Raw genomic sequence first — 144,179 nt, forward strand, 5'->3', positions numbered from 1 at the left:
GAATTTCAGTCGGGTAAAAGCACCCTAAAACCCCATGGTGGACGGTTTGGAAGCCGTTTCTTTGGGGACTATGTAGATACAAGTTCAAGGTGCGGAGTGTGCTGACGGATAGCATTAGCATCATTTCTGGGGTTCGAAGCGCAGAAATTGTCGCTGCCAGTGACTACGAGGACGAGTCGGACGAAGCACTAGTGATGTAATCGCTCCGAAGTAATGACCGGGTGGAATGCTGCCCTTCGGTTCTGCTTTAGAGTATACGCGAGAAGGAGGCCTTCCGTTACATTCGATCGTTGGGCAAAAACGGCTGGCTCTCGCCTTTAAGGGCAAAAGCAGACTCTAATCCCAAACTTTTTCAGGCATAAAATAGTTGGAATGTCCTACTGCTTCCCAATCGCAGTGTACTCTTGCTATTCTTCGCTTTTATTAGTTCGAGATTCAGTTAATTCGAACTGAGATGGCGTCTCCTTGCAGTTTCTAATATCGAGCTTTTTATGTGTAATAATTAAATACTCGTTCCCCAGTGGCCAATTCCGGCATCAGAAGCACAGGGGCCTGGGTTCATCCTTTCAAACTGTTAAATGGCAACCCATTTTGGTTTTGAGAATTTTTCTAAAAAGCGCATCTTTCATGATAGCGGCGACAAAGGACACACGGTAACAGACACGTAACGTATCACTACGGCCACGGACGACGCAGCACTCCGAATGAAAGAGCACCAGAAAAATTGTGCTTGTAACAAACTATCGACACCCGTCACAATAAACTGAATTCATATCAAACTCTCATTTGCGGAATGCCGGCCTCCAGCATCAGCGTTATTTTCACGAAACCTAATTCCTTAAAAGCAATTACTTTGAACACATAATTCCGCCGACAGCAATATCGCAAAACGTCATCACGATAGCGCTTGGACGCACGTCAGCACAACGGAACAATGGGAATCCGGTAGGACAATAGGCAGGTTATCGAAGAGTGATAAAACTCATCTTCGAAGCACATTCAAACTGTCGTACGCAGGTTATCGGTAAGACGATACTGCGGCGGTCATTGCTTCTGGCGCACGCACCTTCATTCACGTTCCGAAAACGAAGTGGTTTTGTTTTCCACGAATCATCTGGTCCCCACACGGCCACTTAGCATCAAGACTTGAGGGCAACTTTTGTCTTCTAACACATCAGTTAAATTATTATGCTGAAGTTACTCGCTGTGCTCTCCGCAGCGCTATGCGTTGCAGCCTTCCCCCACGGTACTGGTATGTAACAATTTCTGACTTTTTATCATTATTGATTGTCTTGTTTGCAAGTGACGGATATTATTTCCAAGAGTGTAGTGATCTGGAATAATTACGACTTACCGTAGACCTAGTACTTTTATAAAAGCTAAGAATCAACCTCTGCACATCACTCAGCCAAAGGCCCAACCACCGCCATTTGCTCGAAGAAACGATCATTCTAAGTTTTTGCGGGGATCACGCTCCAAGTATGCTTCGCCCTGCGAATGGTCTTCAGATTTGTACGGGAGTTTCACGCTGCAATATGCAAGTTTATTATAAAGTGACCTGGCCTTTAATACGGAGAACCCACAGTTCGATCTTTTCGTGTTTAACGAGTGAGGAAGATAAAAGTGGCCGATATTTTGTTCCGGTGAACTACTTCGATCATGTTATATCCAGTTATCATATACAAGGGCAAATGACACCATATCTTGGCATGGTAAACTGTTGCATCACTTCTGCTTTTAAAACTTGATAATCTGGCGAGCCTTACAAGTATCATATGCTGTAATCTTATTTCCTGCAATACTCACTACGCAATCGCATTTCTTCACATTTGTAATCGAAACCTCGACCTCTCCCTAATTTGCGCATGTGATCATATTATATATAAAATATTTTTTATTACTTCAATGGTCTGTATGTTTAACAGGAGACCAGGGCTAAGGCGAAAACCACCTGACAGGGTCCCGGCCCCCTTGCCACGTTAATACATCACTTCACTTAATACATTAAACAGTTCTATCACAGTAACTCGCAACACAATGCAGAAAGGAAAGCATTGAAACTGTGCACTTATCGGTTTGAACAATGTAACGGAATATTTCTGCAAAACAAGAAAAAAACATGAACATGAGCATTTATACGTTTTCTGCTGTTCGCTTAAAATACCGTTCTACAAGTAGTCATTACAACATTTTGATTGTTAGCATTCGTATGGCGTTCAACGTGTTCATGGGCCGGAGACATTAAACCAGCTTCAGCTTGCATAGCATGCATCCTACGTTAACGCCTTCCACCAGCGCAGTCCGGCTGCCCTGGCCCGCGCTGCCCATCCGAGTGCGGCACGCCGGCCATTCAACCCCAGCTCGACCCGGAGGACAGGATCTACGGCGGCCAACTGGCCGTTCCGGGTAGCTGGCCGTGGCAGGCTGGCATCTACACGCACCGCTACTCGCATTTCTGCGGAGGGGCGCTCATCAACGACCGATACGTGCTCACGGCGGCGCACTGCGTCTGGTAACGTACCAATCCCAGCCTTTCCACTCCGTTTTACAGCGAAGCTGTTTACGCCTAGTGTTCCGTGCATTTTTATTCCGCGTCAAGAAAAACAACGAGCGTCCTTTCATTGTTCGCGCTCCAATCACGGGTTCCGTGTATTTTTATTCCGCGTCAAGAAAAACAACGAGCGTCCTTTCATTGTTCGCGCTCCAATCACGCGCGTGCATAGTTTCCTCCAACTCCCCAGAGGTGGCGCCAGTCGGCCACGCTGGAGCACGATACCAAGCTTCCACGTATCTTGGAGAAAGAAAAAGAGAGAAAAAAACATTTATATGACCTCTGTAGTGAAGTGAAGCCCTAGTCCGAGAATCTGTGTTGCCCTAACCGTCTTCGCTTGGGTCACCACGAGAGTCTGGTCCTCCAGACGACTGATAGTCAACAGTGTCTCTTACAGCTCAGGGGAGGTGCGAGGGAGAGGGGAGGCAAGGATGGGCTGTGTACGAATTCCAGGAATGTGTGTTGGAGGGTGCCTACTGAGGGCAAAATTTTCAGGCTTTGAGCGGGCTCGTGCGTTCGTTTGTTTGCTTGCTTGCTTGCTTGTTTGTTTGTGTTTGTTTGTTAGCTTGCTCGCTTCTTTGATTGATTGATTGATTGATTGATTGATTGATTGATTGATTGATTGATTGATTGATTGATTGATTGATTGATTGATTGATTGATTGATTGATTGATTGATTGAGTGTGGCCGAAGAAGGCGTTCATTAGAGCATAACTAACTCTGCCTCCCGAGCACGCGGAGACGGCGCCGCACCGTTAGCGTTGTCTTCGACATTAATTTTCGCACAAGTACGGCCCGGCGTATTCCGATTTCGGCGATGCATCACCCACGAAAGGGAGAAAAGGAGGAGTGCGAGAGGGAAAGGCGAAGGGTTGCGGGGCTGTTCTGCCGGCGCACACACTCCCCGCTCTTGGCCCGGCGGCCGGCAGGCAGTGAATACCCATTTCTTTCCTCCATGTGAAGCGGCAAGTGTTTCATTCGCGCGTTGGATTTCGCCTTCTGGGACGGATGCGCTGTTATTCAACCACACTCCTAGTTCTGTATATTTTAACGAAGTTAGAAGTGCTTCAACTGTGTCTGTGTTGGATTTCGCGTCCGCTTGTGATACCCACCGCTGTGCGTTTCGAAGTGCTTCAACCGGGTCGTTTGATTAAGTTTTACGCTGCAACAGTGTTCTAGGTAACATTACCTAAATACTTTGTAATCCGTGCTGTTTTGCAATCGCAGTGTAGCATTCGCAAATCGTCGCGTGAACGGTTGCTACGCAAGCGTGCATCCACAGTTCACCCTGTGATCGGCCGCCGCTGTGAAAGTCAACCTTTATTATGAATGAATTCCTGGAGTGTGACAAATAGAAATTTAGCCTAATGCCCCATAAAGTTGGGCCTAAGTCACGCTGGGAATACGCGATAAGTATAATCACTTGTAGCCCACCTCGAACATTTTGGTACTCAGATTTTCTGACGATTGCTTTCAACCTTGTCACGATGGTTGCACTTTCTGCCCTGCTGCTTTTTATGCGGTCGCACAAACAACCGGGTTGCTTGTTTTGTTTTTTTCTTTATCGTATCTAGCGCTCCGCCCAGACGAAATGGCAGTTGGCACTAAAGTTTCGCCCAGGCAGAATTAGAACTGTCAAATACTCCTGCTCTGATCTTCGCCTCTTAGATTAGACACGCAGGACTACCTTTGCACCGCCTCCTCTTCGCGATCGTGTGTTCATGGGTCTTTTTCTTTTTTGCTTGCAAGCCCCAATGGTGCTAGCACCCACATTTATTTGCGAGTTGGAATATGAAGCCTCCACTGATGACTTACGTTTGTCCACACACACTGACCAAAACAAGCTACAAGGGGCTTTGGTATCCAGTATTCTTACGCTGGAGCATGCTTCAAGGCATGTGATCACAAAAGCACTTAAGTTTACAGCAAATACAGGTTCTCAAATTGACTGAAAAACTGAAACATAACATTAAGCCTTATAAATATTTACCTAGTATGTGTGCTAGTTCTGCATCAATTGCTAAAAAAAAAAAAACCCGCAACACATGCTAATGAACTGATCATGAAAAAGTGACGTAGTGAATAGTAAATCTGTCTGCTGAAAACAATTTTTTAATAAAACTACAGATTTGAATATAGATTACATGTTGCAATGTATGGGCATATGAAACAGCAGAAACCAAGTCCCAAAGCTCGAAAATTCTTTATTAAATGCTTTATAACCTCAAATATACATACAATATTTTACGTGCCAATCACGGTTTAGGCCAGGAACATCTTGGCTCAAAACTTTCCACAATTTCTCAGTCAGCACCTGCAACACCAAAAGAAACAAATAAACGCTTCCTTTTACAACCACACCGCAAATGCCAAGTGAATCTAAATTCACAATTGATGGTGTATTTTGTCCCGTATAGGGCTACATTAATATGTACACAAAAGTTAGTTTAGCCTGCTTTTGAACTATTCTAACTGCTTATTCTGAATTTTTTTTCTACGTGACACCAGAGATCCTTTGCTGATGCAGTCTTGTGTCTAAAACCTGCTTTAGTCCCTTCACACCAAATGGTATTTTTGACTTTTTTGAGAATTTGTACAAGGCCAAATCATGGCTTACACTAGTAGGATTAAAGTTCTGAGCTAGACTGCTTTGATCTCTGATCTCGTTAACAAACTGCACTGCCTTTCCCAATAGCTAAGCAGGTGCTTACAGTGTATCTGACAGAACAGCTGTCACACAATGGCCATACAGGACAACTGGGTCGGTTTATCAGTCAGGAATTACATGAGGGGGCACTACGCTGAGCCTAACTCATCGCACCACTGCTGCAAAAACAAAGTGGAAAAAGATTCTATTTCGGGGGTTGTAGTTGCCAAGGCCACTCTCGGGCTATGAAGCATGACACAGTGCTAGGTTCGATCCACGTTAATCCTGACATTTGGGTATCTTAACACGCACTGAAATCTCCACACACGGGCGTTTTCGATTTTTTTCTTTTTGCCTTCACTAAAAAAAAAAAGGAAAAGAAAAAGTCCTTGGGCTCAGCTGCACAATGCTTTAGGAACTGCGGCTGCTGCTCAGGCACAAGTTGGAGCCATTACTTGACTAGGCACCAATCCTCAAGAGTTGAAAACTGATTTCAGCGCAAAGCGGCAAAACAGAACTTTATTAAAAACAAGAGAAGTGGGAAAGACCTTATAACAACACGCGCTAAAGAATGACCTTTTTGAATAAACACAGTGTCACTTTGTAAATCGTCAATGCCTGGATAGCATATCCTTCATGCACAAGTATACTTAGTTGCTCCTTTAGACCGACAACGATGGCCAGAAGAAGTCAGGCTGCTGCCTTGCACGCCTTGTACTTGCTGCTTTGCCTTAATACTATTACCATAAGTTAGGAGCCAAGTATCTGAAATACCCATCTGTTCGATGCTTTGAACGTGCCGTGTAGGTGTTGTCGTGCAGTAATCCTCATTGGAAGACGAGAACGAATGCATATTAAATGACTCGCGAGCGAAAAATGACGTTACCAAAGTTGATCACTTCACAAATCTTGCACCGCTTTACCATTGAGCCAATGCTGTCGACTTGTTTGTAAACAACCTGTAATTTCTCCGCGCCACGTAACGTCATTGATAGTGGTTGCGGACTGAAGTAGCGTAGAAAACCGGGCTAGTTGGTGTAGATTCATCTTCGCAGCGCACAAATAACGGGACAAAAAGGAGGATAACACTGGACAACCACTGAACCAAAACCGAATTTTTATTAAAGAGACAAATATAAAGCCATCGAAGGTATAAAACATAAAAACATGACACATGAACCCACTATAAGCAACTGTACAGACAAACGCTCTCAAGTACTGCTCTCTTCAAGATACGCAATTCTGCATCTAAAAGTGCTAAAGACGAGCGCTAACACACGAGTCAGACATTTTTCGAATTTTATGTGCTTCCACTATACTTCCCTCACCTTTTGTTCATCGTGCGAGAACAGTACCGTTGTATCATGAAGGAAAAGCGTACAACCACAATCTTTGCAATGGGTGGGAAGAGGGCCAGAAGGCACTCAGTCAACTGGCCAACATCAAAGCGACCACAATTGAAAGGAATGCAATAAACCACGTTTAATCTCTAAGGAACAACCTGTTTCTCATGTTTCACACCACAGCTGTTTGCTCGGCCCTTATTACTAATATTCTTTTCGATGGCGGGACAGCAGCAGTTTAACTTAATTTTGGCTGAAAACACCACATTGATGTTATATCTGCACCCCACTTCTTTCAAGCGGTGAGATACATCGTGCAGGTACGAGATTACAACTATCTTTTCCTTCACAACATCACAAGCAGGAGACAAGTTTTCTTCACCAAATTCAACAACTAAAGACAGGCCGACCCAATGACTCCGTCACCGTAGCCAGCATTTTTGGGTCCAACTAACTGTTCACCAAAGCTAGACTCAATTAGGTGAAAACAAGACTGAAAACAAAACAAGATGGCTGACCTGAGGCAGTTGACAACAATCCCATATTTTGCAATCCTAGAACGTGCTGATGAAGAGTTCAGTAAAGGCTTCTTCGATTGCGGGCTATAGAGCCAACATACATGATTCTGCTCAAATTTTAACAACAGGTCCAAAAACTGGATTGTTCTTTCGTTTAGCGCCTTGGATATAAAGGTCAGCCTAAATGCGTGACGTTTGAATGCTTTTAAAATGTCTACCACTTTTCTTGTAGGGCCATAGTTTCCACAAAGTACTAGGTAATCGTCAACATACATGAAAATTTTATTTGCCAAACCCTCCAAGTCACGTTCCAATACACGGTCAACATGAGCCAAGAAAATGTCACTAACAAGGTGAGGAACTTTAGAACGTCTACAGATTCCAGATCTCTGCACAAAGACACTGTCACACCATCCTACAATAGTTGATGCTAAGTCCCATGCCAAAACCTCGATGGAGTCATCCGTCGCCTATATTCAGGATGGTGTTGCTCTGTGTCACAAGATAGATGCCGACACGTCAGAAACTGGCAAAGTAGGCCATGTGCAGAAAGGAATTGCTGATGGCGCTTTCAACCTGCTTGTTTATAAGGACTGCACCAGCACAGACGGCATCATTACAGAGTGCAGACCGTTTAAACATCTTGAAAAGGGCTTCGCAGCCTCTGGAAAATGTTTCTTTGGTTATCAACGTAACTAGTTGATGCATTTATTTTTGTTATTCCCCCCACTGTAATGCCAACAGGCGCTGTGGGTACCAAATAAAGTAAGAAAGAAACAAGCGAAAGCTCACTGTATTGCCCCACAGTTCACTCGAATGCCTAACACGGCTCCCACATCCTATTACGAGTATACCACTCCACTGGAATTTGTCCTTCTTTGTTCGACGACTTAATGAAAATAGTACGCCGTGAGCTGGAGGCTACGGCTATGGCTGGCCTACTAGCCCTGACCCGTGAATGAACGTCACCTTCCATCTCCCTAATCCATGCGATATACAGCAAGAGCTCGCAAGCCACACCATTCCACGCATTTGCTCTGTAGCTCACCCGAAAAACGCTTTCACTGTTCCTTGTGTCTTAACTGGTCCCCACCAATATGCCCCACGCCATTTTCAGACACAAAATTCCAAAGAGTGGAGTACTCCTGAAAACAACCCAATATGCTTCCACTGCTGTCACGGTGGGCATGTGGCCCGCTACAGCTTTCGACATTGCCACGCTAAGCCTTCGCCTCACCAGAAGACTAATCAATGCAGCTCAAGGAGGTAATACTGCATCTGTGACCTGGACGACAGATCCTCTATTAACCAAGGAGTCTAAGCCCAATTTACTAGACGTTACTGTTGATGGTGTTGCACCCCAGGCTCTCACTGACACAAATGCTCACATCTCTGTAAACAGCTTAACCCTCCGCTGGCATCTCCGCAAAGTTCTGACGCCACCCATGCAAACATTTGTTCGAGTTGCCAATGAGAGCACACCTTCAATTGCCGGAATGCGTACCGCCTGAATATGGATTGCCGACCACGATAGTGTTGCTCTCTTCACCGTCCTTGAAAAATGCCCCCATGACATTATCCTCGGCGTCGATTTTTTCTCGAACCGCTCTCACTGACTGTTCTGCGGGACTTCTCTATTTTGAATTTTCTTCTGCCAAAAATGCTCAAAAGCACCGTTCTCGTTCCACAGATTATGTTCATTTGCTGTCAAATGCTGTAACATACATGCCCCTGTGATAAAGCCCGCCCGTTTCTCACAGTTATTTCTCACCAGATTGTTCGACAAGCCGAGCGGAAGCTACTACAAGCACGTATCCTTGAGTGCCGCCAGAAGCTACGAGCTTTGGAGAAGCAAACCTTCTTTGCACGCCGGCAACTTGAGTATCTTATTCCTGAGGACTTCCCAGATGTGCAGCTGCACACAAACTTCACTGCTAGCATGGCAGAAGGCCGTCATAGAACGTCGCAAGAGAGGAAACTGCAAGCACTCCAGCCGGACGTGCCACAATGCACCCAAGAGGTCATCAACCTATCTCCGTACACACCGGACGAAGAGGAGGCTAAGGTTTTGTCCCGTGGTTTGAATTTTAACACAGAAGCACCCCCGGAGCCAGGAAAGGTGATTTGTGCGGGCGAACGCGTGGTCGGCCAGCTTCCCTCTGAAGTACGGCAAGAAGCGCGCACCCGTGCTATTGGTGTGCTCTCTGGTTTGCGAAGACATTGTGCAAGACTGCATTTATCGGTAGCGGAGAGGCAAGCCATCAGGAGCCTGCGGAATAACAGCAGTATCGCAGTCCTTCCTGCTGACAAAGGCAATGCCACGGTCTTGCTAGATAGCAGTGACTACCACACGAAGATGTTGGCCCTTCTTGAAGACCAGCAGACATACGCTCCTCTAGCCCGTGACCCAACTAGCAGGTTACAGTCGAAGCTCCAAGAACTGCTAACCAGGCTTTTCAAGCTAGTCCCTCCGCACCACAAGGGCCTCTACTACAGGTTACTGTGCACGAACGGTTCAGCCCCGGCCATCTACGGTCTGCCTAAAATCCACAAGCCTGGCATTCCTCTTTGGCCTATCGTCGACTTCTCGAGGTCACCGCTCTACCGACTATCAGGCTACCTTCACCAAGTGTTGAGCCCTCTAGCCGGTAAGACGCCCACGCACGTCGGAAACTCATCCTCTTTTGTTTCGAAGCTGAAAGACATAACTCTAACTGAAGACGACGTCATGGTTTCGTTCGACGTCAAGTCTCTTTTCACTAGTGTCCCAGTGGATCTGGCAGTAGCCATGTGCGAAGAAGCACTAAATGCGGACATTAGTCTTCCCGATCGCACTCCCTTTGACGTCCCCGAGCTCTGTGAGTTGCTTATGTTTTGTCTGCGCAACACCTATTTTTCTTACGGGGGAAGCCCCTATCAGCAGACCCATGGTACGGCGATGGGTGCGTCCATATCAGTTACTACGGCCAATCTAGTTATGGAGGCTTTAGAGGGGAAGGTATTGGCAACCTTCACACCGGCACCGAGGTTTTTCTGCCGCTATGTCGACGACTGTTTTTGTATTTTAAAAAAGCAAGATGTCCCATGTCTTCTGGACAGCCTCAACGCCCAGAATGTGGATATACAGTTCACCGTGGAGTTCGAGCAAGACAACATGCTTCCCTTTTTTGGATGTTCTTGTTCGCCGCGATGTGGGCGCTCTCTCCTTCTCAGTGTACAGGAAGCCCACACACACGGGTCGTTACCCCAGTTTTGAATCTTGCCACCCTCTCGGCCACAAGACATCCGTTGTGTCGTCCTTGATAAAGCGCGCCGTACGCATCTGCTCAGATGACAGTGCACTGAAACGTGAATTAGGAACGATTCGCCGCAAACTAATCGCCAATGGCTATCCTAAGCGACTTATTTGCCGAACCAAGAATAAGGTACTACAGCGAAGAATGGCCAACAACAGGACATTACGAGCACGCGCAGCCATCCCCTACGTCGCAGGAATAAGCGATGCATTGTCGCACGTCTTTTCAAAATACGACATGCGCATTGCCCATGTACCGACCAGCGAGCTCCGCGACGACTGAAAGAGCACCAACGTGATGTAAGAAATCATAATCACATGACGAATGCCATTGCCATTGCGGAGCACGCGCACAATCATTCCCACAAGATTGACTGGGAGAACACCGCAATTTTAGCTAAGGAAAAGAACACATCATCTTGGCGTCTGCTAGAGTCACTTTTTATCCAATCAACGCCAGCCGCAATGAACCGGACGGATGGGACTTTGCCTCCCGTCTACGCATGCTCTCTACGTCATGTGCTGCCTATATAATTGATGACGACGGCTTGTCTTATGTAGTGAACAAGGAACCCGTATGTGGTTCCGAAACGTCAATATATTTTTATTCTTGGTCAGTGTTCGCTTTTCTTTTGCAAGTTATTATATGGTCTTCCCTATTACAGATGCGCTGCTTCTGTGAAACGTCACCCTGCCACATATCATCATTACTGTGGTAGAGAACCGAACCTGCCTTCCCTTTCAGTTTTTCAATTTCAGTTTCACACCTCAAGTCCTTCCCAAGGGGATTTCGCTTGCAATGCTGTGCCCTTTCTTCCATGAATGCTAGCACCCCTGCAGATTTACCTCCTGCAGTGCAGGCGTCCCATCAAGCACCATCAATCAAGGCAGTGGCTGCTTCAGACCTCCCACCGGATCATACCGCCGATCTCCCTCGTCTTCTGGATTCCTGCAAGGACATCTTCGACTTAGACAACCATTCACCAACCCAAACTTCTGCAGTCACCCATCATATCAACACCAACGATGCTTCACTAGTGTACAGGTGGCCCTATTGCGTATCACTTGCTGTACGACTCGTCATCCAAAAGGTAAAAAAAAAATGCTCAGTAAGGATACAGTTGAACCATCTTCCAGTCTGCGGGTGTCTCCAGTCGTGTTGGTCAGAGAAAAAGATGGGACATAGTGCTTCTAGATGGATTATGCAAACTTTACTATTATGAAGGAAGGCCTTATACAGTGGGATCTCATTGATACAATTCTGCATAATACGTTTTTCTTTTCATTCCAAGCCAAAATCCCTTAGAAATAATGCATTTTCGTGCATTTGATACGATCACATTTTTGCTAAAAATTGGATAGCACGACCACGAAAGTGAACCTTGACCATTTTTAGAAACCTTACATTTATTCTTCGGTATACTAGCTCAAACCCCATGTCAACAACCCATGACCTGCATGGCAGCGCCGGTTCTGCGACAAAAACACTGCTGCCGGGCGTGGGCGCTCTGTTCAATGAGGATGATATGTGAGGCGAGGCCCTGTGCCATCTAGTGAAACATATCATAATCACAGAGTTTCTCAGTTTGATCATAATCGAGGAAGAAGGTTCCAATGCTCTTGGCAGTCGACCACTTCCCTCCCCAACTTCTCGCCATGCTCTGTGCTTCCTGCTCCGTTCTTTGTTCTCTTTCTGCGCTGTTCCTGTGTTCGGTGGTGTTGCTTATGAGGCTATTTTTGTTCTTGTTCTATTTGACTAGTCTTGTTCTCCTTAGGCTGCCTTGTTGCTGTGCGGGGTGTGCTGCCAGGCTTGTGGCAATGTCGAGGAAACGGAAGGCACTCAGTATAAAAAGAAAAAGTGGAAATTGTACAGAAATTGGAAGAAAACCCGAAGAGGAAATGCGTGGATTTGGCACACAAGCTCGGTTTGCCAGTGTCAACGCTCAACACTATTGCCGGTCAGCAAGAGGAACTTCAAAAGAATCTGCAAGTTTCCGGCCCTGATGCGAAACAAGCACAAGGTGCGAAGCATGACCAAATGGAAGACATCCTGCTCACATGGTGGGAGGAAGTTAGAGCGGCAGGATGAACGCCGATAGGTCAGTACTACACGAAAAAGTTGACAACACTGCGCTCTCCTTGGGCATTGAGGACTCCAAAGCGTCTGGTGGCTGGCTTCACCAATTCAAGGCACAACGTGAGGTGTCATACAGAACAGCGTCCGCCCAAGTGAAAAATACCAGCAGCTTTTATTTATTTTTACATTTACGGAGAATTTTGTCCCAGACTTCGAAAAGAAAGTGCAGCACAAATTTACCAGCTACTCCACTGTTGCTCAATAAAATTGAGTTGCTGACGGAGAATGCAGCTAGATTTTTCTCCTTTTTTTTTAACAAACTCTTTGGATAATACGATTTTCACATAATGCTTTTTATTTCCCGGTTCCCCTGAAAAACGTATCAACGAGATTTCACTGTACATGATACATAGACAAGATGTGGCTGGCAACTTGTGAAGGGAGGTAACTTCGTGCAACCAAAGCCTGATTAGTCATGCTAATTCCTCCTATATTTCAATATGGTATAACACCAGCTACCACACTTCAGCAGAGCCAGTGGGGAACATTTCAACACTACTGTCACTGTGTACTGCAGAACGAACATCCATCCCGCATTTAAAAACCCTGCATACGAAGCTGCATTGCGCAAAGTTGTTCTATGGCCACTGAATGTCCTCGCTGAATGTCAAGGAAGCGTCCTCACCGACGCGCTTTGGCGTCGTCTATCAGCGGATTCGTATGTATACAAGCGTTTACAGCAAGAACGGTAAATATATTACTACGCCCTTCAAGCACATATCGGCAAAATGCGATTACTTCGCCGCGTTCGCAGGAATGAGCCGCACAGTAGAGAACACAGTCGTAGCATACTAGCAGGAATGAACGCATCGTACGGCTTCTTCCACGTTTCGTCACCCCGTGACTACAGTTTACCTCAACACCAATTTATAACGCACGCCCTTAAAGAGCTTACACTCTAAAAAGCGCTACAACCTTTCTGGTAACCTTGAGTGAATGTAAAAGCGTAGCCACCGCGCACATCACGTCGTAGCTAGCGCCGACTTCAATGCGAATGCGGTCGTCGACGCGGCTACGCGAACGTACCGCTGACAGCCTCAAGGAAAGTGTATTTGGGTGCTCTAGAACAACGTATTTAAATTTAGCCCATGTTTGCGAATAACAAATGATTCCTTGAGTGCTTTAGTTACAGTGTCATTCAGAATGTGCCTAGCCAGTTATGTCCAACATACGGAGAGCGCACGGCATTTGCAGTACACGGACAGGTATATGATTACCCGTCCCTCTTGATACCAGCGCTTAAAAAATATCTTACCTTTCGTTTATGACGCAAAAAGATGCCGAGGAGAAAGCAGCAGGTTTCGTTATCTACAAGAAATCGATGCTGGCTTGCGCTTTGAAACTCGTACACAATAGGCAAGTGGCTTCGGCTTGACATGGCTTGACCAGTGTTGCTTTTGCCTTGCGCAAACTTAATTTAACTAAAAAACTCTGTCACACAACCGGCTAAATATGGCCGCTCGTTATTTGTTATTTGCGAAGGTAACAGAGTATAAAAGTCGCGTAACAGAAAACTTTAGTTGAATTAAGTTTGCGCATGGCAAAAGCAACACTGGTCAAGCCATGTCAAGCCGAAGCCATTTGCCTGTTGTGTACGAGTTTCAAAGCGCAAGCCAGCATCGATTTCTTGTACATAACGAAACCTGCTGCTTTCTCCTCGGCATCTTTTTGCGTCATGAACGAAAGGTAAGATATTTTTTAAGGGCTGGTGTCAAGAGGGACGGGTAATTATATACCTGTCCGTGTACTGCAAACGCCGTGCGCTCTCCGTATGTTGGACATAACTGGCTAGGCACATTCTGAATGACAATGTAACTAAAGCACTCAAGGAATCATTTGTTATTCGCAAACATGGGCTAAATTTAAATACGTTGTTCTAGAGCCCCCAAATACACTTTCCTTGAGTCTGTCAGCGGCACGGTCACGTAGCCGCGTAGACGACCGCGTTCGCATTGAAGACGGCGCTAGCTGCGACGTGATGTGCGCGGTGGCTACGCTTTTACACTCACTCAAGGTTACCAGAAAGGTTGTAGCGCTTTTTAGAGTGTAAGCTCTTTAAGGGCGTGCGTTATAAATTGGTGTTGAGGTAAACTGTAGTCACGGGGTGACGAAACGTGGAAGAAGCCGTACGATGCGTTCATTCCTGCTAGTATGCTACGACTGTGTTCTCTACTGCGCGGCGCAATCCTGCGAACGCGGCGAAGTAATCGCATTTTGCCGACATGCGCTTGAAGAGCGTAGAAATATATTTACCGTTCTTGCTGTAAACGCTTGTATACATACGAATCCGCTGATAGACAACGCCAAAGCGCGTCGGTGAGGACGCTTCCTTGACATTCAGCGAAGACATTCAGTGGCCATAGAACAACTTTGCGCGATGCAGCTTCGTATGCAGGGTTTTTAAATGCGGGATGGATGTTCGTTCTGCAGTACACAGTGACAGTAGTGTTAAAATGTTCCCCACTGGCTCTGCCGAAGTGGAGTAGCTGGTGTTAGACCATATTGAAATATAGGAGAAATTAGAATGACTAATCAGGCTTTGGTTTCACGAGGTTACCTCCCTTCACAAGTTGCCTGCCGCATCTTGTCTATGTATCATGTACAGTGAAATCTCGTTGATACGTTTTTCAGGGGAACCGGGAAATAAAAAGTATTATGTGAAAATCGTATTATCCAAAGAGTTTGTTAAAAAAAAAGGGAAAAAATCTGCATTCTCCGTCAGCAACTCAATTTTATTGAGCAACAGTGGAGTAGCTGGTAAATTTGTGCTGCACTTTCTTTTCGAAGTGGGGGAGAAAATTCTCCGGAAATGTAAAAAAAAAAAAAAAAGCTGCTGGTATTTTTCACTTGGGCGGACGCTGTTCTGTATGACACTTCGCGTTGTGCCTTGAATTGGTGAAGCCAGCCACCAGATGCTTTGGAGTCCTCAATGCCCAAGGAGAGCGCAGTGTTGTCAACTTTTTCGCGTAGTACTGACCTATCGGCGTTCATCCTGCCGCTCTTACTTCCTCCAACCATGTGAGCAGGATGTCTTCCATTTGGTCATGCTTCGCACCTTGTGCTTGTTTCGCATCGGGGCCGTAAACTTGCGGATTCTTTTGAAGTTCCTCTTGCTGACCTGCAATAGTGTTGAGCGTTGACACTGGCAAACCGAGCTTGTGTGCCAAATCCACGCATTTCCTCTTCGGGTTTTCTTCCAATTTCTGTACAATTTCCACTTTTTCTTTTTATACTGAGTGCCTTCCGTTTCTTCGACATTGCCACAAACCTGGCAGCACACCCCGCACAGCAACAAGGCAGCCTAAGGAGAACAAGACTAGTCAAATAGAACAAGAACAAAAATGGCCTCATAAGCAACACCACCGAACACAGGAACAGCGCAGAAAGAGAACAAAGAACGGAGCGGGAAGCACAGAGCATGGCGAGAAGTTGGGGAGGGAAGTCGCCGCCTGCCAAGAGCATTGGAACCTTCTTCCTCGATTATGACCAAACTGAGAAACTCTGTGATTATGATATGTTTCACTAGATGGCACAGTGCCTCGCCTCACATATCATCCTCATTGAACAGAGCGCCCACGCCCGGCAGCAGTGTTTTTGTCGCAGAACTGGCGCTGCCATGCAGGTCATGGGTTGTTGACATGGGGTTTGAGCTAGTATACCGAAGAATAAATGTAAGGTTTCTAAAAATGGTCAAGGTTTCCAATGGTATCCAATTTTTATCAAAAATGTGATTGTATCAAATGCACGAAAATGCATTATTTCTAAGGGATTTTAGCTTGGAATGAAAAGAAAAACGTATTATGCAGAATTGTATCAATGACATCCCACTGTATGAGGCCTTCCTTCATAATAGTTAAGTTTGCATGATCCATCTAGAAGCACTACGTCCCATCTTTTTCTCTGACCAACATGACTGGAGACACCCACAGACTGGACGATGGTTCGACTGTATCCTTACTGAGCATTTTTTTTTTTTTTACCTTTTGGATGACGAGTCGTTCAGCAAGTGGTACGCAATAGGGCCACCTGTACACTAGTGAAGCATCGTTGGTGTTGATATGATGAGTGACTGCAGAAGTTTAGGTTGGTGGATGGTTGTCTAAGTCGAAGATGTCCTTGCAGGAATCCAGAAGACGAGGGAGATCGGCGGTATGATCCGGTGGGAGGTCTGAAGCAGCCACTGCCTTGATTGATGGTGCTTGATGGGACGCCTGCACTGCAGGAGGTAAATCTGCAGGGGTGCTAGCATTCATGGCAGAAAGGGCACAGCATTGCAAGCGAAATCCCCTTCGGAAAGACTTGAGGTGTGAAACTGAAGTTGAAAAACTGAAAGGGAAGGCAGGTTTGGTTCTGTACCACAGTAATGATGATGTGCGGCAGAGTGACGTTTCACAGAAGCAGCGCGTCTGTAATAGGGAAGACCATATAATAACTTGCAAAAGAAAAGCGAACACTGACCAAGAATAAAAATATATTGAATGTTTCGGAACCACATACGGGTCCCTTGTTCACTACGTATGACAAGCCGTCGTCGTCAATTATATAGGCAGCACATGACGTAGAGAGCATGCGTAGACGGGAGGCAAAGTCCCATTCGTCCGGTTCATTGTGGCTGGCGTTGATTGGATAAAAAGTGACTAGCAGACGCCGAGATGATGTGTTCTTTTCCTTAGCTAAAATTGCGGTGTTCTCCCAGTCAATCTTGTGGGAATGTTTGTGCGCGTGCTCCGCAATGGCATTCGTCATGTGATTATGATTTCTTACATCACGTTGGTGCTCTTTCAGTCGTCGCGGAGCTTGCTGGTCGGTACATGGGCAATGCGCATGTCGTATTTTGAAAAGACGCGCGACAATGCTTTGCTTATTCCTGGGACGTAGGGGATGGCTGCGCGTGCTCGTAATGTCCTGTTGTTGGCCATTCTTGGCTGTAGTATCTTATACTTGGTCAGGCAAATAAGTCGCTTAGGATAGCCATTGGCGCTTAGTTTGCGGCGAATCGTTCCTAATTCACGTTTCAGTGCACTGTCATCTGAGCAGATGCGTACGGCGCGCTTTATCAAGGACGACACAACGGATGTCTTGTGGCCGAGAGGGTGGCAAGATTCAAAACTGGGGTAACGACCCGTGTGTGTGGGCTTCCTGTACACTGAGAAGGAGAGAGCGCCCACATCGCGGCGAACAAGAACATCCAAAAAAGGGAAGCATGTTGTCTTGCTCGAACTCCACGGTGAACTGTATATCCACATTCTGGGCGTTGAGGCTGTCCAGAAGACATGGGACATCTTGCTTTTTTAAAATACAAAAACAGTCGTCGACATAGTGGCAGAAAAACCTCGGTGCCGGTGTGAAGGTTGCCAATACCTTCCCCTCTAAAGCCTCCATAACTAGATTGGCTGTAGTAACTGATATGGACGCACCCATCGCCGTGCCATGGGTCTGCTGATAGGGGCTTCCCCCGTAAGAAAAATAGGTGTTGCGCAGACAAAACATAAGCAACTCACAGAGCTCGGGGACGTCAAAGGGAGTGCGATCGGGAAGGCTAATGTCCGCGTTTAGTGCTTCTTCGCACATGGCTACTGCCAGATCCACTGGGACACTAGTGAAAAGAGACTTGACGTCGAACGAAACCATGACGTCGTCTTCAGTTAGAGTTGCGTCCTTCAGCTTCGAAACAAAAGAGGATGAGTTTCCGACGTGCGTGGGCGTCTTACCGGCTAGAGGGCTCAACACTTGGTGAAGGTAGCCTGATAGTCGGTAGAGCGGTGACCTCGAGAAGTCGACGATAGGCCAAAGAGGAACGCCAGGCTTGTGGATTTTAGGCAGACCGTAGATTGCCGGGGCTGAACCGTTCGTGCACAGTAACCTGTAGTAGAGGCCCTTGTGGTGCAGAGGGACTAGCTTGAAAAGCCTGGTTAGCAGTTCTTGGAGCTTCGACTGTAACCTGCTAGTTGGGTCACGGGCTAGAGGAGCGTATGTCTGCTGGTCTTCGAGAAGGGCCAACATCTTCGTGTGGTAGTCACTGCTATCTAGCAAGACCGTGGCATTGCCTTTGTCAGCAGGAAGGATTGCGATACTGCTGTTATTCCGCAGGCTCCTGATGGCTTGCCTCTCCGCTACCGATAAATGCAGTCTTGCACAATGTCTTCGCAAACCAGAGAGCACACCAATAGCACGGGTGCGCGCTTCTTGCCGTACTTCAGAGGGAAGCTGGCCGACCGCGCGTTCGACCGCACAAATCACCTTTCCTGGCTCCGGGGGTGCTTCTTTGTTAAAATTCAAACCACGGGACAAAACCTTAGCCTCCTCTTCGTCCGGTGTGTACGGAGATAGGTTGATGACCTCTTGGGTGCATTGTGGCACGTCCGGCTGGAGTGCTTGCAGTTTCCTCTCTTGCGACGTTCTATGACGGCCTTCTGCCATGCGAGCAGTGAAGTTTGTGTGCAGCTGCACATCTGGGAAGTCCTCAGGAATAAGATACTCAAGTTGCCGGCGTGCAAAGAAGGTTTGCTTCTCCAAAGCTCGTAGCTTCTGGCGGCACTCAAGGATACGTGCTTGTAGTAGCTTCCGCTCGGCTTGTCGAACAATCTGGTGAGAAATAACTGTGAGAAACGGGTGGGCTTTATCACAGGGGCATGTATGTTACAGCATTTGACAGCAAATGGACATAATCTGTGGAACGAGAACGGTGCTTTTGAGCATTTTTGGCAGAAGAAAATTCAAAAGAGAGAAGTCCCGCAGAACAGTCAATGAGAGCGGTTCGAAAAAAAATGGACGTTGAGGATAATGTCATGGGGGCATTTTTCAAGGATGGTGAAGAGAACGACACTATCGTGGTCGGCAATCCATATTCAGGCGGTACGCATTCCGGCAATTGAAGGTGTGCTCTCATTGGCAACTCGAACAAATGTTTGCATGGGTGGCGTCAGACCTTTGCGGAGATGCCAGCGGAGGGTTAAGCTCATTACAGAGATGTGAGCATTTGTGTCAGTTTGAGCCTGGGCTGCAACACCATCAACAGTAACGTCTAGTAAATTGGGCTTAGACTCCTTGGTTAATAGAGGATCTGTCGTCCAGGTCACAGATGCAGTATTACCTCCTTGAGCTGCATTGATTAGTCTTCTGGTGAGGCGAAGGCTTAGCGTGGCAATGTCGAAAGCTGTAGCGGGCCACATGCCCACCGTGACAGCAGTGGAAGCATATTGGGTTGTTTTCAGGAGTACTCCACTCTTCGGAATTTTGTGTCTGAAAATGGCGTGGGGCATATTGGTGGGGACCAGTTAAGACACGAGGAACAGTGAAAGCGTTTTTCGGGTGAGCTACAGAGCAAATGCGTGGAATGGTGTGGCTTGCGAGCTCTTGCTGTATATCGCATGGATTAGGGAGATGGAAGGTGACGTTCATTCACGGGTCGGGGCTAGTAGGCCAGCCATAGCCGTAGCCTCCAGCTCAAGGCGTACTATTTTCATTAAGTCGTCGAACAAAGAAGGCAAATTCCAGTGGAGTAGTATACTCGTAATAGGATGTGGGAGCCGTGTTAGGCAGTCGAGTGAACTGTGGGGCAATACAGTGAGCTTTCGCTTGTTTCTTTCTTACTTTATTTGGTACCCACAGCGCCTGTTGGCATTACAGTGGGGGGAATAACAAAAATAAATGCATCAACTAGTTACGTTGATAACCAAGGAAACATTTTCCAGAGGCTGCGAAGCCCTTTTCAAGATGTTTAAACGGTCTGCACTCTGTAATGATGCCGTCTGTGCTGGTGCAGTCCTTAAAAACAAGCAGGTTGAAAGCGCCATCAGCAATTCCTTTCTGCACATGGCCTACTTTGCCAGTTTCTGACGTGTCGGCATCTATCTTGTGACACAGAGCAACACCATCCTGAATATAGGCGATGGATGACTCCATCGAGGTTTTGGCATGGGAAGAAAGTTCCTTCGCGGCTAGTTGGTGGCCAACAAACTTTCCGAACAGCTCACGTAATATCAATTTGCAGGTTTCCCAGCTTGTCAGGTCTGCTTCGTGTGTCTCAAACCAACAATAGTCTGGCTGGGCCCTTGAGGTAAAATATTACGTTGGCCAGCCCCAAGGTTGCATCCCATCTGTTATGAGCGCTCGCACTCTCGTAGGTGCTTGTCCAGTCATCAACGTCAGTGCCGCAGAAGGTGCTGCGGTCGCAGGGATGGGAGATGACCATAAGTGGCATAGTCGGCCAGAGGGCTCCATCGAGTGCCAAAATTTCTGTGCCGACCTGGCGTCCGCTGCGCAGCTCCGTGTTTGAGGTAGCAGATGTTGCAGTGCAGGAGGACCAGGATAGGGCACGCTGCGCAAGCCCCTTCATCTTCGAAGCGCGCAAATGAGGTTACTGCGCGCGCAGTAATCCAGGCTGGTGCTCTGCTTTCAGCATTGACTCTGGAAACCTTTTCTACTCCCTTCCGTATGAACAAGTTTTGGTCTCTGTGAAAGAGTGTATCACTGTCTACAACGGCGAGGTTAAGTTTATGCAAAGTTGCGGGATTTCCGTGGAATCCTTTTTGGAGCTTCTGCGTTTCTACTTAGCATCAACTATTGTAGGATGGTGTGACGGTGTCTTTGTGCAGAGATCTGGAATCTGTAGACGTTCTAAAGTTCCTCACCTTGTTAGTGACATTTCCTTGGCTCATGTTGACCGTGTATTGTAACGTGACTTGGAGGGTTTGGCAATTAAAATTTTCATGTATGTTGACGATTACCTAGTACTTTGTGGAAACTATTACCCTACAAGAAAAATGGTAGACATTTTAAAAGCATTCACACGTCACGCATTTAGGCTGACCTTTATGTCCAAGGCGCTAAAGAAAAGAACAATCCAGTTTTTGGACCTGTTGTTAAAATTCGAGCAGAATCATGTATGTTGGCTCTATAGACCGCGATCGAAGAAGCCTTTACTGAACTCTTCATCAGCACGTTCTAGGATTGCAAAATATGGGATTGTTGTCAACTGCCTCAGGTCAGCCATCTTGTTTTGTTTTCAGTCTTGTTTTCACCTAATTGAGTCTAGCTTTGGTGAACAGTTAGTTGGACCCAAAAATGCTGGCTACGGTGACGGAGTCATTGGGTCGGCCTGTCTTCAGTTGTTGGATTTGGTGAAGAAAACTTGTCTCCTGCTTGTGATGTTGTGAAGGAAGAGATAGTTGTAATCTCGTACCTGCACGATGTATCTCACCGCTTGAAAGAAGTGGGGAGCAGATATAACATCAATGTGGTGTTTTCAGCCAAAATTAAGTTAAACTGCAGCTGTCCCGCCATCGAAAAGAATATTAGTAATAAGGGCCGAGCAAACAGCTGTGGTGTGAAACATGAGAAACAGGTTGTTCCTTACAGATTAAATGTGGTTTATTGCATTCCTTTCAATGGTGGTCGCTTTGATGTTGGCCAGTTCACTGAGTGCCTTCTGGCCCTCTTCCCAGCCATTGCAAAGATTATGGTTGCACGCTTTTCCTTCATGATACAACGGTACTGTTCTTGCACGATGAACAAAAGGTGAGGGAAGTATAGTGGAAGCACATAAAATTCGAAAAATGTCTGACTCGTGTGTTAGCGCTCGTCTTTAGCACTTTTAGATGCAGAATTGGCGTATCTTGAAGAGAGCAGTACTTGAGAGCGTTTGTCTCTCAACGAACAAAAATTCAGTTTTGGTTCGTTGGTTGTCCACTGTTATCCTCCTTTTTGTCCCGTTATTTGTGCGCTGCGAAGATGAATCTGCACCAACTAGCCCGGTTTTCTACGCTACTTCAGTCCGCAACCACTATCAATGATGTTACGTGGCGCGGAGAAATTACAGGTTGTTTACAAACAAGTCGACAGCATTGGCTCAATGGTAAAGCGGTGCCAGAGTCGCCAACTGATCAACTTTGGTAACGTCATTTTTCGCTCGCGAGTCATTTAATTTGCATTCGTTCTCGTCGTCCAATGAGGATTACTGCACGACAACACCTACACGGCACGTCCAAAGCATCGAACAGATGGGTATTTCAGATACTTGGCTCCTAACTTATGGTAATAGTATTAAGGCGAAGCAGCAAGTACAAGGCGTGCAAGGCAGCAGCCTGACTTCTTCTGGCCATCGTTGTCGGTCTAAAGGAGCAACTAAGTATACTTGTGCATGAAGGATATGCTATCCAGGCATTGACGATTTACAAAGTGACACTGTGTTTATTCAAAAAGGTCATTCTTTAGCGCGTGTTGTTATAAGGTCTTTCCCACTTCTCTTGTTTTTAATAAAGTGCTGTTTTGCCGCTTTGCGCTGAAATCAGTTTTCAACTCTTGAGGATTTGTGCCTAGTCAAGTAATGGCTCCAACTTGTGCCTGAGCAGCAGCCGCAGTTCCTAAAGCATTGTGCAGCTGAGCCCAAGGACTTTTTCTTTTCCTTTTTTTTTTTTAGTGAAGGCAAAAAGAAAAAAATCGAAAACGCCCGTGTGTGCAGATTTCAGTGCGTGTTAAGATACCCAAATGTCAGGATTAACGTGGATTGAACCTAGCACTGTGTCACGCTTCATAGCCCAAGAGTGGCCTCGGCAACTACAACCCCCGAAATAGAATCTTTTTCCACTTTGTTTTTGCAGCAGTAGTGCGATGAGTTGGGCTCAGCCTAGTGCCCCCTCATGTAATTCCTGACTGATAAACCGACCCAGTTGTCCTGTATGGCCATTGTGTGACAGCTGTTCTGTCAGATACACTGTAAGCACCTGCTTAGCTATTGGGTAAGGCAGTGCAGTTTGTTAATGAGATCAGAGATCAAAGCAGTCTAGCTCAGAACTTTAATCCTACTAGTGTAAGCCATTATTTGGCCTTGTACAAATTCTCAAAAAAGTCAAAAATACCGTTTGGTGTGAAGGGACTAAAGCAGGTTTTAGACACAAGACTGCATCAGCAAAGGATCTCTGGTGTCAAGTAGAAAAAAAATTCAGAATAAGCAGTTAGAATAGTTCAAAAGCAGGCTAAACTAACTTTTGTGTACATATTAATGTAGCCCTATACGGGACAAAATACACCATCAATTGTGAATTTAGATTCACTTGGCATTTGCGGTGTGGTTGTAAAAGGAAGCGTTTATTTGTTTCTTTTGGTGTTGCAGGTGCTGACTGAGAAATTGTGGAAAGTTTTGAGCCCAGATGTTCCTGGCCTAAACCGTGATGGGCACGTAAAATGTTGTATGTATATTTGAGGTTATAAAGCATTTAATAAAGAATTTTCGAGCTTTGGGACTTGTTTTCTGCTGTTTCATATACCCATACATTGCAACAAGTAATCTATATTCAAATCTGTAGTTTTATTAAAAAATTGTTTTCAGCAGACAGATTTACTATTCACCACGTCACTTTTTCATGATCAGTTCATTAGCATGTGTTGCGTTTTTTTTTTAGCAATTGATGCAGAACTAGCACACATACTAGGTAAAGATTTATAAGGCTTAATGTTATGTTTCAGTTTTTCAGTCAATTTGAGAACCTGTATTTGCTGTAAACTTAAGTGCTTTTGTGATCACATGCCTTGAAGCATGCTCCAGCGTAAGAATACTGGATACCAAAGCCCCTTGTAGCTTGTTTTGGTCAGTGTGTGTACAAACGTAAGTCATCAGTGGAGGCTTCATAGTCCAACTCGTAAATAAATGTGGGTGCTAGCACCATTGGGGCTTGCAAGCAAAAAAAAAAAAAAAGACCCGTGAACACACGATCGCGAAGAGGAGCCGGTGCAAATAGGTAGTCCTGCGTGTCTAAATCTAAGAGGCGAAGATCAGAGCAGGAGTATTTGACAGTTTTAATTGTGGCTGGGCAAAACTTTAGTGCCAACTGCCGTTTCGTCTGGGCGGAGCGCTAGATATACGATAAAGAAAAAAACAAAACAAGCAACCCGGTTGTTTGTGCCATCGCATAAAAAGCAGCAGGCCACAAAGTGCCAACCATCGTGACAAGGTTGAAAGCAATCGTCAGAAAATCTGAGTACAACATGTTCAAGGTGGGCGACAAGTGATTATACTTATCGCGTATTCCTAGCGTGACTTCGGCCCAACTTTATGGGGCATTAGGCTAAATTTATATTTGTCACACTCCAGGAATTCATTCGTAATAAAGGTTGACGATTTTCACAGCGGCGGCCGATCACAGGGTGAACTGTGGATGCACGCTTGCGTAGCAACCGTTTACGCGACGATTTGCGAACGCTACACTGCGATTGCAAAACAGCACGGATGTCAAAGTATTTAGGTAATATTACCTAGAACACTGTTGCAGCGTAAAACTTAATCAAACGACCCGGTTGAAGCACTTCGAAATGCACAGCGGTGGGCACCACAAGGGGACGCGAAATCCAACACAGGCACAGTTGAAGCACTTTTAACTTCGTTAAAATATCCAGATCTAGGAGTGTGGTTGAATCACAGCGCAGCCGTCCCAGAAGGCGAAATCCAACGCGCGATTGAAACACTTGCCGGTTCGCGCAAGTGAAAAGGGCGCACGCTTCGGTATTCACTGCCGGCCGGCCGCCGGGCCAAGAGCGGGGAGTGTGCACACCGGCAGAACAGCCCCGCAACCCTTCGCCTTTCCCTCTCGCACTCCTCCTTTTCTCCCTTTCGTGGGTGATGCATCGCCGAAACCGGAATACGCTACGGCCCGTGTGTTACAATAAGGTTCGGGTCGTCCCACGACTGCTACTTCCGTAGCCGAAAAAACCTACCGTCACCCTGAGTCTGCTCTTTTGTTCAAATTTCACTGTCACCTCGGCTACATTGGTCACCCAGTCTTAATGAGTGGGATGGATGATTCTTTTGAAATGCTTTTTCTGCAAACGCAACTATACTTCACCGTTTTTATCAACACCTTTTTTGTCTATGACAAAAATGGAATAGACGAACGCGTACTCTGGGCTGCTTCATGGTATAAAGTTGCACATTATCGGTCATATCAGTCACTATACACCATGAAATAATTTATCATATTTGAGAATTAGGTTCCTTACTACAATTTCAGCCACACAGCGGGTTTTATGAAACAATTTTCGTTTCTAGACTCCAAAATTGAATATTTAAGCGTACCCACTTCCTGCTCCAAAAAGAACTTTGTTTTGTTTGTAAAGACACTGTTTTGTAATGAATCGCTAGTGTTGCGGGCGCTGCTGGCAAAACGTGTGTGTTTTTTTTTAATGTGCATTCAACCCCGTCAACAATGCGCCGCAGAAGCAACAGGCGGCAGGATACGTCGTGATGAATTATCCTCATTCCTAAAAATTCAACCCGCTCCGAGCGCTCGACCACGAGCCCAATGTATCTCCGAGTATATTTTTTGAGCGGGTCTGAGAACAACTCGGGTCAAAATCAGTTTTGTTGCGCGTAGGGCTTGCAAGCATAAAAAACATACGCTCTTCAAAACTATTTTAGAGAGTAAACGACTGCAACAGCTTCCGTGAATCCATAACGTCGAAAAAGCACAAAGGCGTGCGAATAACAATTTCTTTCACTTAGCAGGGTTTTAAATCATATATTTTAAATTATCTGTTTTAAATTTACGTTCCTTCGCCTAGCGTACGAGTTGTAAACGAAGTTTTTACACTAGCTACAGAAGTCGTCACAGCAGTGACCGCCTCTTCTATTTCATTCTGGAAACATGTTAAAAAAGGGCGGTGGATACGGGGCGACAATGACGAGACTACAAAGCACTTGCGCTCGACCCAGAGCTAGTCCTGTCTAATATATTCTTTGTCGCCCCCTCTCTATCCCGCTAATTTAACACGTTTCACAGTTCTCACCAACTAGACCACATTTATGCATTAACAAGCAGTCATTAAAGAGTTCACGAAATGTCCTCTAACATCAGTGGACGTCGCCGCACACACAACGGTAGCGCCGTTGTCGCAATCTGCCGGCCTGTGTTTCACACCTGCTCCGAGATTCACAAGTTCTGAGACCACCATCAGCAATCAATGGTTACATAGTCACCAGAATTTGTGGCCAGCGGGGTTGTTTCAACGCCACGAAACCGTTCCTGGGAAAGTTTGGTTTGGCTGCTTACGACCGGCCAAACACGGCCTGATTTGGTTGTAGACGCCCCAAAAAAGCATTTCACGATGCTAATTGCTTTAATTTTTTTTCCGAGGCTACAGCCTTCATCTCAATAGGCCATGAAGGCATGGAACTTTGCTTGAGTGCTAAAACTTGTTTGCTGTAAATTCTCTTGATAAAATATTCGTAAAATCTTTCTTAAATACTAATGAATGGTCATTTTTCATCTTACGATTCAGCTAACAAATTCATGAAACATAACAAGAAACTATTCACTATATTAAATATGCTAGCCAAATGCCCGAATCCGAAGAATAGGAACTTCTAAAGCTGCATTTCAACCCTAAAATACTGTCACCGATCCCTCTATCCACTGTCAACGTTTGAGAAGATGTCTTCATGATTTATAATCCAAGATTAATCTGAATATCCCGTGTTTGTTTGTTTTCTTTTTCAGAGAGCTTCGAGCTCCCTAGCTAGCTTTACCAAGCGCCCGGTTTCCAAATAAAAACAAATACATTTTTCACTCACGTGAACTCACTCTTTGCATGCGCTCGGGCAGGCGAGATTCATTCCACGATACGAAAGCCAGGCACTGCCGGTGCGATGCAAAACGTCAATAAACGTGTGTGGCAATATGCCGCTTTCAGCTCCTTACCCGACCAATACGATACAATAACCACCCTTATTTACGAAAACAATACGTAGAATTATAAATAAGCCAAGAAAACATTTTACAGTAAAAAAATTTTGATTATTGAAAAAAAAATTATCTGTTGGGGCTCGAACCCAGGACGTTCCTGCTACGAACCGCTATTCTGTCCCTTGGGCTACTGAGCCCTAATGGCGTGGTTATTGAGTTCTTTTCGCCGTCGTTGAAAACTATTGCAAAAGTGTTCGAAGTGCTACAGTAGGTAGTGCTGGGTGCGTGCAGGAAGAGGAGAGGTACCCACCGGGGAAGAAAATCTCGTCTCGCCCTGCGTGACAAAGCACAGTTGGATGTTTTATGATGCTCTGGATTCTCAGTGAACTAGAGGGCTCTAGAGACTTCTACGATGGCGGAGCGTGGATTAGTGTGCGCGGCTTGGAAGAGGGTTTAGCGACGTCCGTGGCCTCGCTGGGCATTTTTGTGGTGCAATTATGAAGGAAACAAACTTTTCCAGGTCTCCTAATTACCACGGACACGCAAACTGCATAATAAGTGTCCATCACCTCAATGTGCTGAAATAACTTGCAGAAAGCATCAATTACACCGTAATGTACGAAGCTGGAACCTCTGCTTTAAATTATGGCAGTCAGACTTGCCGCAATTATTCCAGATTTACACGTTAAGGTTCAAAATTAACTCCACAGGGCACTGTAGGGTCTAAGTTGGGCAGTGTTGAAAGAGAAGCTGTTTGATATATTTTACGTTCGGGATGTACATCCGGCTGTCATCGTAGCTTAGTGACCTAGTTACACAAGTAACGAATTCTGAAATGTCGCGTTGTTTGGTGTTTGATGCCCAAAACTTTATTTTTGTGTAAGAACGCTTAAACATTTTTTTATGACCTTGAAGGACTCTAGACATCACAAATATGAAGTCAGAAAATAAATTAGCTTTAATAGGACGAATGGGGTGTCCAGCAGCCCCGCGAGGCGGCGGACAAACAAGGCCTCAACGCGCCCAAGTGGGAGACCCAAGGCCCGGTCGGCGAGAGCTCTGCAGGACCACCAGTATAGTTTTCACCAACCAACCAAATTAAAACTGACACAATGAGGTATTTCCCCTGAGCAAAGCCGGGTACTTACTGCTTCATATATTAGCTGAAGAAGAATGCTGCCTCGATCAGCGTCTACCGGTTCATTTTATGGTTCAACTCCAGGCCGTAAATCTAAAGTTTGTATTGTTATAATTCGTAATAGGAAGAAAATAAAACTGCCCAGTTTCACTTACCTGTTACAAGCCCATGGAGCCACCGGGCCGGCTTGCGAGTCGACACTCATAAACAAGTCGGGTTTTTATCGCGCACAACTACGTGCTGCCCTCTATTTTTCCATTTTTTAACGACCGGTTCCCTTCGTCTGTGAACAGATGGCGCTAAACTTCCAAAGAACCACAAAGCGTGGGAGAACAAAAATGTTTGGGTTGTTGCAACTTAGTAACGCTGGACAATAAAGGGAAGGCTAAAGACAAAAAAACAGCGTTTTGCATGCTCCTGACTGTTTGGAAGCGTTCATTTTAAAACTATAACAGTGTAAGCAGCCAGACATTGGGAGCGCTGGTCCTATGTTCACACTTTTTTTTAAGTGCGGGGCACTTTATGGGACCGGCTCGCCGTCGTAGCTCGCCCGTGCTACCACCGCAGTACCGCGCGTCACGCACCCAAACAGGCTTCGAAAACATACCCGTTTGTTCGTCGGTTCAGCCTTCGTACCAAAAGTTAGGACAATACTAGATCAAGAAGTTGATATACGAGGAACCGTTCGAAAGTCTTGGAACCATTGGCGCAAGTCATACATGTCCGCATTATCTATCGCAGACAACAATAAAAAAAAAAACGGCGGGTTCATTTTAGGCTAAATTTATGTGCTTAACCGGCCGTCCCCGCGTTCACTTAGGAATGCTCGTTTGGTTACTTTCTACCATAGTACGCGAAAAAAAGTGGCCGCAGAACAACAAAAAAAGACGACACGTTCAAAAAGGTACAGAAAGGCTCCAGACCACGCGAGATGAAAGCAAGCACAAAAAGAGCAGAACGCCCGATCGTGCTGTTCCAAACAGAACAAGAAACAATGATAGAGTGGGAAGGCGTGTGAGCACCTCGAAAGCGGAAATATTGAATTGCATTGAACAAACCTCTGTTCAATTCATCAAGAAAAGAGTGTGAGATGGAACGGTATAGCGTCAAGGGTGGTAGCAAAGAGCAAAGAACGGCGCCACATTTCACAGCTGTCACGTTAAGTGGAACTGCTTTAACTTTTTCCGAAACGCTCGCTTTCATTCAGCTTGTCTAACTCCAACGCTTGTGTACCACTTTCAAGTATTTTTTCTCCAAGCAATGAGAGCAGGACATAGTGAAAGATGTCGCAAATCTTTCCGGTTGACATTGGCCGTCTGTGTGATCGACTTCACGAAGGACCACATTATAAATGTCACAATGATTATATCTCTAAGAGACGGACCTGCTGGTTTCTATCTTCCGCCCTTGTTGTCTCTCTAGTGGGAAAGCCCAGTGGCCACAGGTGGTGGCATCACAGCCAGTGCAAAGAGCAGGCAATTCTCACGCGGTCTTTATCGTTATCAGTTAGGACGAGGGCACATTTCCCAGCAAATGGTTCTGTTCGCCACCGTGGCGATCGAATCACTTTTCCTTGTTTTTGGCGCCGAAAGGTATATGGTATATTCTGTTCAAGGGATGTTCGTGGAATACTATTAGGCAATTTAATGATACTATGCGCATAATTTTAATTATTCAAGGATGTATTTCGGCACACGCGTTATGCCTGTACGGCTACAGGAACAAAAATTGTACGTTCTGGAGTCAAACCACCACTAGTGTTGTGATTACAAACTGTATGTGAGGAGGAGGAGAAAAGCGAACGGAGATGCCCCGAGGTTATCCACGCTTAGGGCCCGGATTCCTACTCGGCACTGGGGAAGCGGGTGTTTAGGCGAAGAAAGAGAGGGCAGGCGAAAAGGAGGGGATAGAAGCGGGGCCGCGCACACACTTTAGTCCCTTTGTGGGCACTATAGTCTTTCATCCAAGCGTGCGTCCTTCACGAAACGCTGAAGGGCTTTTGGAGTCAAGGATGTGACGGAAGCCCGTCTGGTCGGGATGCATTTTGATGAAGAAAGAGAAGTACGCCGACCGCAAGTTCATTCAGTTTAAAAGAAAATTAACGTTTCGGCTTCAACACAGAAGCCTTGGTCACAATAAAATCTCGAAGGGGCATAATCGCCTTATATACATTTCACAACGCTGCGCAGGCAACTTGCGTAAATTGGCGGCAGGCTCCCAGCGCTTCCGGGAACGCCGGAAACCTGCCGCCAAACTACGCAAGCTGCCTCCGGAGCATTGTGAAACGTACATAAAGCGATTATGCCCCTTCGAGATTTTATTGCGACCACAGCTTCCGTGTGGAAGCCGAAACGTTAATTTCCTTTTAAACTGGGCGAACTTGTGGTCGGCGTACTTCTCTTTTTTCATCAGAAGGGCTTTTGTTGTCTTCTGCGAAGTTGATTGTAGGGGTCGATGTCGTAGAATAGTCTCTACTTTGAACCGTTGAATGTCCAATCGGGTGAGCTCGGCGGCCATAAAGCGTCTTTCCAATGAATGCTGGGTGCGACAACAAAGCACATGTCCGATTGTCTCTTCAACCTCGCAGGCGTCGCAGTAGTTACAATAGCCTCTGGGACCAACCACCCCTTTACATCGCCTGCCACGATTGCACGTGGTTGGAATAAACAAATTTTTAAACGCCTACCGAAAGCGTTTTACGCCAGTTTCATAGTATGTAGGAGCACCAAACGCATAGCGTCTGCTTAGCATACGTTACGGTGTAGTTCTGTATACATTGCGACCGACTTGGCCAGTGCAGCTCATTTGATTTATTTTACGCAGCCCACAATCGCACACTATCGTGCTAAGGAGTATGTTAAAATATCGGTGTATATTTACCTCAACCCACCGGTTATTTCTAGTTACGATAACCAGTGAGTCCAGGGTACGAATGTAGCATTAAGGCATGCGTAGTACAGCGACAAAATCGTCACGCTTGATTATACGTTGCACCGCAGCAACGTATTATGTAGCAGGGGACCTTCCCAAACCGGTTACTCTACAAAGAAAAATGGACCGCGTAGCTGTGCCGGGGTGTAAGGGAGCAGACACAAACTATTAGAACGAACATACGTGCACACATGTAGCTATGCCATGTTCAATTTGATATCTATGGAACGGTTAGTTATCTGTACAAAAGCAAAACTAATACTAGTAAGCCTATAGACTAAAATTGCAGTCTAGATAAATCTGATAATATTTTATGTTTCGTCATTATACATTAACGCGGATGTGATACCTACGAAACACCGATCTTTATTAACGATAGCTACTAAAACATTTTTTCTTATTGTGATTTTAATGTAGGTAGCTGGTACTCAGGAACTATTGAATAGCTGTGTCTGTTATAAACTTTATTTATTTATTTATTTATTTATTTATTTATTTATTTATTTATTTATTTATTTATTTATTTACAAAAACTCTCGGATAACACGTGTCGTTCGAGGAGTGCTCACTTCGAATCAAAACCCGCAAATTAAAAGCAGTTAAGTGGTACATACGTAATAACAAAACCACGCTCTCAATAATGACAGCAGTTGGACTAACCTCAAGGTGAGGGCTCAAACCAGTCAGAAACTACGGCTCGATACATCCACCAAACCAGAAAGAATATAATAGTAATGGTAGGCCTCGGCAATCTTAACAGTTCCGTTGGTAGAAATGACGGCGAATACAGCGAAAGAATTTTAAAAAGGCACCGACTGTAGAAGCATAAGCTATGACAACCGATATAAATTATTTGCACGTGTAGGTAACCACAATGGTATTAGCGCATGGGAAATGCAGGTCTCTAGTCCCGGCCTTCTTGCACACTATGGCGTTTTTTTTTTTTTCCTGACTCTTTATCCAGAAATTTCAGGGTTCATCGTGAACGGTACCGCTCACAGCGTGCACATTAGCGTGCCTTCGTGCAGTTACACGCGTCACTATTTCGCTCCAGGTCCAAACTCTCCACAAGCGTGAGGGTGCACTTGGGGTCGTATGCCCGCCGAGCCGTGGACAACACGGAAGTGGTCTACAAGGTCGAGGAGGTGTGCGCTCATCCACGCTACAAGCCATCCGGCAGTGCGGTAAGGAGGCGCAGTTACGAACATTTTAGTTCAATGCTCTCACAGAAACAGCAACTTTTCTTCAATAAATAATGGGGGAGGGTTGACGTGACACAGCGTCCGTTGCTATGACGTTTAGGAAGAACTTTACTGGAGATAAAAAACAATTTCGTATTTTTCTCGGGCACTTCTGGGAGCAAATGAAATACTTCGGCTCTAAAACGTTCCCATATGTTACGTAACCGGGGAAATTAGGGAATATTTTATTCAAGATTGCGTTCACAAAATCGCTACGCGTAAATGCGTTCTCTATTCCCTTGTATAGGTCGGTAAGGAGAAAGCTTCTACAAGTTATAACTAAGGAGGCGTTGCGCTTAAACATCTGCTGTAAACGGCTCTCCTTGCTTTTGTCATTGTTTTTTTTATCTTCACCCGCCGTGGTGGCTCAGTGCCTAAGGCGTTGCGCTGCTGATCCCAAGGACGCGGGTTCGATTCCCAGCCGCAGCGGCCCATTTTCTGATGGAGGCGAAAAGCGAAAACGCCCATGTGTTCAAGATTGGAGCGCACGTTAAAGATCCCCAAGTGATGAAAATCACTCCGGAGCCCTCACTACGGCGCGCCGCAGCGCCTGTGTAGCGTCGGCGCGTTAAACCCAACAATCAATCAGATTTTATCTTTTCACGCAAAACATAAGGTGGCGGGGATGCGATTAATTGTGTGGCTGTTGCCTTGCGTGCACCATTGGGTGTACGGGGGCTATATCACGGCGCATGTGCTACCGAGCACGTACCTAAAAAATTTACACCATCTTCCCGCGAGGGGAACCATGGGGTAGATGCGACGCATCGGGGGTTGCCGTTGCGTTTCCGTTATGTTAGCGATGTCAGCGTGTGGATTGCTGTTGTTGTGTATCCTATTTACGCAGCATGTTCACCCCCGATGCGTCGCATATACCCCATGGTTCCCCTGGCGGGAAGATGGTGTAAATTTTTAACCGAGCGCAAGCTGCGCGCTAACGCACAGCTGGCACGGCGACGGGAGCGAGCGCAGCCGAGCGCAAGCTGCGCGCTGACCGCGCTGAAGCACAGATGGCGCTGCAGTGAAAGCGGCGGAGCGCGTAGCTGCCGCGGCGAGGAGAATGGGGGAGGGATGCGGACTACGCCGCGACAACGCGGGACAAGGCGAGTTAAAGAGATGCATTGCATCTAAAAAATTGGCTCTAATCCACGCTGGGAAGGTGTTGGAAAGCAACACTTTAAACGACACCCACAATTGCCCATGCGACGTCCCTTGAATTTACACACATGGCTCTACAAATGAGAGATTCTGCCAGCTGTCACCTGGAATTCGCGTGGGCGGCGTCCCGAACGCAGAAGCGTAGGCTGCGGCCGGGCTACAACTCGGGGCTACAGCACCGCGCGACACAAGCGCAGACCCAGGAACAATTCGGTACCTGAGCTTAATGATTCCCATTTATACTGATTTAAACTAGTTAGTTTAGCAACTTTGAGAATGGCGAGAGAGAGAAAGAGAAAACTTTATTAGGAACAGATGGGTTAATGAGACGGGGTGGCCACCAGGCTGGTGGCGATTGAAGCAGCTCGTTAAACCAAGAGCTCTTGGGTGGTGAAGTCGGAGCTTTCCAGCGCCTCTTAGAATGGCGAGAAAGCTGAGGGAACTTTTATAATTTCCATTTATTAGAACCAGCTGCTACTTTCTCATTTTGTGATACCTCTTAAAACACAACCGAATTGGTATTCACCAATTTAGGAAACGAGTCCCATTCGTGGCAAGCAGTGCGCCACAGGTAGCGTTTCTCTAGCGGCCATATGTCTGTCTGTGGTCTCTACATTTTGTTTTTCCGCCCTGAAAACAAATCCATAACGTATCTTTGCCGTACAACCACTTCATTTCGTCGGGTCCGGGTTACCCAGTAGGGGCTGTCCTACAAGTTGATCCAGCCGTGCGAAGGAAGCGCCAATAGACGCAAAGCTGCGCATAAACAGGCACAAAACAAGTGTCGCTAAAGCAGACGACAAAGCCTTTCCGCCGACGCGTCCGCTGCTGTGAGCAAGGCACCTGAGTGCGCGGAACGCTGGGTAACCATTCGCCGCGCCATCTACTCTGTGCTCCGTGAGTGAAAAGCGCCCTCCCCCTCCCCAGTCGCGTTGGGAGTTTCTTGTACCGCACGCCACGAAGGAACCGTTGGCTGGTAGAGGTAGCAAGCTTTGCTATAAAACCGGAATGCTGACTCCTATCCGCAAGTTAGGGATATCGAGCCCGCACCCCTTTGCTACTCAGGTTAGAGTAATAGCACTCGGCCGCAGTCGACGCTGATAATTTGTCACTGCGGATTTTGTATGCGAGATTTGTGACCTCCTTTAATTTCAAAGCACGACCAACTTGGTCGTGTTTCAAAGTAAGCGAGGCATGATTGCTCATGGTTTGCAGATTTTGGAGCAACAGGGTATGGGACGCTGGAAGTTCTGCATGCCTCTGCAGCTCCAGACGCATGCGCACACACAGATCTACATGACACGTGCTCATTAGGAATGCCGCAAACACTCAAAGCCACTATCTTTCCTCTCTCTCTCTCTCTCTCTCTCTCTCTCTGCTTTTTTTTGGAGAAGGAGTTTATTTGTGGTAGAGAAGTTACACTTCATTAAATCTACAAACGAGGGTCCCAAGCGGGTTGTTGCTTGCGCGACAAGTTGCCTGAAATTGGACAGTTATATTCTATATTGGCGCGTGATACAAAAAACTGAGAACCGACAAAGCATTATTCCTATTATGCTTTTTTGTTATACACAGTTGAGAAGCAGCTCTAAATTGGATGATTGTTTAAGAAAAAAAATACAGCACGCGCTGCGGGTCAGGGGGTATCCTACATTGTTTGAACAGTGAATCTGTTTAGCAGATCATAATTTTTCGTGTCTGCAGTTAAACATAACAAAAATTGCCGAGCGTCCACACGTGAGCGCGGGCGCCGCGGCGACCGTACGACAGTTAACAAAACAGAAAATGCCGAGTGCTGGTGTGCATAGAGTTTCCTACTAATATACACTAGAGGAAAATCTGCCGCCACTGTCTAGGGGAGTCTAAGTTCCCTGTAAAAATACAGGGACCTTAGGGGAGTCGCGCTTCAGCCAGCGTTCCGTCATGTACCGGGCAGGCACGTTCCACTTGTCCTTGACATGGCTCACGAACAGGCTGGAAAGTTGCCTCTGGCTTCAAAAAAGCAACAATATTACTGCACAAGATCACATTTGTTTTGTTATTATAAAATTAAAGCTCCAGAAAGATTTATTTGTCAGGGATTATTTAAAAGCTTCATGCAAGGTGAACATCAAAACAATGTTACCTGTTTTGTTGATTTTGGCTTCGAGATAAACAAGCAGCCGTGCGCCTAACTAATCCAAGTACGCGAGGAACGTCGCCAGCTGCAATGGCGCCGCCCACAGCGGCCCGGGAATGCAGCGACAGATTTCCCTCTAGAATATATTAGTATGAAACTCTATGCTGGTGTGCGTGTGCCTCGCGACGACCGCCCAGCGTCCCCAGCGCACGTTTCTCAAGCCAAGCACACCCACTTAGGGAGGTTGGCCCAAAAAAACTCCCCCCACCTCCCCGAAGGGGATCGTGCGGAAATGCGAATGCATTGGGTGCACCGATGAGTGCGCTGCGGCAAGCATTCACGGAGAGAGGCGCGCGCTCCACTGCATTTATATATATTTTTCCGAGTGCAGCGAGCGGAGAGAGGGTACGCGGAGAGGAGAGAGAGACCCGCGCAACACGCCCGCCACGCGCGCGAGCTCTCTCCGCCGAGCTCCGCGATGCCAGCGCCCTCACACGCCCGAGCGCGCTCCTCCTCTCCACTACTCCGCCCGAGCTCCGCGATGCGAGCGCCCTCACACGCCGAGCTCCGCGATGCGAGCGCCCTCACACGCCGAGCGCGCTCCTCCTCTCCCCTTGCCCTCCGCTACTCCCGCCCGAACTACCACATGCTCCGGTTGCTAGGCGCGCCACAGCTGTTGCTAAGCGCACGCCGGCCAACGCACGACAACCCCCGACTAAGAAATGCATTCGCATTTAAAAATAACCATAGCGTTTGCTGTAATCCCGGCGACAGGTGCTCGGAACGAGAAAGACTCCAACGTTCGCCGTAATATTGGCAACACTTGGTCGTAACGAGAAAGACAAGTAATAGCGTACGCCCCTCCAGGGAATGTCCAGTGATAATCACTTCCAAAAAAATGAAGGAAGCTGAAAGTTACAGCAACAGTGATGGAGTAAGGGTCGTGGCGGCCGTCAAAAAGGAGTAAATCAGCGTCAATCATGGACTTAAACCTTCGTGATGGTCGTGAAGGTTTCGTTCAGCTTCGCTACCTTTAAGTCTTACGCGTTAGTGTGAGCTTCCTTCATTTTTTCTTCTGTTCTCTCTAAGTTTATGCTGCCTCCCTTCCATATATGCACCAACCTGCACAGACGAAGGTCGTTTTATACCCAACTTAACCACCTAGATATTATTGTACAGCTGCCTCTACTTCATCTTGTGCGTGCTTAATTATATTTCATCTGTGTTCTTTCGTCAAACAGCTCAAGAACACCGACATAGCCATCCTCAAGCTTCAAAAGAGCGTCGAGTTCGCGCCTACAATATCCCCCGTCTGCCTTCCCGAACACAATGAGGAACTGCCAGCGGAATCCCTCCTCTATGTCACCGGCTGGGGCTCTACAGACGGTAAGGCAAGCTTCGGTATCGATGACCAAGATAAAATAGCGGCATACAGAAGAATTTGTACACGAGGCAAAATAAAAACATTCGAGCTTCTGAAAATCCGGGAACCCATATTCGCGTCCTAATTTCGAGCACATCTTTTTTCTTCTTCGATTATTATAATGCTTCGGTTTGGGAGAAAGCGCGAAAGTGTTTCAAGTTTGCGAAGGCAACTCTTGGCTTAAATGGACGGACAACCGATTTTTGTCGACTATATTTTCTCTGTCAGAAAAGAAAGGGCAGCAATTAAAACACTTCAACCTCAAACGATTTTGCTGATAGCACCCTATAACTTTTGAAATCAGATTTTTTAGACCTACCAGCCATACCTGTCCGGCCAAAAGGAATACTGGCAACTACGGCAATGAGCCGTGCGGCAACATACTTTTAACTGGACGCGAAAGAGGTGTTTAAAAACTTGTCCCCGACTAAAACAACAATAAGGTGCAACCTTTCCTATTCCATCATGCGGTTTTTGCATCACGCGTTGCAATCGCCGGCATTGTTTGGACACGTAACCGACGTGGCGTAGTACCACGTTTACACACTACGTGTCGCCACCTTTCAGACTTCAGAAATTTCACCGCAAAATTAAAATTGTTTCCGCCTGTTTATTTAGAAATCCCTTGCGCTTACCCTAATATTTAAAACGCTGGCTTTCATATGAGCTGGAGTACATGTCCTCGACAAAAATCGGTTGTCTGTCCCTTTAAAGACTAGCCCTATAGCATGCGCGAAGAAAGTATGACATTACTTCCCGCCCTCAACCAATGGGAGACTTCATTGTCCTGCCATGGGATGCGCACTTCGGACATTTTATCATGTAACATAGGGCGCCATGATTTAGCTAAGTGGGACGAGCATATGTATAACTCACTTATACCCCGTCTCATGCGTTACATACAAACATACACGCACACACATGTCCCCTGCCTTCTGATTTGTAGGTTTTACATGTGACGCTTTTCCATTTTCCACGAATTATTGGGCGTGATAAAGATTCTAATGCTTCCCTATCGAAGATCGTTTGGGGACTTCTGTTTTATGCTTTCAAATACTTAACATAGAAAGTCCAAGCCAGCTTATCAGGTGTAGCCAGAAGAGGCAGTTTCAACATTGTTAGAACCAGCGGTAACATCCCCGGCGCTAACATTCTTCGGAAACATTTTCTGCTGGTCGTTGTTTCCTATGCTGTAATTAGCACTGACGCTATCAGCCAAAACGACAGTCACCAGCAGTGATGTCTGTAGCTGCATGGGAAACTAATATTGCACGTGACTTTGTAGCAGCAAAGATCGAAGATCGCTAAGACAACATGCGCGTGAATAAACTTTTGCTGCAATACGAGGCAGCCAAGACGACGACTATGAAGAAGCGTTACACGTAACCCGTCATCATCGTGAAATCACGTGCGAATGCCTTGCTCTCACTTCTCGAGCGCTTTTCGGGCGAGACCGCGCTAAGTAAACCCTCACGTCACCCCCCAACATGCACCTGCTGCCCGCGTCAATATATACTACCCAGCTGAACGGCAGCGCAGGAGTTCTCGCAATGGATCAATGAATATTTGGCCCACTTCTACAACACGGTAAATTAGGTCTTCAATTTCATTGCGTTTGCCGGTTACGCTGCATCTATTATTCGATGCTCTTGTGAATGTGTATGAACGGAACACCCATGGTATTTGATTTCAACGGAGCCTCTCAATCATTGACAAAAGAATACGTATGAATTTTATCCGGGCACTTATTTTGTTAGAAGCAACTCCACCAGCCATCACCGCATTGAATTCAGGGGGCAGTGTGTAGTGCATTTTGGCGTAGTCGCGAATCCTCGCAACAAAATACCCGAAGCCCCATCTGGTAATTTGGTAAATCGTAAAACGGGAGGCTACATCCTGCCTGGCGTATCAATGTGTAAGGCACCAATTATACATCATTAGAGACATTCTAAAACGACAGGTCTTTATTGTGTATTGCCTCCGCCTTGCTATCGATGCAAGGTGACACCTTCATAAATACCACATCAGGTGCGAGTTTAAAAGCAGTAGAACGCAATCGTGGCTGTAACATTCCCAACTCAATCACGCGTCCCTTGCTGCAAGCTGTTCTGTGAAAACCATGGACGTTTTTATTGGTTGTCCTATCAACGAAGCCTCCAAAGCCACGATGTCCTGTTAGGCATCTCCGCCTGCGCGAGCCAAGTTCAAGAACGAACTTACACCACACTGAAACGTTACAATGGATAGCCTACAAGGAGTCCCTGTCGTAGACAAAAATCGTTTGCGAAGTATGAGGCACCTGATGAGAATTCTGTTATATTTTCACTCGTAAAAAGGGTTATCGGCCATGTTAGGGCGGCCTTTTAGCCTTTGCTAAAGACACAGCACCGAGATGGTGCACTTTCAATACAGTGCAGGTGTTCGAATTTTGACATAACTGAGCCAACCAACGTCGATAGGCTGCGGCAGCTACACCTGTACATCTGGAACAGCGTCACTCGGTCTATAAAACAGGCGGGGAAGAATTGCCTGACTAGAAATGTCTGTGCATTTAAGCGATGATTGAAACTGGTGCCGCACGAACTGTCGGGGAGTTCAATATTCAGTGGAAACGTGCATTTACTGCAGGCAATAAATAACTGGTGTGTTCATTTCCCGCACAGCCGGCAGGGTGATCCAGAAGTCGCACGAACTGAAGCAAGCGCTAACTAAAGAACTGCCTCGAGCCAACTGCTCCTCTGCCATCCCTGAGGTCATGTGTGGAAGCCACGAATACGGATCCTCCTGCTTTGTAAGTTTGCCGGCTCATTTCTATCTGCACTTTGTTGTTTCTGTTGTAGATAGATAGCATGAGTAAAGGTGAAGCATCTTCCGGGTCATTTCGAACAAAAAGATTATTTCTCAGACTACCTAAAGGCGAAAATTTCAGTCTCCCGGTCACTACATCCAGCCACTTGCGCGCTCCAGAAATACAAGCAATACAATGCTCGAACAGGATGTATATATCAATAAGACCGTTCAAAACTACTTAAACTGCTTCCATAACTAATACACCTCCCCATCATTCAGCGAGAAGAATACTTCTGGCATGATTGAAGCAAAAAGTAAGGTGCACAACTGAGAGTACCAGCGTCCTTTTAATTAGGAATACACATTAAGTTACATTTCACTATATCAAATGGAGAAAAGAGCGTGGGAAAGAAAGGTGACATCTGGATGATAATGAAAAAAACTTAAGTGAATTTTGCAAGCTTGTTAGCGTCACAAAAATACCACCATTCTATTCACGGTGCGAAGAGCTAAACGGGAGAAGATGCGAATGTGTGTGTGTGTGTGTGTGTGGGGGGGGGGGGGGGGGGGGGGGGGGGGATCGACGAGAAAATGTCATATGGCAGGGGCAGCCCAAGACTATCGTTTTTCGACGAAATTTTCAACAAAGCAAGGAGATACGCGGGTATTTTTTGTATGCTTCGAACCATAACATATCGAGCGAGAAAACACACAGACGCATTCTTAAGGCGTAAAGCTTTTTTTATTTGAAAAAATACTGTGGAGTACATTTCTGGATAACAGCGACATCCAGAACAGGCTATTTGTGGTTAATGTCAGCTTAAGAACCACAAGACGTGGAGCGCGCATGTGATGGGAGGAAATCGTTTGAATAATTCTTCTCACTTATCAAGTGCAGCTTTTTTCCCATCGAAACAGTATTTTTCCCAACAAAGTACACGCTTTAACAGTGAAATATACTCGATGGGTGCTCACATACAGGGAACAACTAGAAACCATCTAGAACCAACTAGAAACCATTACCATCTTTTTTTGTGGTCCATGGCATTTTATGACACTTGCAGGGTCACCGAAGGTCATCATACATAGAACCGTTTCATGTCTCGAGCCCTCATCATACCTGGAGCCAAATGGCGTAGCTGTGGTCGATGTTCAGGAAAGCTACTTTCATATCTTGAAGTATAAGGTGGACTCCTTGTTGGTCCACCGGATCTGTGTTTGAGCGTTAACAATGCGACAATAACAATGGTCTTAGAAACAAAAAAATCTCCACAGTGAATACCGGCAGCCGGCGGAGACTGTAATCAGGATTTATCTCTTTTTTTTTTCTTATTATATATAGTAATTCATAAAACCCGCAATGTATTGGGATCGTTCGTTCAGATTGTTACTTTGGGTTTAGCACTAATTTGTCTGGTGCTAAATTATTGTTTTCGTGTAACCACCCATTCCCATCCAGCGAAATTCGCCGCTGTTTTGCATCCCGAGACACTTTTTAATGAGCTCGCATTAATATACCAAGCTTGCTAAGTAACACCTGAGTATACACCTAGCATTTGTTGTTAGCTTAAAGGTGTTAACAGAAATAAGCGATGCTTTCAGGTTAATGGTTTTGCCCATAAACGTAGCCGAAATTAACTGCTCGTATAACTTCTTGAATATAGTAAGGACACCCCACATCTTCAAGACAGAGTTGTTGCTCCCGGAGGGGGGAGGGGTGAGGGGAATTAAGGGTCGGTTCAGCTAGAAAAATGGAACCTCAGAATCCAGAGATCTCAAAATGGCATCTAGAATACGACTGAATTCCTCAGTCAGACATAACGTGATCAATGTAGAATATGTTTCATAAGAGCAAACCAATACATTTGTCATGAAAAAACGGTTTGTTTACATCGTATGGCTAAAAATAGCCACGTGCCGCGCGCCGCCACATAACTTGGCAGAGACGGCAATCAAATCCATCAAAGACAAGGAAGAAGGCGCAGGTTTAACGGGCACCGGTTTATTGCGACCTTCGAGCATGTGAATGTAGCGTAATTCGGTCAATAAAGATGTCACGAGCCTCGCTACCCGTCGCTTCGATGTCGTCGTAATCCCAAACACCTTATATTTGGTAACACTTACCCACTACTCAACAACGTCGCCACATGAAGCGCGGTTCCCGAGGTACTTTAAATATGAACGAAAGGGTGCCAAGAGGAGAATTGAACTGCCAAACAGGCGAGCGCCCCTGGTGCCGTAGTGCCTGCTTCCAAAAGGTTTCGAGGGGGTAAACAAGATTAAAACGATCGCTTGCCCTTTATGGCGCCCCACCCCCCAGGAGAATTCATCGTGCTTTCGCATTCAAAGCGGTTAAGCAGACTCAAATGCTCTGTGGAATTTTTACTTGGAGAGAGAGAGAGAGAGAGAGAGAGAGAGAGAGATAGCCTTTATTACTTGGACTGACCATGCCTTTAAAGAAATAAAATCTTTAAACCTCCCCTTTAAGAAAAATACACATTAGGACAAAATACAAGTTTGGGTAATTAAAACGACTTTTGTTTAGATAAAAATGATACTAATTTTATCGCCAACTTCAAAGACATAATGAAGATATTACGGAAAACGTATGAACGAGCGGCTAATACCTAGTAACTTCCAGGCGATTTCTCGATGGCGCCACAGAATCTCGTTTGTGCTACTGCCGCAGCCAGCGCAAGCCGTGGCCAAGAAACATGACTGGGCGAATGCAGTGGAGCCTCTGGTGCCATTTAATCGCGTCACTTGAATGATAACGCACAGTTAACACTCTGATAACGGACTGTCAGCACTGGTTTTTAGTGCTGACTTATATTACGTTACCCCTACTCCTTATATGCCACTGCAGCTCGAAATTTTAGTCCTGTAATATTTAGTGTGTTTGTAAAGACGATGGTCTTCCTTAGACATTTCAGCCCAGAAATTTTGGTCTGTCTATATGTCTGTCTGTCTTCCTGTCCGTCTGTCTGTCTGTCACTTGATTCGGTCACCCGGCCAAAGTGAAACAAAAGCTGTTGGATAGTCCTATACACCCACAGCCAAAAATAAACGTCTAAGTCTGGTGTCAATTTGTTCATAGTCGCCAACATTTTTGAACAAGAACAAGACATTACGCAAGTATAAGACAAAAAAAAACAATAAATAAGCGATATTTAGTGTTCCTTTATACAAATTCATAAATGCATGTTTTTTGCGAAATGAATTACTACATCCACGGCAGAAAACAAATTCCCTCCGTCGCCTGCAGTCACCCGCGCCACTATAGCTTCTCACGGCATTCTAAGAAATGAAGCGGGAACAGCCACGAAAGGTTCCACTAAATAGGTTACACGTTCTGCTCGGAACCCACGTGGAGTCGGAAAACGCGGTTCTATAAACGTAAAACTAGGGCGCTTCGATTCACGCGCGTCTCCGCCATACAGCGGCGCTGGCATCGAGGCACCCGGCCTGGAGCAATGGAACACGGTAAATTTAAATTGACTTGAGCAAACCTTCACCGTGTTTATTTTGGGAGCAGCACGACGGAAGAGGAACAGCATGAAAGGTGAAGGGGAAAGCGAAGGGAGGCATTTACTTGGCAATTGTCGACAAAGTCTTTTGTCAATGTTTGCAACGAACGGAGCACATACGCGACCAATTTTTTGTTAAAAAAACGTCTTTCGTGGCTGGAATAGAACAGAGTAAGTTAGCAAAGATTTGTTGTTTCAAATTGAGCGAACTTTTATTTTTGTCTTCTTGGCCCCTCTACCAAAACCTGCGTTGAAATCTATGTTTGCCACATCACTTCTCCACCACCCTTACGCGATTCCTCTGAAAGTTCGGTTTCGACGTTATCATAGCAACTTCACTGATGAGATAACGCAGTTTCTTTTTTTTTTCTTTCCCTCAAGGGTGACAGTGGTGGCCCAGTAGTGCATCTGAGAAATGGCACGTGGACCTTGTTCGGCCTCGTGAGTGGTGGTCCGTGGGTGTGCGGAGACGCTGACGAGTACCCCCTCTTCTTCGCCAAGGTTTCCCACTTTATGGACAACTTTATTCTGCCTTACATGGACCCGAAAACGCCCAGGAAAGAAATTCGCAAGATCTGCAAACTCACGTAACGACCAAGGAAGAAAAGCCGCCTGAGCAGTGATTTTTTTTTCCTTCAATAAACTACACCTACATACGTTAGTGCTGAACTCAGTCACTTTTCGTGTGTGTTCTCTTTTTAAACTTGCATTCCGAAGCGCAGAACCCTCGAACTTTTTTTTTTTAAATCTTTGCGTCACAAAGCTCACAAATCTTCGTCAAACTCGTGTTCCGTATCTTTGAGTTACAAATAAAAGCATAAAAACCATTTTTATCATTAACAGACGCGTCCAGAATGTGCTCGCCGCAACTTACGATGCGCAAAAATTTATACTTGGCTAAATTACTTGGCTAAATTAATGAAAACAGTGTCGGTGCGACAATTTCTCCAATGATTCCCGAGGTGCTTGTTCCTATTGTAAAATATTGTCATGCCATGACTTAAAACACCCCTTTTTAACGCAGTTTGCCTTCTTCCTTTTCGTCCTAAACATGCGGACTCAACTTAAATGGGCTAACCACAAGGGCTACCATTATCTAAGCAGCTTGAAGTTACTTAACCGTTACCACCTAATTACAAACAAACGTATTCTTCGCAAACAAAGCCTTGTCCAGTGCCTGGCGACTATAGTGGCCAAACCTTCGTAATCGTAGGCCAAGTCTAAAAAAACACAGAGCCGAAGTACCTTTAGCTCACCGCTGAAGGCACTGGCTGTGAAACCATGGGATTTTGCGGATGTTCTGGAATGTTTCGTCTGAGCCTCAAATTCGGCCGAATACGGGTACTTGCACGGACGTTCTTTGGCGTTGACAATCCCATCCGCCACAAACGCATCATAGGACATTATGAGTGCGAGAGGATTAAATTGCCCATTAGCCGAAAAAGCCGGCATCCAGAGTCTGTAGCAGCGAAACGGGCATCAAACCACCCATTGGCTGCAACGCGTAGCATATACTCTTTCCGGATATTTTCCTGCCATTAAGACTAACGTTACCCTTTGAGGCCTGACAACGTTAACAGAAACCCGCAGCTTGACGCAGGAGTTTAACGCGACTTGCAACATAATTGCTCTGAATGTTAAAACTACCTAACATAAGGCCAAAAATGCGATAGCACATGCCTGCAGAGGTGTATTGCCCAACATTAAACCCACCCACCCCCCTCTTCACCGCGATTCGTCGTTTCGTGCGAGTCTCAATACTCGCACAGCATTACACGTTCGTAAAGCAGCACATACCGTCCTCACTCAGCGGCACAACAGTCACCAGCAAACTAGTCCGCTAAACACGGTAGTATGCAGCACCGTTGTAAATACCGAAACATCTGCATTGTCGGCATCCTGAAAATTGGCCAAAGTGGCCGTCCACGAAAGTACACGGCAGATACACCACAGAAAGACTCGAAAACACTATTCATAGGGCGAAACGGCAAGAAACAGTCAGCGGCGCTCGATTGGACATTAGTGATTTCGCATTCACAACTCATTACAGGCGCCTAACTCATAACTCTTAACACAAAAAAGGCGCCCATGGTGTTCTCCTGTTAAGCTTTCTTGTCGATATTTGCTTTCATTACGTCCGCAATAGATCAGGCATATCTTAATTAGGCCCGGGTCCAATCTCATCGAACTGAATTTCTCCTTTCTTTGTTTAATAAAGTGCGCAATTATTTCCTTGTAAGAAAGATTTTAAAACCTGCATTATAGAAAGTTCACCATGTTTCTATAATCTACACATCATAGTTGCGGAGGTTGCATAGTTGCCTTTGGCATGGGAGTGACTGAAAAATGCAAGAATGTTTTTCTCGTCATACCGGAGCATACACTAAGACCTAGGCCACATAACAGGTTCTTGTCATTTAATAAGCTATGTGAAGGCATTCATCTCCTTGGCGTAACACCTGGCGCGACAAGTGAAGTATCCCAAATGCAGTAAATGCAACTCTTCTTCGAGTGCTTTTATATCTCACTTGCAATGCAAATCCCGCAATAGTGGGCACGTGCCGACAAGCACCACTCAACAGAGCTCTTAATGGGGTTAGGTTGATTTCCCCGATCCGCAGTTCTTGGTATATTTTGCGCAATGTGTCTAGCGGCATTCGCCTGGAAGTTTTTTTTTATTATTTTTTTTAATCGTCATTGCAGCCAAAGACCGCAGAGACTAAAGGTATGCATTAGATATGGTGCGCGCAGATGACGTGTGGCTTGCGGCATCCTACTTATTCAGGGGCACTGCCTTTCTGGCCACGCCAGAGCAGCTTCACCAAGAATCCTCAACCTCCCGTCGGGGCCACATTTACACCGGCTGAGCACAACAATGCCCCTTACCATTTCGTAACGGTTAAGAGTGCGAAATAAGTAAATATATATAAATAAAACAAATAAAAATAAATTTTGTGATTAATTAATGCTTTTGCGTTTTTAAAGCTTATTCACATCTGTCAACACCATAAGAAAGAGAACTCGTATTGGTTTACCAGGTTTCCCGATGTGCACACCTCTAGAAATATATTTACGCACGGTGTTCTCCTGTCTTTTCCGCGTAAGTACACAGGTGCCCTCAAAGGTCTGCGTTGTGCCATCATTCATCCTAGCAATCTTTTTTCACCCGTTATCTCCCTCCCAGTTCACGGTTATATGTAAAAGACGCGGTTCTTTCGTTAGCGTTTACCAAAAATACTGCTTGATGGGATGCCTTTATACACTGTAAGAATTATTTTCTTGTATTTATGAAGCAAGAAGTTGTTGACGAAGAACCTCTCACAAAGGGGATCGTAGATACGCGATCGTGACGTTCCGCTGTAGCTTGTGATACGTACTTCTTTGTAGCATTAGGTGTCATCACGTGGAGACTTGCCGTGCCATTTCAACACCGGAGCTGTTTAGGTCGTCGCCCCGAAAACCTCGAAGGGTGAGCGAAAGTGTCGATGAGGCAAGGAGAACACGAGCAAGTGTTGGAAGTGCGCGCCTCAAGGGAGAAATGTGGTTAGGGAGGTCCCGGGAATCGAACCCTTCACGTCGGAAAACCGGCAATTAACCACTGGATCACCCCAAAGGTCCCAGGAGTACGGTTTTAGCAGCTGCGCAGAACAATAACATGTGTAGTCAATTGTAATGGGGAACAAATGCTTCCCGTAGTCGGAATCGAACCTGCAGGGTTCCCGCGTTCGGAAACCGGCGTCTATCCGAATGAGCTATCATCGCATTCCGGACGCACAGCATTTCCTTCGAGTTTGTAGCGCGGGCGTTGGATTTGAAGTTGGCCGCGGGTTCCAGCGCGTGCTAACGCGGTCCACCTTGGCAAAGACGTGAAAGCCTGCAAGACAAACGATCCGGGCCTGCCAGTCATTAAGAACTTTCACCGGCAAGATCGCCAATCCATGTGAGGCGTAACAGCTGGGTTTCCGAAGGAGGGAGAGGGACCACAGCTCTGCTGCTTCTCCAGTCTTTCACTACATGCGCAAGCTGCGCCAGTGTTGTTTATAAGACGTTCACCAGAAGTGAAATATGTCCTTGACTAATTATTTGTGTGTGTGCGTGCATGTGTTGTGAAACAGCCTCCTGGCAATAATTTGCTGCTGAGCTAGTTGGTTCCTAGTATTGGCAATTAGTATTCTCAACTTTTGTTACAGATGACTTAGATTTTTGTGCGGGTGTGTTTTTGTTCTGTACACATCACAAAACGTGCTACGCATGCTCGGCTGGCGGTGCATAATCGAAAATGTGGCTCCCAAAAAATCAGTGTAGCAGCTTCCCTCATAATTTGCTGCTGAGCTAGTTGGTTGCTAGCATTGGCAATTAGTATTCTCAACTTTTGTTACAGATGGCTTAGATTTTTGTGCGTGTGTGTTTTTGTCTTGTACACGTCACAGAACGTGCTACGCATGCTCGGCTCGCGGTGTATAATCCAAGATGTGGGTCCTAAAAAAATCAGTGTACCGGCTTCCGTCCCGTCTGTCTATCTGTCTCGCATTGTCTGTTATGCGCTAACTTTCGTTGCCGAAAGCTTCATGGTATTTTAATTCTCGCAGCCACGTGTTTCTGTGCCGTTGAGCCCGCACCTGTGGTAGTTGTGTCGAAAACTTTGCTACTCTAACCTTACTATGACCACTTTTTTGCCTCCTAATCCAGGAGATTTGTAAGGGAGCATTGTCTACCAGTTTAATTTATGTTGCGGCACTGCTGGGTTCTATCACATGCCAGTCATGCGTTCGTGCAAATTGTTAACTCGGTTCTTAGTCACATTGGTTTTGAGCCAGCTGTTTGCAAATGTGGACCGCACAGTGGCTCTGACGCCAGAGCCAACCTTGTGCAACCATCTTTAAACCATCAGCGCCTGTCCTGTCATTTCTGTTCTCCGTGTTTTTCGTTGCGCCTCAAACAATGGGATCTTGTTCCGCGACTTGGGTGCTTTAACACTTAATTGCTGTTGTAGCTGCCGAAAAAGCTCATCTTCACGATTTCAAGGCCGTTTCGGGCAGGTTTTTTATCACTGGCATCGCGTTTCAAACTGCAAATTTACACCGAAAAACCATAAGGTATGCTTTGCCACAGGGCAGCTTTAGTAGCGCTTTTTGTTGCATTCTGAGCGCTCGTGGGCGAGGCTGTCCGCAGCAACCAGGAATTTTTTGTGTCAATAATTCCCCTCGTCTTTCACTTCAATACTTGACTTGACAATTTTCTAGCATAGGTCGTATTTCTCCGCAAACTGTAGCTTCACGTCTGCGGAAGCAAAATTCTCCATCAATAACGTTACGTAAAGGTGCAATAGCAGTTGTTTTGTTTCACAGGCTCATGTTCCCATTTCCTTCTTGTTGACTAGAGGCGTCTTTCATAAATTCGTTTCCCATGTTATCGCATGCTGCAATGAATCTTGCATTTCCGTAAAATACTTTTTTATTGCTTCCGCGACGGCAAATACGGTGTCTTTCAAGATTTCTGGGTCCCGTTCCTGCAGTGAAGTCACGCAGCGCAGTAGAGCTTCTCGTTTTTTGGGCACTCTCGCAGCGCGGAAGCCACAAATTCAGTGCTTCTTTCCCTAAATGGTACGAAGCCAGTTTTTCATGAGATCGAGTACAGTAACGCAACTTCACATAGTCGTGAGTGGCCGCGAAACTTAATCAACGACTGCTTCGTGACTTCAATTATTGACAATCAAAATTTATGTTTGATTCACTGTGTCGCGAAGCAGTTCGTTTTCAAAAACGGGCAGTGCAATAAAACAGATATGGTGGGTACTAGGCGATTCTTCTCTGTCACTGAGCTATAGCTCTAATTAGTTCTGTAAAATGCTGTGTTTGACACATTTTACCGCTCATTGTTTTGTTTGAAGGGTAGCAGCTGTCGCGACTCATGCTAAGTAAGCCTCTGTCTTTCCAGTTGTTTACAGACCGAAATGATGCGCTGGCCACGGAGTAAAGTTTCTACATGTCTCGTCTGGAGCTCTGGTAGAAAAAAAGGCTGCGGGTTGCTGGCAATTCCGTACCTAACTAAAAGGAAGAGCTCCTGTGTCATCTGAGTTTTTCCACGTAGACGAAGGGCGCGAAGCGCAGAGCATCTTGTGGCCCCGACAAGGTGTTCTAGGGCTAAACAGCCACCCTTTAGCGCCAACATACACCAGATTCCACTACCGCCGCAGAGTTAGCCGAAAGTGTTCGCCCAATGACGTGAAATTAAATTCATGGTTTAGCACTATGCGCCACACTCTATGGGTAGGGCGGAATTTTATAACGCTTTCAACTTCTGGGAGAATTTGTCAAGAGCGGCACGGCTTCTGTTTGTAAATTTTTAGGGACACGCGGGGAAGTTGACGTTGCGGAGAAACTTTTTCCTCAGAATCGCTCCGGACAAGCTGTATGTCTAACCATCTTGTTCCGGTCCTCAAACAAGGCAAGTCTCCGCTGGACCTTCCGTCATATCGCCCTATAGCCGTGGCTATCTGCATAGGAAAATTAATCGAAAGAATTGTGTTGGTCCACCTGGAGTGGCATCTTGATAACCACGATTTTTACCGAAACGCTATGGCTGGATTCCAAAGCCACAGCCGTTCTTCCATCGACAGTGTTACTGACTTTGTGACACCGATGAAGCTCGAGAAATGGCTCATACGTCTATCTGCAGCGCTATTTCTCGATATAAAACAGGCGTACGACAACGCACTACGCGACGCTGTTCTGAAAAGCCCACAATATGCGGGCGTGGGGGGCCAAATACAGTAATACCTCGTTAAGTCGAACTCGGATATCTCAAAAAATCGGCTAAGTCAAAATTTTCCGCGGCACCGAACCATTTCCTATACGTCCTATGTATTTGGTGCCCTTTATTTCGAAGTATTTTTGGTTCAAACTGCGGATGTCTCGAAATCTTGACAGAGGGGAACGAAAATTTCGCCGCCGCATACAATTTCACAAGATTCGCACGATGCTGCCGCGCATAAGCCCCTCGATTTCTTTCTCGTTTAGCCGCGACTATCACAAAGCCGATGTTTTCCTTAGACGTGAAGTCTGAGCCTAGAGGCATATCGACTGCGTGGCGCGTCATGTGACGGTAGAGACATGCGCAGAGGTACAGCAGGATGTGCGCGTGACAAGAGAACTTACGGACGCCGAAATCGTTGAAATATCCAGAAAAGGACGGCGAAGACGGGGGCGATGTTGACGAACCTACGTGATAGGTGCCGACATATGCCGAAACGGGGAATTTGCTGCGCTTGCTGCGAAATAAGGTTGAGTGCAGCGGCGGGGAAGATCGGCTAATGCAATGCGTCAACTCCGTCCAGCAGCTAGAGGATTTCTTATACGCCCGACTGCGGCCGCAAAGCAGACCAGCTTTACGCAGTTCTTTTTCGCTAAGTAAAATTGCAGTGCTACAAAACCTAGCCCGTGAACGTCTCCTGTATGTTTTTTTTTTCTTTAAAACCTTTATGAAAAGCAAGACTGAAAGCTGATGTTTAATATCTGCTAAGTAGTAGTGCCTTTTGTGCAAAGAACTCGATATTTCATGGCAATTCACGCAACTTTGCTTATCTCGAACATCCGCTTATCTCGAAATATTTCACGGTTTTTACTACTTCGAGTTAACAAGGTATTACTGTATACAGATGGATTCAAATTTTTCTATCTAGATGATAATTTTTTTGCTGAGACCACCACCGGCATAACATCGCGGCACTACGCAGCACTTCCCACAAGAAAGTGTCCTTATTCCAACACTGCTCCATTTCACGTCGATCGGATGCAAAGAAGCTATACCAACCACTGTACATGTCCCCATATAAGCTGACGACATCGCCATCTGGGCATCAGGGGTTTCACGTCCTCAGGTTCGGGCGCTCCTTTAGAAGGCTGCGACCCGACGATGCGCATTTCTGCGTCAACAAGGCCTCAAGACAGCATTAGGTAAGTGTGCAGTTGTGGCATTTACTCGGAAAGCAGTGTCGCAATAGGGGATCTCTTTAAACGGACACCCTATTTATTACGCAAAGAGTCACCGCTTTCTCAGAATAACCATCGATCGGGACTGATTATGGACTGCACAAATCTCATCCATGAAAAAACGGTTCACTGGAATTGTTCAGCTTTTAAAGTTTCTGTCCGGAAAGACGTGACGCGTTTCTATACCATCGATATTGCAATGGGCTATTTCCCGGTGTTCTGCGTTACACCCTCCCTCATGAAAATGGATTTTTAGTTTTAATAAATTTTGTATTGAGATTCTATAGAGTTAATAAAAAGTCAATTAGAACTCATACTTTAGGGACTGAAGTCATAAGAAAGTCAATAAACCTTTTATTGCACAAACTCAGCCAATATTTTGTTGCCTTCAAGGGATTGAGTTTTAGTATACTTCATACTGCGTTTCTATAGAGTGAGCCAAAACTCCCATCTGATAAGCTGCGGCGAATAGAAAATCAATAAACTATTTATTGCAGAAACGCAACAAGCGTTTTATAGCCTTTAGTATTGGCCTCGAGGACATACCATGGCGCCACCTACGATTGACGTCACTTCTAGGACGCCGGGTTATGTTGTCCTCTGCTAGAACACATTTCCTGTGTTTATTCGGTCGCGTGTTTTTTGTGGCACTGTGTGTCCCCGCTTTGGTTTGATGCAAACTACAGAAAAAAGTTGTCTACAGACCGAATAATCCGGAAAAGCAATCAGCAACTCGCTTGTTCCCAGCGACACCGCCGAGTCTATAGTTGCTACCATCGCCACCGACAAATCGTACGCAGCCAGCTAACGCCAAGGACAATGCAATTGATCCTGAGAAAAATGCGCTGTTAATTCATTATGAAATACTTGCGACGTGACATGTACGATACTGTGTGTGCAAAGAAAATAGACCTTGCAACAGCGACGGGAACGTGCCGCTCAGTTGTGATCTCAAGGCGCGTACTGTGCGCATTGCCTGGTAAATGAATGCCTACGTTAGAACGGTGAGCGGGCTGCTTAGACGCACATGCCTAAAAGTGCTGGTACGATCTGCACTTTGGCTTAAGCAGTGCGTAATTCCCCTCCAATGTTTTTTTTATATTTATGCACGATCACTATTCGGTACGGCTGATATGTTTACTTTCCGGGACAACTTGTTGGCAATGTATGAATGGTATTAACGCGAGTTTTCAACGCCTTGCAGCGCGGTTATACATGCCTATGTTTACTTGTAATTAGGAACTCGCCGTAGGAATTTATAATTTCAACGCGGGAGTTTGTCCGTTTACAATGAGCCTCCGCCTTTCTTTAGCGTCAAGTTCGAGAACTCACGACTACTCACAGAAGGTGCGGCTGTGTACGAAACGAAACACGTGGTGTGGAGTATTAGAATAAGAGAACCAAGCTTTGGGGGCCCTCAAGAAGTTAAGGGAACCCAAACGCAACACGTTTGTCCGCGGCGAGTTTTAGAAGAGGGCCTTCTCCTACATCTTGCAACCAGCTTCGGATGCGCGGAGTTGGATGTTGGGAAAATAAGGCTTAGCGCCGCGGCAGATATTTCATCGCCGCTATCGTTACAGTCGCGAATGACAGTCCCTAGCACAACTTTTCACCACACTGTCCCCCTTTCTCGTATGTGGAACTTTGTATCCGCAGTAATTGCCGTTAAGCGTTCGATAATCAAGATACCTGCCCCGGCCTAAGCCGGTTCTTGCGCGCCAGGCATCGCCGTCCTTCGGCCGCTCGCCGCAACGTCCGTGGTGCCGGGACCGACCTCCGCGGCCGGACAGCGTAGATCGCGACAGCTATTTGAGCATCGCTTTGAAAATCACACTACCTAGCACAATTTTTCACCACAACACCTTCGCGAATATCCGCCTTCGTGAATGTGGAACTTTTTTTCCGCGATCACTGTGATTTTAAAAAGCGGCAACAAGGTGTTGCTGCCGCTACCTGCGTCGGTTCGAGCCGACGGTGGGCAGTCACGGCGGACGTGTGTGCGGAGAGTTTCTGCGAGCAGGAACCACTTCGTATTTTCCTGCCTCATCCATTTCTTGCAAACGACAAGCGAAATCTAGAAATTTAGCTCGGCGATCGTCGTAGCCAACAGTGTTGATCGGGAAAACGCGCCGCAGCTTAAGCATACACCGGGTTCGGTTGCATACATCCGCATACACCACCACGCCCAAGTCCTTTGCAGACATCTAACCACAGTTTACACGGTTATAGACTCCCCATGAGGTCAAACTGCGCTTCACGCCCTGATAAGTAACTTCAAACACCGAAAATAACACGAAAATACACTTAAAAAGCGCGTCTTAAAACGAAGTGTCACGGGCTGCAATCCAACGAACCTATCTAGTAAAGTTGCTGCAATCCAACTACGCAGCAAGGTAGGAACGCGGATCCAACAAGTGACATCAAAACGATCGCAGCGCTGGCCTCCCCACTGGTGGCCCTCACGGCCAATATTGAATTTTAGCAGACTCTGTATTGCCTTTCTATAGGGTCAATCGAACTGCTAGTTGGCAGACTGTGGTCATCAGACAGGCTATAAACTTTTCATTGCGAACACGCGGAAAGCATTTTATATCCTTCAGTATGTTAAGTTTTAATAGACGCGATATTGCGTTTCTATAGCTGACCCATGGAGGTCTGTAGTTTATTGGTGCCTATACAGTATAATCTCGATAAACGGAAATCGCTTAAACGGAACGGCCGCTTAAACAAAACAGTAGCCTGTTCGTTGGTTGGTTTGTCTTCAGATAATGCAAAAAAAATCTGGGTAATCGGAACTAAAATTTCCGCGTCACTGTCTAAACGGAACCAAAAATGGAAATTCTTGTGAAACTCTTTGGCATGACAATCAGCTGTTTACGGTTCCGGCTGTTTCGTTTTTGGTTTTTTTCTCCCTTCATGTTTTTAAATGCAGAGAATTTCTTTAACTCACCATGTCACCCGGCGTTGTCGGCGTGCCTCGGCGCACGCAGGCCGTTCCAGGTGCGCCCTCTCCCCAACTCCTCCTCTCCCGCATCACGCTACCCTCCTCGCTTTCAACAACGGGTCCGCACCCCTCCCCCTACACTATATAAAAAATAATACTTACCGGCGCCTGGTTTCGATCCCATGACCCTGCGGGCTGAACGCAAGGTACATGGTGCTCTACCCACTGCGCCACAAAGCCGACACAGAATGGGACGCTACGAACGCGCCTTATATCCTTGAATCATTCAAACTACGTCAAGAAGCTGCTGATACAACGCATTCACTACCTGTGGGCGGAACGCGAGGTACATGTTGCTCTTCCCACTGCGCCACAAAACCGACACAGATTCAAAGGCTACGAACGCGCCTTATATCCTTGACTCATTCAAACTACGTCAAGAAGCTGCTGATACAACGCATTCACTTCCTGTGGGCGGAACGCGATGTACATGGTGCTCTTCCAACTGCGCCACAAAACCGACATAGAATGAAAGGCTACGAACGCGACTTATATCCTTGACTCATTCAAACTACGTCAAGAAGCTGCTGATACAACGCATTCACTACCACCAACTCCCAAAACACTAAACATTAACGCAATACGCCCACCCCCTATGCGACGCATTTACTCGAGTCCCCCTCGCGGGGAGATGAGCCCTTTTTTTTAGCCTCGTTAAACTTGTAAGCCTCCTATCGTTAGTGGTCGGCCGTGTTAGCGCACCGAATGCGACATCGCAGTTCTTTTTCCAGTCGTTCGATCTCGATTCAAGACGCCGACGTTACGGGTCTCAGCTCCTGCCGCCTCGTTCGTGCCATCGTGGTGCTATTCGCGCTTCATTACCGCATTGCCGGCTTCTATATTCCGTGGCTCGTAAGCACTCGCGAAGTTGAGGCATCTAGCCTCCGTGAAGATGCAGTTGCAAGGACTAAAACAAAAAAATTCATGCGTTTTCTAGTGCACAGCGACCCATTATTGCCACCTCAACTTCGTAAATGATGTTCCTAAATCTCTTGTTGTTGTCTTGAATTCTGAAAAACCATCAGCTGCATTCACCTCCTAGTGCTTAGAGTTCCATGAAATGGTATTAAGAGTGTGTACGCACATAGCTCTGCACTTTCACATATCTATCTCAGTAAACGAAACTCCTGTTAAACGGAACTAATTTTTTCTGTCTCTTGAAGTTCCGTTTATCGGGAGTCTACGGTATGTGTGGTGCTATTGCGCCACGTGCCCCAACGCATCACCCAAAAATCGCGCGATGGACGGTCGTCACTTCGTCTTGGGAGAACTTAATAGAGGCAGCCCTCCGGGTGACGGACATTAGCGTCCGACATTCCGAGCCCCGATGAAATTCCGCAGTTTAACCTCGCCATAAAACCTGACTCACAGGCAACAGGATGTTACGACTGTACTCAATAAGAACTTTATAAAAAGCTAATTGAGGTAAATTTAACAAAAACTCATCCGAAATTCTATTCAAGCTTAGCTCATTTGCAGCCGGATGCTATGGCGATACTCAATAAGAATTTCATAGAAAGCTTAATGACATAAAGCATCTAAAAAGTGATCAGAAATTATATTCAAACCTGGCTTACACGCAACAGGATGTTACGACTAAACTCAATAAGAATGTTATAGAAAGCTATTTGAGATAAACTTAATCAAAACTCGTGAAAAACTACTATTCAAACCTGACTTACATGCAACAGGCTGTTACAGGTATACTTAGTAAGAATTGTATAGAGAGTTTATTGAAAATTTTTATAAAAACCCCGAAGAAACTCGTAAGAAACTACATTCAAACCCGGTAATTTCTATTGAAGTGGATCTATAGGCTTGTAACTGAAACTTGGTGGCCATGAAAAATCAATAGAAGTATTCTATAAAACAGTAACAAAATGTATATCCTATTAATTTGAGCGATCTCCATAACAAGTAGACATTTTTATGAGGGTTGTCCGTTCTGTACAATACGTGCAAAACCAACCTACGCACAATTCAGGCGACGCAAGCCCGCCTGACGTTGCGCCTCAACGTTGGCGACCATTTGAATCGCAAGATATCATCCGACAGCAATCTACGTGGCTGGGGATGCCCTCCGGGATCACATCAGACATTTCGCTCGGCTGCCTTATCACCACCTTGAATCTCTGCCGTTAATGCAACCAGTGGCATGTTTTTCTAAGGTGTTCGCCGCTCACTGTAAGAGCCTCGCTTCAAAATAAAAACCTGCGACACGACCATCGTCACCGCTTTGGTGCCTCTCGCAGCCTCACGTATACCTAACCATCATGGGAATAACCAATAAAGAGGACGTGCCACCTCAGGTCTTCAACCACTCTCTATGCATGTTTACATGAAGCCTACAGAGACTGGATTCATGTCTACACTCATGGCTCGGTAACAAACCCCAGTTCTGCGGAAACTCTAATCGTGCCCGCCAGATCTTCAGACATCTATATCAAACTGTCTTCAACCACATCTCAATTCACAGTTATTCGCAAGGCTCTTCCGTACATCAAGCGAGAATTTCCATAAAAATGGGCTTTGCTTTGCGACTCTAGGCCTGGTCTTCAGTGCCTGCAGTCTGCTCTTCGCCGCGGGGAATACGAAAAGCCTATGGCCGAGATCCGTCAAAATTATGACCTCCTAGTCAGGCATGGGCATAATATTATTTTTCAACGGCTTCTAAGCCACTGCGGCCTTTCTGGGAATGAACGAGCAGACAAAGAGGCCCAGTCTGCCCATGAAAAGTGCCAAATTTGCCTGTATCCAGTTATTGCGCCAAGGCCACTGCACTCCATCGTCCGCAAAATCACCCTTGCTCTTCGGAATACTCCGGAGTATTCAAACTCTCGCTTGTACTCGCTCGACCCCGACCTGCAGCGCCACTTACCCATTAACGAGCCACGCTCGGATGCCACCCGACTTTGCCGCCTGTGGATAGAAGTCGCTTTCACTAACACTTACTTCACTATCAGCGTTGCTGCTAGCCGTGCTTGTGACGTGTGTGCCATAGATGAAGCTATAAAACACCTGATTTGTCATTGTGACCGGTCTGCAACGCAGAGGCAGCACCTGTCAACCGCACTCCGGGAGCTGGACAACCAGCCATCAACTGCGCAGTCTGTTTTGGGTCACAGGCGCTGCCCATCGAAGTCTCAAAACGCCACAAAGGCATTACTTCGTCTTTCAAATCCTGCATGCTTGTCCGAACAATTGTAGGGACATCGTGTACCGTCTTTCAATCGCCAATTCGGCAAGTTTGCCTGTCCTGTTTTGCGCCTCATTACCGCCCACGATTTCATTTTTGTAGTTACCGTTACTCTTTCTTTTCTCGCTCCTCAAGCTCCATTCCCTGCCTTCTATACGCCCTTTTTTTCTCTTTAAAATCCCTCCTTTCCCAATTATCATGTGTAGGGTGGCTAACCGGACGCTTCTCTGGGTAACCTCCCTTTTTTTCATGTACTGTATTTTCCTTCCTTCCTTCAGGGCCGAATTTTAAATGCTCCTTATTTTCCCCGGTTTTCCTTCCTCAAATTACGAGCACTTGACTGCTCCCTTACAATTTTTTTCTGCAAAATGCTTCCTTAAAAATTTGCCAAATAAAGCCGGGCTACTCTTGAAGAATCCTCACAGAGGTTGGGAGCGTTATACGATCTGGCCCTGTGAAAAACACTCTAGTGAAAGGATAAAGGATATGTTGAAACTTCTGGAGTTCTCAAGTACGTGGTGAAAATTGGTACACACAATATTTTTGTTCTTCTCCTTCATAAAAACCAGTGCCTCCGAAGTGAAGAACTCGAACTCGCGAATAAGGTGCTTACGTGAAGAGCTGGCAACTCCGCCACAACAAAAGCCGACTCCACTGAGCCAAAACCGTTGTGCATATTCTCTCGCAACTGGACAGCAAAACTGTTTTTTTTTCCTGTTTCCTGGTGTTTCCTATAGAGCTAAGTTTAAAAGGTGCAACTGGAATTCTTGCCAATAAAGTATTACTCTTCTCATCGCGATGCGCCTAAGTAAAAGAACGGCAGCAAAACTTTAATCACGACGTTGAAGACGCAATTATACAGGACAAAAATTGTGGTAGGAAAAAATGAATGATAACAAGAAGCAAACATGTCTGGTTCTGTTGCTTACTGCAGAACAAGGCAACACATTTTGGTATTCCATGCATACTGCGGATATAACAGTAGTTATTTGCTTTATCTTGTTTTTACGGAGTCGCTGGTCACCAGCATTGGTGGTATGCGATCCGTTACTTATTAAAGTAAGAGCGCGGGATTTTTTACTCACACACCATGAAGCGTACGCAACGCACGCAGATTCATTTTGAAGTTTACAGAAAATTATTCCGTTGGAAATTTTAGCCGGTATGGGTCTGCGGATAAAGCCCCGCAACGAGCAACATCAACATACCAGCGACGAACTTCATCCTCGGAATATTTGTTCGTTCCCAAACATACGCTATTAACGTACTTACGGAACATTTAAAAAACATGCAAAACACATCAGATCACCGCAATGTAAAAATCTGCCGACGTTGCAAGGCCATTGCTGCACGAGTAAATAACAGTGTTTGTACAAGAAAAATGACCCGCCAAAAATGCGGCATACCACAGTAACTCGTTCAAAGATTACCTATGCTTGCAAGGCGTACCCGGAACGGTCACCCCGGATAATTTATTGCAGTGAAAGAAGCAATGCAGTGCTCCGCAAAGGCGGAAGGGGGCAAGCCCGCGCACGTCGTGCGCCCAGGCTCTCCCCCAATAATTGGCTTTCACCGGATCCCACGTATCCCCGACGTCGTTGCCCGGATGACGCACGGCACCTCCCGCTGCCGCACACCAACGCTCAGAGGGAAAACATTCTAACGGTGATCCGTGTATAAAGAGCAACTCGAATGCAAGAGCAGGCGTGACCCCCGTCAACCCAAATACTCTCAAGCAGTCAACATAAGTATCCGATTCCCCTTCGTCTTAGCGCAAGGAGGGGAAAAGAGCAAGTGAGCCTTCAACCTACCATACCCATGCGTATTCATTCTTTCACCAAGAAGGTGTATTCATGAGGCAACGCGGCTGCTGCCTGGTCGGTACGTGTTACACGACCATTTCGTTTTGTTCCCTGAACACGTCCGCACTGGCCGTAAAAAGAAGACGGAAACAAGAATTAAGGCGGATACCAGACGGAGTGGTCGGCAACCACAAGGCTTCTTTCTCCGATAGAGAGAGACAGAGAGAGAAAGCGAGAAGAAGCGCCGCGAAGCACCGGGAGGAATGCCGAGCGTGGACACGTGAACTAGTAGAAACCCCCTTGAGCCATCGCAGAGCTCGTTTCTCAAGGGCGGTTGCAGCGAGTGACGGACGACTTGCGAAAGAAGGCCTGGTCTGGGGCCCCTAAAAACATAGGCCGGCGAACTCCCGGCGTGAAATGCGCGGCGGCGGTCTCGCGAGCGTTGAGCATGGAAGCCAGCACGAACCTCATCATGGCAGTCGTGGCCACCGTAGCCTGGTCAAGCAACGGTAAGCAGTGCGTCCTCCCGTATAATGAGGTCCTCTTATTGGAGCGAAACGCGGAAGCATGAGATAGTCAGGTCATTGCCACGAGGACATGAAGCCATTTTCTGAACTTTCTTCTTAAACAAACCGAGCTTTCAAATTGAGCCAATCTTTCTCGCTTTTCACAAAAGCACCTCTCGCTGCAAAGGATAAAACAGATACAATGAGGGAAGCAGCTGGGCCCTTCGTAATCTAAAAAAACTGTTATAGCTTCACACGCCAGGACGTAATTTGGGAAGGGTAGATGCCAGCAGATGTCACGAAGCGTTCTCATCCCCGGACTTGAAGAGGGCATTCAAGGATTGTTTAGGGGTTTTGATCCACACGCTACTGTATTGTTCAAATCACTTCCCATAATTACGGGTTTTTGAGAGCCCAGTGGCATGTCAAACCTGCCGTGACCGGGAAAACCACAATCGCGTTATAACTTCGGAATGGCGACGGTTTGGCCCTCACCATATCAGTGTCACTTTCAATTTCTCGCAAAGCTCCTAAAATAACCTCGATCATTCCCAACGCGGAAAAACATATTTATCGCTTTCCTCTTTGTTCCTTTGGAACTTAAAAAAAAACTCGCGAAACAAATACTACCAAAAGCCTGGGCCATGCCTGTACCTCAAAGCTTCATCTGATATACAATTCCGCATCTATTCATTCCTCGTCAAATCTTTAACATAAGAGAAAGATTCCGGCAATCGTAAATGAGGAACGCGGATTCTTACCTTACGAAGTCCAGGCACTGCCGGAAACAGCATAATCCAGACTTTTGCCATTTGCCGGATTGCCCGCCATCAGCATTTGTAGGGAAGCGCATCAGTATCCAATGCCATCAGTTTCGCCCTTCTTTACAGCGCACCTGCTTACCTGCAGATCTTCACTGCAAACCTGTTAATTTTATAGCATCCTAGTCAACTGCCAGTACAAAACGAAACACCTTTTGAATTATTTAACTGCGATGGTTCTGGCTACAACTTCGTTCATATTCTTATTTATAGGTGTAAAATCAATAGTGCACAAACGCTAACTGCAAGTTGTAGGGTACAGTTTAAAGGCGTATTTACCGGCTCTATTCAGCCACAACGGTATTCAGTACAGCCGATCCAACGCTCTAAACCATTTATCTCCCGATAAATTCCCGAAACCTCCCAAAAAAAACATAATTACTACATCGCATCAGTAATGCTGCGATATCTTCCTCGGCAGCGCAGGCCAATCTCGTAAATCACTCTGTGGCAAAAATTGAAATGCGGCAGCACGACGCCAGGAATAAGGCGCGGTAAAAACTTTACGAGTGTATTTTTGTCATGTCATTTGCACAGGGCCACTCTTTTATTTATTCCAAATAAGCCGAGTGTTCGAAAAGTTCCCAGAAAGTGGTCACATGATTCGTCGATAACCTTCCTGGACAGTAAGCAACAATACTTATGTATTGTAGGAAACTCCCGTAAACCTCCTTAACTCTGCGCAACGGAATTCTTATTTAGATCATACATACTTGCCTTCAATACTGCATGTATATACCGTAACTGCCACCACACTCCCCCCGACTCTGAAGCGGCATCGCTTATTAAATCGACAGAACCATTCCAGGAGCTTTAGGAAGTTTTGTCTCAAAAGTGAAGCAACGGTAAGCAGCGTGTCCTCCCGTATAATGAGTTTAACCTCCATTTCAATACACCTGCATAGCACATATATCATGCATTGTGTTTTGCAGACTATAAAACTGTTTCCACAGAAAACTTTAAACATTTTGGGAAGAAAAGGGAAAATAACTACGGTGTTTACTTCAGTACGTAACAAAAAGGCGTCAGCCTTCTGCTTTTTCGAAAAATCCTGTGTTACAGGGAAGGGTTTTCTCATGGTAAATTACCTACAGCTTGTTAAGTTTGGGGGACTCTTTTTTTCGTATTTATGCTCGCACAGGTTACCACCATCAGTACGGACTGGTGATTTTACAGCTATATATTCATGTTCCGTGTACAGTTCCATTAAACAGTAGTGATTCGGAAGTGCAGGTGGGCCCGATTCCGCCGAAGGGACTCCCGTATTGCTATTGTTTAATTCTTTCTGCCTGCTTTCATTATTTCACTATTTGCGTTCCTTTGAATTTGTTATTCTTTCCGTGTAATTTTGCTCAAGAGACGCAGCATAAAAAAAGGTTCGAATTCGCGGCTGGCCTGCAGCCATGGAAAAAATGAAATAACAAAGATAAGCAACACTATGGGCGTCTACCATACGCGTCCTTCGGCGCCTGGTCACTGCCAGAAGTTACTCCCTTATTAATACTACAGTTTAAAAGAAGTACATACGAGCAGTGAACTCGTATAGAAAAAACACAATTAAACAAATTTATTACCTGACGCCATGTTGAGTCACAAAGGATGCTGCTGTACCCTCTATGTTTTCCTTTTTGGAACATTTACAGTAATCTAATATCAATTTTTCGCAGCCCTTCTTTCTTTCTTTATGGCGGTGCTCCTGAAACATCGATGTTGTGTGGAACTTTCGTAAACTATAGCAAAAAGTGGTAAAGGACACCACAGTGTGAAATGAGGGTATAGTTGAGACGCCTAGTTGGCAATTTACTTCGAGCACAAGCGCGTCTTTTACCCGCTTAACTTTTCCGTGGTCCTCGTGCAGCGCAGAGTAAAGGCGCGTGGTACAAACTGGAAACCCACAGCCCGTATGCTGTGCGGCAAACCGTTTGATCACATCTTCGTCAGCGTGATGCAGAAAAAGCTACCGTGTAGTGAATTATTTGACTTCGCAGTGAAGGCTTCTAGGAACCCCCAAATGCGGACCTCGCCAACCTCGTGGGGTGCGTGGACAATTATTTGAGATACGCTGGTCTAATCAACAGTAACGTAGCTTCGTTTCCTCGGCGCACGCTAAGGCGCAAACGCAGAATGTAGCCATCATCTTCAAAGCTGATTCCAAGAAAAGGAAACCATAGCTTTCAAGTGTCACCCTGAAAATTCCGCATCTTAAGGAGCACCGGGAAAGAACGTGTTCGTTAGGAGAGGTGCCATCAACTTGAGAAACCCGAAGTGCACACGACAGTTGCTGCAATCCTGCATAATGCGCGCTAGCAATGTACGTTGACTATCGTCGCTGCTACAACCGGTATTATCTATCCAGTATTAGCATTCTGGGTAGGCCGAATGACATCGAGAATGCGAAATGAATTGCAAGGTGCACTTAAGCGACGTCCGGATGTCCATTGATATCGCAACGGGCTTGCCAAAGATAGTTTTAACCGGATTTAACATGTTTCCTGTTGCTATGCTTCTCAAAGTTTCGTGCTTTCGCGCGGATATAAATGTTAACCTAGTGTTCGACAGTTAGCGCAGTCCTTTCCAAAAGAGCGAGCATGTCACTGCGCATCAAAAATTCATAGCACTTGATGGTCACCTTTTTGTTCAGGCCCGCGCAAATGGCTGACATTTCCTGCGCTGCGTGCTGGTGTTATACCCAACTACAGGCCGCCCCAGCCTTCCAACTAGGCTCACAAAAAAATTCTCCATCCAAAAAAAAGTCCACGGCCGAAGATGATTGTATTTACGAAGCTTTTGCAATCAACACGCCTCCTTTTCGTCCTACTGTACATTTTTCGAAGTCAATTGGGGTGTTCCTCAGAGTAGAAAATGTGATCTTGCATAATTAGCCAGCGAATATCAATTCAGCTGCGCCGTTAACTACGTAAAAAACCTAGATGCATTGTAACCGAGTGGACTGCCGTGGCTTTAGTGGTCTGTGTGTGTATGTGTATGTGTGTATGTGTGTGTATGTGCGTGCTTGCGTGCGTGCGTGCGTGAGTGTGAGTGAGTGCGTGTGTGCGGGTGTCAGTAATTTCGAGCTGTAATTTAAACTTTGACCCATCTTTGAGTCTTTTTCAATTTTCCGGTCCAACGAAACATAAAGAACGCTCACCGTACACAATATGGCGCCAGTGCCCCGTATAGTGATTTAGGTAATAAAATGCACATTCATTGAAAAACTTGGAAAAGACTACTTAGGTCGACTACCCTGAGATAATCGCAGTCATGATACCGACCGATAATACAGCCTCCTCTAATACTACCAGCGAGGTATACAGTAAACAGTCAAGGAATCTGTAAAGGTAGACATATAAGCCCTTTTTAAAGCATCCACAAGGCGTATATAAATAGCCGTTTTGAGAAATGTGACTCAAAAAGGTCAACACCGAACCAGACAGATTAACATGCATGCCCACATACATTTTCGTAGATAATACAAGCACAATAAACCGTAATTCGGCTCTTCGCTTTAAAACCTGTAACCCGTTCGTGGTTCGTGTTTCGGTTTCTAGCAAAGGCTTCTAGCTTCGTTGTTCAGTTCCCAGTGCTGCTAACAAATTAAATAGGAGACCAGACTTTGATGACCGAAAAATGAGGTGGCGAAGAAATTATATTTAGAAGCAGAGATGTAAAAAAACTATCTATACAACTTATAGGTTAAGGTCATTGCAGTCTTACCACTAGACTCTTTAAGCAGTTATAACCTAAATTTAAAATTTCCTGCTTCCATTGCATGGAGGCTCACACATTGGCTTCAACTGTGGTCCAGTCTACCGCTAGGTACTTTTTACATATTCTCTTGTACCTAAATGTTCGTTTATAAGACAAATATCTCCAAAATCGTCCTTTTTACGCCACACATTTAAATAAGTACCGCTAACTAGGCCTTCGAGCTTTTACTAAAAGTATAATGAGTACTTTCTCGAAAATTAACGTTGTTTGATACTTGACACCCGTTATTTTACTTTTGCACTTTACTTTAACCAACGTGTAAGCAAGTGCCTAGTAAAGCATCGTTATCTTCTAAGGTACTTTCTTTTCAGGGTAGCAATACATATCATTGTGTTCTAATTAAAACTTGGTTATTAAATGTCACAGTTCCGAAACAGGATTTTGCGAAAGGATCTTATAAGGGTTCTCCAACGGGAAATCAGCAACTACAAACGAACGGCCAGCACACTTGTGTCAGAATTCCGCTATATGTCCTTGTAATCTGTAACCGCCTAATCAATACAAAGTCCTTTGTTACACCTTCGAACTTCGAACGTCATACGCATGGCGATAGAACGTGGGACGAAACTACTTTTACCCAAACACGACTAGTTTTCCTTTTTTTCATAACAACAGTTTTGTTATTTCCCCTAGCCATACTGTCCAGTTAACCCAGCCGAACCCGTTACGGGCATTACATGTGCAGAGGATCCCTTATAGTTCTAATAGGAGTGACATTTTATCGATCTTCTTTGTATGCCTTATGCTGACGCCTAATAATATCGCCCCATTAAAATTTCAGGGTGAAAACAGCGCGTTCCCACCCCAAAATTTACTCTTTTTTTCATCTGTTCCCTGTATAACCACGTCAGCTCTGTCTTGAAGTTCGTCCTTCAGCAGCCGTACCAGCGACAACCGTGCATATCATTGCGACCAAAGGCGGCAAACGAACGCAACCCACACAAACCGAGCGGTGCTTAAAGGGTCCCAGCACAGACAAAATGCAAGTTTGTTTTATTCGAAAGATTTCGTGTTTCAGAGTGCCCCTAGCCTTGACCGGCAGGAAACAATGCCGCATTCGCTGAGAAATAAATCAACTCAGGTTAAAATTCTGATTCTCCCGCCAAATCGGGTGTTTTCGTGACGTCTTCGATGAAGTCAAGGGTTGGTACTCAAACCCAACTTCCAGTGCGTCATTGGGCTCTGCAGCCTTGCTATACCCTCAGTCGCCCGCGAGGGCGCTACCATAATCAGCCGCGGACCGTTGTCTGCGGTTTCTTTTTTGGACCTATTTGCACCTGGCTTTATTTTGTTAAGGCAGAAAGTAATCGTTTCGTGAAACATAAGATATTCTCGACAAACAGGGCCACGTAAGAACGTCGCTTACGTCAATCGGACAGTTTCGTGTAAGACAACTCCAAAGCGACAGACTCCTGTGCAGCTAAAACAATTGATTGATTGATTGATTGATTGATTGATTGATTGATTGATTGATTGATTGATTGATTGATTGATTGTAAGGTTTAACGCACCGACGCAACGCAGGCGATGAGACGCGCCGTAGTGGAGGGCTCCGGATTAATTTTGACCACCTGGGGATCTTTATCGTGCGCCGAAATCTCGTACACACGGGCGTTTTTGCTTTTCGCCTCCATCAGAAAAGCGACCGCCGCGGCCGGGAATCGAACCCGCGACCTCGTGCTTAGCAGCGCAACGCCTTCGCCACTGAGCCACCGCGGCGGGTGCAGCTAAAACAAGCATAGTGCAGTAAAACAGCAGTGCGCAGCGGTACTTGAATGTGTACGTGTATTTTCATAACTTTCATTGTTTACCTCACCATTCTTACTGTTTTAAGATGAATAAGCATTACATTTAGGCCCAGCTAGTTTTTTCGGCAATCTTATAAGCCCTGCCTTATTGGCGTTTGCGTTTGCAGGCCTCAGCCCTCGCACACCTGGGCATATGACATATAGGCTCTTTGCCGAAAATGAGCATGTGGGTGGCATGGCCATTCCCTTTCTTCCTACATAGCTTATTTAAGCGAAGTGTGCGTTAAAAGAGGTGTCAGTATGATTCTAACGAGAAAACTTTCGTATGAACCCAACTTGTGTTTTGTCTGCATGGCGCCTTTAGGCACCTAGTTTTAATAGTCAGTCACGTTAACACAGCTGAAAAATGATACTCTGGGTAGTTGCGAGAAGCTACATGAATTGCTCGCATGAATGTGTTCAAGCATGTCTTAAAACTACACTTTACACTTTCGCTTGACACAGTGTAAATGCACCACAACTTTTGATGTGTAAGGAATACATGAGGCTACTTGTTTTCAGATAAATGCAAAAAATGTCGAAAAACTCTCGTGGTAAATTTTTTTGCCATTCAGGTTTATCTGATAAACACTGATTTTAGATGTCCTGGTAGCAAAAAACTGATGGCCGAAGTGCCACGTCCGATAACTTTTTGCAAACACTGGCTATTTTCACATACCCCGGAGATGCTTGTTTGGAAGGCTATGGCGCATAGTGTTGCATGATTTTTTTTAAGATGTGTCACTCTCGCAACGTACGTGAGACTGGCGAAATACATTAAATCTACACACTCCCGTTGTCACAGGCAGAAAGAGAAAAAGGGAGAACCACCTTGGTTACGAATTGTGACGTCAGCCCAGCTGGGATGCCTAGCCCGCAACGCTAGATGAATTCGGTGACGATGATGATTAAAATGTTGATGATATTGATGTGCCCGCATTCGTTGAGTTATTTCCAGGGTCTGGTCAAGACCTGCGTTTCGCGGGTACGCAGTCAGTGCTTTTGACCCACATAAGGCACTATTCGGGCAAGACCATGGACCTAGTAATCCCTTAATTGTGTAGGAGCTTATCAGTGGCATCGGGATCTATAAATCTGCTACTTAAAGTAAGTCGGTGTACCAATGCTGCTGTGATCGGTTTCTTTTTTTTTTTTTTCTCTGGGAAGTCGACAACACCGAAGAGACGTCATTGAAACGAGCAAAAAAACTCTCATGCTTCTTAAACAGACCCCATGTGCGGCACCGCATCGGTGAGGACGAGGCTGTACGCCGACAGCACCACGTCTAAAGATGTCACTCCCGTGCGATGGCCCTGGAACGCCGCGATCCACACAAGTTCCCGGTTCCGGCCAGAGCAGTACTGCGGAGGAGCACTCATCACCAGGCAGCACGTCTTGACGGCGGCCCACTGCATCGAGTGAGAATTCTGCGTAACTTACTGTTTGCTTTGTGGTGCAGTCCTACCTGAGTGAACCAACCTGATATCTCAAAATAGAGGAGCGTATTTTATTGTTTCGTCTTCTTCCTGGGTTTTATCCTCCGTAACAAGTTTTTTGTTAACCTCAACAGTGACCCCTGTGCGCTTTCCGTTCGAAGCGAAATTGTTAAATCAAGGATAAACGCTTTCGCCTGGTTTGTATTGTCCCAACCTCTCTTATAGAGCAAAATAGGCAGACTTCCTCGCCCATCCGTTCTTCATGCATTTTAATTTTTCGAACAGTGATCTGCGTAGGCCCAGATGAAATAACTTTGCCCCCTGTATTTGTGGTCGTTCACCCCTGGTGTGGGCTAAATTCAGTCTGGTTCCCTGCTTTTGGTTTCTTTTTTTTTGACACCCCTAGGATCTTTTTCCTCGAATGCGTAATATTTATTTACAACTCCATGTAAACCTCACTTCGTATAAATAATTTATCACTACCTTTATTCCACATTGTTCATTGCCATAAGTGTTGAGTATTTTTGATATCGACATACTCTGTTTTTTTTTTCGTCCTGGAAACATTCTTGAGAGGTCTTGGTTCACATATAAATATATGCGTTAGACCACCTGTTTTAGTAGTCGTCCTCCATCGTAAATTATACTGAGGGTATTTCGAGCTGTTTGCACTCGCTCAAGCTTCTTGCTGACAAGCCGCTTTGTTTTCTTTCTTATTCCAGCCAAATGGACCCCGACGGAATACGAATTCACTTGGGCTCTTGGCGAAGAAGTGAACTAGACAATGGCGAAATAGCAGTTCCTGTTAAAGAAATGTGCATTCACCAAAACTTTACTGGCGATGTAAGTGTGTTTGCGTGCGCTCGTTTCAGATTTTTTCTGAGTGGCGAATATTTTTAACCGTTTCACAGCAGTCGAAACTTGCAGGGTTAACTCTTTCACATTTACCGAAAACTCCTTTCTCCCAAAAATGTACCTACCCATCAAAGCCTAATGCTGCACATATTTCTATCGTGGTAGTTAAATAAAAATTGAAAAATAACGTCAGAGATTTAAAGACTGTTTACACTAATTCAATGGTACGAGATGTCAGAAGGTCAGATTTTAATACATTAACAGCATGCACAGGTACCACGAAGCTTTAAATTTCCTCAATTTATACTAACATCGTCCTTGACATTATTTAGTGTTCATGTTCATTCTAGTTTAATATATGACAACTCACTCTCCCAGTAGCATTTTTATGCCTTGTGATGGAATTTAGAAACAGCTTGTTGGTACAACAACTTCCGACAAACGTTGAGAAATTTAAGCGTCATTGGTATTTGAAAGAATGCGCAGACTTAGTAGCTTTCAAAACCTCCCCTATCCTAAACTTTACTTGATTTGTGCGTGCACTGAACTCCCGTGTCACAAAAAGACGAGAAAACGCCTTGAGCAGCTGATAAATCACTCGTTTTGCGAGTGTAGTATACCGAAAAGCGGATGTTACTTGAACTATTGTAGGAAACTATCTAGGAAACTATGTAGGAAACCCAATGGAAACTATCTTATAAGTTACAATCGACACTGTGCCGGATTACTGGCGTCAAGGCTACGAGACTGATGTGTTGTTCAATCATCCGAAACATATTTATGTACGAAGTTTTTTTTTTTGTCTCAGTGTTATTAGACCTCACCTTTTAAGGTCATTTTTCGGGACTTGAACTGAGGTTGTTCATTGCAATGACAAAGGCATTGCTCTGCAATGCAACTATGACTGTCGTCCTAAAGCTATTACATTAAAGCAAATTATATGTGCTTGACGGCTACAATGACTCTAGATTCGTGCAAAGTCCGAATAAGCATGGATATGTTAAAAAGGCTTTTAGGGGCAGTCTGAAAGTAAAACAACTCAGCGAAAAGCAGTAATAAACTAACCGACACCGCTACCTTACACACAGTTTTTTTTTTTGTTTCTGTCGCCCTGCTCTATAGCATGACGACATCGCCATCATAAAGCTCGCCCAGCCAGTCAACTTCACCACTACGATCAGACCGGTGTGCCTGCCCGAGAGGAAGGAGCATCTGCCCACAGATTCGGAGGCATACGCCACCGGCTGGACGATTAGAAAAAGTAAGCAACACTTCATGCACCCTGAACGGGCAGTACTATTTTCCTACAGCTGTGAAGGACGTGTTTACAAGCCCACCCGGGCGACGAAATTGATGGAACCAGATGTCACTTCCTCCAATGCTATGCTTTGTCACAAGCGAGTTTGTCCTTTAGAATCCCAGTGATAAGTTCAGTAATTTTTTTTATGAAGGCGAAAAACGTGCCCCCGTGGCTTCTTGGTAAGACATTATGCTGCGGATTTCGATGACAAAAATTCGATACCGGGCGCGGCGGCCGGTTTTCAAATGGACGTGAGAAACACAAACGCTAGTGGGGAGATTTCAGCGCACTTGGTCTAAATATTCTGTAGCCCTTCACTACAGCGCACCTCATAGCCTAGATATAGCTGCGGCGCGTAAAACAAAGAAGAAAACGAAGGTGAACAGCAAAAACGCCTTCTTGTAGAGATTTCAGCACGCATTATGAACCCCAATGTGATTAAAATAATGTGCTGCGTATCACTGCGGCGTGTCTCCTAGCCAAGGTACAGCCTTGGCGGGCGAAACCGCCCTTGAAATTTGTACTTTTACATTGTACCGACCTAATGTGCTTCATACACGTAAGATACTCCACTCCACAAGTAACAATGACTAGAGCGTCTACATATGAAGCCCAAATGTGCAACACTTGTGTATGAACTTGCATTCAAATATAACTCTTGTGTAGTAAAAATAATAGGGCACTAGAGAGATGAAGACGAATATGCGCGCAAACAACATATACAGACGCCAATGTTTTTACTTCAGAAATGAACCAACCAACTCAAAACGTTCTGTTAAGTGGCAACTCTTATCCCTCCAACTTTTCCGATTCGGATGAGCAGTGTTATTACTTCTTAACAACTTTTTGTGCTATCAAATAGCATACTTTACAGCCACATGGTTTACACCTTCTTAAATCGTTGGGATATTTTGACGAAAATGCTTTAGTGTGATTTATTACGTATCAGCCCTCCCTAAACGTTCCGTTTCAATAATCTTCGTAACCTAAGTAGGAAAGACGTTCCGTAACAGCGCATAGTTTTTGCGCACTTTGATAAATTTCGCTAATTTGTGTCTATTTTCACCGGCAGCTAAAGAAACACATCGCACGAGGAAAATGCTACAGGAGCTCAAGATGCGGCTGATGAACGTCCACCAATGCGTCAAGTCCTTTGACGTCAGTCTCTACGAAGAGAGCCTTTGCGCCCCCCATGATTACGGTTCCCTTTGTGAGGTATGTCTCCCTTCATTTGATGTTATTCTCGCACGTCTACATTCGTCTACACGCGTACGTCTACATTCCTCTACATTCATACGTCTGCATTCATATGCATACAGTGGTCTACAAAGAGCTCTTGCGATGACATAAACAGGCAGATTACTCCATTATAGCGCTAATCTGTACTTCCCATCGCCAGTTTCGTTTCTGTGCACAGTTCAAAGTCATAGTTTATATTTCTCTGAAACTATTACTGGTGTCAAGTTTCTTTCAACTAAAACGGGAGACTGATGCCCGTGCGCATTCTCACTGCTAATTTTGTGACACTAAATTATTTATTTCTGTTTTGTTTTGTTCTTTTGGTTTGGTTTGTTACATTTCTCGCAGGTGACTTCTCCCAACACTGCCAGCCAAGCTATCACTTCTGCTCCTTTTTTTTACTATTACTATCTCTGTACACGTGTTCTTTATATGTCCATCTAACCGTCTTTCCTGTATTTATCTGTGTCCTCAAAACCCCGGCGTTTTTCTCGCTTTATCTTCCTGTCCTCTTAACTTTTTTTCCATCACTTTTTATTTCTTCCTCGCTCCCCCCTGTGTCTGTCTATCCATCCATCCGTCCATCTTTTTTACTCGTGGTTCACCTATATGTCAATTCTTGTCATTCTCCATTCGCTAATCTTCTCTGTGCATCTCAGAATCTGCATATGTTTATAACTCGACTGTTTCGTTCTCCCTCCTTTTTTTCTCTTTCTCGATTTCTCTCCACGCCTTCAATAAATACAAATGCAGAAGCGCCTACACAGAAATATTTTCTTAAAACAGGGCAGTGATACTGTCGTGACGTAAAACCTACTCCTCAGCAATGTATAGACCATCATTTTGCCGGGTCGGCCATTTTGCGGCAACCGGGGCGCCATCTGGCGGGCATTTTTTGGGGACTGCGTTGCGAGCAGACGACGCCGCAGTCACACGCTGTTGTTCCGTGCGTGCGTGCATATCAGATGTCCAAACGGCATCAAAAATCGGTGTCATTTATTCGGTATGTCAGCAGCGCAAAGTTTACCAGTGCTTTAAAGAGAACGTTCAAAGCGTCCGAGAGCTGTCAGGTTTGCTAAAAATTCCGTTCTCAACCCGCTAAGGCGGCGTGCCATCCTACGCACTCTTTGTCCTCACGGGGGTTCCCTGTGAGGCTACGTTTCGCCGCGCCAGCAGGTTGCCCGATTTTTTATCACGAATTGATGTTTGTTTTCTTAATACTGGGCAGGTTGCCGTCATTTCCTTTACTTACGATGTAAAGAACCTAGTACGCCAGGTTGCCGTCATTTCCTTTACTTACGATGTAAAGAACCTACTCTCTCGGGCGTCTCTACGCCGTTGTTGGCTCCAACAACAATCAGCGTAAGCGCAAAGTGCTCATACAAGAAACGTTCGAAGTGCACCACGACAAAAGAAGTGTCTGCATGTGCAGAGTGCATAATGTGCGCAAATTTCCCGCGTCCCTTGAGTTTCGCCGTGAATGAGACGTCACGCTCAATGGGAAAGAATTCTAAACTTAGCAAATTTGCGAGGGCAAGTCGTACGCTAATTTTGGCAGCGCTGTTTATTCACCCTCATGCTCAATCCTTAACACTCATTTCTGTGCTCTGGAGGCATTCTGTGTTAATTTTATTGACGGGAAGCCAACAAAAAACAACCCCACGTATATATGCTGCAGCACGCGTACGCGAAAAAAGCGAGCCGAAAGCGAAATAGTAGCGTCGCGGTGGTGACGCATGCCCTGTCGTGTCGGTAATTAAATTGCTGTTGGCGGTTCCCACCCGCCGCTGAAACGGAAAAGTTCTTTTGAGCAAGCAAACCACCGTGAAATCTGGGTGTACCCAATACGTTGCTCCTGTGTTTGTAGCAGAAAATAGTGTTATGCGGCGGCAAATGTTTCTCCTGCGAATGCCTGCTACGCACGCTCAGAAGTCAGTGGTTTGGTACATGCAGCGAATGCCTCTGATCGCGCGGTAGGGCAAAGTTATAAGCATGTTATGCTGCGGCAGAGATTGTTAAAACATAATTTACTTTTATGCGCATGTAACGTCTACGACCTGCGCAGTCAAATAGAATATATCATGGCCTGGTTTAAGAACCGACTCACGTTTGCGCAACGGCAGCAGGATGCCATAATTTGCCCTACCGCGCGATCAGAGGCATTCGCTGAATGTACCAAACCACTGACTTATGAGCGTGCGTAGCAGGCATTCGCAGGAGGAACATTCGCCGCCACATAACACTATTTTCTGCTACAAACACAGAAGCAACGTATTGGGTACACCAAGATTTCACGGTGGTTTGCTTGCTCAAACGAACTTTTCCGTTTCAGCGGCGGGTGGGAACCGCCAACTGCAACTTGCCCTCGCAAATTTGCTAGGCTCGAAATCTTTCCGATTCAGCGTGACGACTCATTCGCGACAGCACTCAAGCGACGCAGGAAATTTGTGCACCGAATAGACTCTGCACTTCGCACGTTTCGTGTATGAGCACTTTGCGCTTACGCTGATTGTTGTTGCAGCCAACAATGGCGTAGGGACGCCCGGACGAATAGATTCTTTACATCGAAAGTAAAGGCAGTGACGGCAACCTGTCCAGAATTAAGAAAACAAATATCAATTGGTGATAAAAAGTCGGGCGTTTTGCTGGCGCGGCGAAACGTAGACTCACAGCCAACCCCCGTGAGGACAAAGCGTGCGTAGGGTGGCACGCTACGTTAGCGGGTTGAGAACGGAATTTACGGGCAAACCTGACAGCTCTCGGACGCTTTGAACGTTCTCCTCAAAGCACTGTTTAACTTCGCGCTGTTGACATACCGAATAAATGACACTTACCTATTTTTGATGCCGCTGGGACGTCTGATATCCACGCACGGCACGGAACAGCGTGTGACTGCGGCGTCGTCTGCTGGCAACGCAGTCCCCATGAAATGCGCCCCAGATGGCGCACCAGTCGTTAAAAAATGGCGGCGTCCAGAGCACAGTGGAAATTCTTGTCTATATGTATACCAGTAGCGGCGATATACGTTGGCGAGTAGGCCTATTTTTTTTACAGTATTAAATGCGTTTCAGCTTTAACTTATGCGCATTTGCCAGAGAATACATCCAAGAGATAGTATTGGGTGGTGAGACTTTCATGCGCACGTACGGACAAGCGGGCAAATGTTTCGCTTAAGCCGGGTACGCACAATAGTCTGATAAAAAAATCTTATCTAAGACGAATCTATTCGAAGACTTCAACATTTCCTTTTGTTGTCCCCACGCCTTTTCTGGAGAAATTTTGCTATAGCAGAAAACTATTACACAAACTAGTCATCCTCTTGTGCTCACTGTCAAACACAAGGCCCTCAAATAAAATGGGAAGTTCATCAACAAACAAATTAAGCCTAATATGCTTAAAAAAGCATTTTCGCGTCTTCTCCTCGGCAGACCTGCGAGTGAAATTAACAAAACCGACTAGTTCTTTTCGTGCTATGTTTGCGCACATAAACGAATAGCACACAGAGTGAATTTTACCGCAGTTTTGTTTGCGCTGAACCTTTAAGTGCAAACCCTTTATTCTGCGCAGTAAGTGAACCATTTCACTAAAAAGTTGCTATTCAACGAATCCGTACCTCTGAAACTCGGGATTTCCTTAAACACCTTAGAAAAACTTATATCGGCCAAACGCGCTATCGAACGAAAATGCTAGGGATAACACATAGAGGCAAGAAAACGGCAGCGGCTATTAGGGACAAATTGTGCAGAAGATATCCTAGTTCCAATTAAACCAGAAAATCGGGATTAGACGGATCATGTAAAGCAAATAAATGACAGGAGGTGGAAATCGTTACCAAGGGTTTGGAGACAAAATAGAGAAATACCAAAGATTTGATGTAAGGATAAGCTACGAAAATACGGTGGAAGAACAAGCTCATGATAGAAGCAGCTTCTTTGGGAAAACCCTTCGCACTGCAGTAGACATAATCAGGCTGACGGTCATGATGGCTCTTCAAAGGCATTCTTCCGTCATTTTCTAAGCCCATAATTAAGTGAAGTTTACCGGCACAACTACTTCAGCCGTTCAATCCGTGATATGTTCACACTAACGAATGGCGCAAGGTGTAAATTTTTGTTATGTCTCTATAAGATTTTACCTTTGTGTACTCACCTACTAAATAACTTTCGCTCTTGACCAAGCACTTCCCCAAAATGTGACATTTCTCAAATCATTGTTTCCTAGCTTCTTCGGCACGACAAGCACGGTGCTGCGGTCAAATTATGTGTCCCACATTGCGCAGGGTGACAGTGGAGCACCGGCGATGCAGAAAATCGACGGTCACTGGTTCCTGCAAGGAATTCTCTCGGGCGGCCCACCTGTCTGCGGGGACGTCACGCTGCCGATGGTTTTTACTCGCGTCGCCAGCTACCTGGACACATTCATAAACCCTTACCTTAGAGCGAACACGTACAATCGCAAGATGCAAGTGTGCACGCTTTTATGACATACCCTTAATTCAAGCTAAACTTACGATGTTGTCGTATCAACGATAAGCTGAAGGAAAAAACTGTCGGTTTGCATCAAGGTTCGGATATCATTGTGTCATAATTTCACATCATGGCCCTTCCAGGCTCCTCACTAATATATTTCTCAAGTCGCATTGACATGAATCAGAATGCAAAGGGAAGACAGCGTCCCAGTGAACAATCCTTCTTCAAGAAAAATAAATGTTTGTTTTGTTCGGCTAGTATTCCTTTTTTCATTGCTATACATACCGGTTCCACCGCTTGGGGGAATTTGGGTTGTCCCCCGAAAAGCAATAAACGCGTAACCGAAATCATTCAGTATTACTTAAAGCTTCCTGCCAGTTGAATGCAGAGTATGGTAGCGAAGATGCTTGAAAAAGTCGTACTTGCCGGTTTCATCATGCACTAAAAAGTGGGTGAAACATTTTGCCCGGATTAAGCTTGCACCCGCCAAACAACTCAACAACTAATAGACTGTCCTTTGTAGCCCTGTATGTGTACGCGAATACATAAAACCTTGTCACATATCAGCTCGTTTGGATTCCTACCCTGGTTTTTTCTTTAATTTCAGATAAAATAATCTGTTACCTCATCAAAAATTTATCAACCTTTACTTAAAGTTGACTGTATCATGCGAATACCTTACAAAAGTGTTGTACAAGTTTTATATGAGGACAACTGAGCTAGTTTGTTGTTAGTGATGGGAATTATGGGAACAAATGCAAAAAAAATACAGGAAACAGAGGAAAATTCACGGCAAGGCTCATCCTGTCTTGTGCTGAACTTCTTCCATGTTTATTTTCTGCTGCCAATATTACCACGGAATTATTATTGATGCCGCCAGGGAGCCCCAGCTGTTCACACCGAGTGAAGCGAAGCGAAGCACGCGCTAAATCAAGACGAAAGGGAGACTAAGAACTGCTTTGGCACCATGGCAGCTGAATTGTGGTCAACAAGTCCGCTTGAAAATAGTGTTCCTTTCATCGCTACTATCCTCAGCCGTTCTTTTCACCGTTACAACATGATTACACACTATTGTCCAAAGATGATGCACAGCTTAAATATTTTTTATGCACTTTCAAAGAATTATTCTTCACAGCACGAGGAAAACTATGCTTTGCGATTTGTTATCTAGTTGCTAGGTTTGATGCCAAAGTACACTGAAGACCCTTTAGATTATGCCACAAATGTCCTCATGAAGCTGAAATTAGCTGTGGCAATCACCAAGCAAATATCCAAAGTCACGTTCGTGTGTTTATGGTTCTGTACTGAATAGCTAAACATATTTGCTGCTGCTATACATGCTGCTGCAACACTGCCGTAATGGAAGCTGACAGCCAACTGAAAGTGCGGGCGATATTTTTAATTCCGGGGCATTTTCTTGCGAGTGTGCTTTGCGATGCACGCGCTATGGAACGCGTTGCAAACTGTTGGAAATGCACAGCGGCAAGTGTTTCTCCCTTCTTTTGAACAGCGCAAGTAGACGAGGACGAGAAGTGGACAGGACACAGCGCTGTCCTGTCCGCTTCTGCGCTGTGTCCTACGCTGTGTCCTGTCCACTTCTCGTCCTCGTCTACTTGCGCTGTTCAAAAGAATGTCTTACCAACACGCCCAAGCTTCTACCTTAGTGTTTCTCCCTGTTACTATATAAACACGGTAGTCTTCCTTGGGCTCTTTAAACGCGAAAATTTTGGTCTGTCTGTCTGTCTCTCTGTCTGTCTGTCTGTCTAGCCCTTGATTTAGCCGCCCGGTCAAAGGTTACACAAATTCTTTAACACGACTTCTATAGAGGCAAAACGTTTACAAACCACTAAATCTCATATTATAATTTCTACTGTCAACATTGTTGAGCAATAAGAAAACATTACGCATATATTTGAAATAAAATGTAAATGCATAATTATTTTATCCCTGTAGTTTCAGTTGGAAACACACTAAGGCGTACTTTATACGGCAGAATACAAAAAAACGCATTAAGGCGTTTATTTTAACAACAAAATCGAAAAACGGCTCGCGCTGGAGCCGTTTAGCGCGTGGCACGAACGGCAGGCCCAACAGTAGTTCAAACTGAGCGAATTCGTTTAAGGGAGAAACAACTGACAAAAATTGTACGACCAATTCACAAACGCCACATTTCGCATAGCGCAAGAGCGGTAAATGCACAAATACACTTCGTAAAACACTTAAAATTTAGAATAAGTCATCGTCAAATTGTCCATCACGAACACTAAGCCTGGGGACTTCCCTATATGTCAAACGAGGTACATTTCAACCTTATGCATGATATTGCAGGCAAAGCATGCTCTTACCGTCGTCGTGGAGAAAACTGAGCAGAACAGCCCGTGTCGGATAAACGAAAGACTACAGGGTAGGATTGATTTGATTTTTTGTGGTGTTTAACGCGCCGAAGCTATCCATATGAGCGCAAAGCTTCGGTGAAAGCAGACAAGATGGCATAGTGGTAAAGACGGTAGAGGGTGAGAGGGAGAGTCAATTAAATTCTGCTCGTTAGCACAAACTTGTCAGACAACCGCTATCGCACTGCTGGCAGAGATGCCAACGCATCCATCGGAACCATCACCCCAAGATCACCATGCTTCCGGATGCCACCACGTTCTAAGTGCGCACACGCAGTTACCCTCGTGTAGCAGCACTTCTTCGTTAAGCCTACTTGAACGCCAGAGGTAGAGTGGTGGCTACATCCATTGGTCAAGCAGGACTGACGTCCCTTATACCATACCCACCACCGCCGCCATTACGATTGTATATAATCGCATTTTGATAGATTATCATCCCCCGGTGCCGCGTTCAGCTTTTGTTTCTCTTGATTAGAAACACATCAAGGAACAAACACAGAGCCTGAGGGGTGCGCACGTGTAAAGGTTGACATGCAAAAGCAAAGTGAATAACACCTGTCCGGTTAGTAAACGTTGCCTACAAGGCGCTACCCCACCCGTCTGTCCCTCCGGCTTCGCTGCCCAGCAAACACGAGCAAAGACCTCGATTACTGTAGTTGGCGCGAATGTTAGCGCCAATGGCTACATCTTCTCGTATTTCCTGTTACCGCTCTGTCTTTCATAATGCTTTTTTTCCGTGCTTCTCTTAAAGTACCCCCGCATTTTATGACCCCAACTTTCTACCTGACCTAGGACTCTTCGCGACTAAAACTGGTGTCACAAAAGTAGCGCACGATTGGTCGCAATCCTTCCCCCAAGTGCCCTGAGAGACATCCCCATAAATTTAGGACTTCCTCGGGACTTTCACAAGTAGCTACTTCTTTCCCTGTCGTAACCTGAGGCTTTACACCTTAGGTGCCTGCACTCACTATTTTTAAATATGACCCTATACACCATTGCTTTTAGTATACTCTCTATGTTGTAACTATGGCCGTATACACCAACCCCTTAGTAAAAGTTTTTAAACTAGTGCCTTTATTACCAATCCTTCTGGTCTCATTGACTATTGTCATGGCGCTCTTTGCCTTTGTCGGCCTTCCGCCATTAAACCCGAAGTCATCATACTTCTTCCCTGCAATTCCGATTCCCCTCCTCGATTTCTTAGTTTTTTTTTCCTTTACTATAAAAAAACAACATTAAAATGCAGGCCGAAGAAGTGTATTTCGTTCTCGTAGGACAGCACTGACGGCGTACTCACGCAGTCATTAGCTTCCTAGTATGTGCGTCAACTACTTCCGTATTTGTTTGATCACAGTATGTGTTAATGCGGCCTGCCATCATGCAAGACCAGCATTCAACCGCTCCTTAGGTCAGTCGGAGGAAACCGCGCCTTCCCGCGGTCCGTGTTATTACTAAGTGGACCAGAAATCTCTCGTCAAAATTCCCATTCGTTGCGAATGGACTTTCAAATATTTTATAAACGTTCGTATTTCGATAATGGCTTATATTCACTCCCACCAACCTTATTCCCACCAATGCATTTGTTTTAGGTATTGAAACTGACATTAAGGAGCCCGGGGCAAAGCGGGGTCTCCATAAAGCCGGCTCTCAAGCATTGTGTTTTGCAGCAGGGCATGCTCATATTACAAAAAATGAGTTATTACGTGCTTGACGATGTCAGATACTCAGCAGCGCTAAATCAGCAGCAAGAAATTAGGGGCACCAAAATGAGCGACTTAATTTAACAAGAAGCGGTGCTGACGCATCCTCCCATCATTAGAGAAATTTTAAGAGCCTCCGAAGTTGTTATGTCAAACGCCAGTGAGCGCCGGCATTACGTGCAATTTCAATTCATCACGAGATGAATGCGCGGCCTCTCGATCAATGAATTTTTGTTCCCCTGGTCGCGTTTTAACACGTTTCCTTGCCTGCCTATAATGCCCTACACCGTGTGAAAGATATCCTATGAACAACGCCTCAATCCGTGTACTTCTCCAGCTGTCCAAGTGTTTTCTCGGAAGGTCTGCTCTATAACGCACATCTATTCGCTTAGTAAACGATATAAATTGCTCATTTCGGCCTTCACAGCAGATGTGTTGAAATACTTAGCATTGAGAACTTCCGCGTATTCAATCACGATGTAGACGAAATGAACCGGGAATAAACGTTTTCCAGAAGTCGAAACCACCGCGTTTTCATTTCCACGGACGCAAGTCTGGTAAAGAGGGAGTTTTTTCCTGGGCCTATACAGAAAGGTCACAAGTGGCACAACGACATTGTGAGAACAAAACCACATGGCATCGAGTTCGAGGCTGTCCACAAGCTCGTTTTCACCTGTGCTGACGTAATTATGCTGTGACAGATGTCGCGCCCCTGGAGCGTCTTATCAAGAGATAGCGATTGGCAAGATAAACTACGCCATAAAGCCAGCTGTAGCGCTTCCCGCCTACAACATCAAGCGGCAGTTCCCTGCGCATCTCTCACCCCGTGTCACCATGAAGCTCTCTGTGCTACTGTTTGCATTTTTCGCGACGAATGTGGTTGCGTACGAAGTTGGTGAGTTGACCTACGCTGTGTATTTTGACCTTTTGTTGTAGTAATCCACGCTAATGGTGGGTTGCGTTCAAAACACCTAGGAGTTAAGAAAGTGATCCAACCCTGCCCTACGTTAACAGTAACGGTGCTTTGTCGGCACTTGCATCTGCATAGTAAGGGAAAACCTAACTCTTCGCGACTATATGATTCCACAACATCGCCAGCATAGCGTTACACACATCGCGGGCCGAAAATTGCTCTAAACCCTTTAGAGGAATGCAGCAAGTCTACCTGCAACGGCAAGCAGAAGTCTGTCTTATTTTTTGCTTTTGTTGCTGTTGTTTCACATGCGCAATTTTTTCGTGTACTCGTCCACAAATGGTAGCAGTCTGCACGGTCGACTAACGACCACCTCATAAACGGTGTTCCTCTGCACCTATTTTCTGCCTCTGTTAAAAAAGACTGGGAGGCAATACGGTAAACACAAAGGTTTTTATCTGAAGGAATAACACTATCTTTTCTATATTTATTCACGCTCTGAAAGACTGCTAGTTTTTGTCACTTAACCTCCTGGAGTAGCTTCCCACTAAATTCGAAATGCTAAACGAAACGTCCTCGGTTTTTTACAGCTTCCTGCAGTGCCAGGAATAACTGTGTAATAAAAATAGCAGCCATGAGCAGCCGCCGCTGAAAATAGAGAACGTGCATTTGTGGGAGATTTTGGCACATTTTGTAGATTCTCTTGCGGTATAACTTTTTTGCAGCTAAGTATTGACGATTAGTTTATAATTAATTCCAAATTCCGAACGTTTCCCTAATACCGCGTTACGCACTTCATCTATCGACATTGCCGTGAAGCCTGTTTATGGAGAGTGGTGCGAGCATACGGTACCTCATCGCCAGCTTACCTCGCAAACCACCTTCCTTGATCGTGCTATGAAAGGCTGCAGTTATATATCCGCCCACGCCATCAGACCAAAGCTGTTCACAAGCCTTTGTTGCTAGTATTAACCGGCTTCGAATGCAACACTTTCCGCCTCAAACATTCCCCAATTTTCCACGAACAACTGTTAATCATAAACGCCAATTAACTTTTCTTCCAGTATCCGTTACGTTCAAAGTATACGAGGCAAAATTTTCTGTAGATCAAACTTGCGAATAACTCATAATGTCCCGTAAACAAGAGAGGAGGCATGGAATTGTTTGCTCGCCAGGGAACATTACCTAGGGCTTTGTGTTTCTCGTTGGGATTTTACAGACAGATGAAATTACTCATAACATCTTTTTGCAGAATTTTCAAAGTACCCGTCTCCGCAGAAGCGTACTAAAAGCGATAATCGGTCACAATATCGGTGCGCGTTATTAGTCCAAAGCAAACACCCACCATTATCCCAAGGTTGTCGATTGTTCCCTGCTCGGCTCATGATTAAGCTTTCAGCGGTAGCTCACTAAACAAAAGGTTCCGTGAATTTCACGCCGTGATGAAACAAACAGTGGTGGATACGCAACCACACGAAATCGTGTGAAACAATGTGGTCTTTCGCATAAAGGTACAGTCGTAAAGTTAGCACGTCGTGCAATCATCCATGCTTTAGAAAAATCTTAAGAGCGGAAAACGTTGGAACCAACATTTGCAACCAAATCTAACATCGGGTTCGGCCTTCTTCTTCCTAGCTCTATTTTCCTCCGCTGTCTCGGTTCGCAAACACAACTCCATAAAAAATGTTTTAACTTTCTCGACGGAAGCATACTATTTTGTTGTCCTACATTTGATTATGCAGTCGTTCGCCCATTATTTATGCATTAGTGTTGCGGCAGTAAATAACTCTGTTAAAATTACCGATCTAAAACAAACAAGGTATAGATAGAAAGTGCCCAGAAATTAGAAATTCCCTACACGCAAGCCAAAGGCGTTCAAATGCGTGGACAATTAGGCACTGCGCTTATTCTTTTTTATCATGAAAAAAATTTAAAGTTTTAAAATCAACGAAGCATAATTTGCACCAGAAAAAGATGTGCTGTCAGCAGCAGTTCACAGCTGATAGAACCCAACCTCACCGAAAATATTTACTTCCAATATTTTAAAGCGTCACTTCTACTTAAAAGTTCATTTAAATGTTACGTGACTGCTGTAGAGACTGTTTTCGGAGTATCCGCCCGGTGACTATTAAGACGTGAGCTCTGCATAAGGTCTTGATAAAGGTGCTCTTAATAAAGTCTCGTTAGCAGTCGCGCAACATTGCAACCACCGGGACACGTTATTGACCATCTGAAGCTTTATACACTGCAGTTCTACTTCAAATCTTCCAGGAGCAGAAAATACAGGGAATAATATTTAATTCGCCCACTCCAAACTTTAGAATCTCCCGGGATAATTCTTCGAAAGGAAACCCAGAATCTTTGTTATTGCCTCCGAGCAGTGCAATAAGGCAGGGGTTCTCAGCCATGACTGCCGTGCGAAAGTGATGGGGGACTGACGATGGAGGGTACGTTGATCGGTGTCATAATGTCAAACAATTTTCTGCTGCCTTTTGTGGGTCTGTTTTTTTCTCTTCCCATAGGTGTCGTGTTGTGAAAAAAATAAGATGTTAAAATATGTGCTACGCGGAGAAGCTAAACGTACATGTAATGCGGCGAAGCCACCATTTTGAGTGGCAAGAATATGCTGTCAAAATCGAGAAAAAGATAGTGGGTGAAAAGTTCTCAGGGAGCCTTTGCGGACCCCTACAATGCTCTGGCGGATCCCTTGGGGTCCGCGGACCCCAATTTGAGAACCACTGCAGTGAGCCACTTACATGCAGCTATCTCCTTATTACCAAAATGGCCCTCCCACAAACAGCTCGTTTGCTAAGAGTCCAGTTGAGTAGATGCGGTTGCTCCTGCTGCAGAAATCTGTTGCTTTTTCGTTCCTTGCAACGCTTTGTATTCCTCTGTCTTTTTACTTGGTTCCGACGTACTTTTTTTAAGCGGCACGTGGCATCTTCCCGAAATTCTTACTCCCTTAAGGGTTTTCACATTCGCAGGGGCTGCATGCAATTTGATCTGTTCTTTTTTTTTTGAGAGCGAAGCTCTTTGGCAAACCGTAATTCTTCGTGTCTGCAGTTAAAAATACCAAAGAACTGCCGAGTGCGCATGGGTGCCCGGCAGTTAACAAAACCAAAAAAAGGCCTAGCGCTTGTGTGTGCGTGCCTCGTGACGACCGTCCAGCATTCTGTTCACACATTCGTCAAGCCAAGCATACCCACTTAGGGAGATTGGCCAAGATTTCGGCGACCACCCGGAAGTTAAATAAACCGAGAAAATGCCGAGCGCTCGTGTGCGCGTGCCTGGCGGCGACCGCCCTGCGTCATGGGCGCACGTTTGCAAGCCTAGCATACCCACTTGGGATATTGGCCGCCGAAAAAAATCCAGCGTCCGCCGTAATTGTAGCAACACTTGCTCGGAACAAGAAAGACACGTCATAGCGTACGCCCCTCAAAGAAGATGTTCAATGATTATCACTTTCAAAAAAATAACGAAAGCTCACACTTGTAGCAATCGGAGTAAATGTCGTTGCTGCTGCGAAGAAGAAACAAATCGGCTGCAATCGGGGACTTAAACCTTCGTGATGGTCGTGAAGGTTGCGCAAAGCTTCGCTGCCTTCACGTCTTACGCGTTAGTATGAGTTTTTTTCATTTTTCACTCGCAGTATGTAAGCCTGTGGTGAAGAGCCCTGGACTTCTTCTGTACCGCCTGGCCTCCCTCTGACGTTCCCTAAAGGCTCGCTACAGGTCATGCGGCAGCTCTGCACAGTATCAACTTCCCCCCACTCTTGATTTTTCTCTGATCATCAAAGAACCTCGCCTAACTCGGTTTCCTTTTCACCAGAAGTCGCAGTGGTAGTTGTAATGGCAGCACTCCCCGCATGGGCAGTATATTACGTCCGCGAGACAGTTTTCGGAGCAGGGCCGACGATAATTTCGAGCTTCCGTCTATCGAGACTCATTATTCTAATTGGCCAGCATTTGTAAATGTACCAGTGTTCATCCATCTTACTGTGGCAATATAATTGCACGAGAATAGAAGCCCAAACAGCAAAACCCTTTTTAAAATTAAGAGGTGCCTTGGAACTGCACCGTCTAGTACTAATCTAAAAACTTGTTTCAAGAATCAACTCAACGACTACTTCCTTGTTTGCGATTCCCCAAGTTCCACGCCGGAAACCCCACGTAGGAGCATTCCCAAAACCATCCCTCATCCCTCGCCGACCGCGCGCGCAGGCACGGACGACGCGAACTGCGGCCAGACACCCATTCCGCCGAAGCTGGATGAGGAAGACCGCATCTTCGGCGGCAGCGTGGCCGTACCGGGGAGCTGGCCATGGCACGCCGGAATCTTCACAAACGAGCTCTTCCCCAAGCACATTTGTTCCGGCGCACTCATCTCAGACAGGCATGTCATCACGGCTGCGCACTGCTTGCTGTAAGTACCTGAATGCCAGCGAAGCCATCGTTATTTGAAAAGTCTGAAGCACATCTATGTATAATAACGGTGGTAAACTCCTCATCGCGCCGAACCATGAAAGTCGCCGTAATGGTAGACTTCAGTGGAAGGCAAAAAAAAATGTGACGCATCTGCACATCTGCCCCCTGCAGTTACGACGGAGTACATTTAGAGCACTTCCAGTCGATTTATATCTCGATGTCAGTTGTATTTTTAGGGACACGTTCTCATGCGTAGCTTCCGCAAGCTGTTGTACAATGCGGCATTTCTCATAATCTCTAACACTGCGCTTCCCACTCCATGAGCATTTATTTGCTATCTGACACAGGAAGCTAACCTAACACTTGTTGCTGTGCTGCGGGCACATCTATGACGGTGTTCTTACCCTGTTCTTACATTGATATGCAAGCTACACATAATTTACCGGGAGGACGAGGGAACGCTGGTGCAGACTAGTAATCGCCTATAGCAACACTTCTAGCATAGAAAAGAGAGCTATTAGGCGGGTCGTTTTGTGAGTCCTTTACATGCAGAGTTTGTTGCGCACATGTGCTTGAATGATGCTACCATCGCTGTTTCAAAATATCGCCTTTTGGTAACCGAAGTGAATCTAAATTTCTGCCAGTGCCATTTATTATGAAATAGCATTATTTAAGCTTTGGTGGAAGGTGCGTCGCACCAAGGCACTGGCCACGTGGTTAGTAGCTGAATGTGACGGCACAGCGTGCCTGACCCTCATGAGATATATTTGTACTGCAGTAGTAGAAATTAAGAAGAAATGGACGTGGGCAGGGCATGTAACGTGAATGCAAGATAATCGTTGGTCATTAAAGGTAACACTGTGGATCCCTACAGAACGTAAGCGGGACAGAGGGCGACAGAAAGTTAGATGGGCAGATGAGATCAAAAAGTTTGCGGGGATAAATTGGTCGCAGTGAGCACAGGACTGGGGTAATTGGAGATTATATGTACGCATTTGCCCTGCAGTGGGGGTAGATAGGCTGTTTGTGGTGGCGATGATGATGATGATGATGGTGGTGATTATTATTATTATTATTATTATTATTATTATTATTATTGTGGTGGTATGATGATTATGATTATGATGATGATGATGATGATGATGATGATGATGATGACGGCGACGACGACGACGACGACGACGACGGCAAAAAAGACACTCTGGAGGCGTGCCAGGGCGGTGCGAAGCGACGGTGGCACGTAACTCCTGCTGTACAAATGCATGCAGCGGCACTTTGCAAGAGTGTGTTTCGTTTCAGTATGCACTTACAAGTTAATCATTTTTACAGAAAGGTCGTACTGATCTCGAGGGAAATGTTCCGAGCCAGCCGCCATGCTTGCAGACATTTGCTTCGTATTGTCAAGTTCCTTATCCACTTGGCCTCCACGTCCCGTCATCCGAATCTCGCAAACTGCTGAACGCGTAGACTCGTACCACTGCCCTTCTGTAGGGGATGCAACAAAACTATAAGAGATCGTTTCTTCATCATCCGGCCTTCGTGTGGTGGCGCTTTACAACCTCGCAGCTGATATCACGAACGTGCGCTGCCGTAGGTGCGTGTGTCGCGTCCCGAAGGAGCAGAACAAACGGACCTGATTGGGCATGAACTAATCTAGGTGGCTCTGTCATGAAACACATTACAGCCCGGACTTTGACAAGGACTTAGAAGACACACGGGGCAAGTGCTGACTGTCAACTGTCTATTTGACGGATAGTACAAGCACATATATCCTGCAAATGCGAGCAGCCGCAAAATGAGGCAAAGCTTCCAATGTCAGCCGCTTCGCCTGATCAACTACCTCCTCACCTACTACAAAGATAAGTGCGTAAAAATACAAAAAAAGAGAACATTCAGAGGAGTCAATCGATAATTCGCTCTCTACGTCGTGAAATTTAATAGAGGTAAGTTAATAGACAGGGGCAGTTGCTGGCTCTCGCCGCCAGGTAGAGAGCGCTAACTACGAGCTGGGAGTCTAAAGATGGGGGAGGGTGGTGGGGAGAAGCAAAGGTTTTTTAAAAAGGACGGCACAGCAAGTGGCCGGACTTACATATTGCCCGGAGGAAAAACGATCGCGAGTGACGGGAAGGAATGAGTGGGTTAAAGGATGGCTGGGGAAATACGGGATCCATCTATATGCAGTGACACCGATATCATAAGTCCCGAGGCAGCTGCAATAGGCAGCTTGTTCCAAGGGCATTTCAAATTCAGTGTCCGTTACTGTTGTAATGTATTACACCGAAACTCATCTAAGGGTAAGGGAAAGAGAGGTAAGCATTTTAACTGTACCCCCGCTGTTTTTTAGACGTACAGTAAGAGCTCGTTAATTCGAACTCGGTTAATTCGAACTTCCGGTTAATTCGAACTGATGCCCTGGTCCCGGAACAGCCCTGCACATTTCAATGGGAAAAAACTCCCGATAATTCGAACGCGTCGGTATCCAGAACGGTTAATTCGAATTGGGATCTCCTATACTAGGGGACAACTTTCTGTGTCAATGGAGCGAAAGCTGCGGTGGGAGGAGGAGGGTAAAGCTAACTGCTTTGTGTTACTGCGCAAAGTAGTTCCCAATAAACTGGTTTTGGTTTCAGTTTCAGCGTGGGCGATACGCATTTGATACAGTTGATTTCTTCGGATAAGCTCCGTAGTTGAACGCGCTGAACCACGATCACCGATCATGCAGACATATTGACGTCTCCTTCCACACGCTTCATCTGTTTGTAAACACAGGCCAACGATTTGACTGGACACGGCCCGAGCGGCCGTGAACTGGAGAACGCAGACCGACTGTGGACTGTGTATCGTTCAGAAAAGAAGTGAATTTTGTAAGCGCTGCAGTTTTCACGGAATGCACCGATCTGTAAACTCTTCTACTGGGCGGCACCACCGGCATGTGCGGCGTACGTACCTATACTCGGTGAGAACTTAAGAACGGCCCCGGAAGTTAACCGCTGTGCCTTATCACCGTAGCCGGATGTTTCTCCGCGCGGCGCAAGTAGGGCGGTACTGGGAGTATTTTGAACATGGCGTGAGAAGTTCCCGTGATTTTTTGGACTTAATATGCTTATAAACGACTCCGGTGACGGCAAACAAACTGCGTGAGACAAGGCAGACGATATCACGCATTCATAGCAAACCACTTTCAAAACGCGCGCGCACTGACGTCACGGGTCCGGCGCTTTGGCGGAGTGATACACTACATGAGGTGGTGCCGTTCTTGAGTTGTAACCGAGTATAGCGCGGTCGCGGTATTGGCGGTGAGGTGTTTGAGTGGCGCCCTCTGGCTTTGACGTCGGCTTAGGGACTCGCGCCGCTGTCGTCTGCTACGCTCCGCTTGTGAGGGGCAGTAGTGCCCAGCAGTGCCTGCGCTAGAAATCGCCCGCTTTGATGCTTTAGTGCATTAAAAAGCCTATTTTTAGTAATTCAGTTATTTGTGCCAGCTTCTGAAACATCTGAATAATTTCAAGCTGTATCCCCCACAAGTTTACAACACACGAGGAGAGAGAACAGAGCATCGGTCAGAAGATCGTGTGTAACTCGTTCTTTCTAGCTTATTTACGATTGTTCAGCGCCCAGAGCTCCTCGGTAAGCATTCAAAATGCGTAGGCTTCCATACAGTATTTTTGAGATGCTCTTATGAAGACTCAAGTCGAATGCTACGTACCAAGTAGCGGGCCCCTACACTCGCATCGCACAGCAGGAAATAAAGCGGCTGTCTTCTATTTCTTTCGTTGTTGCCGACTTGTATCAGATGAATGTTTTTTACTGTGCACAACGCACTCATTTTTCTGCACCGTCACAAACATTTTATTAATAGGGTAGGGGATGTTTGGGAGGCTCACAAAGGTAGTGTCGATATTTTCTTCAGGCTGTGTGGCATACGTTCCTTTCTTCACAAATTGGCTTTCGTTATGGCTGCGTGCAAGAAGATACATATACGCAGCGTGCGTTGTTTATTCACATGCAAATACCAGGAGAAGGTTTGTGCTACGCCACCGCGATCTCGCCCCTGACAATGTTGTCCAGAGTACTCGAAGGCGGCTTTCGTGCTACGAATTTCTATTGTAATTAACCACCGTTATCATAACGAACTGACTCTCAACCCGAACAATTATGACATGATTACAGTGATAAAGGCTTTATATTCTCACTAACGAACGTAATAAAAAGTATACGCGCATATTTTACAAGAATCAAAACCGATTAATATTTCCAAGCAGCTCTTAATTGTTTTCCAACCCTTCCAGGCGTAAAGAACAAGTCCAGGTCTAATTGGGATGGCGTTTTATGAATTGAAGAAAATTACCTTTACTCACTTGTCCTGGAGTGAGGACCCGGCCCACTAATCAGCTCGACTGTAATTTTCAATAAAGTTTTCTCCTCCTCCTCCTCCTCTTAAGTGCAGTTTTCTTATAACGCATATCCGGCCATTGGGGCGATATGGCTGTGAGAAATGAAACCGAAATATCAACCCAGGTCTGAACAAACATAGTGTTACTGTATCTTTACCGTAGACGTGACTCGTTTTGCTCAATAAACCTCCATACTGGTTAGAAGCCTGTTATAAAACGAGCACGCGCCTATGCACACATATTTGGAACTCAACCTACATTTTTTGCGCGCTATAGTGCATGTCGGCATAATTTCATGCCATGACAACTTAAAGTGATGTGATACAATACTTTCGAGCGTTAGGAAAGGTTGTACAAACTGTTTTACCTTACAAATCATTACTGGGAATCGTAATGCCTTTTGCCAAAACCGACAGCCCCGAAGACCTGGAATTTGTTTTGGTCTTGTATTTTCGCTGTTGTCGGTTACTAGCAGCTGGCTGTTACCTTTGTTCGCAAGATTGCTTATAACAGAAGCTGACGCCCAGCTCCGACTCTTCACGCTCCGCACAGGACCGGCTCCGCAAGGAATGGGGTGACGCAGGCAATGTTTCTTCCGTAGCGGTATCCAAAACTATACTTCAACTCACGCCTTGAGCTAGTGTATGCGATTTTAAGTCTATTATGATGAAATTTACGCACACGCAAAATAAGGTGCGGAGAAGAATCAGACGTGAACCGAGTGCAAAGAAACAGCAGGGAGAGCGAGCCCGACTGAAGCAGACGACAAATGCGAGAGTCCCTAAGCTGACGTCACGGAGGCGCGCTTCGCAGCGCCGCCCGTGGTCGCGCTCACCGCCAATACCGAAAGAGCAGCATGCCCACATGCTTATGCACACGCTCGCTTACGCCGGGAAACTGGCTGACCGAACGGATTTGCGAAAACGGTGGGGGTCCCGGTTGCATCAGTCTCACTTAGACGTACACTTTGCAAACCACTCGCTTCGTTTGTTTAGACAGTGAAGCTCTACAAATCCTATGCGGAGAATGAAGCGGCGAGCTGTCGAAAGCCGTCGACAAAAACGCCCTGTTTTTTTTTTTTTTTTTTTTCGGGAGGGAACCATTGCGATGCTAGCGGCGACAGTCGTAACCAAAAATATCCGAAAATATAAAAAAATGCTCTCTCTCTCATATATTCTGGCTAGCAATTTAGAGGTATTATCAATGCAAGTCTAAAACATAAGAACTAAATATTCTTGACTTGCTGAGGTTACCGCCAGCCAATTATTATTTTTTTTTTTGAACTACATCCAGGTGCGCAGTGAAAAGGCGTGGTCCGGCTCGTAGCCTTGGCTGCATTGCCACAGAAAGTTGCCCCCGAGTATAGTTTCCATCGCTCCTCGCCTAAAAAGTCGGCCTAGAGTGATTACAATGTGTTGCGAACCCAAACCAAATCGAATTAACTTGAGATGCAAAAGGACGAAACAGAAAAACAACAGTGTGGCGCGCGTCCTACGCTGCAGCCGCTGCAGCGACAGCTTATTTCGCTTCCGCAGCGGGGCGCCGCGCCGCCGCCCTCAGCGCTCCGGCGAATGCCGTTGCAGGTTTTCGTTGTGCCGCCGTCACTGGTCTGGGTTTGCGATCACCTGGCGTGCACAACGAGCGTGTTGTAGCGCATAATTGGCGATAACAATGTCAGACGTGGCTTCGTTGTGTTCTGCCCACGCAGTCTGGCGCGATGTCCATTCATTCTAGCGCCCGCCCGATAATTCGAACTCCGTTTAATTCGAACAATTTTATGGTCCACGTCGAGTTCGAACTGACCAGCTTTTACTGTATACGCTTTCGTGTTTTGTAAAATCCGAGGAGAGTCACAAAACGGAGCGCTACACACCGAGGCTTTCTAAACGCGCATTTTCTATTATACACAAACGCACTGCTAAAAAGACGTTTCATTCCAGGGCAATATAAACGGTGAAAATGTAAGAGCATTCCTTTCTTACGCAACCAAACTGTTACGCTGAGGCCTACGTGACATCAAGCGTTTATAAAGTCGGCTTCACTACTACACGCAAATGCTTTGCTGGAAAGACACATTTCTAGGAGCGATGTAAGCGGTGTTATCATAAAATATGAATGCCGTGGCCCATGTCATTGACTCATTGTTGTCTAACTAAACTGTGACAAACGAATTTTTGCGTGGTGTGGCCAGAAGTGCTTAGCATTAAAATGTACCGCAATCAACTGGGATCACTTTTTCACCTAACGCACAAACTGTGTGACAAAGGGACTCAGCTTACGTGGTATCTTGGGCTTTGGGATAAGCAGCGCCAGTGATTCTAATGTCCCGTGCAACGCTGTGTTCACGCCTAACTCACCGATAAAACCTTTCTCATGCGAAAACGAAGCAAGTCGTGTGCTGTGCTTTTGAGCCGCAGTCTGCGGCGCAACTTAGAAGCTGACATTTGTTCGTTTTGTTCATGGTGGTAGTGACTTACGTACGGGATCAGGATAATTTTGGTCCGTCGTTTCAGCAAGAAGACGTCGAAAATGCTCCGTATTCATCTGGGAGCCCATGACCGCGGCAGTGTGGAAGCCGAAGCTGTATCCGTTGCAGTAGATGAAGTCTGTTTTCACAAGGAATACAAGCCGCCCCACACAGTAAGCCAACACTGCGCATTGTTCCGCTTTAATTGTAAAGTAAGTGCAATGAAATACTGGCATGCTATTATGGTTGGTGCTGAGTCCATAATAACTGGTGGAAACATGTTCGAAATTAAACAAGTACCGTCCAGACATGCAGCTGGGTTCTATCTTTTCCGTTCATTTTCGTCAAATTTCGCACTGCTTTTTACAGTTTTTTGCTGCTTTTTACCAACTACACTCTAAGAAATTCCCGCGGGTCGGCTTCAACACAACGTTTCGGATAGACCAATCAGCGTGACGTAATGTTCAAAGTTGGCAAATGACAACGCCCAGCATAGAATTAGAGTAAAAAACAAAATCTGTGCTGTGGCAACAGCGCAAGGCGTGCAAGTGCACTGTTGTCCCTGCGTAGATCCCATTTATTTCACTTTAATCGCACGCTTGCCCTCACAATCCGCCAACTTCGCACATTCCGTCCCGCGCATTGGTCGTTCCGAAACGTTGTGCTGATGCCGACCGGCAGCGATTATTTTCAGTGTAGCGCGGATTAAAGCCATTCTTTCAGCATACATTTCGAATTCAAATTGTGGGCGTCCAACGTGCCCGAACTATCCCTGGGATATGAAGTGCGCCGTAGTGGAGTGTTCCGGAATTAATTTGGACCAACTGGGGGTAATGAATGCGAATCGACAGACGGTAGTTTCGCTTTTCGTGTCCATCTGCAAATTGGCCACCGCGGCCGGGATCGAATCCATGTTCTTGGCCGCAGCAGCACAACGCCTTAGGCACTGAGCCACCACGGCGGGTGAAGCATAAAATTTCAGAGATGCAAATCAATGTAGCAGCTACCTGACCGACGCTACACTTTTCATTAGCGAACCTCAGTCTCGAAATTTGTGCTTCAAACTTCCTATTCTAGCATTGCCGCTTCGCTCGTTCCTCACTGAACATAACTAACGTTGGTGTATAGGTAGGTATATATAAGTACGGATTAGGGCAATGAAATATTATGTAAAAAGGGCATGATACCAGAAGGGTAAACCTTCGCGAGTGCTAGAATGTCTGCGAACTATCTGCTTTGTTTGCCACTAACAATACACGTACCCGTGTAAAGTCACACCGTTGTTTTTTTTTTTTACTGTCGGTGCATTCAAAGTATTGCTGAGAGCACCAAACGTCATTATATCGGGAGATTACTTCAACCCCTCCCTGCCTGGAGGAATGTCTCTTAATGCGACTGAAAATGTAAGCCATATAAATTGTAGAATAACAAGATGAGACGAGACATAAATAAAAATGATGACTGATCTATTTACATTATATACATGGCGGCCATGACAGCGTACGCGCAAGGTGCGCGCCCGCCGCTTCGTTGTCGTCGGCCGTCTTGGGTCATAGCGCGTGGGGCATTGTCAAATACGAGTCCCGTAAAAATATCACAGCTCAATTTTGGAAGAAGCAGTGAACTTGAGCTGGTCATCCACTTCATGGAACTGTTAACCGGTAGACCACCAAGATAAGAGAGTGGCTACCGAGAAACAAGACTATAACTTGACGAAGGGAACCAATCAAGTGACCTTGCAGGTATATATAATCCCAGGGTGTGACTTAACAGGGCTTTGTGCTTTGCAGAACGATATTGCAATCCTGACCCTGAAAGAAGCGGTCAATTTTACAAAAACCATTGGTCCTGTCTGCTTGCCCAAAGCCATGCATGAACTTCCCGAAAATACGGATGCCTACGTCACCGGCTGGGGACGCCACAAGGGTTTGTCGTGCCTTTGTCTATTTTCCCTCTGCACAATCTTCCGTTTCCATTCTCGCACACCGAGGCACAATAGTTTCGTTGAGTCATCGCACGGTAGAGGAGAGATTGTATAAAACACACCACAAGGATTCAAGTTTCAAACATGACATACCAAGAAATCGAGCAACAGCGTGACAAAACCTGAATTCACTCCATGTGTGCTGTTTACAAGTATGGCAGGCATATGGTTTAAGGAATAATGACTAGCTTTCATGCACTTTTAAACCGACTCGGGTTTATAAATGTCTCACTTCAGATGTCCTCTGGGACCCCCTAGCAACGCTTGATCATGATAGAAATTTCCTTGCGGGGCAGTTAAGCTTTCCCAACGTGGCAGAATAGCATCATTCGACATACGAATTGGCTGGCCATTATCGCTGCCTCGTTCACATCATTTCGCTAACTTTTTTTACGCTGTCGCGCAATAACTGCTTTCCAAGTATTTGTGCCTCCTGGATCAGACGTCGAAGCTCAGATTACCTAGAACAGGCCAAAACAGATCTATGGTACTTGATGTTTGCAGCAGTCCATGTTTTGTAAACTAGCCAAAGTGTTTCACACTGCGTTGCTACTAAATTCGGGCAAACCGGTGCCAATTCCAGCCTCCGTTGTTGTATCAATGTCTCCGCTGCCAATTTTGACTACGCTGGAGAGTAACTGGGCGTTATTTTTTACCCCAGCCAGGTCAACTACTCCTATTGGGGATTGCATCTACGCGTTTCAATCCATTTCTTACAATGAGCTCTTCAAATTGGTAACTTCTTTATTTCAAAATCTAGGCGACGATAATTGTTCTCAACGTCACGTCGCTAAAGCTGGTTGTCGTCAAACCAAACTGGAATGAGTGAATGAAATATATAACACCAACGTGAGAGCGGTGGGCTTGGCTGCGAAGCGAACAATGGAATATGGGTGTGGCTAAAAGAACGGATGGACGTTTAGACAGACAACCCTGTGCTTGGGTCTAGAGAGACACTTGGAAATCTCCGAAGGGTCACTCGAATGTCTGTAGAGTAGGGGAACACATTGAATGTATCACAGAGTAATTTCAAAGCTATTCAAAATGATTTCCTCCCAATTCTCTAATTGCACATTTACATCTTAATTACACCTATAATTACACAAGTACCACTCTGTAATTCATCAATGAAGGCATCGGGGACAATATAGTTTCAGGAAATGAGTCGCACCTTACTCGTTGTAGGTGGGCAGTTTCATGTGCCGGAGCGCTACTCTTGGAAATTTTGCCTGCCCCAGTAGGGTTGCCATTAGCATATTAAATGAGAAATAACAGATACTCAAAAAAAAGTATTTGGGATTACGATGGACACATATCTAATTATTATCAGTGCAACATGTACACTGAGTTTCGTTCCGCCTAATTTGCGAAGACTTCGGGTACACTTCTCGTGGTTGACATAAAGCCAGTAGAAGATGTTAGGCTTTAGAGACTGAGGTACTAGTATGGCTGATATTGTTTTTGCCATTATCAGAGTGGTCGATTGGTTGGAGGAGCCGAGTGAGCACATATAACAGCAGTAAGGGCGACATGGGAGGTTTGGAGGGACGCTCCTGGGAAGAGGTATGCTCCAAGTTCTTACCTGTGGCTTGCATCGTGTGAACAGTGTTCTTACCATGCGGTCTTTAATTTGTTAATATGTTAGATGTCGAGGAAATCGAAGGATAGTGCTGGCGTCAAGCTGAAATAAAAGGTTCAATTGAGCGCGCAGAGAGCCACTTGTGAATCTGTATTTATAGAAGACTTGTGGCGCCATTTTGCTGTATTATGCAGCATACTTTATATTGCTTTAAGAATGCCAAAGAGTTGAGTTTTCTCAACAAGCCTGTAAATGTCGATTGCGCTTTCAACGTCAAGTTGAGGTAATTCAGGACAAGTCGAAGCAATTGCAGGTTCGCCGATTTTACTGTTTATTTCATCCCCTTCATATCAGGGTAATGACGCGTGCCACCTCACCAAAACACCTTTTGCATCTATGCTGTACAACTCTTCTAGTTCTTGCACTGCTATTAGCGGCAGTTTTAAATGATATTTAAACAGGGTATAACCACCGGGAGGGGGGGCGGGGGGTAGCCCAACCATCAGCGCCTGAAGCTCGCTGAGACAAAATTACTTCACTCACTCTCCTGTACTAAGTGGTGTATGCCTGTACTATGCTAATTTTTCCTGTCGTCTGTGCCTCCACCAGCATTCCAATCTTTCTAAGTCGTCTCACAGCTTTGTAATTTCCTTTTCTTGGACTACCTTGAAACCCTAGGTATTCGTGTTGGGGAATATTGGTCTCATATCGATCGGGATGGATAGAATAGCTTTCAAACAAAATGTACCTAATTGTGTATGTTTCCTTTCCACAGACCAAACATGCCCCAATACTTTACGTGTATTTCCCGACAACGCTCCTAATTCCCTAGCAACCTCCATAGCCAAAGAAAGCAGAGCATGGCACTCAGAGTTATCTTAAAAATGAACTTTCTGATGCCTGATTTGTCTGCTGCGTACATCTGTAATGACATTTCTTATTTCATCCTCTCCTGGGATTTATTTCTTTGCCTCTTTTTTATATTTTTGTTGTGCTTTCTCTCTGGCATGTGTACTTTCTTGTTAGCCCTCAGCCTGTTTGCGTTTTTCGGGGTACATATTTTTCATGTAAAGGTACCTAACCACTACTGCATGTCAACGTACCTAAATTTAAAGGTACTTTCATGTAAACACACGTAAAGTCTATACTGCTATAACTATCTTGAAAACATGCACTATACCTCTTCTGAAAACATTCATGTAAAAGTACTTAAAGTTCATATTCCTATACCTTTCCTGCAAACATATTGCAATCTGATCTCCTTTAACTGTGGGCCGAAACCAAAAAACAATTGCATTTACATATTTGTTGACTGATTATTTAGCAAAATGATTTTCGCTGACAATTAGCGTCATAGTAATGTTACTACTAAAAATATATTCTGCAGCCGGGTGTAAAAGTAAAGCGCTTCTGTGGGTCTGCTTCCACACCATAATTTTTTAAAAGCCATCCTTTTGACGAATGATAAGGGTGGGATTCTGGGTTGCTGCATGTTCGCATCGCCTAACCCCACAGCGTAGACCACAAATCTGAGTCACGTGGTATCCTGGGGCCTCGCCAGCTGTACTGTTTGCTCCCTGGGTCATAGAATATGGTCACTGATCTGCAGTGCAACCTCCCAGGTCCACGGAGTGTCTTGGAGTTCACTGTAAATTCATCAAAATGGGCGTCGTCATCGTTTGCTAGATAACGTAGCTGAAATTTAAATTACAGTTTCTTCGTATTTTTGTGTTTTTTCTTCCCTTCGCGATCTCCCCTGAAGCCGGCAGCGACGAGCTCGCACCGCAGCTGAAGCAGTTGCGCACACGGACCATGTGGCACAAGACCTGCATCCTTGACTACGCCGTCAATGTTCCTGAAAGCGTGCTCTGCACAGGACACGACTTCGGTTCATCTTGCAAGGTCAGCTTACTCACAGCTAAGCAGCCTATTAGGCGCCACTCATAACATTTAATAACCCTTACCTGCCAGTCGCAAATAGGCACTGCTGCCGGAGAGACGTCACCTTCCTTCCGAAGTCAGGTTGGCTATGTACTGCGTCGATAGTAATCCCTTAGATTAGCCGCAGATGGCAACAAGGCTCCTCGAAACGCCACCATCTTTTATACGAGCAACGGGTAATTCCCCGTCTTTGTACCATATCAGCCATCGGCGACTACTCTTCCACTGCAGGAGTTTGTAGATAGCTCGGTTAGAAACCACGTGCGTGCGTGCGTGCGTGCACACAATATCGGGACAATTTGCCACCAGAATATGACACCCTTCCTACCATTCGCACTGATGTGGTTGCGTGAAGAGGGTAGGTGGAAATAAAGAGGTATAGGGGAGAGCTTCGCTGCTTTGCCAGCTGCCGTGTTTCAGGGTGCTCGATTTTTTCCATTTCTCATTATGGCAGCCCTGTCGCATGGTGCGTTTCCCCACTATTCTAGCAAAACCAGTCCCGATGCCAGGAAATCCCGGCAAAACGTTCAATTGGCGCACTGAAGTCCCGATGTTGTGCGCTTGTTCGGTATCCATCGGCTATCGTGTACAGAGGACGCGAGAAACTCTACTCCCTTCTTATAATCTACTTTCTTTTGCCTGTACACCTGCCCAAATTTTTATCAATGCCGTGGGAGCGCCGACCATTCTGTGTATGCGCGACGTATAACGGAGCAACACCACACACTCAGCGAGAGTTGCCGCATGCGCACTAAGCACCGGCAGCGGCGGCCGTCGTCTGCTAGGCTGTTTTAAGAGCAGAACGCTGCCCCGGATTCCTTCCTTAGGTTATCAGACTGCCTGAGGAACAGCCGCTAAACGTGCATAAAGAAAAAGTGAAAGTGACTAATAGCAGCAGCCTAAGCATTCCACAAGCATACCTCAAATGAGAGTTTTTTAGTGGTTTATGAAGTACTCGAGCAGCGGGATGTCTCGTGAACAAAAAGACGGCGAGCAGTGTGATAAGCTAATAGTTGCACTCAGCTCCTAAAAGAGCCTAGCAGACGACGGCCGTCGCAGCCAGTGCTTAGTGCGCATGCGGCAACTCTCGTCGTGTTTTCCGTGTCACTCCGTCATACGGCGCTGAACAACCAAACGGTCGACGCTCCCATGGTATTGACAAAAAATTGGGCGGGTTACAATCGAGCACAATAAAACACAATGCGGATGCCGAGTGGCCTGTGTTAGCATTAATAAGACACCTAGCATCGCAGCAGACTCAATGGGGCCTATGCAAAGCATTTTCTTCTTAGGCTTCAACATATTTTCTCTCCTCTGTTTCCAAATTGAGAAATTCGCCAGGGCCTCGACCACATTATGTGTGCGTGTCCCCATTATGAAACTCCGCGAACCGCACTGAAGGATTCACCGGGTCCTATACGTATTCGTTGAAAAGTTTAACTGCCAATTTCTTCGCTTGGCAACACTGACAACTACCGATTCGCCACGGACATGGCGCGGCTTACGCAACTGCGATCGCACGCCGAAGAAAAAAATCCCCCCACCTCCCCGAAGCGGATCGTGCGGAAATGCGAATGCATTGGGTGCACCGAATTCTTCTTTGCGGTATCGTTGTCGCGAGGGATTCGACTTCACCGACTTCCATCGCTATCAAGGCGCCAGTCGGCAAGCAGTCACGGAGAGAGGCGCGCGCTCCCTGCATTTATATGCGCAGCGAGCGGAGAGGGGTACGCGGAGAGGAGAGAGAGACCCGCGCCAGGCCGCGCGCGAGCTCTCTCTCCGCCCCGAGCTCCGCGATGCGAGCGCCCTCACACGCCGAGCGCGCTCCTCCTCTCCCCTTGCCCTCCGCTACTCCGCACCTGCTCCGGTTGCTAGGCTCGCGCCACAGCTGTTGCTAGGCGCACGCCGCTCAACGACGCAAGACAACCTGCGGCTAAGAAATGCATTAGCATTTAAAAAAACGCCGGCATGCGTCGTCTGCTCCGTTTCAACCCGATTCTCAACGGTGGTGTCAACACAGATGTTATTAATCGCACTCACATTAGACTTGAGGCAATACTTTGCGTTCGGTGAGGTAGAGTTTGTTCACGTGCAGCACAGTTATGTGCTTAGCACGGACAAGTACCGCCATCCAACGGAGCCCGACGTAACGAGTGACGGCGCACTCACACGGTTGCCTGCATGCGTGTCTCGCCAGTGAATACAAGCAATATCCCCTTCCACCCAGATCTACACGAACTTTTTGTCCTGCAGGCGTCTGAACGAAAGGCATGTCGCTTATAATTAAGCAGTTATCTTGGCCACTTTTACCTACCATCATCACCATCCTGCTATTTTTGCGGTTGGTGATGATGATAAATAATGTATCATGATTAGGTACCACTATTATTCTACGTGCTACTCTCTTACCGTTGCCTTTATCACTATTATTGCTTACGTCACTAGCAAGCAAAGTATTCTGTTCGCCAATTTTGTTGATTTACCTGCTTATTTTTATGCCGCTTCGCTTTTTTTTTGTGCGCGCTGTAGTCTTTGTACTTTCCATTTCCAACCTCAGCTTTTTTTCTGATTTTCTTCCTCATTTTCCGTCTGCCATCACATAGCGCTGTCTTTTCTTTCCCTTTCAATCGCCGTATACCCACTTGCATGTGTAGGGTAGCCAACCTGGCAGTCAGTTGCCTGTTTAACCTCCCTGCCTTTGCTGTACTCTTTCTTCTCCCTTTATACCACTGACGATAAGAAAAAAAAGGCTTCCTGATTCACTTCTCTCTTTCTGCAGGGCGACAGTGGGGGACCGCTTGTATGGAACTCCGGCAGCGCGTGGACCCTGGAGGGCGTGGTCTCGGGAGGACCGGTCAAGTGCGCCAACCCTGACGACCCGCTGCTCTTCACCAAAGTGTCGCACCAGATCGACCCCTTCATCCTTCCCTACCTTCGAGCCAAGGACGTTGCGGAAAAGCACCAAATCTGCAAGATACTTTAAAGAGCCAGGCAGCTTGAAAATGTGCAACAGTTCGTTCAGGATCATCGATGTTATTTGAACGAATTGCGTGACGATAAGCGCTAAATTCGCCCTGTTTGTTCGGCGCCAGTGGCGAGGCAAGAGGACACTGCCTACGTACGGGAACTGCTTTTACTAAATTATAGAGATGAATTGCCGCTGTGATCCAACGATGAAGTTCTAGAAGCAAAACGCTCTAATCCGGAACAACTAAATTTTCTCATGAAATAAATTGCTAAAAAAGGATTTCCTTTGATTTTGCCTAATTTTTCTTAGTCGGAAGGCGTACTGCTATAGATCTGGACGCTCTGTGCTAATGAATTTTCATCTGACACCTCTCATTAGACAAAAAAAGTCATTCTAAGATCCCACCTTCCATCTTTCTGCCCACTAAACGTAGATTGCCTTAGTGCGGCCGTTCTCACGTATGGTAGAGACAAGGCTGAACTGCAAAAATAGAACTCTCTTCTCCCCGACATGGTTCTGAGAGACAACTGTAAACCACCCGCGTCTCTCAGTTCCATAGTAAGCAAGACAATTAGAGTAGCGGTGACCATTCGCGATAATCTGTCCAAGACAGCCATGGGGGCAGATTCGTCTTTTTTTTTCCACCAGCAAGAGAAATTCCTAAATTCTAAATGAGTTAAAGCACGCAGCTGACCTGTCTCTCCATTTATATGCTTAGTGAAAAACGCGAGAAAAGCTACATTAGACACCTCAAAGACACATTCAGTTACACGAAGGTGTGTTTTACTTGCTAACCAGATTGTGAAAAGGATTGAAGTCATACTTTGGTTTTTGCACGTTGTAAAAAAACCTGCACAGTTTTTTTAACATGAACTGCTGGAAGCTGCAATTTTAGTTGTTCAATTAAGTTGCCTCTAAGCACCTTGAAACATGGTGACAGCCATTGAATATGGCACGATTTGTTCACCTCCTTTTTGCAACTTCACGTGCGGCATGTAGTCTCATTCATATATTTTACAAATTAGTCATCTCTCATTACTGGCTTAGTAACGCCAGCCGTAATTGCTGGACATACAGCACAGGGTAATTTTGCCGGTTGAAAAAGCAGGTGGCGTTCAGCGCCATAATTGCATCTGGTAATTTACCCTTCTGCATACAAAAACACACTCTCATAAACCACTTATCGCCAGCGCTTGTGCCCATGCAGTTCCAGGTCCTGCAAGAACGACCAGAGTTCATTTTGTGGTGCTGCCATCTTTATTGAGACATGCGAGGCATCGTTTAATAAAACGTAGCAGCAAGGTGTTACGAAAAAATGTTCTCGAAGTACAAAGAAGCCGTAAAATGGTTGTGCGATGACACAAAAACGCTGGAAGTTGGTTACCATTCATGAGGGGTGTACTTTGCGCGCTCTGAACTGGGGCACAGTGAAATAGGACACTCAAACAAGCATGGTGTGCGCTCTGCTGTCTTTTCCGTAAAAAATACCTCCGTCTCCGTTCAGCCCACTAAGTGGGTACCTTGGTGCCGGCCACTTCGTAGGAGTTAATCCAGCCGCCGGTGTCTTCTTCGATTTCGTACATAGCCGGGGCCTGCCGCTGTGGAGCCTCGGGGCCGGGGCCACCGTGGGGCCAATGCGCCTCGCCCACCGGCGTCAGCGGAGGGGCATGCCGGTTGCTCGGTGATCCTGCATGCATGGTTCGGAAGTGCGCCACTACAAGTTTTAGTGCAGTGAAGAGGGGCAATGAATTCTGCTTAAAGTAGTGACGCAGCTAAAGCACGAAATTGGCTTTCACTGTAAAACAAAGAACAGAAAGAAATGAATTTCTTTTTAGGATGTTCACTCACCTTCTTTTCCTGTGCAGACTAAATTTAATTATAAAGTAACTGTTTGGCACTAGATTTACGCCCCACGCCTCTCAAATGTTAAGGGGGACTCACCTGTTAGCATTCCTGTCGGACTTGCTACTTCAGGACCCAGGGGCTTAAAAACCATGGGGCACCAATGCGAATAGTTTTGCAGATTTATGAAAACGCTGCAAATGGTCTAGTTTGCTTAATTTGAAAAATATGTCACTTCAGTACTGAAATAACAAATAAAACTCTCGCTTGCTAGACAGCTACTGCCATCTAGTGAAAACAAGATAAACCAACATGTGCTTTTTGTTTACTTTTTTATCTCATAAAGAATTGGTATGTTTTTAAAAGAAACCAACTATGCCGTTAAAAACATTTTCATGCATCAGTGCACATATTTTGTATCGCTACACGATGCTTTTTAAGCCCGTGGGTCTTGAATTAGTAAGTTCAATAGGAATGTGATCAGGTGAGTGCTCCTTAAAGGCATAAGTTTTTGTGGCCGGAAACCACGCACTCTGCGCGTCACTTCCGGGCGGAGGAGAAGAGGCGGTGACGTCACTGCCTCTGCATTCCGCCATGATCGCCGTGGTTCGCTTTCTTAGCTTTCGTTCGTTCCGCATTTCATTCTGGGCATCAGCGCTCGGCACCAATCGTACTGCGCCGCCAGTGGCGGCGAAGGCGGTGATGGCATCACCGAAAATTGTCGACAAGTCTTGTTTTGACGGAGGTAGCACAGGTGAACTAATCTCCCCAGTCGAAACCGCAGCAATTTTTTTTTTTCGGTGTTAATTTCATTTCGCCATTGGTGCGTGCGCGCGTCTTCCATTTCGTAAATGCCACACGTCCTGTAAAGACCATAGCTTAAGTGAATTATAGCCCACTCGTAATGAGACAACTACTTTTACTCGCAAACGCGGGTAAGCCAACGATAAGCTGATGGCAAAAAGTGGATAAGCTCCCGGCATAATCCCCAGCAGGCTAATCCAAGGTTTCTGTTTTCACCGATTTGCAGCCGTCAACAAATACCTTATGCATAAATGCACGCATGCTTTCTTACCCGATTCCCCGACGTCTTCTAAGCCAGGTCTGGGAACACCCGGCTCTGATCTGTTGCCTCTATTGTCCGCCTCGCCGAGAGAGTACGTCGTGTTCGGAAACGTGTAATCTTCGTCATCTGTCATGCAGTAGCCACCTCGGCAAGTTCCCTCGGTTCCATCCGGTATCTGTCGACAGGTAGGCAAAGCAATGAAGGAAATGTCCAAAAATCATAAAAATTCAATCGTGTCAGCAGATAGTGTCATTATGTGGCCTGCGTATTTGTTGCGTCTGGACCGTCAAAACAATGTTACATACCCAGCTTTCTCGCTCAAAATTACAACCTCTCGGGAACCTAGCAAAACCACCTTAGGAAAATGACCTTTGGCATACAGCTAGAAGCCAACGTGAAGATTGAAACGCTAAAAGAACATTTCAGGTTTTTCACTATTTTTTTGTGTAATTCGCTGTCAAATCTAACTCCCCATGCATTTCTATGGGATAGTTCCCATGGCTCAGGAACCCAGTCGTGCAACGTGCGCGACTTGAAACTGTGCACAAAGCAAGTATTCATCCCAAATATTAGCTGTGCAAAATAAGTTTTCATTTCGCTAAAAAATTGCAGAGTAATCACTGTTGAAAGGACTGCCATGAGCGGGAAATCTGCACATGTCCCGGGCAAAGACTTGTTTGTCATAGTTATGGCCACCAACGGGACTCTACACATGTTCGATACGAATAACCTCGACGTGGAAAACTCTCTCGTCTTTCTAGGTAAATAAAAAGTGTACCGAATTGCAATCACCTATTGTAATAACTGAAATTCGGTGACAACCGTCGCGCTGGCGGTGGCAATCTATCTAAGCTTTCTCGGTACTTTTGGAAGACTGTTTGTTGTCTTGGCCACGGCGTTACCTTCTGCGCCTGGTACTAGCGCTCATTCCATTGACATAAAGAGCCCGTGAGATGCTTTATAGTGCCTGGTTCTTGTCGGGAATTTTTGTTCTTTTTGGAGACCTTGTCGTTGCCCTACTCCAGTGTTTCACGAATGGGGGTCCTTCGATTCCAGGGTTCCACGAGGGCATTTCAGGAGTCCGAGAAGCCCTCCCCGAATACTCTCCCCCTCCCCCTTCATTCCTTTTTCGTTTTTGCCAAACGCTGCTGGCGATGCAAAAAAAGGTGTCTTCAAAGAACGACCCGTTTATTTTTACGCTGCGTAGTATTTTTGCGCTGCGTAGCCGAAGTATGAACGTTGGCTTTTTGCACAGCATGAGAGCTATGCGGAAAGGCTACATGTAACTTGCACTGAAGTCACTTGTGTTAGTGCACTGTGGGCACGGTGAAAAGCGGCGAACTTATGTGCTGCCCTTAGCTCGAGTAGCCCTCGAAAAGCTGAGAGCAGTGCTGACGTCATGTGCGAGGCATGTTTGGGTAACATTTAGTCCCAAGAGCAGACTGCAGCGTATCATATCACCATGGCGATATGATACGCTTCAGCATAAACGCCAGACACAGAAGGCGGGCATTGAGTAAGTCCTTGGGTGACCTTTGCTGCAAGTGCAAATCGTTTGGCAGTATGATAAGAACCTGCATAGCGCATTGTGTGGTCCCCCGTGACATTTGCAAGCCCCAAGGGGTCCCCGACAGACGCATGGTTAAGAACCGCTGCCCAGAGTGTTGTGTGGCGAATCAAATTGGGGTTTTATGCGCCCAGGCAACAGGGCTGTGTGAAAGGCACGCTGTAGGGGATGATTGCGAGTAGGGGATGATTGTTGATGAGTCAGTCAGTCAGTTAGTCATTCAATTGGGCGCTTCATATTATACCTCTTTACCACCTTCCCCACCTCTTACTAGACCTTGAGTCTCCCCTTCCGAATAAAGAATTATAATAATAATAATAATAATAATAATAATAATAATAATAATACCTATAGATAAGCACACTGCCGTGCCACCACACGGACACGCTGCTTAGTGGGTAAGCCGCTACCTTGGGACGCTCGTGCAAGCATGCTTCTAAAAATATAACCTTTTGTATGTACGGCTGGAGCTGAAATTAAACAGAGTTCGCGCGTAATTTTAATGCTTCTACACCAAGTAGCCTGCCAGTTACGAACATTCCGGACATATTGCCTTCTTACGCCGCTTGTCTGCCTCAAACGAAATATGATTTCCCTTCACGAACGTGTAAGACTGCAATTTTATTCGTCCTTGCGTCAGCACTGCTTTCTTGCCCTCAATATTTCTTAGTTAGAGATGAGTGGTTCCTAAATCCTCGGTGCAGGCAGCAATGGCAAGCGCAAACATGGGCAGTTCAAAAGCAATAGGTTACCTGTCTTGCTTCCTTAGTTTTTTTTTTTTTGTAAAAAACAGGCTGTAACGTAAGCAGTTTTAAAGAGATACCGTTTCTCAGCCCCGTTGCTTTAGTTATCATGGTACACCAGCGCAACGTGTCCATGGGTATCTGATGCAGCATTTAGACCATGGACTTCATCGCCGCAAACTGGTTTTTCACAATAATAAATTAGATTTACAGATAAATGTGAGGTAAAGAACTGCGCGCTAAAACACGCCATTGGGTCAAACATAGGGCCGGAACTTCATGCTGACCAGAAAAAAACGACAGGGAGGGATCTTAAATTAACTAAAGATTAGCCGCCTATCGACTCACCTTGCTGCAATTGTCGTTGAAGGACGAGTATACCGCCGCCTCTGCGACGTAAATGTCTCTCTCTCTCTCTCTCTCTCTCGGTCTATCTATCTATCAATCTATTTATCTCTCTATCTATCTATATATATATATATATATATATATATATGTATATCTGTCTGTCTGTCTCTTTCTCCTTCTCTCTCTATCTCTCTCTCTCACTTCTTCCCCCTTTCCCGCTTTCCCATCCCTTTCGATCCACCCACGATAAGAAGGTTTGGTGAAGTCAATTCGATTTTCCCTTCGTGCCACTGCTCGCGCCATCTACTGAAACCTTTTATTATTACTCTTGAACTTGGAACACTGCCACGAGGTCCAGGCTCGCGCGAGCCCTTTCTGCGTTGTCTGGTCAAAATATTGGTTCTAACACGTATTTTTATTTGCAATCGGGAATATCAACCGCACATTTATTTTCGATTATAATTACATTGCGAGTACCAGACGCGCATTGATGTTTTTTGCGCAACAGAGTTAGCATGTAGGAAGTATGTTTACAGATTTAGTGGTTCCCTATACAAACATATCGTCCAATTCTTTTCAGTTTTAGCCGGGTGGCTGAATCGAAGGACCGACCGACCGACCGACCGACCGACCGACCGACCGACCGACAGACAGACAGACAGACCGAAATTTTTCGGGTTTAAGCTGCCCAAGAAAGAAGTCTGCCGCCGTTTATAACCGCCTACAGGCTTCTCTGCTCAACATTGGGGGTGGAACGAAACAAGGCCCTAGAAGACGGTGGGCAGGAGCTGGGCAATTTGCGATCGGGGAATTGTCTTATAATTCTTTGCGTTCTTTGCAGGTTTCTGTAGCGCTTTCGTCACAGCGTAATTCATCCGCCTGCGCGCTCGTCTGCTTTCAAAGCAGCGCCTCCTTTACTGCTGCGACACCTAGTGATGTATTCTAGCAATGCCGGCCCGATTCTTGGGCTCTGAACCAGATGGCGGGGTTCACTCGTCTCCTTCCCGCACAGCGTTTTCTAGCGAACTTTCTTAACAGCCAATTCAATGCGCACTTTTTTAAAAAACAACACGTATTGCCTGAAATGTGCCAAAACTACCTGTACCGGTTCTGCTAACACTGTTTACACATATAAGCCATGCCTCCATTTGCAGTAGCATCGAAAGGTTTCGCTATGTGTACTGTGTGCTCGCCATTACGCAAGCAGTGTCCTTTAATAGACCAAGATTTACGCGAATGTTAATATATTCGTTCTGGTACAAAGATGACGCCAGTGGTTTCCCGCAGCACGAAAAAAGCAGGGACCAAAACTGGGTCATCACCCTCAAAGCCACACATTACAACCCAAGCGAAAAAAACAACTGGAGGACGATTTGGACCTACCGAAAGCACAATTGCTTCAGTTGGACCCATTTGAAAATGCAAATGGTTCCATTTGGTCCAATTGTGCTTTCGGCAGGGCGTAATGGGCCTGCAATTGTTTTGTTCGCCTGGGTTTGTCTGCCTTATTAAGGCAGACAAACGCATTTATCCAAGAACTTGCTAAACCATCGTGAGCCTTTTACTAACCCTGCAAGGTTGTCGTTCCTGCTGCCCGTCCCGTGCACCCGAAACGTTGGCTGAGGCATTGCGCTAGTGACAACAACGTGAGGAATTGAATTGCACGCAGCGGTCAATATTTTTCTATTGACGATGGACAACGGAGACATCGGCGGTGTGCTAGAAGACGTCAGCCGAAGACATCAGCTGAAGACACCGCGTATTGGAGACATAGGCACGCGTTTCCCAGATTTTCCAGTGATCTCAATTGTTCCTTGGCCTTCCACTGCAGCGGTTTTCGTGGTCCGGATGTAACGATGCGTGAAACCAAAACTTAAAGGGCCCATGAGGACAAAAGACAAGGTTAGTTAATTAAGAAGACGGCCTTTTCTCGATAACAATGATACCAATATTACCCCAAACTTCAAACAAGTCACCTAGGCATTAAAGAAAATAGATGAAGCAGTGGCCACTCCTTAGCTCCTTTCTGACGAGAGGTCTATGATTATACCGAATCTTGTTTGCGCGGTTATCGAAGTCACCACTAACAAACATGACTGGGTGGTTCTACTGGAGCCTCCAGTTGCGTTAGGCCGTATAACTTGAAATAACACCAATAAGTATGCTTTTGTTGTTTTCCTGAATTCAGTAACTGGTGCCGCTACTGTCACTGGTGACGTCGTGTACCGTGAACTTAGTGCTGAGCACGAGGTCGCGGGTTCGATTCCCGGCCGCGGCGGTCGCTTTTCTGTTGGATGCGAAAAGCAAAAACGCCTGTGTATAGGAGATTTCGGCGAAATTAGTCCGGAGCCCTCCACTACGGCACGCCTCATCACCTGCGCTGCGTCGGCGCGTAAAACCCTACAATAAATCAATCAATTACCGTGAACTTAGAAATGATTTCATTATTTCTTAGTGTTTTTTTTTTGTTAGAAATCGTCTTTGGGTGCTGGAGTAAGACTGAGTGAGTTAGCAAAGATTAGTTCTTGCAAAGTGAGGTCGTATATAGTCTGCATGATCCCTTTTAACCTTCTGTGGTACTTTGAATGTGCCCTGACACGTATCCCCATAGACGTGCTGCGCCACATCAGTTTTTCTCTAGCCCGAATGAGTTAATTGTGAGAAGCTACCAGGCTTGTTCGCAATTATAGTAAACTGGGCCAATTTCTTGATGATTACAGTAAAAACGTGGTTGGAACAAAGTTGGAAAGGGAACATAAATTACTTGTTTTAAACGACTGCTTATACGGCCCTTGTCTAGATGCGCTGTCAATTAAAGAAAGGAACTTTATGATATCTCTGTTGTGCCAGTCACTTCGTTCTAGTTTATCTCACTGTAACAACTTTTATGGAGTCTGAATTGCACCTATATTTGCGGAACTTAGTTGACATGGCCTATTGTCTACATGCTCTAAAAATATACAAAAGATGAGATTATTTTGCAGTATTGTGTACTTCGTGATAGTCCATTTACACGCCGCGGTGGCTGCTTTTCAGGTGCCGGAGAAAAGCGAAAACGCCCGTGAGCCGAGATTTCGACGCAACATCCCAAGATGGTCAAGATTAAACCAGAGCAAAATGGAGAGACGAGCTAGTTGGTGACCAACCATGAGTGAAACTACGGTATGTTCAGACTACCGACGTAAAAGCCATATCGTGATCTAGGGACGTAAAAAAACGGCATGCCACGCAGTTCGATTGGCTGAGACTTGAAATGACGTCATTCTCTAAAGTTATTACGGCAGTTGCAGCAACAGTCTAAACCCGGCCTTAAGCGCAAACTGGCATAGGGACAATAAAGGGAAACGACACCAGCGCTGGTGTCGTTTCCCTTTCTCGTCCCTGTGTCAGTTTGTCGTTTCCCTTTCTCGTCCCTGTGTCCCTTTCTCGTCCCTGTGTCAGTGGAAGTTACGAAAGCCCACGTAAACATAGAAGTACCGATGCGTACTGCTGTTGGTACTGCGTGCACTATGCATGGTTTAGCTGGACAGAACTGCGGAGCTTTGGGGTAGTCTCAGATGACACTGGCTTATTGACGCAAGAAATGGTGTCTTACGTGATCTTATTTGTCGAGCGAGCACTGTGTTTAACGAAACGATTATTTTCTCCCTGAACAAAAACAAACCAGGTTCAAATATGGTCAAATATAAACCAGAGGCAGAAAACGGCTTGCCACGGTATGGTGGTTGCCATATAGGTACACTAACGGTAAACTAGGCTTCCCAATCGGCTGCAGAGCGGACGGTTCCTGTGATGTTATTGCAAGACCACGAAAACTCACGATTTAGTGGGAAAGTCAAAATTTTAACTTAAATTGAATATTCTCTCATCGTTTTCATCCTGACAAGCACTGGGGACGCGGTAAAACACAAAATCTTTCGAATAAGACGAACTTGTATTTTGTCTTCATGGCTCCATTAAATTTCAATCATGGATTAAACCGGAGCCATCCACCATGGGGCGCCTCATAGCTCAAGTGTACCTCGGTGCGTTAAACCCCATAATTAATTTATTGATAGCCCATTCCGCTGTAACAAAGTTAGCGCGTAATATTTCTTGCTATGTTTGTGGAACTTACCCGACATGGAGTGCCGTCATGTATGGCGCCGAAATACCATTGTTCGCCCATCCATTCTGGATGGCAGAAGTAGATGCACTCTGTCACGTTTTCTGTGAACTGAACAAGCAAGTGCCAACAGGGATCACACGCACCGAACTTCCAGAAGCCGCTACAAGTTCAGGGGTGCCGGAAAGTGCTTCATCCTATACCCCTTGGTTTTTTTTAATTCGTGAGTAGGCAAAATTTTCAGTCAAAATGCCCTCACTTCGAAAAGTTTACATCGATGCACAACATCCTAATACATCTAGCATGACTGTATAGAGGGCGAAAGTCATGTTTTTAAATTGCCAACATTTTTACACCAATTTCGGTGGTTATCTTTGTCGTCTGGGAGCGTGGGCTCTGTGGCTTTTTGAGGCGAATAGATGGTTAACCAGACGGACTATTCCTAATCTTATTACAAGTACGGGCTAATACGCATACAGCCGCCACTACAACTGCCACTTCTACAAATGGTGAGTAACAACAATATTAATGAAAGCTTCATTTGAGCTCTTCAAAGATAAAAAAATAAGGCATCAGAAGAGGTGCAAATCTCGTCACTAATTTCCGACGAGGAGCTATGCACTTGGTAACGGGCAGTTTTGAAAGACGTTAATTCGCGTGTAAAAGACCCGCCGAAAGGGTCATTCATGATGCCTAAAAAGTTGTTTAACATGCGTTGTTCACCGAAAATACCTCAAGCACCTTTCACTGCAACATATTCAGTTCCACATAAGCCTTCCCAGAAACTAACTGGAACGAAAAAAAAAAAACAATTCATATTTCGATCATTGAAAGTTTGGGCACGTGTACTCAACGGGGCACAATATATACGGCTAACTCCTTCGCATTTCGACTGCAATAAATGTAGCCACTTCCCCTTGAGTTATCAAAGTATCTTATTCTTCGACAATGCATATATGAAGTCACTTGATGTTGTTTGGCCTCAATTTTGCGTTTCTAAATTTATATCCACGCCTTCGTACAATAGTTCTCAAGCTTGCGGCGCCTTTGCAATTACCGATATTCGTAAGCATTTCGGTGAATATGCACTTTTAGAAAGAACCACCCATCAATAAAAACCGTAGCAAATCCCTGTGATTACGGCGATGACTGTGATGTATGAAGGACTCCACACTGGTTAGGGGAAATGGCAAAGTTCATGTAGCCTGCGTAAGGTAATTAGCCATTGCGTTCTCTCCCTTTTTAAATTAAGGCTCGTATTCCCCTCCCAATTATGCAGCAAACTTAACCCTGATTCTACCATGTCGTCCCAGCGTTTTTCCCAAGGCTTAATCTCCACTGCAGTCCTGTTAACGCTTCCATCCTTCGTGAACTCAGAAATATGGAAGAAAAAAAATACTTCAAGCATGTCACTACTTTCGAAAATGGTCTGCTGGAATTGTTTGAAAGTCAGTGCTCATGGTATTTCAGTGTGCCCTATTTCTACGCAGAAAGTACATAGGGCAGACTATAGAGACTTAAAGCCACGTATTTTCACCTTCTGCCTTCGCTGAAAAATTACACATATTAAAAACGTTACTTAAAACGTGGCCCACATGTCTATATTAGAAAACAACAAAACCACCGCCAGTTGCCGATAGCATTTGAAATGTGTAGCCACAAATTACGGTTGGAAAGCTAGTCAACGCGGCTTCAAAGTGTCAGCGCGTTCAAAAGTGAAAGCTTTACCGTGGTGTTTGTGAATCCATGGGGCGCCTCTCCCCTAGCTTTGTCTTGGCACCGATAGAGCGGGTTATCTTGAATAGGAGCTCCCTGGGACAGCTGTGTGACGCCTGAGTGGGAAAAAAATACACAAATTGTAGTTACGTAAAATGTTTTGTTAAGATGTCATGGAAGTCACACCACGAGAATATGAAATCGAACGGGGCAATGCAATTTTAAAGCAACTCTGTATAAGATTGATGTAATGCAGATACACACGCCTCAAATATACAAAATTGAAGCAGTCAAGTGCGAAGCAGTGATTCCCCAGAGTGAAGCAGTCAAAAGCTGAATCAGTTTGACTGAAGCAGTCAAAAGCTGTCAAGTGCGAAGCAGTGATTCCCCAGAGTGGCTGCAGCGCCCTCCCTTGACGAGTTTCAGTATCAGCCTGGAGTTGATACTGAAAATCGTCAAGAGAGGGCACCGCAGCCCCTCAAAACGCCTACAAAGCGACATTGAATTGAGTTTTCATTAATCTGGGGTAACTCATAAGTTAATTCATAATTTAGTCCTTATTTTATATTATCGTGTACTTATTAGCGTCCTAGCAACTTCAGCCTCCGTGGCAAAGATCACCCCCAACACTTTGCATTTAAGGAACGTGTGCCTCTATGGCACAATGGGATTGACATCGGCTTCGTAACGCGAAGGACCCAGGTTCGATCCCAACAAGGGGAAGCCGGGATCTTTTCGAAGCCTTTGTATGGTGCGCGACGCCGCGTTACAGGCGCGGCGTTACTACGATAGCTAGATACCGTGACTACGGATGAGCTACGACGACAAGCCGGGCCCCTAAAGTGCTCCGCATTTAAAACGTATGGTTCCTTGCACTGACGAATCCCCGCGACAACTGGCTACGCCATAATACTTCGCAAGACCCCCCACCCTTTGTGAGGCTATGACCGGGCATATTCGCATTGCGCTTTTCCCGACAGTCAACCACACTCGGGCAGAATTCAACGCGCGTTGGGCCGTCGCGCACATTCTTCCGAGTTCTTCCTCGCATTGGAGGCGAGAGCGTATACGTTAAAATGATTTACACGCTTAACAATGACTTTCGTCTATAATGAACAGCTTTACAGCCTAGAAAAAACACAAAAAACAAACTGCAAAGAATGTTATACGACAAAACACCCTTTAAAAGTGTTTTTATTGTGTTTTTGCTAGGCTGTAAAAAGTCTTAGTTGCACTATACATCATTCAAAGAGGCGATAAAGACAAATACATGTTTGGTTTATTAGAACGACTGCTTTGTCCCGCTAACTGTAATACCAATTTTATCGCGAACTTCGAACAAATAACGGAGATATTAAAGAGGACGTGTGAAGCAGTGCCGACTCTCCAGTCACTTTTCGGCAACTTCTCTGTGACGCCACATAATCTTGTTTGGGCGATTGACTGCCGCCTAACTAACCCATCGCAAAGACACGTGACTGGACGATTGCAGTTGGGCCTCTAGTTTCGTTTGATCGCATCACTTGAATGCTAACGTGCAGGTAACTACGTTTTTAGTGCTGGCACATTGGACGTCACTCCTGCCCATGGCACGTCACTGCAGCACGAACCTTGTATGTTTGTAAGTGCAGAGCACTTTAGGGGCTCGTCTTGTCGCCGTAGCTCGCTCGCTGGACCCAAGTACAGCCACGCGGCATTCCGTCGTAGCGGAGTTCCGTCGTAGCGGCGTCCCACAGAGGCTTTGAAAGCCAAGCGGTTGTTGCGCACTGCGACCGAACCATCTAGGAAACACTAGAAGAAGTCTGTGCGTGTATTTCAATACATTGCTATTATTTTAATTGTTCTCCAATGTGAACACCGAGCTTTGTGAACACCTGATCGAGCGGACACATTGACATAATTTTGGGACTGCATACTTGCGACCTAATGTTCCAGCTCCCGGTAGCGGAGGAAATCTTTTTTTTTTTAGGTTTGTGGTTCAAGTTCCGCTCTTGACGGCACCTGCTGGTGCTACCAACTACGACACAAGAAAAAATTTGCGACGCTTGCAGTAGTGGTGCAAGGCTGGAGAAACAACAGAGTTGGCGACCCCTCTTCCTTCGTCCGAGACCCGGCTGTTGCCTCTCACACGAATTTCCGAACTTGCCGCTGAACGTTCTCCATGATTGGCAGGCCCGGACCGTTTTGTCAGCAGCCTTTCACATCTCTCCCAAAGTGGACCGCGCTAGCACGCGCTAGAACCGGTGGCGAACGGCTTCGCGAACTCGGCGTCTGTAGAGCGAGCTGTTCTGTTTCCCACTTGAGGCGCGAACGCACGTGAACTGACGAGTAGAACAGCACGCGAGAGATCCCGCCACTAATGGAGTGTTCTCGAAGGTCGAGCGGTGTCGGCGCGCTCGATGCCGTCATAGCTTTAGGCGAGGCTTGCCTCCGCCTACGCTGCTAGGCGAATGTCGTGCCGGGTGCCTCGCACCGGTGGAGTTTTGCGTCTTTGTCGTTGATTTTTCGAAAGCTACCGGGCCAACCTCAAGACTAAAACGCCCTGCTGTGAAAAAACACCCCTTCTGCGACACAACTCGACCCATTCTAAACACCTGAAAGAGACATTATCAACTTTGATTTCCGGAATGTCCTGGCGAAATCTTGCCCGCACCATACTGCCAGCAGGCTTGACTACCAGCTAGAGCGGTTGCAGAGCGCTTGTAATCCCACGTCTGATGTAGCATCTCCGAAGAAGGCGCGCGAAGGCTCTCCCACGCGCAGAAACTACGGAGGGCCGGTAAAAGGTATCGGTTGGCCCGTGTATGCAAAATGTTTCACACAACGTGAAAAATTTGCAATCCCTTCCTGAAGAAGGTTGAGAGAAGCACGAACGCTAAGATAAGAGTGCGTCCAACCTTCGCTCAAAGTGCGTTCAATCAATCGTCAAACCTCAAAAGACACAAATTGCAAACAACCAAGGACGAACCCGTACGACTTTTTGCGCGCTAAGCAAATGCTTTTACGAATAATGTAAATGTATAACGATACTTGGTTTATGAGATACAGGTGTACTATTGCCCACCTTCGTGATCAATTTGCGTGTGCGTGTCTTCTATCTAGAACCGTTCCTTTTTCGCGATTTTCAAGTCACCATTTTGGCACAATGAAGCCCGGTTTCACGCACGCGCACTGTGTCCAGCGGAACACTCCCGCTGCCTGCACACGAGCTCTGAAAGAACAGAAACACCGAGAAAGAATTTCAGTCGGGTAAAAGCACCCTAAAACCCCATGGTGGACGGTTTGGAAGCCGTTTCTTTGGGGACTATGTAGATACAAGTTCAAGGTGCGGAGTGTGCTGACGGATAGCATTAGCATCATTTCTGGGGTTCGAAGCGCAGAAATTGTCGCTGCCAGTGACTACGAGGACGAGTCGGACGAAGCACTAGTGATGTAATCGCTCCGAAGTAATGACCGGGTGGAATGCTGCCCTTCGGTTCTGCTTTAGAGTATACGCGAGAAGGAGGCCTTCCGTTACATTCGATCGTTGGGCAAAAACGGCTGGCTCTCGCCTTTAAGGGCAAAAGCAGACTCTAATCCCAAACTTTTTCAGGCATAAAATAGTTGGAATGTCCTACTGCTTCCCAATCGCAGTGTACTCTTGCTATTCTTCGCTTTTATTAGTTCGAGATTCAGTTAATTCGAACTGAGATGGCGTCTCCTTGCAGTTTCTAATATCGAGCTTTTTATGTGTAATAATTAAATACTCGTTCCCCAGTGGCCAATTCCGGCATCAGAAGCACAGGGGCCTGGGTTCATCCTTTCAAACTGTTAAATGGCAACCCATTTTGGTTTTGAGAATTTTTCTAAAAAGCGCATCTTTCATGATAGCGGCGACAAAGGACACACGGTAACAGACACGTAACGTATCACTACGGCCACGGACGACGCAGCACTCCGAATGAAAGAGCACCAGAAAAATTGTGCTTGTAACAAACTATCGACACCCGTCACAATAAACTGAATTCATATCAAACTCTCATTTGCGGAATGCCGGCCTCCAGCATCAGCGTTATTTTCACGAAACCTAATTCCTTAAAAGCAATTACTTTGAACACATAATTCCGCCGACAGCAATATCGCAAAACGTCATCACGATAGCGCTTGGACGCACGTCAGCACAACGGAACAATGGGAATCCGGTAGGACAATAGGCAGGTTATCGAAGAGTGATAAAACTCATCTTCGAAGCACATTCAAACTGTCGTACGCAGGTTATCGGTAAGACGATACTGCGGCGGTCATTGCTTCTGGCGCACGCACCTTCATTCACGTTCCGAAAACGAAGTGGTTTTGTTTTCCACGAATCATCTGGTCCCCACACGGCCACTTAGCATCAAGACTTGAGGGCAACTTTTGTCTTCTAACACATCAGTTAAATTATTATGCTGAAGTTACTCGCTGTGCTCTCCGCAGCGCTATGCGTTGCAGCCTTCCCCCACGGTACTGGTATGTAACAATTTCTGACTTTTTATCATTATTGATTGTCTTGTTTGCAAGTGACGGATATTATTTCCAAGAGTGTAGTGATCTGGAATAATTACGACTTACCGTAGACCTAGTACTTTTATAAAAGCTAAGAATCAACCTCTGCACATCACTCAGCCAAAGGCCCAACCACCGCCATTTGCTCGAAGAAACGATCATTCTAAGTTTTTGCGGGGATCACGCTCCAAGTATGCTTCGCCCTGCGAATGGTCTTCAGATTTGTACGGGAGTTTCACGCTGCAATATGCAAGTTTATTATAAAGTGACCTGGCCTTTAATACGGAGAACCCACAGTTCGATCTTTTCGTGTTTAACGAGTGAGGAAGATAAAAGTGGCCGATATTTTGTTCCGGTGAACTACTTCGATCATGTTATATCCAGTTATCATATACAAGGGCAAATGACACCATATCTTGGCATGGTAAACTGTTGCATCACTTCTGCTTTTAAAACTTGATAATATGGCGAGCCTTACAAGTATCATATGCTGTAATCTTATTTCCTGCAATACTCACTACGCAATCGCATTTCTTCACATTTGTAATCGAAACCTCGACCTCTCCCTAATTTGCGCATGTGATCATATTATATATAAAATATTTTTTATTACTTCAATGGTCTGTATGTTTAACAGGAGACCAGGGCTAAGGCGAAAACCACCTGACAGGGTCCCGGCCCCCTTGCCACGTTAATACATCACTTCACTTAATACATTAAACAGTTCTATCACAGTAACTCGCAACACAATGCAGAAAGGAAAGCATTGAAACTGTGCACTTATCGGTTTGAACAATGTAACGGAATATTTCTGCAAAACAAGAAAAAAACATGAACATGAGCATTTATACGTTTTCTGCTGTTCGCTTAAAATACCGTTCTACAAGTAGTCATTACAACATTTTGATTGTTAGCATTCGTATGGCGTTCAACGTGTTCATGGGCCGGAGACATTAAACCAGCTTCAGCTTGCATAGCATGCATCCTACGTTAACGCCTTCCACCAGCGCAGTCCGGCTGCCCTGGCCCGCGCTGCCCATCCGAGTGCGGCACGCCGGCCATTCAACCCCAGCTCGACCCGGAGGACAGGATCTACGGCGGCCAACTGGCCGTTCCGGGTAGCTGGCCGTGGCAGGCTGGCATCTACACGCACCGCTACTCGCATTTCTGCGGAGGGGCGCTCATCAACGACCGATACGTGCTCACGGCGGCGCACTGCGTCTGGTAACGTACCAATCCCAGCCTTTCCACTCCGTTTTACAGCGAAGCTGTTTACGCCTAGTGTTCCGTGCATTTTTATTCCGCGTCAAGAAAAACAACGAGCGTCCTTTCATTGTTCGCGCTCCAATCACGGGTTCCGTGTATTTTTATTCCGCGTCAAGAAAAACAACGAGCGTCCTTTCATTGTTCGCGCTCCAATCACGCGCGTGCATAGTTTCCTCCAACTCCCCAGAGGTGGCGCCAGTCGGCCACGCTGGAGCACGATACCAAGCTTCCACGTATCTTGGAGAAAGAAAAAGAGAGAAAAAAACATTTATATGACCTCTGTAGTGAAGTGAAGCCCTAGTCCGAGAATCTGTGTTGCCCTAACCGTCTTCGCTTGGGTCACCACGAGAGTCTGGTCCTCCAGACGACTGATAGTCAACAGTGTCTCTTACAGCTCAGGGGAGGTGCGAGGGAGAGGGGAGGCAAGGATGGGCTGTGTACGAATTCCAGGAATGTGTGTTGGAGGGTGCCTACTGAGGGCAAAATTTTCAGGCTTTGAGCGGGCTCGTGCGTTCGTTTGTTTGCTTGCTTGCTTGCTTGTTTGTTTGTGTTTGTTTGTTAGCTTGCTCGCTTCTTTGATTGATTGATTGATTGATTGATTGATTGATTGATTGATTGATTGATTGATTGATTGATTGATTGATTGATTGATTGATTGATTGATTGATTGATTGATTGATTGATTGATTGATTGATTGAGTGTGGCCGAAGAAGGCGTTCATTAGAGCATAACTAACTCTGCCTCCCGAGCACGCGGAGACGGCGCCGCACCGTTAGCGTTGTCTTCGACATTAATTTTCGCACAAGTACGGCCCGGCGTATTCCGATTTCGGCGATGCATCACCCACGAAAGGGAGAAAAGGAGGAGTGCGAGAGGGAAAGGCGAAGGGTTGCGGGGCTGTTCTGCCGGCGCACACACTCCCCGCTCTTGGCCCGGCGGCCGGCAGGCAGTGAATACCCATTTCTTTCCTCCATGTGAAGCGGCAAGTGTTTCATTCGCGCGTTGGATTTCGCCTTCTGGGACGGATGCGCTGTTATTCAACCACACTCCTAGTTCTGTATATTTTAACGAAGTTAGAAGTGCTTCAACTGTGTCTGTGTTGGATTTCGCGTCCGCTTGTGATACCCACCGCTGTGCGTTTCGAAGTGCTTCAACCCGGTCGTTTGATTAAGTTTTACGCTGCAACAGTGTTCTAGGTAACATTACCTAAATACTTTGTAATCCGTGCTGTTTTGCAATCGCAGTGTAGCATTCGCAAATCGTCGCGTGAACGGTTGCTACGCAAGCGTGCATCCACAGTTCACCCTGTGATCGGCCGCCGCTGTGAAAGTCAACCTTTATTATGAATGAATTCCTGGAGTGTGACAAATAGAAATTTAGCCTAATGCCCCATAAAGTTGGGCCTAAGTCACGCTGGGAATACGCGATAAGTATAATCACTTGTAGCCCACCTCGAACATTTTGGTACTCAGATTTTCTGACGATTGCTTTCAACCTTGTCACGATGGTTGCACTTTCTGCCCTGCTGCTTTTTATGCGGTCGCACAAACAACCGGGTTGCTTGTTTTGTTTTTTTCTTTATCGTATCTAGCGCTCCGCCCAGACGAAATGGCAGTTGGCACTAAAGTTTCGCCCAGGCAGAATTAGAACTGTCAAATACTCCTGCTCTGATCTTCGCCTCTTAGATTAGACACGCAGGACTACCTTTGCACCGCCTCCTCTTCGCGATCGTGTGTTCATGGGTATTTTTCTTTTTTGCTTGCAAGCCCCAATGGTGCTAGCACCCACATTTATTTGCGAGTTGGAATATGAAGCCTCCACTGATGACTTACGTTTGTCCACACACACTGACCAAAACAAGCTACAAGGGGCTTTGGTATCCAGTATTCTTACGCTGGAGCATGCTTCAAGGCATGTGATCACAAAAGCACTTAAGTTTACAGCAAATACAGGTTCTCAAATTGACTGAAAAACTGAAACATAACATTAAGCCTTATAAATATTTACCTAGTATGTGTGCTAGTTCTGCATCAATTGCTAAAAAAAAAAAACCCGCAACACATGCTAATGAACTGATCATGAAAAAGTGACGTAGTGAATAGTAAATCTGTCTGCTGAAAACAATTTTTTAATAAAACTACAGATTTGAATATAGATTACATGTTGCAATGTATGGGCATATGAAACAGCAGAAACCAAGTCCCAAAGCTCGAAAATTCTTTATTAAATGCTTTATAACCTCAAATATACATACAATATTTTACGTGCCCATCACGGTTTAGGCCAGGAACATCTTGGCTCAAAACTTTCCACAATTTCTCAGTCAGCACCTGCAACACCAAAAGAAACAAATAAACGCTTCCTTTTACAACCACACCGCAAATGCCAAGTGAATCTAAATTCACAATTGATGGTGTATTTTGTCCCGTATAGGGCTACATTAATATGTACACAAAAGTTAGTTTAGCCTGCTTTTGAACTATTCTAACTGCTTATTCTGAATTTTTTTTCTACGTGACACCAGAGATCCTTTGCTGATGCAGTCTTGTGTCTAAAACCTGCTTTAGTCCCTTCACACCAAATGGTATTTTTGACTTTTTTGAGAATTTGTACAAGGCCAAATCATGGCTTACACTAGTAGGATTAAAGTTCTGAGCTAGACTGCTTTGATCTCTGATCTCGTTAACAAACTGCACTGCCTTTCCCAATAGCTAAGCAGGTGCTTACAGTGTATCTGACAGAACAGCTGTCACACAATGGCCATACAGGACAACTGGGTCGGTTTATCAGTCAGGAATTACATGAGGGGGCACTACGCTGAGCCTAACTCATCGCACCACTGCTGCAAAAACAAAGTGGAAAAAGATTCTATTTCGGGGGTTGTAGTTGCCAAGGCCACTCTCGGGCTATGAAGCATGACACAGTGCTAGGTTCGATCCACGTTAATCCTGACATTTGGGTATCTTAACACGCACTGAAATCTCCACACACGGGCGTTTTCGATTTTTTTCTTTTTGCCTTCACTAAAAAAAAAAAGGAAAAGAAAAAGTCCTTGGGCTCAGCTGCACAATGCTTTAGGAACTGCGGCTGCTGCTCAGGCACAAGTTGGAGCCATTACTTGACTAGGCACCAATCCTCAAGAGTTGAAAACTGATTTCAGCGCAAAGCGGCAAAACAGAACTTTATTAAAAACAAGAGAAGTGGGAAAGACCTTATAACAACACGCGCTAAAGAATGACCTTTTTGAATAAACACAGTGTCACTTTGTAAATCGTCAATGCCTGGATAGCATATCCTTCATGCACAAGTATACTTAGTTGCTCCTTTAGACCGACAACGATGGCCAGAAGAAGTCAGGCTGCTGCCTTGCACGCCTTGTACTTGCTGCTTTGCCTTAATACTATTACCATAAGTTAGGAGCCAAGTATCTGAAATACCCATCTGTTCGATGCTTTGAACGTGCCGTGTAGGTGTTGTCGTGCAGTAATCCTCATTGGAAGACGAGAACGAATGCATATTAAATGACTCGCGAGCGAAAAATGACGTTACCAAAGTTGATCAGTTCACAAATCTTGCACCGCTTTACCATTGAGCCAATGCTGTCGACTTGTTTGTAAACAACCTGTAATTTCTCCGCGCCACGTAACGTCATTGATAGTGGTTGCGGACTGAAGTAGCGTAGAAAACCGGGCTAGTTGGTGTAGATTCATCTTCGCAGCGCACAAATAACTTGATGTAATTGATGTAATGCAGATTGATGTAATGCAGATACACACGCCTCAAATATACAAAATTGAAGCAGTCAAGTGCGAAGCAGTGATTCCCCAGAGTGAAGCAGTCAAAAGCTGAATCAGTTTGACTGAAGCAGTCAAAAGCTGTCAAGTGCGAAGCAGTGATTCCCCAGAGTGGCTGCAGCGCCCTCCCTTGACGAGTTTCAGTATCAGCCTGGAGTTGATACTGAAAATCGTCAAGAGAGGGCACCGCAGCCCCTCAAAACGCCTACAAAGCGACATTGAATTGAGTTTTCATTAATCTGGGGTAACTCATAAGTTAATTCATAATTTAGTCCTTATTTTATATTATCGTGTACTTATTAGCGTCCTAGCAACTTCAGCCTCCGTGGCAAAGATCACCCCCAACACTTTGCATTTAAGGAACGTGTGCCTCTATGGCACAATGGGATTGACATCGGCTTCGTAACGCGAAGGACCCAGGTTCGATCCCAACAAGGGGAAGCCGGGATCTTTTCGAAGCCTTTGTATGGTGCGCGACGCCGCGTTACAGGCGCGGCGTTACTACGATAGCTAGATACCGTGACTACGGATGAGCTACGACGACAAGCCGGGCCCCTAAAGTGCTCCGCATTTAAAACGTATGGTTCCTTGCACTGACGAATCCCCGCGACAACTGGCTACGCCATAATACTTCGCAAGACCCCCCACCCTTTGTGAGGCTATGACCGGGCATATTCGCATTGCGCTTTTCCCGACAGTCAACCACACTCGGGCAGAATTCAACGCGCGTTGGGCCGTCGCGCACATTCTTCCGAGTTCTTCCTCGCATTGGAGGCGAGAGCGTATACGTTAAAATGATTTACACGCTTAACAATGACTTTCGTCTATAATGAACAGCTTTACAGCCTAGAAAAAACACAAAAAACAAACTGCAAAGAATGTTATACGACAAAACACCCTTTAAAAGTGTTTTTATTGTGTTTTTGCTAGGCTGTAAAAAGTCTTAGTTGCACTATACATCATTCAAAGAGGCGATAAAGACAAATACATGTTTGGTTTATTAGAACGACTGCTTTGTCCCGCTAACTGTAATACCAATTTTATCGCGAACTTCGAACAAATAACGGAGATATTAAAGAGGACGTGTGAAGCAGTGCCGACTCTCCAGTCACTTTTCGGCAACTTCTCTGTGACGCCACATAATCTTGTTTGGGCGATTGACTGCCGCCTAACTAACCCATCGCAAAGACACGTGACTGGACGATTGCAGTTGGGCCTCTAGTTTCGTTTGATCGCATCACTTGAATGCTAACGTGCAGGTAACTACGTTTTTAGTGCTGGCACATTGGACGTCACTCCTGCCCATGGCACGTCACTGCAGCACGAACCTTGTATGTTTGTAAGTGCAGAGCACTTTAGGGGCTCGTCTTGTCGCCGTAGCTCGCTCGCTGGACCCAAGTACAGCCACGCGGCATTCCGTCGTAGCGGAGTTCCGTCGTAGCGGCGTCCCACAGAGGCTTTGAAAGCCAAGCGGTTGTTGCGCACTGCGACCGAACCATCTAGGAAACACTAGAAGAAGTCTGTGCGTGTATTTCAATACATTGCTATTATTTTAATTGTTCTCCAATGTGAACACCGAGCTTTGTGAACACCTGATCGAGCGGACACATTGACATAATTTTGGGACTGCATACTTGCGACCTAATGTTCCAGCTCCCGGTAGCGGAGGAAATCTTTTTTTTTTTAGGTTTGTGGTTCAAGTTCCGCTCTTGACGGCACCTGCTGGTGCTACCAACTACGACACAAGAAAAAATTTGCGACGCTTGCAGTAGTGGTGCAAGGCTGGAGAAACAACAGAGTTGGCGACCCCTCTTCCTTCGTCCGAGACCCGGCTGTTGCCTCTCACACGAATTTCCGAACTTGCCGCTGAACGTTCTCCATGATTGGCAGGCCCGGACCGTTTTGTCAGCAGCCTTTCACATCTCTCCCAAAGTGGACCGCGCTAGCACGCGCTAGAACCGGTGGCGAACGGCTTCGCGAACTCGGCGTCTGTAGAGCGAGCTGTTCTGTTTCCCACTTGAGGCGCGAACGCACGTGAACTGACGAGTAGAACAGCACGCGAGAGATCCCGCCACTAATGGAGTGTTCTCGAAGGTCGAGCGGTGTCGGCGCGCTCGATGCCGTCATAGCTTTAGGCGAGGCTTGCCTCCGCCTACGCTGCTAGGCGAATGTCGTGCCGGGTGCCTCGCACCGGTGGAGTTTTGCGTCTTTGTCGTTGATTTTTCGAAAGCTACCGGGCCAACCTCAAGACTAAAACGCCCTGCTGTGAAAAAACACCCCTTCTGCGACACAACTCGACCCATTCTAAACACCTGAAAGAGACATTATCAACTTTGATTTCCGGAATGTCCTGGCGAAATCTTGCCCGCACCATACTGCCAGCAGGCTTGACTACCAGCTAGAGCGGTTGCAGAGCGCTTGTAATCCCACGTCTGATGTAGCATCTCCGAAGAAGGCGCGCGAAGGCTCTCCCACGCGCAGAAACTACGGAGGGCCGGTAAAAGGTATCGGTTGGCCCGTGTATGCAAAATGTTTCACACAACGTGAAAAATTTGCAATCCCTTCCTGAAGAAGGTTGAGAGAAGCACGAACGCTAAGATAAGAGTGCGTCCAACCTTCGCTCAAAGTGCGTTCAATCAATCGTCAAACCTCAAAAGACACAAATTGCAAACAACCAAGGACGAACCCGTACGACTTTTTGCGCGCTAAGCAAATGCTTTTACGAATAATGTAAATGTATAACGATACTTGGTTTATGAGATACAGGTGTACTATTGCCCACCTTCGTGATCAATTTGCGTGTGCGTGTCTTCTATCTAGAACCGTTCCTTTTTCGCGATTTTCAAGTCACCATTTTGGCACAATGAAGCCCGGTTTCACGCACGCGCACTGTGTCCAGACATCTTATCACAGCTTCCTGATCGACCAACCGGTCCATGCGGAAATGCATTATATTTTTTTTTACAGGACGCCATCAGTCCAACTAAGACAGGCTTCTTTTCCTTTAAAAAGTGGCCGAATGCGCAGACTAAAAGTCGTGTTTCCTGTCCCTAATAAACTTTTAAAGCTTTGCAGATTGGGCAAACAAGGGGATAACAGGCCACAGAACGTATTAATAGGCGTAGAAGGCGTGCGTGGAATGCCTAGAAGGCATTATCTACACACTCTGACTAGCAGGAAACAGTACATCGGGCAGACCGGAAGATGCTTGAACGATAGCCTTGAACACAATAACGATGTAGCAAATTCTCTTTAGAATAATGTACCTTCCGCACTGGCTGAGTGGCTGAGGCATTGTGCTGCTGAACCCAAGGACGCGGGTTCGACGCGGCGGCCGCTTTTCTGATGGAGGCGAAAATCGCCCGTGTGTTCGAGATTTCGGCGCACGTTAAAGATCCCCAGGAAGTCAAAACTATTCCGAAGCCCTCCACTAGGGTGCGCCTCATCGCATGCGTTGCGTCGGCGCGTTAAACCTGGGCCAGAATCATTCATCAATCTCTAAATTAATGATAGCGATGGCTTCCGGGCTGTACGCTTTCCCCATGGTGCACGTGCAGATGCACACCTCTGTTCAAAAATAGTTGCGAAGAAATGCGGCGACTGTATCACGGTTACGTGGCTGCGGTAAGTGCATCGGAACGAGCTTTGATGATGAAGCCACTTCGCTGCGTCGATATATGACGTCGATGCACCAGATGGTAGGTCCACTGCATTTCAGTAGCAGCCATGTAAGCGCAGTTTGTGTCACAACATACATGATTAAAGCTGAGCAGGTAAATAGGCTTTACTGCGCATGCGTAGGCTCCACCTCTATTGCACTCTCGATTGATTGTGGGATTTAACGCGCCGACGCTACACAGGCGATGAGGCGCGCCGTAGTGGTGGGCTCCGGATTACTTTTAACCAAATGGGGATCTTGAAAGGGCTCCGAAATCTCGTACACGCGGGCGTTCTTGCTTTTTTTCCGCCTCCATCAGAAAAACGGCCGCCGCGGCCGGGAATCGAGCCCGGGACCTCGTGCTCAGCAGCGCAACGCCTTAGCCACTGAGCCGCCGCGGCGGGTCTATTGCACTCTCAAAGACGAGCCTAATTTTTTACGCAGGTGTCACTGAATCATGATTTGATGGTTTTAGATGCGACTGCATCTCATTCACTCGCCTTGCTTCCCACCCCTGAGCTGTGGGAGAACCTGGTGACCAGCAACCATCTGGACGTCCAGCAGCTCCTGGCATCCAGAGCGAAGGCTCTCTGCTCACTTGATGGATTCCCGGACTAGGGAACCACTCCCACTTTAGAAAGCTCGAATAAACGTCTCCCCCCCCCCTCTCTCTCTCTCTCTCTCTCTCTCTCTCTCTCTCTCTCTCTCTCTCTCTCTCTCTCTCTCTCTCTCTCTCTCTCTCTCTCTCTCTCCTCTCTCTCTCTCTCTCTCTCTCTCTCTCTCTCTCTCTCTCTCTCTCTCTCTCTCTCTCTCTCTCTCTCTCTCTCTCTCTCTCTCCATGCAGCGTCGTCGGCGTTGTTGTCGTCCACACCTACCCTTTTCTCCTCGCCGCGCGAGCTGCGCTCTCCGCCGCTCACCCTCTCTCGCGAGGGGCATTGGATTGGATTCGAATGGATTGGCTTGGCTTGGATTGGCTTGGATTGGCTTGGATTGGATTGGATCGGATTTGGATTGGGTTGTATTAAAGTGGATTGTGTTGGATTGTGTTGCGTCATAGCCGCGGCAGACGCACTGGCGCCGGCGCATGTGCAGTACTCTCTCTTCCGCGGTCTCCTCTCCTTCGGGCGCGCTGCGCATATAACCGGTGTGCCGCTCTCCGGCGGCCTTTCGGTCGAGGTTGCTCTCCGCTTGCGCTTGAACCCCCCTCAGCGTCGCATCACACCAGGGTTCCCGCGAGGGAGGTGGGCGTAATTTTTGTTTTGTAGTTGGCGCTATTATATACATGTGTGTCCACTTCGATTAAACTGTTGGTTCAGCAGTCGTGCCTTTGAAACCTTACATCTGCCCAAGTCTCAGCTGCGCTGTTTTTTTTTTTGTGTGTGTTAATATTCCCGCGTGCTCAAGAACCAAAAGCAAGCTTCGAGAAGCCAAGCAAACGCAGTCAGGAAGAGAATGGTCGTTTGTGACGTATCGGCGGCGCGTCACTAGACCATGCTTTGTATACCGATGTTTTAGCTTAACTTATCCTCGTATTTATCACCATCTATATCGCGACCTATCCCCTTTTTTTACAGCAAAGTTGTACACCTCAACTGCCAACGATTTCATTTCCGTGTGCAACAAACGCCAAAGCGCTAAGGCCTAATACACCCAGCACATGCGTGATGCTAATCAGGCATAAATATAGCTCAGAATTCGTTTCAGGAAACCAGAAAACAAGCATCGAAAACGCATTATGGGTGACAAGGTGCCTATGAGCAATGTGAGTTCTCTGCGTATACGGGACCGCCGGATTTTTCTTTCGCTAAGCATCATAAAACCGCTTAAAACAGAAGTTAAGCCTCGCGCTGCTAAGAAACGCAGATTCATATGGAAAGTGGACAGTTACAACTGTGGCTGACACGGAGTGCAATATTCGACGGCGTATCAAGCAAACGCCCCGATGACATTGCACAGCGGAGCAACAGCCACAACTAGACGCCGTGCAAATAGCCCTTCCGTGTTTGGAAGAAGCACTCAGCGGCGTTTATTTCAGCATCATTGCCTTCGCATTCACAATTCGCTCGAAGGCTTTCGTGTCCGGCTATTTTTTTTTCCTTGATATAAGCCATTAAACACTGCAGGTTCAGTGGGTACAGGGCGTCGTGCTGCTCAGCCCAAGGACGCGGGTTCGATTCCCGACCGCGGCCGCCGCTTTTCTGCTTTTCTGGTGGAGGCGAAAAGTAAAAATGCCCGTGTGTACGATATTTGGGCGCACGTTAAAGATCCCCAGGTGTTCTAAATTGATCCGGAGCCCTCCACTACGGCGCGCCGCATCTCCTGCGTTGCGTCGGCGCGTTAAGCCCTACAATCAAAATAAGCTGTCAAATCTGGCTATCCGCAAGGCTAAGTGGCAAGTCGCATTTTTCGATTAGGAACACTATATCCGGTAATCTCCACTAGGGCTGACTGTCAACCGCACCTATCAAGCGAAGCTCGATTACGAGAGTAGTTGCCGACAAAATACAGATAAAGAGGCACCGCTCGTAAACACGTACTCGCGGCGCAGTACGAAACACGGTCGTCAGTCGGTGCTGATAACCAGAGTGCACTATCGGTCAGAGAGCGGTCAGTTCTTCAGGCTGGCATCCACGTGCCTCACCAAATATGTTTAACAAAGTTTTTTTATGTTCTCTGTACAAAAGTGACACCGATAAAGTTTAACAACTAACGCATAATAGCGTGATTAGTCCTTCAATTATTATAGCTCTGATTGATTGATTGATTGATTGATTGATTGATTGATTGATTGATTGATTGATTGATTGATTGATTGATTGATTGATTGATTGATTGATTGATTGATTGATTGATTGATTGATTGATTGATTGATTGATTGATTGATTGATTGATTGTAGGGTTCAACGTGCCGACGCAACACAGGCGATGAGGCGCGCCGTAGTGGAGGGCTCCGGATTAATTTTGACCACCTGGGGATCTTTTACGTGCGCCGAAATCTCGTACACACGGGCGTTCTTGATTTTCGCCCATCAGAAAAGAGGCCGCCGCGGCCAAGAATCGAATCTGCGACCTCGTGCTCAGCAGCGCAACGCCTTAGCCACTTAGCCACCGCGGCGGGTAATTTATAGAGCACCTTGTTTTGGGGACGACAAGTTAAGTCGAATAGTTTGTAGCCGGCAAAATTGAATAAAGCGGCCGCTCAAAAAAAAAAAAAACAAGAAATTTCGGTACACCCCCCCCCCCCCCTTCCCCGAAAAAAAAAACGCTTCTCGACACTAACTGCCAGATGACAGCTTTTAAGCCCAAAGAAAGAGATTACCAGTATTAGTAGTAGTAGTAGTAGTAGTAGTAGTAGCAGTAGTAGAATAACATTGAAAAGGATGGCGCGAAGCCTTGTTGGAAAAGGGAAGGTTGGGAGGAGATAAGTGTGACCCTCTATGGAAGCATCGCAGGGGAAACTCCATAGTGAGCTAAGTGTCTCTTTGGCGTCAGCTCGTGGCCGTATCCAGATTTCGTACGACACGACCGAAACGGGCCGATGCTTGTCGCGGATCGACTAGAGATTCTCGCACTGCCAGCAGTGCACCTCTTTCGTTTCTTTGAGAGGAAATTTTGGCGCTGCGGACGCCGTAGCGAACGTGCACATTGATTGAATGAATGCCTTTGAGTTCCATAGTTTCTGCTCAAAAAGAGGTTATTTTTCACTCCATCTGCTTCTCATCAGTGCACAATCTCACGTCTTGGCAACGAAAATTAACACGTCCTGCACTTTACACCTTCGCGACAGCGCCGTTTAGGAGCCCTTCCTTAGGTCTTTAGATAGACGCACTGTCTATCGAAAGGAGAATCGTCTCTCGATATCTCTATTGAAAGTAAATCAGCGGCCAATGAACTTCGTTTTCACTAGCAATCTGCGGATGCGCGGATTCCCGGTACTCCATTCTTGGCAGTCGCCTCGGGCAGTGTGAACAAAAGGACGCACCCTCAGCTTCTTGCGGGGAGAGCCGCTAAGCTGTCTAAAGCACTGCACGTTTTTGTTTCCTCTTTTTCGACAGCTCGTGGCGAGTTGGTTCTTGCACACTTACAAAGGAAAGCTTACAAAGGAAAGGAGAAAGATCTTTGAGGCTCACCATGCTGCGAGCTCATGGCTACCAGTGAGGCAGTGACGAAGAAGGAAAGAAGTAAAAAAATTAAAGCCGTTCCACTCAACCTGAAAGCTGTCTGAAGTGCAGAGCAGTGATTCGCCATAATGGGCTGTAGCGCCGCTACCCGCTCACTGCTACCACACAATGCAATTCAAATTTCCCGCCTTCACAGTGCTCGCACGCCCCCTGCCTGAAACTGCGCCAGCGGAGAGAGAGCGAGAATCAACTTTTACTGAGCCCTTTAAAAAGGTGTGTGCGCGCAGGCACCAGATAGGGGAGTTCCCTAGTCACGGGACCCATATGTGTCCAGCAGCTCCTGGCCCCTGGCCACCAGTCCGTACTGAGTAGCGAGGTCGGGGCTGGACAGCAAGGTCTCCCATCGCTCGAGGGGGTTGGGGATAGCGGGATTTCCGTTGTCTTTGCGCTCCCGCACGTGCCGGCATTGCAAGGCCACTTTTTTTCGCGCTTGCTATCCTAAAAACCAACCCAACGAGCGTTCCTAACTAAATGAATGCGGGCGCTGCCGGTTAATTACGTATATCTTGCCTCAAATGTACCTGCAGCTTTCTTTGCGCTAAATAACGAGGAATGTATGATAAGCGCCAGCGGTTCACCAGTTTCGAACGCTTATGACTATATAAACCGCTTGGCTTTCGAAGTCTCTGGGTTACGCCGCGGCGACAGCCGCTACGACGAAACGCCGTGTGGCTCCAAGTGTGTGGCTCTACTTGGGTCCAGCGAGCGAGCTACGACGACAAGGCGAGTCCCTAAAGTGGTCTGCACTGGAATGCGCGCCTGCTTCCCTGCCATTCACGTGAAAGCAACCAGTGACGGGTGGGAGTGGGAGGAACTGAATTTTGTGCGCGAGTTTTCCGACAGCGAGTCTCTAGGGCGGCGTGTCTGACTGCCATTTTTAGGGGCGAAGCTCCTAAAGCCATGGGTCTGTCCATCCCTTGTGTCTCGTGGTACGTGACCGCCGCATTCTTTCGGAGGTGTCGCAAAGTGGGCCGCGTTGCACGCGCAAGAACCGGCTGCAACCGGCAGTGCAAACTCGGCACCGGGAGCGCGAGCTTGTCTGTGTTCGCCAACGGAGGCGCGAGCGCACGTGCACTGCGAGGGGGAGATCACGCAAGAGATCACGCCACGAACGCAGGCAGTCGTTCTCGGAGATCGAACGAAACGCAAGGACCTTTGCTAGTTTCCTCTCGTCTTGTTCGGGCACAAGTTCGCCCTAAATAAAAGTTCTTTCTTTACCGTTGTGTCCCATCCTACGTGACAAATTGTGGTGGAGGTGCGGGGTAGTTCTCGATGGCGCGGGGTCTTTCACCAAGTCTGGGCCTGGGAGCATTTACTCCGAAAATAAAAGTTGATTTGTACAATGTACGCACACAGTATTACGTCTTTCTTAATGATGTAATGGGCGAATTACGGTTACCGATGATCTCCCCCTCTCGAGCTTCGCCCCACTAATCATCATTCATTCCGTGGATATGGCGTGATTTTTTTTTAGTTCGCCGTGGCGGCCGCTATGAGGACCGGTACTACAACAAGGTCCCTTGAAAGTTTCAGTGCAGCACAAGCATAAGTTGTGTTGAGGCTCGAATTGCGCCATTATAAAAGTTTCGAGGCATTGCGCCGCACATACATAGGGATATACCGAAGAGCAGGCCGCTTCTCCATTGTTTAAAGATTATACGTTCCCAGGCAACTCCTTCAGCATTTTGTGGCCACGGCGGCTCCATGGTCTTTGGAGCAAGAGGCGTTCACGGTGAAAGAGAGAGTTCAAGGCCAAGGACTTTAAAGGTCCACTCGAGATGATTGGTCGAGAGGCTATGGCAAGGGTGAGAGTTAAGGGGCGAGGTGGTTATCATTTATAAATCAGCGCTCGACGATGTCAGTCTGACCTCCCCTTGGTTCACAGAAATTGAGGGCGTGAGTACGCAGCCAAGCAGGCAGCCAGCCGTAGAGGTTCTTTGGCTGCAGGCGAATTTTAAAACACTGGATGAGTTTGAATATGGTCATTCCAAAAAAAAATTCTGTCTGAGACACGATAATCTGTCTGTGTGCGGTTCCGAACAGCATGGGAAACAGCAAGCCATGCGAGGCCAAGAGCGAAATGACCAACAGCAATATGCAGCACGTTTCCTGTATCACTCAGAATTTTTTAGAAATTCATGCAAATAAATCTTTACTGATTGTTTTTCTACTTACTTTATAGGTCTATGTTGACGGGTGTATTACTTATGTAAAAGGCAAGCCAAAGATTAGTTCGAACTCGCATATCGGTTTCATGCTCCGAATACAAACCTGGGCTTCCAGACACTCCGTATGTCAAGGTGCTGCTGGTTCATTTGGACTACCTGGGATTCTCAAATGCGCACCGTAGCCTCATCCGCACGGGAATTTTGGTCTGTTTCCTTGCTTGTTTGCTTGCTTCTTTGTTTTCCGTTTTTTCCCCGCATCAGAAAAGAAAACAGGGACTTCAAATAGAACCCCTGACCCCGGCGCACCAGCGCGACGCTTCAGTCGCTGCACAACCCTGGTGGATTTAAGGAGTGAAAGAAGCATTGACTTTAGCTCCAATAACTCACAGAGACGCGCGTTACCCATTTCAAGAGCAGTAAAAACGGCGATAATGCAGCGGGACTGCTTACCGATTACGACGATCGCTGTGACGAATAACATGACCAGTACCTTGGATCGTGCAGGTGGAAATCCAGTATATACGCCGAGAATAGCGAAACTGGAGAGTCTTGTGGAAGAGGTTCAAGATCGCGAGCCCGGCGTAAGATGATAACGTCGAGTGTTTATGTCCTCAGGCCCGCAGCGTTCTTTTGCGCTTGTTGTGGAATTCGGAATCTTGAAGACAGTGGCGATGGACGGCCACGAATGCGACATTTAGTTTGTACCGACGGCCTGGAAGTCCCGTGTTAAGTACGAAGGTGATTACTGAACTATTACCGCAAAAATCTTCATAATCACTCATTTTGTGCGATGTGCCGGTATTTTTAATAGTCTAGCCAGTCGAACTTAGTAGTCTAATAGTCTAACTTAAAATGCTGAAACAAGAACAACACTTATGCTGAAAGGGAGCCCTGTCGCGAAGTTACCGGACCCACAAGTAAGCTCCACTTAAGGTAGAAACAAGTGACGCACAAAATCGAATTGACCTTATTTCTGTGTAACAACGATTTTATTACTAGTATTGGTACTGTGTGCATGGATATGGACAAAATGTCGTACAATGGTCTGCTACTTCATTAGAGATGTTGCTTTTTCTGGGTGTAGCATTATTTTAAAGCCCGGGTTGCTTTAATTATGAGGGAAAGAGAGAGATTAAATCTTTATTTGTCAAGCATAGGCTGACGTCATGGGCCTCGCAACATGGAAGGCATATTTCCTACATTATTTGGGTTTGATTTCAATCTCCTCCCTCCCGCGTTGCGTGCGGGCACGGTCGTTCAAGCGCAGCGTTCCGAACCCAATCACGAGCGAACGTGCCCGCACGCATCACCAGGCGCGTGAACGAGCCACTTCGTTGTCGGCCTCTCTCTCCTCATCATTACTGTTCATGTTGGCGGTAAATTATAAATCCGCAACATCAAAAAAAAAAACTTTCTTACAGCACCATGTGGCTACAGCTGTCTTCCCTGCGCAGATTTCTAAATAGGGCTATTTGTCAAAGAAAAGATTGATTTGATTGATTGTAGGGTTTAACGCGCCGACGCAACGCAGCCGATGAGGCGCGCCGTATTGGAGGGCTCCGGATTGATTTCGACCACCTGGGGATTTTTAGCATGTGCTGAAATCGCGAACATACGGGCGTTTTCGATTTTCGCTCCCATCAGAAAAGCGGCCGCCGCGGCCGGGAATCGAACCCGCGTCCTTGTGCTCTGCAGCACAATGCCTTAGCCACTGAGCCACTGCAGCGGGTCAAACGAAAGAAAGACAGATGTAGTAAAATTACTGGCGTGTGGCGAAAGGCTTCAGAGAAACAGAAAACACTGAAAATACCCCTTAAAGTCGAAGAGAAAGCCTAGTTTTCGTGTAAGGCTAACTAGCCTGATCTACTTGAGGAGGTTACTTGAGGAGATTGTGCTCATATTGACAGCGATGATTTTGCCCCGCTAGACTTTTGCCCGTGTGCGTGAGGAAAAGGGCTGCGCCAACCCCAGACCACGGCCGAGACGCTTTTATACAGAACCGAATAAATACGTGATTATAAAACAATATGGTATGTGTATTTTCTCTGAAAAGCCAGAAGATGTCCCTGTCATCGGGTTTAACGCTGAAACTTTGTCCTTCTGTCAATACGTTACCCGAAATGTCTACCTGCAGCTAGCGCACCCGCTGTTTACGTTCTGTAGTAATAACACCCTCACTTCCGCATTTCGCCGATGTTTCCTTGCCTGTCTTGGTCCTCTGCGCAGCACACTTAACCTATGAGAAGGCGCGAGTACGTAGTACTGTAGAAACACCTATAATTTTACGGACGTATTCTACGGAAAAAAAAAAAACGGACGCTTCATCGATCTCCTCAGTACGGAGGTCTTCCTGCTCCTGCTGTTTGAGACTAGCTATAGCACTACTTGCTTCGCTTTAATGACCGTCGTATTTGTGCCTCTGGCCCTGTTTGGTTGCTTATAAAGGCTTAAAATCAGACAGTCAAAAGTAGGTCTAAGATCAGACAGACAAAGCCAGACAAACAAAATCAGGCAGTCCTAAGGCGTTGCGCTGCTGAGCACGAGGTCGCGGGTTCGATTCCCGGCCGCGGCGGCCGCTTTTCTGATGGAGGCGAAAGCAAAAACGCCCGTGTGTACGAGATTTCGGCGCACGTTAAAGATCCCCAGGTGGTCAAAATTAATCCGGAGCCCTCCACTACGGCGCGCCTCATCGCCTGCGTTGCGTCGGCGCGTAAAACCCTACAATCAATCAATCAAAATCAGGCAGTCAATCAGACAATATCGTGGCTTCTCCAGTGCGAGATATAGCTTTTTGATTAATAACTGCAGTTGTCTGGCATTTTGGTTAATACAACTAACCTTTTTTTACTGGATAGCCTATTTTCGTTCGTGCATTTTAGGCAGCATTACCTGCTTGAAATGTACAGGGTCTCTGATGTGATGGAACCTTAGGTGGTGTCATGCATGAGAACCTAATTCTGGCTGGCGCTTTGATTCGCGGACCCCGTTGCAGGCTTCAGCCACCGAAATGCATAGCTCGCGTGAATGAACTGTGAAACACAATTTTTCTTACGATTAGACACCTTTCTATAAAAAATCGGTTGCCATACCATCCTGCGGAAGTGGATGCTCAGCAAAGTTGTTGTAAACCACTACAAATGGTGATGGAGTAAGGTATGGAATGGTTCTGGTCGACTCGGCTGGCTTGTCGCTTGCGCTCGGCTAGTGTCATTAGATAAGGGTACAGAGTACGGCACTCTTTTCTCCTATTGTTCCGTGCCGCCGCAATGATCATTGGTCAGTTCGCATTACGTGACATTTTTTTTACACTACGATGGTTTAGTCGGTCAACTCTGGTAGGCTTAGCTTGTCCTCCCTGCTCGGCGGCTGCGCGCGACTGACGTCGTTCGGAATGCGAATGAAAGATAACGCGTGTAGCAGCGTTTCTGCAGCAGAAGTGGGCCCAAAGATGCGGCAAATGCTGGGTCATGCCCAGCCTGGCGCTCGGCGTCTTGGGCAAGAACTGCTCTATTTAGTGACACTAGATCCTGCCTAGTCTTCAAAAATAATCTGAAAACATAATCTTTACCAGAAACAAATGGTGGGGAGGTGCCGTTGTTCATGGGCGCCTTATCATCCAGTATGCGGTTTTGATGCTTGTTTTGCGGTTTCCTTAAACAAATTCCGAACTCTACGCTATAACCTGATTAGCCTGTCGCATGCGCTCGACATATTAGGCCTTGGCGCCTTGAAGTTTTTGCCCACGGAGATCGTTTTTGCCCACCGCGATGAAAACATCGGGGGGTGGAGCTATACCGCTTGGCTGTAAAAAACGAAACGAATCAATTGAAATAAAGGTAATTATAAAAACTCTACCATCCTTTCCCGAGAAAGTTGAGAGAAGCGCGAAGGCGACGATTTTTTGCGCACTAAACAACGCATTTACGAACAATTCAAATGTATACTGATACATGATTTATGAGATATATGCTATTGTACTCCTTCTTCATGCATGTATTGTCTCATCAAGAACCTTTTCTTTTCCGCGATTTTCACCTGAACGTTTTACCACAACAGAAGCTTGGTTTCATGCATGTCGAGTCGTCTTAGCGGGCAATTGTCATGTAATTTGATTCGGCATACTTTTAATAAAAGAAGAGTTAGACCTCTTCTCTGTAATCATGCTCCATTCGCAGATGGCCATGCTTCTCTGCAAAACAGGTAATGTGGAGAAGCCAAGTTACAAAGACAAGCTTACATTCATACCTTCAAAGCATAGTCGGCGTCACCTCTAAACACAAATGGATTGCCGAGAAGACATTTTTAGGAGAAATTAGAGGCCGTCTTGTAGCAAAATATGAAGGCCCTAGGACATCTTTTATTTTTTTTATGAGAGCTTTTCGGTCGGCCAACCAGTCTACGGGGAAATGCATTAGATTTCTGACAGAACGCCATCGGTCCCTCTAAGGAAGTTTTCGCTTTAAAAGAAATTCCGTGTCCTTCCGGTCTGTGAAGAAGGTCGACCAACGAACCTGCGGTGCCGAGCCTCAATGTAAACGAGAATATGCTTTCACCGGAGCGCAGTCCAAGAAGTGCACAAAAAAACACGTTTGTTTGCAATTTGCGATTGAGCATATTTCCAAGTTAAATACCTTAATGAAACTTGGACGGACTAGACTTTTCTTTTTTGCGGACAAACACGGGCTGCCCGTTTCCCTCCCGTAGAAGTCCATGCATTGACAGCAGACTGGAATTCTTTAAAATTTACAACTTTACTGTGAAGTGCTTAATTTTGAAACGAAAATGAAATTTCGCGTAATGGTAGAGCCGTCTTAGCGGGCAATTGTCATACTGTTACAGAACTCGGGTGGTCAATGCCTGACAGCGCCGGTATTTAAGAACGACGACGACGACGACGACGAAGTGCCTGGCGCACGCCTTGCGCGAGCTCTGTTATGGCCGCTATGCACATAATGTAAATAGATCGCTTCAACCTATCGCATCATTCGGTTCATCTTTGTCCTGCCGCCACGTAACAATATATATTGATTTCGATGTAGTTTCAATGAAGCAGGAGTTATAGCCGTTTTCTATAACCATACTGCCTCCGTAGATGGATGTGCTTCACTGTACAAGACACAATGTGGAAAAGCCAACTTACTATTAAAGGCATATAAAGTCGCCTCCACCTCTATGCACAAATTTATCGCTCTGAATACATCTCTTCAGGGGCAATATAGCCGTGTTGTATCAAAATATGGAGGCCCTGGGATGTTTTATTATTTTTATGATTTTTTTCTTGTGCTGAAGGTAAGGCGCACAGTTTTACGGTTCCAGGGATTTGAGTGGGCGCCGCAAAAGGGCGCTATATTCACGTGGTATTCTTGTCTACATCGCTCTGCAGTCGGAGGCGGTCTCCTGGATCCTAGCTAGACAGCTTCGCTGTAAAGATGAGTTTGACGGGTTGGGGGAGGGGGTGGTGAAGCGGATTGGGGGGGGGGGGGGGGGGGGGGTGGAGGAGGCGCCTTGTGAGCAGTTCGCACAGGGCACCGATAGAGGTAAGGCCGGCCCTGACCGGACGGCCAGGGCCACGGTGTCCTGCGGTATTAGGAGAGATCTAAAGATATCTAACTAAATTAGATGAGAGAGAACTAAATTATTAGGACAGATCTAAAACATCTCTCCTAATACTTTTCGCTACCTCAACCTTTTTTTCCGTTTGCTTGTCACGCTTTGTTTTTTTTTTTTTTTTTTTTTTTTTTTTACCGTCTGCGTCATCTCCATAACTATTTTCCACGCATAATTCCAAAACCCCGTGTTGCTTTCTTTGACCGGTACTTCTCAGCACCTCGCCTTGAGTAACCGTAACGCTTGCACAGGAACCTAGCTTCGTTCGTCTCCTGTGGCGGTATCTTTTTTCAGGGAAATATGTTATCTTTCTTTCTTTTCTATTATTTTCTTTCTTCCGGCCCACCGTGTTGCTGCTGCCACTGTTCATCCATTTTATAGGGTCTGTCAAGTTCCCTTAGGCAGCTTTTTTCCCGAAAAATACACCATAAATTTGCGTATATTTCATGGAAATAAAGCAAATTCCTATTTCAATTTTAACTTATGAAGATTGGGGGTGTGTCGTATGAGACAAGCGTACCGATCCACTTCTCCGGGGAATGGATCCCGAGATCTCCGATTTCGAGAACGAGTGCGCTTTGCGCAACAGGCTACACTAACCAGGTTGCCCCCTTGTGCAGAGAACCAAGCTCGTGCCAAAGATCAAGTGCATAGGCGCTTTTGTGTACTCTACTTGGTATGTTTCAAGGTTCATTCACTATTTATTTTCACAGTCCATAATACATACACGAGATTATCCAGTAAAAACTCTCAGTGGAATCTCCTGGTTATAAATGCTTAACATATATAACAATTATTCAGGTAGACGAGCCAACATTGCAAGGTTCGTCTTGATTGACATCAACCGCATATCAGGGTCAGGATAAAAAGGCTATTGAATCATACACATTTATAACATTCTAAAATGTTGTGCTGGGTCGAGGCACAAACAAGTTGTACGATATTTGATTACTTATTAGGGCTTGCAGATCAAAATACATAGATATAGAAAATGTTCACATACCAGGCTGCGGTGAAACAATATATTGTAACAATATATACTGCGCTATAAATTCAAAACAATCTTCAAACAATCACAAATGAAGCGGTAAGTGACCACAGGTTTCAAAGCCTGGAGCTGCAGCTGTCACCGTTCTTGCCCCACTGTTGCGTCATCATCACCGACACTACCATCGTCCGTTTCAGGAGCCTAATGATGTCCACTGCAGACCTATTAACCCCCCCCCCCCTCCCCCCCCCCCCCCCCCCCCCGTAAGCTCGCAACCGCTCATATCCTGCAATGTCTGAACCCATTCTTTGCCAAGAATTTGTTATTTCATCCCTCCATCTAGTTCATTGTTTCCTCCCGATTATTTTTATTTACTCATACTGTTGGCCGGTGAGGCCGATACAGGGTGGGGTTACAAAATTCTTGTAATAACATATAAGCGTCCGTAAGAACGCACAAAAGCAAACACTTAATCGTGCATGCCTATATTATTGCACAAACAATGCAAACAAATAATGCCATAAGTCTCGTATTTCGTAAGCCACTGCGTTACCCGGATGCAATTTGTTGTCAGTTATCCGTATTGCGTGCACAGCCCAACTTTAATTTTTTTCTGTCAATCTGAGCTAGGATGTCGCCCACCCGTGTTTGTCCCCTAACCCAGAACGCGCTCTTTTCCTATCTTTAAAGGGACACTGATACGAAATTTTCGTGTTACGATTTTTTTTTCACTGGAATGGCACAAGCGACGGTCGAGCGCAGCGTAACTATTCATTTCCGGCGTCGTTTATTCGTGTCAGTTTCGTTTTGGAGAAAACGAACGCGAAGCGGCCGCCATGACGGGAGGTATGCTCGCGCCCAGACCAGCCGAGATCTTCACCGTCACCACGCGCCCGGGCAGCATGACGTCAGTCCCAAAACCATGACATGTACACATGCCGGAGTAGCGCGTGCCAACCACAGCCAGCGCGTCGGCTATTCACTCCCTTCTATATTCCCTACCCCCCGGACTGGGTTGTATGCCGGTGAGCCCCCAGATGGGCTCAAAATTATCCCCAGTCCATTTCTTTTCCTTTTCAACGAACCACTACCTAACGGCTTCGACACGGGAGCCCCGAAGTCGGTAGTTTGGGGCAAGTAGCAGATGCTGTCGTGTCGGCCCGCTGTGGGCTTTCTCGTGCGGGCGAAGATTAAAATGGATTTAAAATATGTTACGCCGAACGGTTGCTGATGAAATTAGCTGGGAGATATCCCCTGGTAAAAAGGAAGCATTTTACATAGTTATCTCAGCTTTGAAATTTTGTGTCAGTACTCCTTTAAGCGTTACTCCGGTTGCTGCAATCCTGTGCAGACTTCTTAAATCTTTTTTAAACCTTTTTGTTTAGTGGTTCTTAACCTTCGTATTATGGGGGATCGAGGAGCATAAGATCCAATTTTTATTTCGTAAGTTCGTCTTTGCCTCATTTTTTAGCTTTTGTATTTTTTTGCTTTTGAAAAATACCGCCCGACGAATTATCTCTATTTACGCTGTTATAACGAATAAATGTGTTAACTCCGCCAAATATGCATTTTCGCAAAAATGCAGGGCGTTACATGTTGGTTCATGTTTAGCATATTTTATTTGTGTTGCCATTGTAACTTTCCGAGTTTTCTTATTTTCGCCATCGTTTTTGTTGCGGAGATTTACAGGGTACATTTTTAATTTTTTAAGTGTGCTGTTATGAATTCTTTTTTGTATTTTTTTGCTCTTTTTATTCTTCGGTTACACCAATTTCCTTAAGTTACGCTATTACAGCCATGACATATGTCAACTCTGCCAATTATGCTTTCTGCGCAAAAGCAGGCCTTACACGGTTGGCCCGTTTTGATGATTTCATATTCGTGTTTTCGTCGTTCTTGCCCGGGATTTGTTATTTTAATTCTTAATATGAATTCTTTTCATTACGTAAGTTGACTTTCGAATGTTTTTGTTTTTTATTTTCTGTATTTTCTTAAATTCTACTCGACCAATCCTCTCTGTTTACGCTATTACAACGATTAAATGTGGTAACTCCGACATTTACCCATTTTCTGGTTAATGCAGAGAATTTAACAACCGTTTCCACGATTTTTTATATTGTTGGGGCTGCGGGGGGCTCTACAGGCTCATTAGAGTGCCTCCCCCTACGATAATCTTTAGTAAGGGGCATGAAAGAAATTTCATTTTACTTTTTGTCCCCCACAGTGTACAAACAATACACCCGTCGTTCTGGTGCACCGCCTCGCACACTGGTTCACGCTGAATAACATTTCGCACTTCTAAAACAAAAGAACTATGAATAATGTCTGCCTAGACAGTGGTGCGAAAGAACACACGACTGAGCATAAAGTTTACGTGTTCGGAGGGGTGGCACTCATTACGATGAGTGACAAACATGATCGAGGAATGTTGAAACAAGATCTACACAAACTCTTCATATACTCCTGACATTCTTTTTAAATGGACCCAGCCTGGTACAGCATATAATCCAAAGTGCATCTTTTGTGGGGAATTAGTCGTCTCCAATCTTTACCATCTTATCTGGCCGTCCTCTGCCTTTTCACAAGGACATTCGGAACTTTTAAGACTAGACTCCATCCCGTGTGATGAAGAGGACCATATTCATCAAATGCGCGCTAATCCCTCTTTTTTAGAGACAGTTGTAGAATCCTCCCTCCAGAATGGTTAAGCAGTTTGATTCGTGATTGACTAAGCCCTGTATGGGTCAGTGATTCTGTGACAAGTGCGAACTGACTTTTTAATGTGGCAAGAAGAACAAATGTGTATTTGAAGGCTTTTGATTTTGATAACTTTTCCCCTTTTCCTACTCTTCCCACCCCCTTCAGAGTCTTATGACCTCCTCCAATAAACAGCCAATCAATCAATCAATTTTCAACCATACAGACGGACGATGGGCGTCCAGCGGACCTTATTGATGGGACCACAACAAACGTCAATCCACAAACGTAGCCCGGATGTCCGTCGGACCAAATTAAACGGACGTTCACGTTTCCGAGAAAAATACACCCCAAGTACGTCCCCCGGACGTCGAGCGCGAGACTCGGGCGTTCGGCGGTAAAACGGACGTCCTACGGATATCTGTCTATCTGTGGTCAAACGGGGTGATTTTAAATGTTTCCAGCGGTCCCTTTATTCTGTACAAGTTTAAAGGCCTCAAATTATCCCGAATTCCTAACGCAATAAACTCCGTTCACTTTACGCCAATTTCGACTTTCACTTCAAATTACAAGAACAGCATTAGCTTTCTAATAACTTGCTGGAAATAGAATAGTAATGAATGTGCAACTACAACGGAGGCCGATGTTTTCTGGTGTGCATAGCCTGTTAACGCGTAAAACTGCGCGTCTTTCTACGAAAATTAAATGGCAGGTTTTAACATGACGGAGCTAATATAAATATTGAATACTAATTATAATACTAACGCACTTAACAGGGCGTTAGTATTTATTTAAAAACTACTTCGCGTAGAAACGTCCTCTGGACGCGTACGACGGTGAATACGGGTGAAAACCTTCTTCCGCCGCCTAGGCGTTCGACACCGCATTGAATCCTTCATGCTTTACAATATTAAGGACAGATAGCGCCACAGTCTCAAGAGCGTGTTGTTCTTTTGTGCACGCAGCTCTTGCTCCTCCCCGCCGAGGGCGCCCCCCACCCGGGCACCCCTACAACGAGAGGGTGCTTTGTATCACACACCGCGCTACCTATGTATGATATTCAGTCCTTCACTATTCTTTTCTCGAAGACCAACTGACGAAAAGGATGGCTCCGGTTTCGGCCTCCTCGACGCCCAAGTTTTAAACGCGATAGTCTGGGCTACTTAAACCCGAATATTTTGGTCTGTCTGTCACTCGCCTCAGTCATACGGCCACTAGTATGGTAGGGAAGGTATCTCGAACGGGAAGTTTAAATAGCCAAAACGATTTCGAGCCACTAAATCTGGAAACTTATCTCATACTAGTCAACATTGTTGAGGGAAAATAAGGAATAGGCATATTTCAGACATAACACCAGTGCATTACTCGCACTCGCAGTGTTCTTTTAATTGAAAATAAATTTGTGCTTCATATTTGAGATTAGCAAATACAAAATACACGTTGAAAACAATGCTGTGAACCAAAAATACAAAAAGTGCTCGCGCCAGCTGGACCTCGTGGCAGTGTTCCAAGTCCAACAATAACAAAAGGTTCCACGAGGCAGCGCGAGAAGTATAACGCGGGTAAATTGAATTGACTTTAGCAAACCTCCTCCCTGTTTATCGTAAGAGGATAGAAATGGAGGGGAAGTGCAAGAGATGTGGATGAGGTAGAGAAGGGAGTCATTTACGTGGCAGAGGTGGCCGAAGCCTATCGTCTTTCGGCGACATTTGCCGCGAAGGGAGTGGATACGCGGCCTTTTTTTTTATTATTGATGAAGTCCCACGTCGCCTTGGTAGCCAAACTGCAACCGCCGTAGAGTTGGAGTGGTCTTCCAGGCTTGCATCTGAGTGGACTGTGTTCCTGTGAAGCTGAAATTTCCTGGTGGGATATTTATTTATTTATTTATTTATTTATTTATTTATTTATTTATTCATTCATTTATTTATCTCTTTATTTATTTATTTATTCAAGATACTTACAGGCCCAGCAGGGCATTGGATAAGGGGGAAAAAGGGCAGGTCATCAAAAAATAACAAGAGAAGTTATACAAAAACTAGATATTTAATACAGCAACAAGTCAGTGAAACAAGAGAAAAAGAACATGATAACAACGAGTAAGAGTGGCAAGAAAATATTACAAGCAATAATAACATCTAGTGTGGTAGACGGAACCGCAAAAAAAAAGGAAAGAAAGAAAAAGGAAAACATCATGGTGCTAACAGAAAGGAATGCCAGCGTTCTTGTTTGGTGTTTATTTATTTATTTATTTATTTATTTATTTACATATACTGCTGTCTCATTACACGAGACATAGCAGGAGTGGGTGCATCAGAAAAAGAAAGAAAAACTAACATACATTAATTTAAGCAACATCAAAGAAACATACAAAGCATTTTAAAACATGTTACAAAATATGGTGAGGCAGTTCTTTCAAAAACAGTTCAATAGGTTTTTCGCGCAGGGAACTATCTAGGTTGTTCCAGATCTCAACACCGGCTGGAAAAAAAGAATGCTTGATTGATTGTAGTGTTTAACGCGCCGACGCAACGCAGGCGATGAGGCGCGCCGTAGTGGAGGACTCCGGTTTAATTTTGACCACCTGGGCATCTTTAACGTGCGCCGAAATCTCGTACACACGGGCATTTTTGCTTCTCGCCTCCATCAGAAAAGCAGCCGCCGCGGCCGGGAATCGAAGCCACGACCTTGTGGAAAAAAAGGAATGCTTAAAGCAATTTACAAAGGGATGGAAGGGAACAATGTTGGGTGGGTGAGATCGGCGCGTGGCTCGTCGTGCTGAACGACAAAGAGTAATCGGTGCTTCAATGCAACCGTGGCCGTGCACAATCTTATGCAGCGGAGTGGTACGATCAAGTGTGCGTCGAAAGCAAGGGGTTCTAAGTACAATGAGCATGCGTGAGATGAGGGAGAAAAATTGCGGTCATACCGGCCGAAAATGAAACGTATTGCTTTTTTCTGTATGTCCTCGAACATATTTATGTCAAGTGCAGTATAGGGTGACCATACCGCTGAGGCGAACTCTAGTGATGGTCGGACGAGCGATTTATACGCGGTTAATTTGCAGCCCTTTGCTTAATTTTCTCCTGTCTTCTGCCGTGCTGGAGCTTACGGTCCATGTTCTTGAGCAGTGCGAACGTGTTGGTTTTGGTGCGTTGCTTTGGCAGGAGGTCGGTCATTGCCTCAAGGTGTTTCTCTCTAAGTGCTGCCGATTCTCCACAAGATGGGCATTTCGGTATTCGTGCGGACAAGTCGTTCCTTTTGTGACGAGCGTAGGGCACTCCTTATCTTCTCGAAGGTGTTGAGTACGCCCTCGTATCGGGCGTTTTCGTCAAGTTTGATCTGAAGCCCTCCAGCACGGCGTGCCTGGTGTATCTTGGGCGTGTGAAACCACCTTTTTCTTACTTGCCCAAGATAACCGTGCAGATATTGTCTGTCGCGCCGGCCCACTTGGCGTCTACATGATACACTGCCATAAGAAT

The 144,179-nt window shown here is 45.9% G+C and overlaps 5 protein-coding genes and 2 long non-coding RNA genes across 7 annotated transcripts; 5 read left to right on the forward strand and 2 right to left on the reverse strand.

Moving 5' to 3' along the window:
• The first annotated feature begins 1,023 nt into the window (after positions 1-1,023).
• LOC144166171 (chymotrypsinogen B-like) lies at positions 1,024-44,157 on the forward strand. Its single transcript, XM_077695772.1, has 6 exons — positions 1,024-1,252; positions 2,296-2,512; positions 32,291-32,420; positions 36,996-37,140; positions 39,841-39,968; positions 43,876-44,157. The coding sequence occupies exons 1-6, from the start codon at positions 1,189-1,191 to the stop codon at positions 44,083-44,085; spliced, it is 894 nt and encodes a 297-aa protein (XP_077551898.1). The 5' UTR covers positions 1,024-1,188; the 3' UTR covers positions 44,086-44,157.
• Positions 4,737-13,863, reverse strand: LOC144166172 (uncharacterized). The gene is made up of 3 exons (XR_013321606.1): positions 13,748-13,863; positions 11,202-11,304; positions 4,737-4,866 (listed from the first exon to the last, which is right to left on the reverse strand). It is a non-coding gene; the product is annotated as an uncharacterized LOC144166172 (long non-coding RNA).
• LOC144166173 (uncharacterized) lies at positions 14,126-23,735 on the forward strand. Its single transcript, XR_013321607.1, has 3 exons — positions 14,126-14,178; positions 16,615-16,717; positions 23,606-23,735. It is a non-coding gene; the product is annotated as an uncharacterized LOC144166173 (long non-coding RNA).
• A 15,625-nt stretch (positions 44,158-59,782) lies between the features above and the next one.
• LOC144166140 (chymotrypsin-like protease CTRL-1) lies at positions 59,783-75,965 on the forward strand. The gene is made up of 6 exons (XM_077695746.1): positions 59,783-59,996; positions 67,598-67,787; positions 68,528-68,648; positions 69,783-69,921; positions 71,033-71,175; positions 75,479-75,965. Exons 1-6 carry the CDS (start codon positions 59,936-59,938, stop codon positions 75,680-75,682), a joined length of 858 nt encoding a protein of 285 aa, XP_077551872.1. The 5' UTR covers positions 59,783-59,935; the 3' UTR covers positions 75,683-75,965.
• Positions 75,966-80,503: 4,538 nt separating this feature from the next.
• Positions 80,504-100,698, forward strand: LOC144166174 (chymotrypsinogen A-like). The gene is made up of 6 exons (XM_077695773.1): positions 80,504-80,656; positions 84,895-85,096; positions 92,003-92,129; positions 93,747-93,882; positions 97,282-97,421; positions 100,240-100,698. The coding sequence occupies exons 1-6, from the start codon at positions 80,596-80,598 to the stop codon at positions 100,441-100,443; spliced, it is 870 nt and encodes a 289-aa protein (XP_077551899.1). The 5' UTR covers positions 80,504-80,595; the 3' UTR covers positions 100,444-100,698.
• A 969-nt stretch (positions 100,699-101,667) lies between these two features.
• Positions 101,668-111,926, reverse strand: LOC144166141 (uncharacterized). Its single transcript, XM_077695747.1, has 4 exons — positions 111,828-111,926; positions 110,112-110,210; positions 103,346-103,511; positions 101,668-102,115 (listed from the first exon to the last, which is right to left on the reverse strand). The coding sequence occupies exons 2-4, from the start codon at positions 110,160-110,162 to the stop codon at positions 101,937-101,939; spliced, it is 396 nt and encodes a 131-aa protein (XP_077551873.1). The 5' UTR covers positions 110,163-110,210; positions 111,828-111,926; the 3' UTR covers positions 101,668-101,936.
• A 4,146-nt stretch (positions 111,927-116,072) lies between these two features.
• Positions 116,073-117,567, forward strand: LOC144166056 (chymotrypsinogen A-like). Its single transcript, XM_077695717.1, has 2 exons — positions 116,073-116,303; positions 117,347-117,567. The coding sequence occupies exons 1-2, from the start codon at positions 116,240-116,242 to the stop codon at positions 117,565-117,567; spliced, it is 285 nt and encodes a 94-aa protein (XP_077551843.1). The 5' UTR covers positions 116,073-116,239.
• The last annotated feature ends 26,612 nt before the right edge of the window (positions 117,568-144,179 follow it).

This window comes from Haemaphysalis longicornis, unplaced genomic scaffold (genome assembly GCF_048455015.1).
Source record: "Haemaphysalis longicornis isolate Haplotype H1 unplaced genomic scaffold, Haemaphysalis longicornis Haplotype H1 scaffold_16, whole genome shotgun sequence".
Classification (NCBI taxonomy): domain Eukaryota; kingdom Metazoa; phylum Arthropoda; class Arachnida; order Ixodida; family Ixodidae; genus Haemaphysalis; species Haemaphysalis longicornis.

Excerpts from the sequence above, each read along its gene's own strand:
- LOC144166141 (XM_077695747.1), bottom strand. The coding sequence starts at position 110,162 with ATGGGCGAACAATGGTATTTCGGCGCCATACATGACGGCACTCCATGT. Across the intron at positions 103,512-110,111 it reads ATGACGGCACTCCATGTCGG|ATACCGGATGGAACCGAGGG; the intron begins GTAAGTTCCACA and ends ACCTGTCGACAG. Across the intron at positions 102,116-103,345 it reads AGAAGACGTCGGGGAATCGG|GATCACCGAGCAACCGGCAT; the intron begins GTAAGAAAGCAT and ends CCATGCATGCAG.
- LOC144166056 (XM_077695717.1), top strand. The coding sequence starts at position 116,240 with ATGCTGAAGTTACTCGCTGTGCTCTCCGCAGCGCTATGCGTTGCAGCC. Across the intron at positions 116,304-117,346 it reads AGCCTTCCCCCACGGTACTG|CGCAGTCCGGCTGCCCTGGC; the intron begins GTATGTAACAAT and ends GCCTTCCACCAG.
- LOC144166171 (XM_077695772.1), top strand. The coding sequence starts at position 1,189 with ATGCTGAAGTTACTCGCTGTGCTCTCCGCAGCGCTATGCGTTGCAGCC. Across the intron at positions 32,421-36,995 it reads ACAAGCCATCCGGCAGTGCG|CTCAAGAACACCGACATAGC; the intron begins GTAAGGAGGCGC and ends TTCGTCAAACAG. Across the intron at positions 39,969-43,875 it reads AATACGGATCCTCCTGCTTT|GGTGACAGTGGTGGCCCAGT; the intron begins GTAAGTTTGCCG and ends CTTTCCCTCAAG.
- LOC144166174 (XM_077695773.1), top strand. The coding sequence starts at position 80,596 with ATGAAGCTCTCTGTGCTACTGTTTGCATTTTTCGCGACGAATGTGGTT. Across the intron at positions 93,883-97,281 it reads CGGCTGGGGACGCCACAAGG|CCGGCAGCGACGAGCTCGCA; the intron begins GTTTGTCGTGCC and ends TCTCCCCTGAAG. Across the intron at positions 97,422-100,239 it reads ACTTCGGTTCATCTTGCAAG|GGCGACAGTGGGGGACCGCT; the intron begins GTCAGCTTACTC and ends CTCTTTCTGCAG.
- LOC144166140 (XM_077695746.1), top strand. The coding sequence starts at position 59,936 with ATGGAAGCCAGCACGAACCTCATCATGGCAGTCGTGGCCACCGTAGCC. Across the intron at positions 67,788-68,527 it reads ACGGCGGCCCACTGCATCGA|CCAAATGGACCCCGACGGAA; the intron begins GTGAGAATTCTG and ends TTCTTATTCCAG. Across the intron at positions 69,922-71,032 it reads CGGCTGGACGATTAGAAAAA|CTAAAGAAACACATCGCACG; the intron begins GTAAGCAACACT and ends TTTCACCGGCAG.